We start from the raw sequence: 144179 nt of genomic DNA on the forward strand, positions 1-144179 counted from the left end.
TTCTGTTCGTCAATTTAAAACTATAAAACTTTACTGTTAAATGATATATGTAAGTTTTATCAAATGATAAAAAAGAAATAGCAAAAATTTAATATAGAAATGTCAAGAAAACAAGCAAACAAAAATATTCGTAAGAAAGAAAAATCTTCTTATATCAAAAATTTACATGTAGTGTACTGAAAACGAATAATGCCTATCTGAAGATAGCTAACTTTGATGTAAATAAAAACTGTACAGTATACAAGTAGATTCTAATAATTTTTTAACTACCGAAGTGACCAAAATAATTATATAGAAAGAGTACTTACATTACATTACATCCTTAATCCATAAAATATACACACTTTTCACTATAAAAACAATACATGTACAAATACACAAAATAAAGTCACACACACACACACACTAAAGTTCCCTGCACGTGCATAGGTCGAATATGTTCGTCCTCCGCGATGAAAATAGTTCCACGGTGATCCTTTCTTGATTACATATGGGCTAGAAAACGTAATTTTCTACAGTTTATAGACTTTTGGGCTTTATAAAATGGAATGTAATCATTATAATGGGGTAAAGAGCTCTTTAAAATGGGACAGGGGGAATATACCATTATGATGCGTAGAGTTGTACCGGTACGTTGCCAACGTCACAAACATCGCGTCTATCTCCAACTTGAAAAGCTGTTAAGTTTTCTCGGCTGGGGCGTTACCTGGAGGCGGTTTGTGAAAGACTGTCCATCGACCCTAGCTCGTATGTTAGTTCATCGTCGGGGAGCGCCATTTGTAAACGGGGGATAAATGATTGAAGACTTGCTTCTATTTCATCAATTTTTATTGTTGGAACATAACAAAAAACGAGCCAGGATCAGCATACAAGAACTTTCCATAAATGATGTTCAAGTTTACTATAATAAGTAACTACTACTATCAACAACTATACTGTAAAGTAAGTTTATCAGTTACTTCGTATAATGTCTGGAATGGCGAAGGGAAATATTTTACTTAAGCAAGAAAATGTTTCGCGGGGATTTTAGGGTCATGCACGTGAAATATTAGTGAACACATTCATACAACCTTTCAACTTACAGTGACCTCTCATATGAAACAGACTATACAAAACATTACCACAGTTAGGCAAACAAACGACGACGATTACAACAGTTAGGCGAAATACCAACCAAATACAACATAACACGAGGATACAATATACCAGTGATAAACAGAAAAACGATACACAGGTTTACATAAGAAATTGTTTTGGCATCATAGCGGGTATTAAATGTATTTAACATTTACGCTATTATATCTAATTGAACTTTTAAAAGAGGTTTTGATTCCTCTTGTTAAATTGTTTAGCTTAAATGTTTTTTGTTGTTTTCTTTTTGTTTGTTTGTTTGTTTTGTTTTGTTTTGTTTGTTTTTTTGATAATGTAAATAGTTGGATCACATTAATGTTGCATGGAAATTAAAAACTTAAACTATTAATCAGAAAATCGAAACATAATATGATTAAGTTATAGTTGTCCTGATAGCAATATTCCTTTTTGGTCGGATAGGTTGTGACAAGGAAATAAAAGAAACCCCATTGTTATAAGTATAGCAGCGTTATCTTATCCTTGTCCAAAAAAAACAGGAGTGAAGGGGTCTTATTTCTAATCTGAACGGACAAACTCGTACTTAACCATTTTTACGAATAACTGTTTACAATTGCTTATTGGCTTAGTGTTTAAACAATAATGAAAAAATGTTCATCTTATCTTTCTCTCGTTGAAATGAACTACACAAAGATTGTGGAGATTTTTTGTCTAATACATGAATGAGCAAAAATATACGATTTGAGATACTATTTCATTAAATTATTTTAAATTCAATACGCCTCATTGACGGGTAATAAATTTGCAATGAAAAATTATTTGACTACTTTTCATTTTTTCATCACTTTCAGAAGTTTTTGCCATTCTGTGTGTTCAGAAATCACAATACCACTCATTTTCGCGGTTAAAAGTAATATTTGTTCTTCATTCTTTAATTTGTAAACCTCGAGAAGTACGAATAAGGCCAAATATCAAACATATTATTCAGTTGAAACAACAACAACAATTTTTAAGAAGAAAATGGTTTGACAAAAGGTCGTACCTACACTGTTAGCGAAAACAAGACTGCAATACATCAATGTTGTAATAATAATAATAATGCGGTTTTATACGAAGTTTTGTTCAGCGATTGTAACTTTCGGTGGAAATTGATATTAGTTAAGGGAAGGTAATCACATAATCTATACCGTTTATATTTGAGAAAAGAATATTGCTATATTGATGGGGTTTTGTTGAATTTGTTTGAATTTATATGTGGTGATCTTAATTTACCAGAATTCAGTTTGTCTGATGTATGTTAGTTCATTGATTGAGTTGTATTTGGTCTTTGAGTTATATTATTAGTGAGGTATTTTGGTTGATAATGCTTGAATCGTATTTGGCGGATTTTGTTGTCATGATTTTCATCGTGATTATAATACTTAGTCTTGATGATTTGTTTGATTTAGTTGTTTAAAATATCTGTAAATATTGGTTGTTTTGGATTAAAGTTGTTTGAATAATTGATTGGATATTGTAAAATTAATATTTTGAATGTTGATGATTTTATTCTGCATCATTAAGACTGAATATAATTCATTTCGTGTGCTTTCATTTGTGTCGATTAGTTTTGTACTGTTTGATCAAACATTGTTAAAAAACAAAAGGTCTTAGATATTATAAGTCATTGTTGTGAATCAAAATGCGTTTATGAGCAACGTTTGTTGCCTTTATCATCAAAGTCAGTCATTCTCCTCACATACAATACCACTTTTTACTGGTAAAGTACTTACACAAAGTAATGTATTACAAAAAGTTTTGAGTAAATAATTAATCCGCCTTTTTGGTGGGTGGAAAATTATTTTTTACCATCAGAGTTGATAATCATGTGAAAAAATCGCAAATTGTAACTTTCCTGTAAGTTTGTCATAAACCAATCCATAACGCTAAGGGAAAATTTTCTCTAAGTGCAAACATTCGTTTTAACAGCTGGAACTGTCTTTTCAGCCACTCGAAATAAAAGGAAAATTCTCATTTCGAAGTTCGTAGCCCCTTTACACTGTCACGCAGTGTACCGAAATTTTCAAGATAAAACAAGAATGACATAATATTAGTGACTTTCATGTCCCTTGTTATCGCGGTGAGTTGATACCCCCTGGTCTAAAAGTATCATCCTCTATTTTCCTGTGATAAAGAATGTTATCTCATTTTTCATTTGTTAATGTATTATAACGGTCATAAGGTCCTTCTGTTCACAATTTATCATTTACTATGTCAAATCATTAGGTATGCATTTGTTGAAAGAATTTCCAGAACCCTAACTGTCGTGAATAGTCTCGAAGCTCAAGTGACACCAAGGCTTTTATGTGCTGTGGTAAGGCGGGTTTTAGTGGGGTCGTGTGAGGGTTACGTTCATTGAACGCCGCCTTTCCTTGTTGATCTTGTTTATCATATTTCATTCGGTGCAAATCCATTAAATGAACCCCATTTCATCACTAACAACTATTCAGAAAAGTGTAAACGTTGCGCTCAGCAACGGCTTGAGCAAACCGCAATATTTAAATATGAAAATGCTGTAAACATTCAAGGTAGAATCATCCAAAGATAATATTAAAGTGTATTATCCATGACGAGTACATATATACATATACATGACTTTTCATAGAGACATATATATTTGAAAAATCAGGGAAAAGGATAAAAAGCCAGTCTGTCTGTACGAAGATATCTGCGGCGAGTTTCATTCTAAAATTTATGTAACGACAACAAAAATGTTAGATTTCTTGTCACAACGTGATATTTAATTGCTAAGCACATCCGGTAAATCAATGTTGTAATGCATTTTGCGTTAGAAACAGAATCAATATTGTGATATATAATATTCATATAGCATTTAAAAATGAAATGTTTATAGTTTTATGAGCAACCTTTTGTCAACATAAGAACATATTCATTTTAAACCCCTAGCTAATTAGCTCTTTTAATCCTTAAAAGACATAGCGTATTAAAATGGCGAAACGCAAAAATACAAAAAAGTACAAATACAAGTTTAAAACACTTGATTATGCTTAACGAAGATTTTCGACAGATTTCATTGAAAACCTACCCCAGAATACGAAGCTTTTCCGATGAGTTTGACTGAAAAGAAAAGAAAACAGAAGGAAGATATGTTGATTTATGTTGTATTTGGAGGAATACTTGGTAAATAGGTTTGAAGACTTTACAATAAATCTGATATGAACATTTCAGTCATTGGTCTGATATGTATTGAAAACCTAAATATTGAATAGTTATTTCATTTATTACAGATCATATCACTTTATATCAATTAGTTAAAAGAAAAAAGGAATATATACCCAGTTGAACAATAAAGCATGGGTATACGAGTACATGAGCTCATTGATAAGAAACGACGTCATGTGATAAAGTGACAGTTCAAAAAAATGCCACCTACATTATATTGATGTAAGATTATCTTAACAAAATTGAAATAAATGATAACAAGACTATCCTATGTACATATTGCTGACTTCATATCAGTCAAATTGAATATACATTTATCTAAGTAGGAGTTGAAAAGTCGATTATCTTCTACCCTTAATCATTTTAACCCTTTACGTGTGATTAACCTTTGCTACCAGAGCTGACAAGGCTCCGTTTTGCTTGCAGTTCATTTTTTTTAGTATTTTCATTACTGAAGTATTTTAAGTTTATAATAGACCATCTAAAATTCAAAGCAAATCAGCAGGATAATCATTACTATTGTGTATAGTTTCTTTTACATTTACAGTCAGTAATAGAAACCAAGTTAATCCTCAAAGTTATTTTTACTACAAAGTATAAGCACGTATTATCAATTATTATTCAAGCGACAGTGTAACAGCATACTGAAATATCATTTTGAAAGTAAGAAATATAAGTACAACATGACTATATTTCATTCGCCCTGATGCCCTTCCTCAGTCCAAGGGTTGTAAAGCACAGCTCGTGAGAAACCTTGGAACCTCTAGAACCTTAAATCTCCTTTCAAAACTGTATCGGTTGATTTGTCACTGATAAATTTGTTTACACTTGAGAAAATTTCTCTGTTTGTGATGTTTTCAATTGATGGCTTGTTTCCTTTTGCACAATGTCAAAAGTAAGTTTGTTTCTATGTAGGAATCCTTTCATTGTAGAATACGCTTCCGCTACTCCAAGGACAGGCACTAAACCTTGTGATAGAAAAGATACTAGAATTCTCGTCAATAAAGAATATTTCCTAGCACATAGAGACTTAAAATTGCCGAATAAAAGTAACAAAAACAAATGAAATGTTAAAAGTAGAAACAAAAACAGTTGCCATTTCTTTAATGGTACGGGACACAGGAATGATAATATAGAATTCAGAACACTGGTCCAAAGCACCATGTTGCTGATGTTCATTAACATGACAAAGCTTTTACAATACAATGGTAACGTGTTTCCCCATACTATTTGAAAATGGCCAATAAACCAACGTTTCCGCTGTTTTACATAATCAGACAATGAAAATGTACTTTTTTCTTTCATTGCGCCTTCCACAAAATCAAACTTATATCCACTATCCCAAGCAGCTAATGCAAATCTCAGATCCTCGGCAATACTTTCTTTTGGTCCAAAATCAAAACCTATTCCGTCCTCTATTTTCATTTTAACTACAATAAAAGAACCTTTAAATCCAAATAAGGGTCTGTGGAAAAACTGCAAACCCAACCGAAATAATCCATAATCTATCGCTACTCGCATTCCGTCGAGCAAGGTAGTTAGCCAATTTTCTATACCACTTTCACCATATGTTATAACTCCTTGCCCTATGTCCGATTTTTGTTCAGAAACGAAATTTATTATTCCGTATAAGACACTTTCAGACAGAAGTGTTTCCTCGTCCAGGTGCACGATCCAGTCATCGGGTGATAGTATATTAACGTTTCTGTCCAAACTATAATGTAGAGCACGTGCTTTAAACAATGTTCCATTCGGAGTATGATAGTCTTGTGGCACGACAAGTTCCCTGACATTATGTGATTGCTGAATTCCTAGTGTAGTATCGGTGACTATTTCAAACTTGAAATTTGTTATCCCAACGTTTCTGCAAGTTGCAAGGTTTTTCTCCGTGACTTCCGCAACAAGCTTTGGAAAAAGTCCACGCGTAACCACTCGAAAGCAAATAAACGGCGTATCCGTGTTAATTTGAACGTTCCTCTTTACCGTTTTGAAGGGGTTATACAGTATCAATCCAATAAGGTTACAAGCAAGTGCTGGTACGTTAAGATACACCGGAAGAGTAAGACCGTATAAGATAATTGTAAGAAACTTCCCATATTTATCAATGGCGTCCCAAAAATTTGGTCCCGATTCATCATAGAGTTTTTCAGTCAGCAGAAAAGCAGCACGGATGTATAATCCTATCAAAGCAATAAACAAAGCGCGAAAGATGATGTGTCGCACATTTTTGATTGCAGACCTTAGTTTCCTCGTCCACGATAGCATTATTTTCTATGTGTTTAAACAATTGTTCTTGAATCTTTTATCATACACGTTAAATTCAAAACTATTATTGCGTTAAACTATAATCTCCGTTCCAATGACTTTAAGTATTTTATCATATTGCCAAATTTTGATAGTTTATTTATAATAATTCAAACTTACTATCAACGTTGAAAAACAGGCTTTCGAAATTCTTTAGTTTCCTTATTATTTCCTTTAATCTTTCTTAATTTCTTACACTGAAAAATGAGTTGTACACATTTCTCTATCATACAAGGTACTGCTATTTGAAAATAAATTTTGATAACAGAAAGGTAGTAAAATGTACACGATTAACTGATAACCTACTCAGTAATTCGTTATGATTCATTTATATATGCTTAATCTAGTCACTAAAGACTGGATTGGGTCTTCATTTATCTCGAAAGACACGTGAATATTAGATACTTGAATGAATACTTAAATATTTGAGCCTTAGTGTTGTGTATAAACCTACTCCTAATATGCTTTTGGTCGTGTTTATGAGACAAAAGAATGCATGCTGACTTCCATGAAAATGACCAAAAAAAAAATATTTTTTTTAAATGCTAAAGCTGCTGCAAAGTGAATAAAAAGTGATTATAGATACTCAAAAGTAATAACCATCACAATTAAAATACTTTTACCATGTTAAAATAGCGAACATACTTCTTAATAGTTTATACTCCGTTATAGTCTCGGGATAGAAATATGCTGATAAATGATAAACATACAGATCAAAAGAGAATTTAAAGTTAAAAACTTAAGCATACAGCTAATCGTCATAACAATACAATTATACACACAAATCATATAATATACAGTCATAACTTTCTTCAAGCATGTATATAGGGATATTATACATTTCTTTAGCACTTCAGTGTTGATTTTTTGAAACATTATGTAATGACTTAAACGACATGCATCAACAGTTCAACACATTGTTTTTGTTGATGTTGTACTACTAGAAAGTCACGAACGTCATTTTGAGAAAGAAGAGACCAACAGTCAGATACGTCCTACGAAAGGTAAATTTCTTTTGACAGGAACTGTATTATATGTTGGACTAGGTCTTTGAATTGCTGTGACAAGCATAAACTCTTGCCCGTCTCCCAGCAGCTGTGAACCCTCAAAACTAAATGTTCACTGGAATAAATGATTCCAAATGACTTCTTAGGGGATAATTCTCCATATAATTTATGCTTAAGAATAAAATCCCTCATATTCCTTACATCTCCATGTAAAGGACATGAATGTTGACATGACAGGTCCGTTTTCTCTGTGCCTGAAAGGACGGATGGACCATCGATAAGCCTAGAATACATACATCTTTCTGTAATATTATAACAATTATAACAACCATTTGGATATTGATGCTATAATAATGGGGGTTTTATATACATATATATAACAAATTTGACAATTCACCTAAATCAGCTGTTTATGTTATTATTTGTTAGTTTTTATTAGTATCATAATTGCATTTCCCATATTTTGTCTTTTACAGATTATTGACACTTTTGGTAAGGGGGGTAAATATTCTAAAATCGGGAACTAACTTTTTGCACTAAAGAACTTGCTATTATAAATTTAACAACACAATCGAAGCCATAATACTCATTTAAGAATGATAATACATGTAGTTGTAAAACGATAAGCGTTGCAAAATTGACGACCTTTACATTCAAGATTGTTATTTGTCATAACAAGTAAAACTCTCATTGATTATAAATTATGAGCTTAGGGGTGTTAAAGGTCGCAGACAAATTGTTTATGTCTAACAAGCGATGAAGTAAATCAATGACACTTTGTAATTTTGAAATTTAAGACATCGGCGACATTAAAGTCCACTTCTATATATGGCGTCCAAAGTCATCGGCTATTTATCTTTAATGTTTAATTAGCGAGATATGATTATCGGAAACAAAGTTTCACGGGTGCATCATTATCTATTAACACTTCAATATTTGAAGGTAATAAAATTGATTTAGTCGGAAGATTTTGACAATATATTATACACCTGCTGTATAAAAGTAATCCATATATTTATAACAATCACATCTCAGCTTTACATTTAATCATTTAATCGAAGGAATTCCACTACTTAGGCCCATAAGCACACAAAATTTCAAAGATCAAACGGAAAATAGAAATATATTCAGAATTAAATTGGAAAAAAAATCTTTTTCTTTCTTTCTTTCTTTCTTTCTTTCTTTCTTTCTTTCTTTCTTTCTATCTTTCTTTCTTTCTTTCTTTCTTTCTGTTTTTCTTTCTTTCTTTCTTTCTTTATTTATTTATTTATTTATTTATTTATCTATTTCTTTCTTTTTTGTGCGAGCCCAGCCCGCTTTTAGTTGGATTGTCTTGTACAATATAAATGATTATTCTGAAAAATAAAACAACAAATTATCCGGCCTGAATTAAATGGTAAATGTCGAAAAACAACCTCCAATCCGGTCATGTTGAAAAAAAATGTTAGTCCCTTTAAATTCATGCCCTCCAGTGAAGTCCCTATAAATCTATTTAAGTTTATATTTAATGGGTTAAACAATATTCTACCTATCAAACATATATGCATTGAATATTAAAGCCGTCCAGTTAGCTCCAGAAGTAAAGCGTTGGACTGTAAATCGGGCGACCCGGGTTCGATTCCTGGACGGTACAGGTCATTGTAATTGATCATAAAAACTTTTCTACAGTCATTCGCACTGTACCTATGCTCTGACATGTACAGAACATATCAGATCCTTTCGAAACTGAAAGCAACTAGTACTGGTCAACAGCTTGACAGCTTACACAGGAACGATGCGGTGGCTAAACAGTGCTCTGCTAAATTCAACGTGGTTTACTGCCGTGATCAAAAGTGAAAATTACCAACACCATTGTACATGTACTATGAAAGACTTGTATCATAATTTAAAGACCTTTCTATTGAAAATGTGTCAGGGTTCAATCAGGGCGATTACTGGAGTGCAGGTATTAGTTGCAGCACGGAAGTTACCGCACTGTTTGACGGGGGTGGGGAACATGTTTTTCTTTCTGCTTTTTTTTGTTGTTGTTGTTTTTGTTTGTTTGTTTTTTGTTATTGTTTTTTTTGTTATTTGTTTGTTTTTTTTCTGACGATAATGATAGAAATACGCCCAGATGCTCGTACATTGGTTAATCTATTTGGGATCTTTAAGTGTGACGAAAGGAAAAATGTTTTGCTTTTTGCCTATGATGCCAAAGACATAATCTATGCCCTCACCCCCTCGCACTTATCAGATGACCATTAAAGGATCATCTAACTGAAAGCTTTTATTGCCTCTTACAATATTCAACGGGAAAAAATCAAAAGGGAAATTAAAATGAAACATAAAAAAAAAATTAAAGTTGTTTTACATTATTTTGACAACGTTATCTACTCCAGCTTTAAATGCTCTCACAATGAAAAAGCGGGGGATTATTCTCTCATCCGAAAACGATAAGTCACACAAAGTGGAAAACACTGTTTGATTGCTTATCTAATATCGTCATGACGAGTGACGCATACCACGACTTTATACCGATGACGTAACAATTAATGTTTACTGATAACATTCCAAAATATAAACATTACGTAATTTGTTTCAAGTTTTTTTACGCCCATTTTCTGTAGGTTTGACTCAGTTCTGTATGTTATCGATATATCATTAATTATTATTTGTTTTCATCTTTATATATTTTTGATAATGTACAATATCATTTGTACGGAGCCCCTAAGGTGACATTCTCGACACTTTTCCCCCGGCATTTAATTCGTTTTTACGAAATATTAATTCGTTTTTACGAAATATTAATTCGTAATTACGAAATATCAATTCGTAATTACGAAATATTATTTCGTTATTACGAAATATTAATTCGTAAAAACGAATTGTCATTTCGTAATAACGAAATAATAATTCGTTTTAACGAAATATTATTTCGTTTCTACGAAATATGATTTCGTTTTTACGAAATATAAATTCGTATTTACGAAATATTATTTCGTTATTACGAAATATTAATTCGTAAAAAACGAAATATTATTTCGTAATTACGAAATATTAATTCGTTTTTATGAAATCTTATTTAAGGTCATTTTGAGCTTGCTAAAGAACCTACTAATCTCACAAATCGGTCATTTACAAGCCTTGATCAACCTTTCGATTATATGCCGAATGGTTCTCAAGTTATTATATTTAAGTGAACAGGGTTTTTGAGTGAGAAGTCATTCTCTATCCAAACCCTATTGTCAAATACATGTTCCTATCAGCAATGTTTTAATGTTTGAGGCAATCTTTTATGACATGTTTCTTTAAAACAGAAACATGCTATATTATTCCGTTCTTTTATCATATACATTAGTAAAACTAATGGGACGAGGGGGTGGGGGGTCCAGACTTTCACTAATCTAATCAGTTTAAACAAATTAGAAATGTCCGTGTTTGGATTTGAAGCACAGGACCCCCATTTTAACTAAATTTTCCTAGCGCGATACTATCACGGCTGTGGCTCAGCGCTATTATTTTAATTTATGTACAATAGTGTAAAGTTAAAAAACTGGGAGAACAAAAATCACTATTTATATTGCATGTACATGCCTTATATTCAGTGGGGAACTTAGTTTTGAGGCCTTATTTATAACTATTACCAAAACGATTTGAAACCCTACAAAAAATTTAATTCAGTTTTACGAAATATTATTTCGTATTTACGAATTATTATTTCGTAATTACGAAATAACATTTCGTTTTTACGAATTAATATTTCGTAAAAACGAATTAATATTTCGTAAAAACGAATTATAATTTCGTAATTACGAATTATTATTACGTAAAAACGAATTAAGTTCCGGGGAAAAAAGTGTGGAAAATGTCACCTTAGGGGCTCCGTACATTTGTTTTGGCGTTTTAGGTTTTTTTTGTGTCCAATATTTAATTTGTCGACTACCTAGCTCCTCGTTATGATCTCCCACACCCTAACCCCCGCCACCCCCACCACCCTCCGTTTTACTGAAGTAACCAATCGGCTTATTGAATGTGTTGTTGCATGTATTGGATTTCCATAATTTATTTATGAATAATACATAATGTATTTGGGGATTTTTTTTTATTTCCGTTCTTGTCTTTTTTATGTTTCGGTTTAAATTATCAGACAGTCTAAAGATTAACAAGAACAAAAGCAGCGTCAGATAGATTGTACCAAAGAAGGTCACCTTTGTATTATTAACTTTTTATTGACATTGTAATGACGACTATATACCCCCGTAGGTTAAAGGGACATTATGTCTCGGCTGCAAATCTATATTTTTGTTAATTCTTTAGAAATATCAAACATGTGTGATTAAGAGAAAATAAGATTTTTAACAGCAAAAGAAGTAGCACTGGACTATAATGTGTTGTAAACACAAAATACTCATTCACTGTCATTATACAATTTGTCAAGAAAGCAATATTAGCAAAAGATATGTATATGTATATGGCAATTATGTATATGGCAATGATTTTTTTTCTTTTTGTTTTTTTTTTCTTCTTCTTCTTTGGAAAAAAGTCACAAGATACCAAAAATAAAAACGTTTTAAGAGATAAAAAATTATGGAATTTCCGAGGCAAAATATGCCTTTAAGAAGTATTGCCGTAACCTCCCTTTGTTATAAAAAACAAGTATTGCAACGTTATCTCCCTTTTTAATAAAATCCCCGTTTGTAAAGAAGTATCGCAACTTTACCTCACAGGTGCTTGAAACAAACTTTTTTATGTTCTGTATGGGCTTTATACTATAATATCTTAATATACATATATATGCCGATTATGTAAAATATTTGATTCATATGTGACTAGCGCCCAGTTGCAGTGAACTATTTATATTTAGTATCTATGGTGGCTGATTTGGAACGCTTTTGTGTGTCGTGTTGGCGCTAGCGACAAAAAACAAAGCGCCAAACGGCGCGTTGTCGGACTTTCGTCTTGTCGTCCTGTCGCTAACAATGTACGCAAAACGGCGCGTTGTCGTGCGGCGTCTTGTCGCGATATGTATCACATTGATTGGCTCACATCGCGTTGACGCGCCGCATGACAACGCTCCGTTTGGCGTGCTTCGCTAGAGACAAGACGATAGCACGACAACGCGCAATGTACCAAATCAGCCACCATAAGTATCGGAAATAACCAAGTCGCATAGATACGGCATTGCTATTTATAATAGGCAATAAGGTATTTAAAAGAAACGCGTGTACACAAATTTGCAAATTTATATCTTTATCTCTACCTGGAGTAGCCGGACATTAATTCAAATCTGAAAGATGACTTAATGATTTACTATTTACTGATAATAAAAAAAAATGTTTTGCGTTTCTACAAATAGTTTTTATCCCAAAGAGACACTTAAGAATAAAGCAAGTAAATTTACACTCATTGCTTTGTACTGGTTGGCTCCAGGAATGGTTTAGAGAGTGTTTCAATAAGCGTATAGCTTTCAACGTAATCGAACTAAAATAAAGTGGTATGAATTAAAAATTAATGGCACATTCTGTATTAAAAAACAAATAGTTACTCCTTTAGAAAGCGGAAAATTTAATTCTATAATGTTAAATAATATTTTCTTTAGAGAAATGTAGATGCTTTTTACCTAAAAAAAAGTCGCGGTAAATGTGAAATAATTTGTCTTAAAAGTAGCAAAAACAAAGTAGTGTTTTGTCGTCCATATAAATAATTTTACTTATTGCCAAAAAAACAACTTACAGTTGCGGTAACTGGCCAATGAGTAACATTTTTGATATTATAATGGTACGCAAAATAAAGTTCTTGAAGAATCAAATTAAAACCATTTTTGAGGCTTACTTGGCCTCTAAAGTGGCATGACATACTCAAATTTTTATTGAAGGGAGATAATCATGTTATATTATAATGTTTATTAGTTGTCCTAGTTTTCTCCCTTAAACGGGCACTTGTAATAACTGTTTTCATATCGCAATGTTTCTTTTCAACGCTTAAAACATTGTAAGTTTATGAAAATATGGTCCATGAATATACAGTTCATGTTGACATGCTACTTAAATAGGTAACCTCAGCAGATCTCCTTTAGGAAGAGATGCATGGCTTGAAATGTTTCCAAAGATTCATTATTGCTCTAAATATCGATCTCTAATTTCTATGTTTAAGGCCTCCTAATTAGCTAACATGTCCGTCAATGTTATTACAGCTAAGTTATAATCCTGAATTTATGTCTGTTATGTTTGTCCAAATGTTTTTCATTTTATCAGTTCGTGTATTTGGAAATATAGCGTTATGCAACTTTTATACCACCTTAGACTATTCGTTCTGGATAAAATTATACTTATATGTTTTGTACCTTTATCAATTCGTCTTTTATTTTTTGGATACTATAATTTCAATATGTATATCAAATGAAACAATTGTTGAATTATTGCATTGATTACTGATAACTTATTTTGTTTTTCGCTGATCATTGCCTTATTTGTGGGTGTATTACAATAGGTAATCACAGTTAGAATGAAGTCATTATTCAATAAATCATTTATTAAAAGTTATAATACAAAGGAAGTGGTTATGCAGATTTCTTAATTATTAATTAATCGTTGGAATTGATGTGTATGATTCGTTTCCATCTGGAAGATATTTCTAAAACTGTCAGCTGAAATGCACTTTTGTATGTACAAATCCGATATTTGAGAGCAACAATTTTCTTGGTCAACAAAAGTTTTAATTCACCTTTTAAAAATGATACAATTTACAAATATTCTTGATTAAGATTAGAAAAGATTAATTACTTTCGACATAACTTGCATCAAAAGATGCCACGGACACACAGTATTGGACTGTGCTGCTTCGCAAAATGGACGTTACGTCATTTCAATAATATGACGCACCGCACTCAACGTTAATATTCTTTAACGCAGGAATATGAAAAACGTAGAAATTGTGGAATATGAAGCCGTTAGGAGCAACGCGGTAGGCAAACGGACAAATACATTATTCTAGAAAATACAAGGAAAATTGAGTACTAATAAGCGCATACTGATTCTATTTAAAACATTCCATCGTGTGATAATCACTGTTGATTAACACGAAATTAAGTGTTAATGATTCGGTCATGGATAATGGCTCGGCCGTGGGTATCCCACAATTAAACATGCGTTATTCATACATACTGTGATTACAGTGATGAAACATTTTCTGCATAATGGTACAGCAAGGGCTTAACGAAGTATTGTTGCTATCGTTACATATATGAGGAACTTCTTGTATTCTTCGCAACGCCAAAATTGCACTTTTGACCACAGACATCAGAAAACGAAGATGATGTGATTTGACAAGATGTTAGAATGGTCTATTTACGAGGTACGGTAGATTAATGTTATCTCATAGCCTAATTTACTATTACATTTTTATCCGAGTACTCCATAAGAAAACATGGAGCTAACAGCAAATTCGATAACGCACACTTTGAGCATTATTTACCTTTTTTTCGTTTTCCGAAATATTTAAATCAAATCATGTTTAATTTTTATCGAAATGTTATCTTTGTCGCAACCATGGCCAAATAAAGAATACTGAAGTAGACCAGTTTTTTATTCTTAATCTGACATTAATTGTTCTTTGCCATTAAACGTCCCTGGAAAACTGTGATACGATTCAAACGTTTTCAAGATAACTTAATAATTTGGTGATAGTCATAGATGTCTTTATGCTTATTTGAACCGTCCAATAGCATTTCTTATTACAAAAATTAACTGGTATAATTCGGACGTGCAGACTGACAAATCTCTTCAGAAATTGGAAAAGAATGTTAATAAAAAACAGTAGGGTTTAAAGAGTTGTGTGGAAAAGTCAACTCCTTTTGAAAATTAATAAAATCGGTAGGGTTTCAGGAGTTGTGTGGAATGCTCAACTCCTGTGAATGTTAATACAAGTAGAAAAATCAACTTCTTTTGAATATTATTATAAGTGGAAAACTCAACTTCTTTTGAATGTTAATAAAAGCAGTAGGGTGTAAGGAGATATGTGCACTACCCAACTCCTGTTTGTGGCAACTGATCATACCCATGCAACCAGTGCAGACAGACCAAGATCAGCCAGCACAACCGTGCCATCCGACGATGGTCTTTCCTGATCGCTGTTTCAGTCCATTCTAATTTTGAATCTTTTTCTAAACGAGGAAAAGTTTAGTTTAGACAGAGAGGTGAATAAGTTCATTAAACATATTTAGCGCGGCAAGAGTTAAATTTGTTTCCGATAAATTTCTTTATTACCTACATGTTTATAACAATTTGTGACTGTTGTTTCAGACAATTGGTTCATAAGGGATAAAACTACAAAATTATAGAGCTGATATGAAAAAATGAAACTGAATACAAGTGATATTCTTCCTAAATTTGCTTATTTATTTTCTTTTCCTTATTGTTTTCATACATTTTGTGTGTTGTTTTTTTATCGAAATGTTTTTGTAATATTGCATAGTAAATCTGGTAAAAAGGAACTTTGCTTTTAAATCTGGTAAAAAGGAACTTTGCTTTTCATCATATTTTTTCTCTGTTCTTATCTAAGCATATATTGGTAAGACATAATACATATTTTTAATTAAATATAACTAGTTTTTAGTGTCTGATATCATCGTTGAATACGTGCGGGAATTTAAATAGGATTAAACGAGGACCATAAACGGCCATCTTGTCGAGTACATTAATGATAAGATAACATCGATAAATATTTCGAATTCTTAAATAATTTAATTCTTAAATAATCATGAATAATTATTAGTTATTTAACCGACTATTTATTTTATCTCTTCTCCTTTAGATCATATGACCACGCAGGGATAAATAGTTACTGCAATTCTAATGCCGAAACCCTTAAAGTCAGCTAGGGCATACACTGGGCGCAATTTTATGAAACATTTGGCATTTGTTTCAAGCGTAACACTAAGTTACTCATATGTAACGCTTGTAAATTCAGTAACATTTGTAACATCTTTCCTTGTATATTGATCAAATTGTGTGCACATTATTCGTGTATATTTTTTTTATTTAATCTCAACTTTCGTAACATTTGTAACAAAGCTGTAACAACTATGTAACAAACTTGTGACAACTATGTTACCCTATTTATTCCGATTCCTTAAAGGCAACCCCTCAGCCAAGGAATATTAACTTCCAGTCTGGCAAGATATATACAATTTCAGGAAAGAGATTGGCTCTTCAATTTAACTAATGAGTGTACCATTGCAATTTCAGAGTATGAAATGTGCATAAAAAGTGGATATTTTTCGAGAGTGTTTCAATAAGCTTATAGCCTCCAACATTATCGAACTAAAATATATTTGTTTAAAACGAAAAAAATGATTAAACAACATAAAAGTGTGTATTGAGACATACGATGATTATTTTCAAGTACAGAACATAAAATAATTATCAGAACTGAACTCGTTTCAATATCAACAGCAAGCTACTTTATTTCTGAGCATGCTGCGTAAAATGTTCCGATGTTTTCTTTTTTCATAACTTTGTCCGAGAGATATTGATACAATACTAAAACAAAGAAATATGTTATTTCAAAAGATGCACGCACTGCGTGCTTCATGTAAAAGTGGCGTTAAGCCACTCGAAATGTCGGGAGATGATAAACCTGTGCAATATAGAATCTTTATTTGTTGATACTAGAGTGTTTATGTCAACCAACCGTTGTCGCGTATACAGCTGGCCCTCTATCATAAATATAGAAATCATGGTACTGGTGATTTTAAACTTTAACCAGATGTGTAAAGTTGGCGACTTGGCAGCTTGCGGCGTAAGTAGAAATTAGCAAATACCTTAATCGGTAACCCAAAAAAGTCATGCGATCATCAACCCATGGAATTGCCAAGCTTAGAATTTGGAACATCTGATTCTGAGTTTATTAAAGTGTATACAAATATTGGGCTATCAATAAAATAGAGCCTGGTCAGACTGCACAAGTGTCCATGCCAGCCTGACTCTGTACTGGTGGAAAGGCACTTACGGTTCCAGCAAATTAAGGGTTAATGAATGAAAGAAAATCGCAAATTGCAATTTTATTTGGACGCAATGCATGTTTGGATAAATACACACAAACAATATTAATACAGATATATAAATAATTGTAAAATTTCTAAAGATGATATGATTACATTCATATAAATTAAACAATTATATAAATAAAAATAAGTTAAATACGGCGTTAAAAACAGACAAAAACCAACCAACCAACAAACAAACATGATTTTTTATTTTTATTATTTTCGATTTACAAAATATATTTGTTGGGTTAACGCTAATATGGCGCCTTTCGCTTTTATTGGAAATAACCAAGCTTGTTTTGTAATTGACAGATATTCGTTCGTCGTTTTATACCCTTTAAACTATTGATAACAGAATTTATACATCTTATACAAGGAAAGTAATACAAAACAGGACATGAAATTATTTCATTTTATTGACCTGATATTGTTCGATAAATTTGACGCAAAGAGAATTTTTTTTGTTTTAAGAGAATGATACTTATGATAACCTTTATATAACCTAAAATAAATAAGGAAAATTTCTTTAATGTGTTGTTTGAATAACGATTAAAAATACCTTTTACTTTAAATTATCTTTATAGATAGATTCACCAAGTAGTACCCCGATTTTTGCAATATTCAACCGTGGTGGTAGGGGTCTCTTCTCAATACTCTGTACACTCGTATAATTAAAAAAAATCAAATAAATAAAAAAATATAAAAGAAATAAAAAATATAAAAAAAACATTGAAAACAAAATGAAGAAACATATAAATTTAACATTTATATTAAAAACAAAAAGTTTTATAATCTTACATGATGGTGATAGAATTGTGATTTTTTTTATATTACCTTATATATTATATATGTATATTCGGAATGACCTTTACAATGGCAATCAGGCGAAATAATACGTATTTTGTAAAAAAAAATAGCATTGTAAATTTTGTATAATTCCTTGTTAAGGACTTCGTGAAGTTGTTTTATCTAAAATATTTTTTTCTTTGTAAACAATCAATGTTCATTTTGAATCCGACAAAAGTAAATGAAATAAGTGCAATTGAATAAATGTTTGTTAGTGCTATATGTCTTTTTTACATCACAGAATGATTATTTAATTGTTGTTGTTTCGTTTCCTTTTGAACAATATCAAATGTCACCTTGTTTCTTTGGATGAATCCTTTCACAGTGGCGTAGGCCTCCGCTACAGCAAGAACAGGCAATAGACCTTGTGATAGAAAACCTAAAATGACTCTATTCAAAACCGAATATTTCCTAGCGCAAAGCGACATGAAATTACCGAAAGCAAGTAATACAAACACGTTAAATGTTAAAAGAGCAAAGAGGAATACCTGCCACCTTTGCAGTGGGATAGGAAACCAAATTGAAACAACTGTATTAATTTGTAACATTTGTCCATAATAGTGTGCTGCTTATATGCATTAAAAGTACAAAACACTTGCAATATAGGGGTATTGAATTTCCCCAGACTATATGAAAATGACCTATAAACCATCGTTTTCTTTGTTTAACATAATCAGCCAACGAAAATGTACTTTTTTCTTTCATGACACCTTCGACAAAGTCAAATCTATAACCACTGTCCCAAGCAGCCAGTGCAAATCTAAGATCTTCGGCAATACTTTCCTTCGGTCCGAAGTCGAAGCCGATCTTGTCCTCGATTTTCATTTTTACAACAATGAAAGAACCTTTAAATCCAAACAATGGTCTATGGAAAAACTGTAAGGCCAGTCGAAACAATCCGTAGTCTATAGCAACTCGCATTCCATCAAGCAAGGTCGTTAGCCAATTTTCTATCCCGCTTTCACCATAAGTAATAACCCCTTGTCCTATGTCCGAGTTTGGATCAGAAACGAAATTAATTATTCCGTATAAGACACTTTCAGAAAGAAGTGTCTCTTCATCCAGGTGCACGATCCAATCATCTGGTGATAAAATGTTTATGTTTCGACCAAGACAATAGTGCAAAGCACGTGCTTTGAAGAGCGTGCCATTTGTAGTGTGGTAATCACGTGGTACTACCACTTCTCTGACGTAATTTGACGGCTGAATCCCCAACGCTGCATCGGTTACTATTTCAAACTTAAAATTAGTAATTCCAAAATGTTTACATGTCTTAATATTCCGCCGTGTAACCTCTGCTACAAGATTTGGAAAAAGTCCACGTGTAACTACCCGAAAACAAATAAATGGCTGTAGATTTCTACTCCTAAGTTTTCTTGTCACTTGTTTGAAAGGGTTGTACAGAACTATTCCAAACATGTTAAAGAAGGCTATTGGTACATTTAGATAGATCGAGATGGTCATACAGTACAATAATATTGTCCATATGTACCCATATTTTTGCACGGCATCCAATATTGTTGGCCCAGATTCGTCGTAAAACTTTTCACATACTGCAGATGAAACATAACAATAGATCCCTATGAATATCAAGAAAAATATTCGGTAAATTGTGTGCCGAGTTCGCTTTATTGTTGTTTTAACTTTCCTTCTTAATGATCGCATTTTTCTTTTCCCGCCAAAATACTACAACTGTAATTCTGATAAATGTTTATTCGGATGAATGTTAATTTTATTAATGTTAATTCAGATTAATGTTAATGCGGTCACTTAATTAATAATTTATTCCGTCGTTAATCATATATATCCCATTTTTGATAATTATTTATATGGATGTCTTAAACTTCTGGATTTTAACTGTTATAGGATAAGTATAAGATTCCAATATCTAACCTTTGTCAAATGTTTTACTTCTTTGTCTTTAAAACAAATTTTAACTTTCACAATTACTCGGTTAAATGAACTATGTTGAGTTTTAAGCTAAACATGACAAGTGTTATCATTGTATTGACCAATCAGAAGAGTAAGATAAAAAGGCACTTTTACCACGAATCGCTTATCGTTCGTAACCTAAAATGCTCATTGCCTAATCTAGCAACGGTTTTTGATAAAAAGGGCCTTTAGAATAAGTACCGTATTATTTATACAAGAAAAATAAATGACCAAAAGATAAATTAATCAAAATTAACGTACGTACTTCGTTAGTAACAGGGTAAAATATGTGAAACAGAGCATGTATTGCGTTGATATCGAGTTGAAAATATGGTATTAAACTAATATGTGAAGCATAGCACTTACTGCGTCAATAACGGGGTAGAAATATGGTGATAAACTTATATGCGAAACATTGCACTTACTGCGTTAATCACGTGATAGAAATATGGTGTTGTACATTGTCTTTTTTCTTCTTCTTTTTTTAAAATAAAGTTTCATTTTTTCATGCTTTATTGCATGTTATCCTTTTTTATTGCTTTGAACAAACAAAATGAGAACACTTAAGTGGTTATTCTTGTAAAGTTATATATCTTAAATTGTTGAATTAGCTCCACAGAGGCCAAAAAAGCTTTAAATTATTACAAATGTAAACTAGGGCACTTAAAACGGAAAACCTTACAAATAAATATTCAAAAATATACAGAGTTAACATTGAATATGATTCTTAGCCCTATTAGAAATCAAGGCGTTTAAACGCCTTTAAGTCATTTTGCATAGTTTTTTGTTTTTGTTTTTTCTTTTTGTTTGTTTTCTTTTTTTTAAAAAACAACCCCCCCCCCCCGTACGGAGTGAGCAAATGGTCTGAAATTTTGCTTACATGTTATTGATCGAGAGATAGACAAATCTAGAGATAAAAAATGCTTGTCCCGTCTTGTAAAAACACTTAAATGGAGTCCTTCTGATCGCTTCCCTGACAGGGTGTTAGAAAACCCTGTGTATTTCAATCTACATATTTATTTACTGTCAATCACGAGTTAAATAGTTATACTCATTCAATGAAATCAAAAAGAAAGAATCTGACCAACAACAACAACAACAACAGCAGCAGCAGCAGCAATAAAAACATCATCAACAACGATGAATGATTTGAAGTTACCGGCCTGGGAAACTTTTACTCTTTGTTCTTTTTACTCTTTTCTTATTTTGTATTTTAGTAATGTGCTTCGCTTTTTATATTCATTTAAAGTTCAAATCGGAAAATGTAGTTCGTGCTAATCAGACCTTCTTTCCGAATATATTGCATATACATACATGTACATCACTTATAGATTATGGCAGGTACAAATTACAATTTTACAGTTTATGGGATGGGACCACTATTTGATTGTTGAAGTTTTTGAGGATGATAACAATGGTACGCCTTCCTAGAAAAAGCGGCTGTGTATATAGTGAGACTAGGATTGGAGCACCACACTAAATACCGTATTCCGGTATATACCGGACAAGGCGCTTGAATGATAAAATGCTAAAATCTTGTCTTTTTACCCAACGGAATGAAATTTAACAGGTCTAATTAATCTTTTCACACCGAATTAAGTACGATAATGAAGGAAAAATGTAAAAATCGGCGAAATAAAAACGATATTTGTCTATTTTGTGATCATGATTTCTGCAAGCGTCTAGAGGTACTGCTCCAATCCTGTATTGAGTTAAATGCATAATTATGTGCTGAAATCGGATGAGTTTCGGGCAAGGACAAAGTGTGTTTGCACCACTTGCTTTAGTGTATAAACCACGTGATGCTCTCTTTGTTGGTTATCTCCTATCTCTTTTTTATTTATTTATTTTTTTGTTTGTTTGATGAACACAATATTAATCATTAAAAGTAGGACACATGTAGTTTAGTCCTTTTTCTACATTTATTTAAAGAAGTAGAAGTAGACAATGTGCATTTTGTAATTATTGAGAAGAGGAATAGGAACATTTAGATCTGACAACGTCACAACTAATTACAGTTTATTTTCCTATGATTATCTAAATAGGTTAAGTAATCAAATATAAGAATTCTTGGAATTAAACTACTTGTACATAAATTAGCGTTCTTAGTGTGTATAAATCAGACTGCCAAGTGTTTGAATGTTATTTCTCTTTTGTACGAGTATAATAGGCAAAAATGATAAAGTTTTCCAGTCACAATATGAAATCCCAGAATAAATGAACCAATGTTTGTGCATCTGAAATTGACTACACCCCTTCGTACAAACGAGATAGTCTCGTGTTTCGATTCTCTTTCTATCACTTATATCATTATTTTATTTCCATCAACATCACACATTTGAACTCGGATGATTTTATTTATATATTGAATAAGATGGTCAGTGGGAATGTTAGATATGGTATATTATGCCAGTACAGTAAAACCTCCACAGAGCGACACCCTTTTTGGTGAAAGGTGGTGCTTTAGACAGGTGAAATATATAATGAAATCATACCTTACCTGCATGAGAATTGATACTGTTGTTGCAAAGAGTTTACCGCTTAACAGAGGGTCAGTCTGCGAAGGTTGCACTTTGTTTGTGACCAAAAGACTCGATCAATCGAGTCTGCAAAATTCGCATATTGACTTTCGCATAATTTCCCGTTCGGACTCTCCTTTGAAAATGATGTCCGTGAAGTACACGGGCTAACGGGCTAGCGGTCTAGCGGACTAACAGTGTGAACTGAGCGGTCTAGCAGTCTAGCGGACTTACAGTGTAAACTGGGCGGGCTAGTAGTCTAGCGGGCTAACAGTGTGAACTGGGCGGGCTAGCAGTCTAGCAGACTAACAGTGTGAACTGGGCGGGCTAGCAGTCTAGCGGGATAACAGTGTGAACTGGGCGGGCTAGCAGTCTAGCGGAATAAGCTCTAAATCTTAATTAACAGATTAAAATGAAAACGTTATGATACATATCCTAGCAGTGTGACGTTGGCGGGCTAACAGTGTAGCGGGCTAGCAGTGTGAACTGGACAGGCTGGCGGGCCAGCGGGCTAAACTTTAATACTTAATTTGAATGAACATTAAAACCTCATGATACATTTCCTAGCAGTGTGAAGTGGGCGGATTAACAATGTAGCGGGCTAGCAGTGTGAACTGGGCGGGCTGGCGGGCCAGCGTGCTTAACTCTTAAACTTGACTGATTCGACATTTAAGCCCCATGATACATTTCCTAGCAGTGTGAAGTGGGCGGGCTAACGGTGTAGCGGGCTAGCAGTGTGAACTAGACGGGCTGGCGGGCCAGCGGGATAATTTTTAATACTTTATTGAATCCATATTATATCCTCATGATAAATTACCAAGCAGTGTGAAGTGGGCGGCCTAACAGTGTAGCGGGCTAGCAGTGTGAACTGGGTGGGCTGGCGGGCCAGCGGGTTAAACACTATAACTTAACCAATTGAACATGAAAACGTTATGATACATTACCTGGCAGTGTGAAGTGGGTGGGCTAACAATCTAGCGGGATAGCAGTGTGAACTGGGCGGGATAACGGGCCAGCGGGATAAATTTTAATACTTAATTGAATCCATATTATATCCTCATGATAAATTACCAAGCAGTGTGAAGTGGGCGGGCTAACAGTGTAGCGGGCTAGCAGTGTGAACTGGGCGGGCTGGCGGGCCAGCGGGCTAAACTTTAATACTTAACTGATTCAACATGAAAACGTTATGATACATTACGTGGCAGTATGAAATGAGCGGGCTAACAGTATAGTGGGCTAGCAGTGTGAACTGGGCGGGCTTGCGAGCCAGCGGGCTAAACTTTAATACTTAGTTGAATCAACATGAAAACCTTATGACACATTTCCTAGCAGTGTGAAGTGGGCGGGCTAACAGTGTAGCGGGATAGCAGTGTGAACTAAGCGGGCTGGCGGGCTAGCGGGATAAACTCTAAAACTTAACTGATTCAACATGAAAACGTTATGATACATTACCTTTCAGTGTGAAAAGAGCGGCCTAACAGTGTAGCGGGCTATCAGTGTGAACTAAGCGGGCTGGCGGGCCAGCGGGATAAACTCTAAAACTTAACTGATTCAACATGAAAACGTTATGATACATTACCTGGCAGTGTGAAATGAGCGGCTAACAGTATAGCGGGCTAGCAGTGTGAACTGGCGGGCTGGCGGGCCAGCGGGCTAAACTTTAATACTTTATTGAATCAACATTAAAACCTCAAGATACAGTTCCTAGCAGTGTGAATGTGAAGTGGGCGGGCTAACAGTGTAGCGGGCTAGCAGTGTGAACTGGAAGGGCTGGCGGGCCAGCGGGCTAAACGTTAATACTTAATTTAATAAACATTAAAACCTTATGATACATTTTCTAGCAGTGTACGCTCGGCGAGCTAACAGTGTAGCGGGCTAGCGTTACAAATTCAGCGTGCTAGCAGTTTAGTGGTCTAAATTCCATACTTAATTATTTTAACACTAAAACGTTATGATGCATTTGCTGGCAGTGTGAAATGAACGGGCTAACAATGCTTGTTTCATATGGTATACACGATCCTTGAGAATTGTCACAAATATGTACACTAAAGTTTTTAAATCTGTATTGACATTCAAATGATGTATTATATACAGAAAAAACAACAATCTTAACTGAAACAGAAACAAACTCTGCAACATAAGGTTTTAGTAGGGCAATCAAATGTAGAACCTCATGTAGTGAAGCAGAAGCTGCACCAGAGATACATACATAGGTGTATATTTCGTACAATGACAGAAGCTTGTACATAAATATAAGGAATCTAGCAATTTATTTAGGAGCGGATCTGTGGTATGGTGGTTAATACATATATATATAATCCAGGGGTCTTGAGTTCGATCCTCCGCTCATCCGTAGCATTACCAACAGTCTTTCGTATGGGACTTTAAAGCGAGGTCCCGTGTATCGGTGCTTTACACCGGGCACATAAAAGTTCCAAGTATGCTTCTGAAATGGGCCATCTTCTGTACTGCCTGCACTATCTTCACAAATCTAATTACGAATGTCTAATTGTGAAAAACCACAAAGCGTCGGCATACAGATACCGACAGATGTACCATCAGAGTTTCCTCACTATCTGGGGATTTTACGTGGAATTGATTGTGCTTGAAGTATAACAGTTTTGGTTTCAGTACTTCATAGAGCAATTATGAATATTAGAACAAATCAGCAAACGTCTGCTATTGCTAAATGCAGTTTTGAAAATAAGATATTTAAATGTGCCACTCACATTTTTGTATGCCGTACTGAGTGTCATTTTAAGCTGTACACTTTAATCAGGTACCTGGACTTCATTGCGCAAAAGACTGGGTCAAATGTATTCCAGATTTTGAGAAAGTTTTCAATGCAAATAAACTTAGTTGTTTCAAATAAAAGATTATTTGTTTTCGTTCCAATTCTCACGTGTCAGAGTCTCTTACACCCCGTTACTTAACGATACGAACTGGTGTAGCATAGTGAAATCCCCTCTGGCACGCAAAAATGCTACATTCATTAGGCTGGCCAATTCCACATAAAATCCCCATATAGTGAGGAAACTCTGATGGTACATCTGTCGGTATCGGTATGCCGTCGCTTTGTGGTTTTTCACAATTTGACATTCGTAATTAGATTTGTGATGATAGTGCAGGGAGTACAGAAGATAGCCCATTTCAGAAGCATACTTGGATCTTTTATGTGCCCGGTGTAAAGCACCGATACACGGGTCCTCGCTTTAAAGTGCCATACGAAAGACTGTTGGTAATGTTAGGGAGGAGCGGAGGATCGAACTCAAGACCCCTGGATTATATATATATATATATATATATATATATATATATATATATATATATATATATATATATATATATATATATATATATATATATATATATATATAATATATATATATATATATTAAACACTATTCCACAGATCCGCTCCTAAATAAATCGCTAGATTCCTAGATGTCCTTGTATTTATGGACAGGCTTCTGTCATTGTACGGAATATACACCTATGTATGTATCTCTAGTACATCTTCTTCTTCACTACATGAGGTGCCCTACTACTAAAATCTTATGTTGCAGTGTTGTTTTTCTGTTTCAGTTAAGATTGTCGTTTTTTCTGTATATAATACATTACTTGAATATCAATACGGATTTTAAAACATTTAGTGCACATATTTGTGATAATTCTCAAGGAACGTGTATACCATATGAAACAAGCATTGTTAACCCGTTCATTTCACACTGCCAGCAGATGCATCATGACGTTTCAGTGTCAAAATAATTAAGTATGGAATTAAGACCACTAGACTGCTAGCACGCTAAATTTGTACCGCTATCCCGCTACTCTGAGCTTATACTGCAAGGAAATGTACCATAAGGTTTTAATGTTCATTCAAATAAATATTAAATTTTATCCCGCTCGCCCGACAGCCCGTCCAGTTCACACTGTCAGCCCGCCCACTTCACACTGTCAGGTATTGTATCTTAACGTTTTCATGTTCAATCAGTAAGTTTAAGAGTTAAGCCCGCTGGCCCGCCATCCCGCCCAGTTCACACTGCTATCCCGCTACACTGTTAGCCCGCCCACTTCACACTGCCAGGTAATGTATCATAACGTTTTCATGTTCAATTGGTTAAGTTTTAAAGTCTAGCCCGCTGGCCCGCCAACCCGCCCAGTTCACACTGTTAGCCCGCTACACTGTTAGCCCGCCCACTTTACACTGCTAGGAAATGTATCATGAGGTTTTCATGTTGATTCAACTAAGTTTTAAAGTTTAGCCCGCTGGCCCGCAAGCCCGCCCAGTTCACACTGCTAGCCCGCTATACTGTTAGCCCGCTCATTTCACACTGCCACGTAATGTATCATAACGTTTTCATGTTGAATCAGTTTAGTATTAAACTTTAACCCGCTGGCCCGCCAGCCCGCCCAGTTCACACTGCTAGCCCGCTACACTGTTAGCCCGCCCACTTCACACTGCCAGGTAATTTATCATGAGGTTTTCAATGTTGATTCAACTAAGTATTAAAGTTTAGCCCGCTGGCCCGCTGGCCCGCTGGCCCGCCCAAGTCACACTGCTAGCCTGCTATACTGTTATCCCACTCATTTCACACTGCCACGTAATGTATCATAACGTTTTCATGTTGAATCAGTTAAGTATTAAAGTTTATTCCGCTGGCCCGCCAGCCCGCCCAGTTCACACTGCTAGCCCGCTACACTGTTAGCCCGCCCACTTCACACTGCCAGGTAATTTATCATGAGGATATAATATGGATTCAATTAAGTATTAAAGTTTAGCCCGCTGGCCCACCAGCCCGCCCAGTTCACACTGCCAGCCCACTACACCGTTAACCCGCTGACTTCACACTGTCAGGTAATGTATCATAACGTTTTCATGTCGAATCAGTTAAGTTTAAGAGTTTATCCCGCTGGACCGCCAGCCCGCCCACTTCACACTGCTAGCCCGCTACATTGTAAGCCCGCCCACTTCACACTGCTAGGAAATGTATCATGAGGTTTTAATGTTCATTTAATTTAGTATTTAAGTTTAGCCCGCTGGCCCGCCAGCCTGCACACTTCACACTGCTAGCCAGGTACACCGTTAGCCCGCCCACTTCACTCTGCTAGGAAATGTATCATAACGTTTTCATGTTCATTCAATTAAGTTTTAAAATTTAGCCTGCTGGCCCGCCAGCTCGCCCAGTTCACACTGCTAGCCCGCTACACTGTTAGCCCGCCAACTTCACACTGCTAGGATATGTATCTTGACGTTTTCATGTTTAATCTGTTAAGATTGAGAGTTTAGCCCGCTAGACTGCTAGCCCGCCCAGTTCACACTGTTAGCCCGCTAGACTGCTAGCCCGTAAGCCCGCGTACTTCACGGAAATTTGAAAATGTTATATTTAAATATTGATTTTTAGATTTTGAAGACATTTACTAAATCAGGCAAGAACGCGGTGACAATACAATCCTTAAATGACGCCTTTTACACTGTTATACTATAAAATGAAATTAATTTTCCTTTCAAATTTGGATAATTTATAGCACTTATATCTTGAAGGTACACATAATGATACTTGACTGATCTAAATAGTTGTGCAGGATACAGACACAACAATGCGCTAGTAATTTGCCTGTATTGCTGCGTGACTTTTTTAAGGATTTTATTTTGAATTAAAGTCTTTCTCATAAAAAAAGACATAAGCTATTTTATAGTGTTTTTTTTTCGTTTTGTAAAACGAGATCGCCCCGCCCCCTTGGAGATTGGAAAAGAAATTATATCATCGTGACATTTCAATACTACGTATTACTCATTTTGGAATGTTGGGTTTTCCCCCAAAATAAAAATTAGACCAGCGGCAACCAAAATAAATAAATAAATAGAATTTCTATTTATTTATTTACTTTGGTTGCCACTGGTCTAACTTTTACTTGCGGGAAATACCCAACATTCCAAAATAAGAATTACGTAATATTGAAATGTTACGATCCCAATTTTAAATATCTCTACTTGTAAATATATTCATGGTGTCATTGCTATAAAAACATGTGCAAATATCAAAAAATAAAGAAAAAGACTTATCATTTATAGAAACAAAATGTTATGAGGTCATTTTTCATGCCTACAATTCTGAATTCCCTGGGTCGACTTCACTGCTGTCATACCTATATTTAATAGCTTTTGCAGTTTCGTACTCGTCAAATATAATCAGTATTGTATTCAACAATGTATAATGACCTCTTTATTTCACAGCATCATTGCTATAACTTACTTCACTTTAAGAGCAATATGGGGTTAATCATGCAATATGGAAGTTTTGACTCCGTATATAAAATCACGGTTTTAGGGAATACAATAAAAATTCGATATGGAGCTTTTGGACTCTGAAAAAGAAATCGAGGCTAAAAGTTGTAAAACATGGAAATATTTTTTACTTTTCTTCCTATATTATTTACATTTTTTTCTTAAACTTTTCTATTTATTTCGGTATATATAACAAATGAGTTTGACATGCAATGGTACTTGAGTAATAAAAGGAAACTTTAATCCGCACTCTGACTTCGCATTTCAATACAAATAAACACGGAGTAAATACACGGAGTATTTGTATTAGTTAATGCTTAGAGATTAAACTATTTTGTCCCTAATTCATCTTTAAGTTCATTTTTGAATTTAAAAAGGATAGTTTTCTGACGATAACTAGATTATTTTCATTTAAACAAGTAAGGAAACGGGAAACTTTTTCACAGTTGAGTTAAGAACATGAATTTCCTAAGGTTGACTTCTTTATCATGATTTGATAATAATCAATGAAAAAAATATTTATTGTAGTAACTCAATATTTGTAAAGAAATAAATCAACGGAAAACTAACCTTCTTTAGATATAAATATTGATCAATAACTGTAAACAGAACTTACAAAGGCCCGGTCACACAGCCCTCCACGGGCGTATCGCGGCCGAATAACGGCCAAAAATTTCTGCCCGTGAAGCAGACGCTGTTGGACGCTTTGAGGTCGCGATAAAGACGCGATACAGCCGTTCTTTACCCGTCGTTACACGCGGTAAGAAATTCACACGCGGTTGGCCGCGCGAAAAACTTTTTTGGCTGCCCAAAAATTTAGACCGCGGGTAATCGCGGGCGGTACACGTGGTCCACACGCGGTAAAGACGCGGTACTGACGCTGAACGACCGTGCTAGGAATTGCTACGGCCGCGGTTAAGACGTGGTTACACGCGGTAGGACGCGAAATTTGAGCGAGTAATCGCGGGTGGAGCACGGTCATAGCACGTTTGTTCCGCGTCTGTACCGCGTTGTTTTCACGTGCATTAGCGTCTGTACCGCGTGCAAGCACGGACAAATGCCTTTCTCCGCGTAAAAAGCGCGCCCCAATACCGGCCTTATCACGTTCAATTGCGTCTTGTACACGTCCCAAATACGATTGTCCACGGCCTAATCGCGTCCGTACAACGTCTGATTTAAGGTATATATAAAGCGCGATTTGCCAAGCATTCGTCAGTTGTGCCCCAGACGTCAAGGGGTGAACATGGATCCCCGTCACCGTAATGACCTAGTCTTGCTGCTCCAGTAGCATCAGAACCAAGTGGTACAGGTCCATCAGCTCCTCATTGACAGAAGTAGACGTAGGAGGATGAGGAGGGTGGTCCGGAACATCTGGATGCGCGACTGGATTGGCAGGAGACCTGTGCTGGGGCTGTACGATCGTCTCATGGTTGAGCTCCGTAATGAAGATCCAAGGGCCTTCCAGAACTTCATGAGAATGCCACCTGCCATGTTCGATGAAATTGTGCAGAGACTGACACCAGCCCTTACCAAGGAGACCACCAACTAGCGAGCACCCCTTGATCCAGGCCTGAAGGTTGCCCTCACCCTGAGGCACCTTGCTTCTGGCGCCAAGTACCGTGAGATGCAGTTGGAGGGTCCCTCACAACACCATCAGTCTGGTGTTGCGCGAAGTGTGTGCGGCCATCGTCGAGGAGTTCGGTGATGAGCTGCTCGCGCCACCACAGACTGTTGCAGAGTTGCGTCAGATTAGTGACAATTGGATGAACAGTTGGAACTTTCCGCATGTCATTGGTGCAATAGACGGCAAGTACATTGCCTGTAAATCTCCTGCCAACACTTCTTGCTCGCACGCTGCTGCTTCTTTTTCTTGGCCGGGGAACTTGACGTGGGCTTCTTCTTCGGTGCCATAGCTTGATCTTCACGGGACTGTGTCTTGAGCAGTTATGATTTCTACAGCCCGGTTCTGCTGCTTTATAATACACGTGGTAGGCCGCGGTACCGCCGCGCTTCACCCGCGATAAGGACGCGGAACAGTCGCCGCCGGCTTCTGTTCCGCGGGCATTCCACGGGTAAATCGCGGGTAAGCCAATTTTGCACATTTTCCACCACGGGCAACCGCGGGCAAAAAAAATCGCGAAATTTTACCCGCGATACAGACGCGAAAGGCTGTGTGACCGGGCCTGTACTGCATTAATTAAATTTTGTTTTTTTTGTTACACTTTTAAGAATTGAAGTATCAAAGTCAACACAAAATGCTCAAATCAGGCTATTCTAAGATTCAAGTTGGTCTGGCTCTGTAAGTATCTTATAGACATATTTTAACTGATTTACTAGAGGGGCCGGTAGTACACAAGTGATACATTGAGGTTTTTATATATTGCTGTGTACAATACTAAATACTATTACTGTCAAACCTATATTGGACGAGGCGCAAGTCGAAGCTAATACATGCTATGCACGTGTATACAAATCCAATATAATCAAAATGTATCCACCAATGTATTTTTACACCATTTTATTTAAATTAGACAGGACGGGGCTATTTTTATCTAAGAATGAAAATGAGGCTAGACGGAGTACAATAGTGTTTTGATATGGATATTTTGAACTCGGAAAAAAGCTGTATAGAGTACAAAACGGATCTGATATGGATTTTTTTAATTGGAAAAAAAGAAGAAAAAAAAACAACAACAAAAAACGAGGCTAAATTGATAAAAGATGGATCCAATAATTGATATTTAATTTATATAATACAATATGATTTCTCCCTATCACTTTCATATTTTTTATATATTTTCCCCTGAATTGCTTCTATAAAGGTAATATAGAAAAACGTGTTCTTGCAAGATTTTGTTTTAACGGTAGAAAATATCCCCCGTTGTTTAAGCAGCAATTATATAGTAATTATCTTTCTCTGATTCAAGCTTTAAAAACAAAACCAATAAGCACTATAAAAAGTCATTTTAAAGGAATAGGCGTAAGATGGAAAAAATACCTTATAACATACTACAAAAGTTATCAATGAGGCGGTTAAATGATTCGATTTAGCAACAAATTGTTTACTTGTGTTTTAGATGATGTCAAGGCAGCACTGATATGTGTTGATAGGTGTTTCTGTAACCCTGTTTGAACTTTTTCGGGGTTAAGTCCTATGCGCAAGTTTAATACGGTTTTAATACGGGCTGACTCAGAGTTTAAACATGCCAGGATTACGTAAGTCCAATTAATATCAATTTATTTATTAATAAATTGAACCCCACGCTGCTTTTATCGCAAATGTCATTTACTTGCAGTGTAATACATGCAAACATAAGTAAAAAATGAAATTTAGTACAGTACTACTATATTTCTTTATGGTCATGTTTAAACATAACACGATGATGATTGCCTTTCGGTTATTTTAATACTTAGCGTAATATTCTGTTTGTTTCTGTCTGCCGGGGTTATATTCATGTAAAGCTTATTCATATTACATTAAATCATATTCATATATAGTTTATTTATGTATTGCTTTTTATTCATATTATTAGCATAGAACTTATTCACCTTCATACATAACTTATTCATGTAAATATATATCTCACTCATATATAGATTTTTCAGATTATTATTCAGCGTATTCATATTCATAATTATGTAGACACTGTTTATTCATATTCATGTCCTCTTGTTCATATTTATAGTTAGCTTATTCATATTCATATATACCTCATCCATATTCATATTATACCTTATTCATATTCATGTAATATTTCTATATTTCAATAAACAATTCTTTCAGACAATTTATTTAGTTGAACGCCTTTTTCTATATTTATTTAAAGTTTTAATTTCCTTACATACACAAACGCATGATCACAGTTACTCAATCTTATTATATACATGCAAATGACGTAGAAACGTAAGGTAGTGACACTATCTTATAATTTATTTATTTACTTATTTTTTTTTGGTGTTGAAATTTTGGAATATTCCCTGTTATGAGTCGGTGAGCACGTGATCTGCTCTCCGATTAGCTATAATTTATAACAAACAAATGTCAATATATTTACAAAGTCTTTCTACGGGACAAAAGTTTGACACGAAGGAAATTTCCCTCACTATAAATCAATTGCTCGTTAACCTGAAATGTACGTGACTGAAGCATTTTTGTTATTGCTGAGATGCATTCCTCGAGGATGGTTGAATCTACTCTGGAGTCTTTCTTTGAGAAGAAGTCGTACCTGTGATGAAATGAAGATATTCTGCCAGTTTGTATTTTATTTGTCTCTCGCTTAGATTGAGAAAAAGACGCCCTATCCTCTTGATTTTGGGAAGAATGGTCGCTTAAGTTGCTTAATTTGGAAGCTGGTGTAGGAAAATGGCATGACTGTAAAGAAAATTTCTATTGAGAATAGCCTTTTTAAAGGCCTCTATCATGCAAGGTGAAAAATCACTGTGTATATACAAAGTGTAGTCTTGCAGAGGTTAACGTGTATTTGAAATAAACTTATAAATTGGTGTTCATTTAGAATATTGATATCTGAATTGATAGATAAATGCAAATCTATTGATCTAGATAAATAAAAGACATTGACGAAATGGCAAATAATATGCTTGTTTAAGGATATAAAGCTGTAATTGGCTGTTTGTAATTTGATAAAATATGTGTTTTTTTGTCTTTATTTCAATAAATGAGCTCCGTCACGACAAAACCAACATAGTGGGTTTGCGACCAGCATGAATCCAGACCAGCCTGCGCATCCGCGCAGTCTGATCAGGATCCATGCTGTTCGCTTACAGACCCTACAACAAGTAAAGAGACTGATAGCGAACAGCATGGATCCTGATCAGACTGCGCAGTCTGATCAGGATCCATGCTGTTCGCTTACAGACCCTACAACAAGTAATGAAACTGATAGCGAACAGCATGGATCCTGATCAGACTGCGCAGATGCGCAGGCTGGTCTGGATCCATGCTGGTCGCAAACCCATTATGTTGGTTTTGTCATGACACGGCTCAATTATGTATTTTTTTAAATCTTTATTTCAATAAAGACTCGTATCATACCATCATACTAAAGAACCAAATTTAAAGGATTTGTGGGTATGACTTTTAATACAAGGGATGGAGCTAGATAAGGTTTTTTTTCTTATGTACTTCGGCTGTGTGAAATAACAGACACACTTTTTGTTGACAGCGTTGTACTGTAGACAGCAGATGGCTGTCCTAAAGTGTCGTAGACAGCAGAGAGTTGTCCCAAAATATCGTTGACAGCAATGGGCTTTTCCAGAATATCGCAGACAGCAGTTTGCTGTCCCAAAATATCGTAGACAGCAGAGGATTGTCCCAAAATATCGTATACAGTAGAGAGTCGTCCCGAACTGTCGAAGACAGCAAGTGGATTGTCCCGAAATGTCGAAGACAGCCAGAGGGTTGTCCCGAAATGTCAAAGACCGCAAGAGAATTTTCCCAAAATGTCGAACGCAACATTAATTTCTCTTGACGCGGAGGTAGTTTGTAGGCGGCCACATAGCTTAGTCAGTAGAGCCACAGTACGGTATTCCGAGGGTCCCAGGTTTGAGTCTCGGTCAGGCTTCACATTAAAAAAAAAATATATATATATATTTTTAATGGAGGTGTTTCAATCATTACTCATGGCGAAAAAATGTATTAAGTGAGTAAAGTATGTAAAGGATCAATATAAAGGGATCCTTTTCAGGGGAAACCTCAGAAAATTCTTACAGTATAGAATTACCGTCTGAATGCAAGTGTTGTATAGCTTTGAAAATTGTACATCTTATCTCTAATTAGTCGCCGGTAGAAACCGGCGACTATATTTGTAATAGTTTAATATTATACCTATGGTAGGAGAAGCCCCTTAAAATCGGAAAATAAAAAGCATATCAAACATTGAACAGTTAAAAGACAACAATTATTTTTTCAGTAATCACAAAAAATCAAAACACATATGATAACTTTGCTCAGTGGAATGAAATATGCACATATTGACGTCTTAAAAAGCACATTACAATTTTCATAAAATGAATCAATAACGTATCCCCAAGGATCAGTCATTGAATATTAGAGATACTTTTACTTTTTTTCTGTGTGTCAAGCATTGCTATTTTATAATATATAAATCATGAATGAAATTTGTAAAGACACTTTAGAATTATTTGGTTGTTTATTTTTTATGAGACCTTTTATATTACATTATTTTATCTAATTATAAACAAATGCTCCCTGGTATTTCGTAAGAATCACGTGACTACAATGTACATGTTTATATATGTTGTATATCGTTATAAAAGCTATTAATAGTTACAGATTGCTGATAAGACAGGTAACTTGTTAATGGTGGTAACTGATAAAATGTAAATCATTGTAATTTTGTACAGATAATTACATAAGTTATTTTTCATTAATCAGGTTCATACTTCATATCATTAGAGAAACCTGTTTACATTAAAAATACATTTTCAAAACCTTTTCCTTTCTTCTTGGTAAAGGGTTTAACTTGGCCCTTTCTGTCAAACATTCGACAAGAAAGTTCAATTGTTTAGTTTAGGTTGAACATCCCAAAATAATGTTATGCTTAAGAGGCACATTATTGAAATATATAATGGTAATCGTTGATTTCGGTATATTCCGTCGGTTTCCGTCACGCAGGTTTCCAAAACGGTATGACGTCAGGGGTCCGGAATCGTATTAGATACATAGAAAAAAATAATAAACTATCTTTGTGTTGATAGTTTATCGCACTGAAAGGCAATTAAACGTTAATTTTATATATCGTATGTAACGATTGGAATACGTGTATTGATTTCAACTAAATTATATATTTTTTCTATAGCACATAATAATGATGTACAACACTTTTACAATAAAATTGTATTGTTTCATGTAATAATTAAACATATATATTTTCATCGTCACTTTGCAAATATTCGATGATCGGTAATTATTTGTCGGTAATTATCTGAATCTGAACTAGTAACCTATACGGATTTCAATGTATGGTACAACAGTATATGTATAAAGTAAAATTACAAGAAGAATTACCAGCATAGCACTTGCCTTACAAGCCTCAGTGGCAAACATTACTCAACTCATTGTTCCTCTTATTTTTATACTTGAACCATTAAACTTATATTTTCTTATATTTATGATAATACAATAATTTTTCTATCCGGCGACTTGATGCTTTAGCATCAAAATCTCTACTTGTTAGTGCTGTACAACTAAATCCTACCGTCTGTTGAGGCCTTAACACATTACCATACTTGAGTTCAATGATGACAAGCAACGCCTGATTCACATAAATACATACATGTAATTGCATCGTAGTCAAAACCTGCATTGTCGGCATTGTCAAGGTCATATATAGTGCAAAGGATTGAAAAAGGGAGACAACTGAGGTCTAGTTCTTTTGACTCACGTGCAGCTTTGGAGCTTTGTGCCTACTTATGATAATGTATGATGCAATGAGACAAAGGGTCAGTTGAACACTACTAAATAAATAGAAAATAGGGCTAAAACCTCTAAAAGATCTCATTCAAAGTCATCCTTTTTTATTAGTTTTAGAGATAATTGTTTTAATCAATATAGTATGTTTTATATAAATGTATCTTGTGATTGGTTTTGTGATATATATAAATAGATATCTTTCATTGGTGTGATAACTAGTCATATTCATAGTATTATTCCTGCAAATATGTGATATATGTAATTAACATAATGTGCAATAGAAATTAATATTATTTGATCTTAGAAATTTAACATCAGTCCAGTATATCATCTCTAAGTATGGACCTGAATGCCAGTTCTCAAGAAAATATATTCTTTACCATCAAAGGACCCCATTGGAAATAAGTTCTCTATTTTATATTGAACTTTCATGGGTTATCCTGTGTTGTATATATTGTCTTGAAGTCAACAAGATCTTTGATTTAATTATGAATGTAAAGTTATTATTTTTCAATTAATTACTGTGTTAAAAACATTGTGATAGATATATCTGTGATAAATTGTCTTAATTTGTTTTTTAATATGACATATATATATACACACAAATAAATCAATCAATCAAAAACCAGTGATTTCACTCCGAAAAGTCACCGAGACTGCTTAAGTTTTGCATTGATCATAAATGCAAAATAACTGTTTCTAATTCACATTAAGTATATTTTAAATTTCCGGCAGCAGCTCCCAATCTCTTTATATTAAATTTCAGATTTTTTGCCTTTTCGATTTTAAATTAGTCATTTTTATCAGTAAGAACAAACTGATTCAAGTGGTTGTAAAAGTTGACATGTGAATATTTTTGTATGTCATGTATTTCGGATTGACTTGCAATTTATTGTTAAAACACCTTGATCAAGCTGTCATTTTTACAACTTCCGACCTACTTCAAACCAATTGTATATTTGTTTTTAAAAGGTAATAGCGATCATAAATTACATCTTGTACGAGAGGATATGTATCATTGATTCAGGATAAAAGTCGCATTATTTATTACCTCTTTCAATTCGTACATGTAGTTTTATTCCAGACGTTTTATCTTCACGCACGCACAAATGCACGCACACGCAACACGCACGCACACATAGATTCAAAACATACAATGAGTTAAGGAAATGAAATATAGGAGTTCACAATACTTGAAGGTATTTACCTTCTAGTGCAGATTAAGACGGAATTTTAATTATCCTGCGTGTTTCAATTCAAAATTCTACCCTGTGTTTCATTTCATAACTTTAAGTCCTTTCACTCGAAAGGTTTGCCTCCTTTTTTATTACAAGTTTTACCTCATTTTAAAGTTTCCATTGTGTTTCTGTTCCGAATATTGCGATGTGACATTTTTTAAATCTTGTATTTCGTTTTAAATTTTACATAGTGTTTCGTTTCAAAATAAGACCGCGAGTTCTATCTTGTCATTTTTTTCTTCCAAATTCTACCACTATTCTCTTACGAAATTCTAACCTTATGCCTTGTTTTTCATTTATGTTTCTATTTAATACAATTTGACATTCTGTAAATAAATAAGTATGAATATATAAGAATTCCGTTCAGTCCAATCTCGTGACGTTTCAGTTACAGGAGAATCCCTATATAAACCACTTCAATATTAAAACGAACTCTCAATTAACACCATTTCTACAAAAAATGAAATTAAAATAATTGTTAATTCAATTGTCAGATGATCCAAGTTTAAGACCAAATTTTAGTCTCAATTGATAATTATTAGAATCCGTAGTTTAACGAAAAATGGCGAATAAGTAATTCTTTTTCGTGTTTTTCCAAGACAATAATAGTGTTTCCCTCAAACCGTTGTAAGGTGACACTCTCAAAATGTCTTATGATGTTAATGAGAATGGACAACATTTTTATTCAATAAATAAAGGAGATTTTTATTGCAGTAGAAATTTCAGAAATATTTGTCTATCACAGTTCACAATAAATAACAGTTATTTTATGTATTATATATAAATATTAAATATACATGCAAGTATTCTCAGGTAACGTTACAAAAGAAAAGCAAAAATGATGCATATATATTACATTAAAATAAAATAGTACATACGTTCATGTAGTGTTTGAATAAAACATCAACAACTTACAAATGGAACTATTTTTGTCTTAAATAAGATACAATAGTAATTTAAACATATTCTAAGTATATAATGTACATATCAGAAATATTATTGCTGATACATACAAAAAGGAAAAAGAAATGATTTGAATGTGAAGAAAAACAAAGATCCAAAATATACAGTCAACCTTGTGTATAACGACCACCTCTATCCCGCTGAATTTGAATAATGGCTTTGTCCTGTTTTTAATTTGGATCAGTCCAGAAGTTTTAGAAATTGAAATTTTAATATTAAAATACAAAAAAAATTATATTGAGTAACCAACAGTATCGAACCTGGTCAAACTTAACGGATGTGCAGGCTGGCCTGGTTCTATACTGGTGGCGAAAGGCCTTACCCTTTCAGTTTCATTATAAGGGTTAGAAAGGTCAAATTTTGACTGTATCAAATGATTAAAATGTATTTTAAACTTCTATATACTTATATATATAATATTAATATACTTACATAATGCCACTTTAAAACAATTAACATTTGAGTACATGAAATAATCTTAATCAAAGTGATTTTGCATGACAGTTCAAATTATATGACCTTTTATTTCTATATCAATTGCTTGGCAAAACACATACATTTGTGAATATGTATTTATTGTAACTAACAATAACATAATTTGGAAATAAAAAGTCATACATATATACAGATCAAAATTGCTTTCTTCTCTTAACCATTCGTGCAAAATTAAATTTAAAAAATTGATTAAAAAAGAAAATCTAGATTATTAACAAAAATATCTACGCAGAAAAACTTTAATAGCATTCTAGAAAAGTTGAAAATACATGTATGTTTATTCTCAAGTTTAACATATAAAACGATTTAATGTTTACAAAAATATTTTACAATAAAATAAACGTGTACAAATTGTATGAATAAATAGGACCTTAAATTAAAATGTTCATTGTGAACAAAAAATGTAACATACTTACTAATGTGGAAGGAACAAATTTTTAATTATCTACACTTACATAATTATGATAAAATAATTTTGATTATGGAGACTAGCTTTCAAAATTAAAATGTAGCTACAATTTTATGTGGAAGTCGTAATAAATCGGGAAATTAAATAACAAAAATCAATGATGCAATAGATGGGACACTTTAAAGTGAATTGGTCTATATTTGAAGGAATGTAATACAATAAAAAATTACGTTTATAGTATTAAGTATCAGGCATAACTTACAACAAATCACAACATATTTATGTATGGATGTTGATGGCAAGAGTGAGATACTAATCCGATATAACATATATTTATATAAAAGATAATAAATTGTTCTTGAACAAAACATTGCAATTATTCATATAAATGTTTACACTAAATCACTTTGAAACGAACTTTATCGGCATCTTTTTTCAAATAATATTTCATAAGAATATCTAAATGATACAATCATATTGTTTCTATCAACATTTGAAATAATTATGGACAATGTGACAGTTGTAGACCAATCCACTTTAATGCGAGACTATAGAAGCTAGCTTACTGTAAGAAAACATAATCAATTTACAAATATTCCTTATGATACCTAAACACATAAAAAAAACATTTGAGCATTTATTTTACATCAACTATGTCATCAATAATTTCAACAAGATTAGTGTTCCAAAGATATAAACAAAAACAAAACATTAAAAACCCACTCATTCTATTAAACTACAGAACATGTTCGAGCCTTTTCACTGTACATGCACAAAAGATTATCTAGAAGATATTTATATATCAAAACAAGAATAAAGCGTGTTGACCAAATTAATCTGGACACAAATATTAATAGTATGGTAAAAAGTAGCTAAATTCAATAGACTTAATTGATCATTTTAAAGAAATTGAAAACTTTTTGTAAAGAAACGAAATTCATACGTACAGTAAATGGACAGAGTAACCCGATATCGGAGCTATCGACATTTCAGATAAGGGGAAGTTTTGATGACCCGATGGGAAATCACCAATTGATAACTCAATACATGTGAAAAATATTTGAGCCGCGTCATGACAAAACCAACATAGTGGGTTTACGACCAGCATGGATCAAGACCAGCCTGCGCCTCCGCGCAGTCTGATCAGGATCCATGCTGTTCCCTATCAGTTTTTCTACTTGTAATAGGGTTTGTAAGCGAACAACATGGATCCTGATCAGACTGCGCGGATGCGCAGGCTGGTCTGGAACCATGCTGGTCGCAAACCCATTGTGTTGGTTTTGTCACGACGCGGCTCATTTGAAATCCCGTTTTTTTTACTTCTCTGGGGCTATAATTCATTGTCTTCAGAAATAGTAATTGCGACCGTTGTATGGTAATATCTTTTTTTAACTCTTACGCTGTTGAAATCGAAAAAAAGTGATTAGTTTTTGCCCCCGGTATAGAACCCGGCCAGCCAAGACATCTGTGCAGACTGACCCGGTTCGATACCGTGAGTCGCCTAACTTAAGATTTTCATCTTGATATCCTGAATATTGCTATAAAAGACAGTGTCACACCAGGACGCGGGACATGTCCATTTAAGAAATACTGTAACAGCAAATTAAAGGGTAAACAACTACAATTGTAAATGTCGTAAAGTTGTAGCGTTCCTCGGCTACTCGGTAATAACTAATTTAAGTCAATGATTAACACTCTCTGACTTAAGTTACACTACAAGTATATAGCTAACTATTCAAGGTAAGGACAAATAAGATGTTTCTCGTTTATTATTGATAAGTAAAGGCATTCATATAAACCAAAACATTTCGTACTATTTCAAAACTTTATAACACAGTCATTTGTCATTGTGCCTGTTCAGAAGTTATATAGATCACTAGAAGATTAAAGGGACTCCACTTAGTGCTTTTTGACATGACGGGACTGAAAATAATTTTTCGAAATTAATGCTCCAATCTGATGTGAGGTCTAGACCATTAACATGTTTGCAAAATTTAAGATCGTTCGCTCACTCCGTTGCAACTTATTCGGTAATTATGTCGGCTGTTATTGAATTAAATGTATAAACAATGTCCATTGTTCATATACATCTATATACCCCTGTTTATAAACATTTTATATTTACTAAAAAAAAAACTCAAGAAGAATAGATAGTTCGCTTAGTCCTTTTTAATATACATATAGTCTTACATTTTTGGGCATGACGTATCTACTTAAACCGCAGAAATACTTCACAAATCGGTTCTTCTGTTTACAATATACATCGTCAGTAGATTAATAAATCAAAGGACCCTTTCATCTATTAACAATCAAATGATTTTCGTATAACAACGACAAACTTCCCTTTTAATAAGACGTTTTGGAATTTGTCGAGCGTTTGATAAGCCTGTGCGATAAATCATCTTTTGTGATAAATTAGCTAGCCCTTTGAGCCGATCAGGTGCTTGGTTGTCAATTTTAAACAATTTTGAAAAGTTTTTATCTGTCTTAGTGTTTAAAGTCTCGCATAGAGACTACTTGATGTGTATTTTCGAATGTCTTCTTTTTATCCAAATCAAATTTTTTAACTATATCAGAAGGATTAATCAATTCGACAAAAAAGTGCTACATACCCATAGACGAACTTTTCAAATCAAAGCACCTTCATTTACAGATGTCCGTTTATAAATATGTAAACGTATAATTCTTATAAATCTTGGTGTCATTCTATTTTTGATGATTTTTCTTTTCAGATATAAAGACAACGACGGCATGAGATTTTAAAGGGTATCCAAGGTTCTTAATCCGATTTGAGCTAGAAGCGGTTAAAAGGCTTTTTATTTGAGGTCTTTTTGCACAAGAAAAGTAATTTTTCAGCAAAAACGAACTGTAAGAATGATCGTATATTTTACACATATAATTGGCAAAGTCCTATAAAAAAAATCGAAAAAACATATTTTCAGTTTCATCATATCAACATCCCTGCAAAAAAAAGAGAAAAAAAATGTTTACAATTTCAATTTTCAATTAAAATTATTTTCTTTATCAATTAATCATTTTCTTACTAAAATAACACTCACACATTTCCTTTCATAAATATGTCTGTTATTTAACACTAAAAAAATGCTAAATAATAGTTGCTTGTAATGTGAAACTCGAAAAGAAATATATAGCAAAAGTTATAAAAAGTTAATGTTCTTTTTACTTCCTTGAGTCAACTTTTCCAGTGCTCCCCAAAATTATGTAAACGTTACATACAGACAGATTATATTTTAGAAGAAATTTTCACATACAATAAATATCCATGTATATACAAAAGATATATGAAACATACAGAGTGTGTTGAAGAAAAACAAAATGAATTAAATTCTATTGAATCTTAACAAAAAGATGGTAAATATTAACATAAATAATGAAAGCCCTCGACTAGGTCTATTATGCAAAAGGTTTAATATAAAAATAAGACACGTAGACGCGGAAATAGTTTTTGTAGAGTATTTGTGTAATTCGAATAACAGATCCCTACGGGTTCGAATTGTAAGGAAAAAAAAATAAAAGTTGACCATCATTTTATTATCATTCGTATTCCGTATCTCTGCCTACTTCCGCTTTACACATTCAAGTCTTTAATCGTCAGTGATTTCCCATTGGACCAGTCCTGCGTCTGCTCCGCCGCACGAGACCAGGCTGTTGTCGTCTGCGGTAAAAGCCAATGCCATGACGTCACTTCCGTATATTCGAACGCCTTTAAATTCCGCCTGACATAAAAAGAAAATATCACGAGTTGCAATACATATCAAAAGCACGTTTTAACATGAGATATATAAATAGTATCCTGAGAGTATATGTCTGTAAAAATTGACACTGAATGCATTATCAACAATAGGCCTGAAAGCTTTTCTCAATGCCTATCATGTCCAAAGTAATGCTGAACAGAACATTTGCATCATAAGTTTGTAAAAGTCCGACATATTTCGACCATTTCCGTATTTTACATAGATCTTTAGCCAGTATGTATACTCATTAATATAACGATATTTACGAAAAATGACGTTCTTTACCGTAAATCAACAAATGTATTACTTCATCTACAGTCTTAATATTTCGATGAATTACGGAAACTGTCGACAACATTCGTCAGATTTCAAAATATGCAAAATATGTCAAATAATTGGATTGTTGTTATTCAAGAATGATTACTTGTAAGAAACCGATTTATTTTCTACAAAGAAAAGTTCTTACGTTTTCTTTTGTACATGGGTATTTATAAAGTCGTATTCTACCACACGAGTCACCCATAATGCAATATTTTCTGTTAGGTGAGCGGTTGGCTACTTTTATCACTTCTCGTTTTCCCATGTTAGACCAAGGTCCTGTTAAATTATAACAAAATCTAATATCATGAGATCATATTGAAAATTAGAAAGGAAAACATGATTAAACAACGAAATCTGCCCTCATAACATGTACTTCTTGAAATTATTCATGTATTCTTAAAATTTAGAGACTGAATAAAGGGAAGAAGGATTTTAATGGTGGTTGTGGTTATGTTAGTTTACCCTCTGGATCACAGCAGTAAGCCACTTTGAATTAACCAGAGCACAGTTCAGTCACCGCACCGCATCGTACCTCGGCAGGCTGCCAAGCAGTTTACCAGTACTAGTTGTCTTCACTTTCGCAAGGAGCTGATAAATTATGTAAATGCTAGAGCATATGTACAGTGCGAATAACAAAGGAAAGGATTTCATGGTCAATTAGAAAGAAAATGACCTGAATCGTTCGGGAATCGAACCACTGCCGCCCAATTCACAGTCCAAAGCTCTACCTATTGAGGGAACCGGACGCTTCCGGGTTATGTAAACTGGGACTTTAATGTTGGATTTAGATTTTCATAAATATTCTAGATGTTGCATGGTGCATGCTATATATAAATGTCGACCGAGTAATGAAAATAATCAAACATACTTATGCTTGATTATAAAATGATACAAAAAATGCAGACATGTTGAATAAAGGGAGACAAAAGTAAGTGAAATAGTAAACTTGATAAATCACGGTTATTCAACGAAGACAATAAGCTATTTAAAACCAACTTCAAATTATGTTATTATTATTAAATCAAAAATATTATCTTAAGACAATATTTGCTCTATTTATCATTAAATAAATAAATGAATATACTATGATTATTTATTTGTATTACGGGATACATTTGGATTAGGATATAAAAAACATTTAGTCATTGGCCAAAATGAGAGAAAATGCCAATTATTTGGTTCTTAACTACTTTACACAACTTAAATGTCAAACTTTTGACAAAAAGTACAGCGAGATAATCGCCTCGTAATACCCCGTTCCTCCCCATACGAGAACATCAAAACAATCATATAAAAATTCTTCAAAAATACGCAAACGTATTTATAATCAATGGTCCCATATTATTAACGAGCATTTATATTTTTGTAAGGAAAGTTGAATAAACAATCTATTTTTCTCACCAACATAACCGTATGACAATGGACAATTCATTGTAGACCAGTCTATATTTCTGACAGATGATGGCGATTCTACAGGATCCATCGTATCTGTATTCCCTAAAACAGCAAAAAGGAAAATAGTTTATTAAGTAATTACAAACTCAAATATTATATTTATCAATAGTTGTCGGTAGGACTATTCTCGGTGCTTGATAGTTAGAAAAAAGCTTGGATAATGTAGAATTCCCTTAGTTCAAAAATAGCCATAATTCTGTCAAAATAATCCATGTTTGGACAGTGCCCTTCTATTATGCTCTCAATTAATAATGTGGAGTTTCAAACTATTCCCTTTAGTAGATTGTGACTGACCAACAGCACGCAAAAACAACCGCTGAGGCCAACGCCTGTACGAGTGCAATAGCTCGAGTTTAGAATTTACAAAGAACTACTGCTGGTTGACTTACTTTAAATTTGCATCTTGATACCCACAAAGTTGATAATAAACAGTTACTTAAATGAAATTACTAATATTTTACCAGGGTACACTCCCTTCGCAGCTCATTGAATATTGAATACACTCACGCTAGTGAGCGATAGTGGAACATTCGACCTGAAACATTCGACCGATGCGCAAGAGAGTATCTACCGGGGATGATAAAATGTCGACAAAATTTATAACTGTAAACTTTTTAACGTTCATATTACAATTCGTTCTGTCTTTTTCAAAGGTGAACAATTGCCATCGTTTAGAGACCTTCTTTCTACTCTGACAGACCATTGTTTATAGACCGTACTGACATCCTCTTACAAGAACTCCTTGACACAAAATCATGTCGAATTGCTAGGTCAAGAAATTTCACCTTTAGAGCAACAATTGCTTCTCCGGGAGATTAAGATTAAAACATTAGCACAGTACTTACAGAACATCAGCTCGTTCGACTCCGATGAACTTTGTATACATCGTCCGTCCGTCGACCAATCTAGGCTTGCTACTGCATCGCTGTGACACTGAAACACGTGGTCATCAAATAGCAAATACAAATTAGATTGCACATCACATGAAGGTCAGAAATCTTAATTTCAAATATATTACAAGCATTGGCACGCAAGTTTAGAAGTTTGAATTATTTAAAGGCATTTTGGAACAAACAATTGATCAGCCGATTATTGCGTATTGTCAGGGTGACAATGGAATAAGAATTGGAAAGTCTCTTTACCAAGAGGCACATGTCAATCAAAATCCTCTTTGAACAGCTGATTCAAGTTAGTCACCGGCACAAGACCATGCCTTCAGGGTTGTACAACCATTCTTTCTCAAATATCAGGCTTTTCATTGTATTTTCTGTCACAATTTCTGACCAAACAAATACATGAGAGATCTGCGCTTGAGCTGGGGAACTGTTTTTATAACATCGAGGAGGTAAAGAAATTTCCTCAGGTCAAACTCAGATTTCAGTATTTGATTGATAAGAAGTGAAAGGGCGCGCTCTACATTTATATGATATCATCTGAAATTAGTCGCATATTTACGGATACAGCAATGATCAAAATCCTCAAAAAACAGTTTTTACTCACCATAGATGAGACCTTGGCCTTGATAAACGTCTTCCTGTCGGGTATTTCATACACGCTTATAGAACCATCGTTACATCCGACAGCAATACGACTTTCATCTGAAATTATGTTGAAACACTAATATTAATGTCAAAACAACAACAACAACAACAACAACAACAAATAAAAAAAGAGCACATAGACAAAAGATAGACAAAAAATGTTTAACACATCACCTGCTGGACCATGTGATTACCCTTTGCCACACCAGTACGGGCAAGGTCTGTCTGAACGACAGAATACCTTATATTTGTATCTTGTAATTTAAATCCCTAAAATTTGAAGGGACTGTTCCAAATTCAAAACAGGGCAAATCCATTACACATATTTTAGCAGGTTTAGGGATATAATCTTTAAATTATTGGCTCTTTGTGTCTGTTTGGCATTTTTTTTACAGTATTTTCAATTCATTCAAGCTTATGCCTATGTAACTCTTTTCAACACACCAAACAAATGAGAAAAGATGCACCCGTTTGATATTCGTCTAGCGGAAAATAATTGTAGATCAAATAACCCGGTTTTATATTTTCGAAAAAATTGTAGGTGAAATGAAGTTTAGATCTATAAAGCATACCTAAAAAAGGTATAATATAAGCGATTGAAGCCTTAATTCAATTCTCTTGTTGTTAAAAGAATATAAACACGGACCATTTCTCCATTCACGCCTCGTGAACCGTTTGTCGGTTGTCGATGTCATCAACTGTTGTCTCGTTATCCCAATACACGATGATATTATTATTTCAAGAGTACATAAGTACAAATAAAATACATACTTACCATCAGAAAAAGAAAGACATCCAATTGGGTCCATCCCAACGGTTACAGTTGTAAGGTTCATACCGTTATAGGCATGGAGAATATAAATGGCCCCGATAACCGTGCCAACGGCCACAATGTCAAACGTTTTCATGTTTTTCGACAATGTTGCCAACGCTGTACACGGATGCTGTTAAAAGAAGAGATATAAATAGAAAATCAATGTTTTTCCAAGACAAACCTATTCCATAATCATTTAATTGTCATTTTGAAGGTCGTTTTATCCAGTGTATTTGACTAAAGCTCAGATCTATTAAAGTTATTTCTTGCATGTAGGTCTGATTGCCACCGTATTTGTTTCACGTGCATTGCGATCCGGATTTCAAGAGAAAGTCATTTTTAGTTATGCAATCACACGGCCCTTCACAGACAGGCATTATACGAAGTATCAAAATATCGTTGTCCGTGGAAGTAAAACAATTTATTTTCTCTGTAATTCTTGCATTATTTTAATGCACGGTAAAGTGGTAACTTACCCAGAAGTTCATTATCAGTAAAGCCAAACAAAGGTATCGGAAAGGTGAGAAGGTGCAATGCCTCCACACATATACTAAAATTAATCTATGCTCCATGACAGCGGGACATTTTATGTATTCTTCCGCCGGTTCAGCCAGGATTTCAGAAAGTCACAAAAAAGTTTAACTAAATTTAATTTTAACTAAAAACATAATTAATTATTATAATTAAAATACAAACCTCAATATGAGTCCCCCATATCACTTTATGGTTTATCATTCCCCACTTGTAAACCACTTGATCGAAACCAGCAGAAAAGAACGTAGGCTCGATCTTATGCGGTGCCACACAGCAGTACCCGTCATAGTGACTCTACAAGTTTACAAAAATAGATATTATGGTATATTCATTTTTTGGAATATAACGGAATATCTGTAAAGTCTTATGAGATCAGGTACAACTAATATAAGTCAAAATGAAAATCCTAAAAATAGGCCCTACACGATAAACATAAAACACATTTGCAGGCTCGATTTGTTTGGACCCGTTCATGGACGGCAATGGTAAATTTACACCCAGCCCACATCACCCTTATTTGAAACCAAAAGTAAGTTAAATTTTAAATTTAGAAATATATGTATCTGCAGATGTGTATTAATTGATAACATAATAAAGAGCACTTTTCTTGTCAATCTTAAGCTTTATCGGGGAACATGCTGCGAACGGAAATGCATGAAAATAGAGAGAAATGTAGAATCCCTAAAGAACGCACAAAGCGACACAATTGTAAATGTTGCAGGCTCGGTTCAATTGAGCATTGGAAAATGCAAGTAACCGTCCACGTCCTATAGCACCGGCTTAAGCAGAATTCAACATTTATTGATGGTAATGGTGAAATTTCGAATTAAGAAACATCCCCAGATGTGTTCATAAAGTTAATTCTAAATTCTACTGATTGAAATAAAAAAAATAAAAGTCAGTTTTTATATGCCAATGATTCTATTTTTGGTGTTTTTTGTCTTATTAATATCGTATATAAAATAAAATTAAGTCTTTCCGTGTACCTGAACTATGCATCTGAATTTTTGCTTCATGGAACCTTCAAAAATGGCATCGTTTGTAGTTCCAACATACACTCTACCTCCGGCCCCCCTGGGCGCCTGCGGGACAAGCGTCATTATGTCACCCGCTCCTTGAGGTATCTGTATAAGTAATCACAAATAAGATTAAAATATAAATCAAATATATAAGAATAAAATTTTTGCATGTTGATATATATTTTTTGCAATCCTGAAAACTTCTCAGGCACTGACTGTGAGAGATTGCAATGAAGGCTCAGCATCTCATACGCCCCTCTAGCACCGGTTTCAGTGAGGTATGCAATTCTCCCCGATACTTAAGGTTCATTAGTATATGAATCTGTGACCCGATAAACAAGAATAGTGGTGAGGGTAAAGTGGTTTAAAGTCAACGACCTTAACTACTCGGCCACGGACGCCACCACCCACATTTGTCGAATAACATCTTTTGTGAAAAAAAAACACAATACAAGTCACGTGTGTTGCAATACAAAGTATATACATGGATATAATAATGATTATAGCTTTGAATGCGCTGTTATTGCAAACTCACTTTTATCTTGTATATTGCCCATGCCCCGCAAAATGAAGGCAAGAGTTTGTTGAATCAGCTTAAATAAATCAATCACATTTTAAGGGTCGTTATATGGAGGATTCATGAAGGATTATATTTCAGGAAAGATCCATATATCAACAAACGTATGTTACCTCTTTTTTGTCCTTTTTCTTATCAATCAAAGTATAACCGTTCTTTACATCCAGTGCCTTAATCTCGTTTCCAGATGCTACCAACAGCTTGTCGTCTTCTTCCATATAAACAATTGCTGTGATTGGTTCCTGAAATATTAGAAGTGAAATTAAATATTTCACTGAAGCCAAGTACGTATTTCACATAAGTCAATAAAATATTTCACTTAAGCCAGTTATCTATTTCATTTAAGCCAATAAACTATTTTACTCTTTGGTCTTGTTTAATTTTCGATCTGTCATCTGAATAACTGTCAATGGCCCAATCTAGTCACCATAGATATTTTGCTATGGTATTCAGTATACTAGTAATGTAAATATATTGGTCAGAATAAATGGAAACAAATATATTCATAAGTTTGGCCTTATGTTGCGTGAATAGTTTTGAAAAGTGTATAAATATGTATGACCTTGTGGACAATGGTTAAACACCAGTTAATTAAGTGATCCAATATTCATTATTTAAGGGTTATTTAGAATTCTGGCCCAGTATATCAACTACATGACATAGTATGTAATAAATCAATTATTTAGAAACAACTAGTACAATCTTACATCTATATCAGTTTTGTAACTATGTCATGTCCAACAGATGAATTTGATTTGACAGCTGTCACGATACAAAGAACTTCACGTGATTTATGGCTTAACTCACGTGATCTCTGTTATAAAGTATCATTGGACAATGTCATTAATCGTGCGCACAAAACAGTACGCAAGTAATTCACAAATATTTAGGATTTTAGAGGCAATCTTAAGTAAACATTTTTTCTTGTACAACAGTTTTGATATATATATATATATATATATATATAATATATAAATAGCATCGAACAGTGTCACACACAAAATACTTAGAATGTATAATGCACCATGGATGTGTTTATTATCTATCATGTACGGACATAACTGAACTGTTTCTGAAAAAATATCCCTAAAATACTGAATACATACAATGTATTATATCTTCATTTTGGTTGTTATCTGACGCGCCAAGTATCTTAAATGTAATCTTTGTAATAGAAAGAGCATCCAAACACGAAGCTATCTGATTTGTACGAGGGGGCGTAGCCCCCGAGTATTAATTAGATTGCCGAGTGTTTTGATGATCTTTCTCTTTTGTATCATAGTCAAACATAAAAACACGTTCTCTGTGACAATATGAAACCCCGGCAAAAAGGAACCAATGAACGAACATCTGAATATGATATTTCTGTCGCTTTCCCTTTCTCTTCCGTCACAATATGTAAACCTTAGCAAAAATGAGCCAATCAATGGACATGCTCTGGAGTGCGGGTAACTAATACCTGCACTCCAGTTAACGCACTGTGCATGTATATGTATACGATTTAACTCTGACACATTTTCAATAGAAAGGTCCCCAAACTATGATACAAAGTCAAGTTTAGACAATGAGTCTAATGTTATTATATCATTTGACTGATTTAACTCTTTTTCCCATTGATTTACATTTAGAATTAAATGCATATAACAACATGTCTTTGTTAATCCTGATCATGTTAATGGTTCTTCGATTCAAAAGCGACGAACTTAGCCGGAGTTTCACGAATTCGTCGTGATTGGCATTTTCTGTGAAGAATTACGATAAAATCTTACGTCACAAGCACTGATCTCTTTCCGGCATCTGAACACGTCCTTGGCCTCGCGGCACCAGATCATGAGAATACCTGAGGTATCGCCGGTCACGACATCACCAGATTTAAGAAAAGCTATACAATTAATCGAATTCGGAATGTCTTTCTGAAAAAATATATGAAGTCAAGAATTATATTCAAACAATTTCGTCATACTATGAACACATGTATATAAACAAAGATAAATAAAATCATTTTAAGATTACGAACGTAATGAGTAGGTATATATCGACATATTTCGGATAAAATCGTATTCAGTCGAAAACAGCCTGACTGTTTTCATAGTACCTATATTTAGTATATGTGTGCCAAGTGTACGGGAGTTTTCCACTATGACGTCATAATTCAAGTAATTTTCAATATGGCGGCAAAGCACATGCTCATAAGAGTTCGTTATTTTTATAAAATGACAAAATATTGCCAGAACTTCATGATTCTGAATTACATTACTGCTTTATAAATCTCTTTGAACTCGTGTAACAAATGTTCTCACACTCTTACTGTATTTATATTTACTTTGCTTAAATTAAATTTGTAGTACAAACTAAAATAAAATATCTTTGTATTCATAGTAACGATATAAATTTGAGAAGCGTTCAGATCGGCCTCCTCTTTCAAATTAAAAGAGTACCTTGAGATTAAATTAAGTTCTTGGTACAACAAATATTACATGTTACATAACTTAAATACATTATCCTACGTTTAGAATGACATTTGTGCACAATTACTAGTATCCCATTAGCTTCCATCTTTCTAATCAGGGTTTAAAAATTTGTGAACAATTTAAACTAAAACATGTGGTGGCGGCGTGGCCGGGTGGTTAACATGATGGACTAGTAATCTAAGGATTGCAGACCACGTGGATTCAAACAAGCCGTTGCTTACTTGAGCAAAGAAAAAAACTTTATACACATTACTTGATACTGCCATGGTTGGTTCTAGGAACGGATTAGAGAGTTGTTTATTTTGAACTAAAATAACTTAATTATAAGGTTGAATGAATTTGACCTTTTTAAAAACTCTTTTTCATTGGTGGATTTTAATTTATGCATTACGTAGGCAGTAAACAACTTTCTATTGGTCGTCTATATTTTTGGCGGTAAACTTTTTTGTCTCTTGCGCTTCTGCCTTTTTGGTTCATTCTGTATTCGTTTGACAAGAAGATCACATGTTGAAAATTCTATTTTACACAAATTTATTGAAAGTTATTCTACAGAATTGTTCCACATATGTTGGTATTTTATTTGATTTATGGACTGGTGTTTTATTCATCAGGATTTTATAGTGCATACCAAGAGGAGTTTTCGTATTCAGTAAATAATATTTCGTTGAATACGAATAAACTTTATTTCGGTACTTCGTGCCGCGTAAGCTGTTTGTATTTTGGGACTAACATGGCGTCCAAGGAACTGGAGAAGAAAAAAATATTACCTTCTAGAGGTAAAAGAGTGGACTATAAATTGTTAAATGACGGATTCGGAGATGAAGACCAGGAATCCTTCTGGACAGAGGAACACATGGAAGATATTAAATTGTTTTCCGAGGAAACTACACAAGCGACCTTGTTGCCAACTTCCGCTTCCGCTAAAAATGTCAGTTTTCACGAGGATGATGAATTTTCTGGGGATACAGACTTGAATAGTAAAAGTCGTCAGACTGATTCTGGTATCATTCAGATGAAGAAGGAGCTGAGCGCCTTACAACAAGAAGAACGGGTTCTTAAGGAACAGTTATCCGAAGCAGACGTATTGAGAAAACAAATTGAACAGAAGAAACAGGACGTTAAAAAATTAAGAGGTGAGATCGTACGAGGTATCAATTTGTATTCTAGTAAAAAACCAGTTATTGATGATTCAAGTAAAAATGTAGATATTGAGCATGTTACGCTTAATGACTTGAGAAAAAACACAGATCTACGAAGGAAAGCGAAGTCGAAAATTAGTAAAATTGGTTTGGATATTTTTTCTCATTCAGATTCAGACACTTGCAGTGATGAAAGTTTGAATAAGATATCAAAGAATATGAAGAAAAAGGTGTCTAATTGTTTAAGTTCATCAGAAGATTCTGATGTTGATACTTTTCATTATTCGAAGAATAAAATTAGGTCTGGTATTTTGGCTAAGGCTGGGGATAAAGTAGTCAGTAGACAACAATATCCTCAATCCAGTCTTAGATTTGAATATGTCACTAGCTCAATTACATTTGACAAATTAGAATGGAATTTGTTTGTTGCAGGGGAATTAGAAATTATTTCATCCCCGTCTATGCAAGCTTCTGAACGTAAGGCTAGACTTGAGTTATTAAAGAAACTTATGTATCTTTGTTCTTCCTATGACTTTGTAGTTGTTAAGAATTTGTATGCAGCTGTTTTAAGAGAGATTGAGCTAGGTCATCTTAAATGGGGAGATTCGTATCAATATGTTGAATCGGCAATTTTATCTAGTCATGTGAGTAATGTTAACAAAAAATCAATGAATGTTCGTCATAAGACTGAAAAAAGTAGATCAGATACTAGTGTTACTACAGAAAGAGTTTGGTTCTGTAGTCAATTTCAAAGAAATAAATGTCAGCAAAAAGCGCCTCATATTACTGTTGTTAAGGGCATTGCAAGATTATCTCAACATATCTGTGCATCTTGTTGGATAAAAGATAAGGTCAAGTTGGAACATCCAGAATGTTCAAGTTCATGCCCGTATTCCACAAATTGACTTGTGGATAGATATGATCATCTTAAAAAAAATGTGACAATTAATGAAAATGTTGTAGATCTATTTTTTCCAAAATTTTGTAAAACACAGGGTAATAATATTGTTGATTCAGCAGTTATTGAAAATACTATTTGTAAACATTCAGTGAAATGTAACATTTGTAATGTCACTAAAAAAGATTTGATGTTTATTTATGATAAAGTTTTTATTCATGAGAAGGTACGCCAATCTGGTCTTTATAATTATGAAGGTTGCAAAATTCAGGTTAATGATAAATCAATACTGAATTTATGAGACGTATGTTAGGTACGGATTATAGGGATTTGTTAGTTTGTGATCTTTTGAAATATGGTTTTCCGATTGGTTTTATTGATAAAGGTTTCCATTTTGATCATTTGGATTCTTGGAAGTACAAGAATCATTCTGGCGCTAATGATTATCCAAATGATATTAATAATTATTTAGGTAAAGAAAGTGCTGATTCATGTATTATAGGCCCTTTTAAGAAAAATCCCTTTACTTCTGAGTTAAAAATTTCTCCATTGAATTCAGTTCCAAAAAAGGATACTGAAGAAAGAAGGATTATTTTAGATTTAAGTATGCCCAAAGGTCAGGCTGTGAATGATTTTATTAATAAAGATTGTTATTTGGGTGAACGTGTTGATTTAGTTTTTCCTCGAATTGATGATTTTGTTCATTTAATAAAATCAAAAGGTCAAGGTTGTCTTTTGTTTAAAAAGGATTTGAGAAAAGCTTACAGACAAATCAGTATTTGTCCTAGCAACTATAATCTGGTGGCTTTTTGTTGGAAAAAACATATTTTTTGTGACACTGTTCTAAGCATGGGGCTTAGGTCAGCTGCTCAGATATGTCAAAGGGTTACGAATGCAATAGCCTTTATTATGTATAAGATAGGTTTTTGTATTCTCAATTATCTTGATGATTTAGCAGGGGCTGAAACGAAAAATAATGCTCCTTTTGCATATGATTGTTTAGGACAAATTCTTAGTAAATGTGGTTTTATTGAATCTGTGAATAAAGCTTGTACACCTTCAGAAGTAATGACCTTCTTGGGTGTTCTATTTAATACAAATTCTATGACAATGGAAGTAACACCGGAGCGTTTAATTGAAATCAAAAATTTAATTAAAGTATGGTTAATTAAAACAGAGGCAACGCTAAGAGAAATACAGTCTCTTATTGGCAAATTAAATTTTGTGGCTTCTTGTGTGCGGTCAAGCAGAATTTTTATAAGTAGACTCATAAATTGGCTTAAAGAATTGTATAATTATCTTCCTCATGTTTATGTTATAATTCCATCAGAAGTTAAAAAAGATATTTTATGGTGGCATAAATTTTTACAAGAATATAATGGAGTGTCTATTTTGATATATGAAAATTGGTCAAGACCTGATGCAATTTTTTCGACGGATTCCTGTCTTACAGGCTGTGGTGGTTTTTTCAAAGGGAAGTATTTTCACTCAAATTTCCCTGATAACATACTAGGTCAAAATTACTCAATAGCTGTTCTCGAGTTACTTGGTATTATTCTGGCCCTAAGACTGTGGTCTCCTGAATTCAAGGGTAAGAAAATAATTGTTAATTGTGATAATGAGGTTGTTTGTTCAGTTTTAAATTCTGGCAAAGCTAGATGCCCTATTTTGCAAGATGGTTTAAGAGAATTTTGTTTTTTGACGGCCAAAGCTGAGTGTGAGATAAGAGCTGTACATTTATCTAGTACGGACAATCGTATATCTGATTGCTTATCTCGTTGGTATCAACACAAAAAATTTCAAAAGATGAATTTTTTTCGGTTAACATCTGGTTTTCATTTAGATCATTATGAGGTGTTACAGCAAGATTTTGCTTTTGTTAATGACTGGTAATTCTTTTTGTCTTCTGGTTTATTTTGCAGATCTGCAATTGAAGACTCTCAAGACAGATTTAAAACTGTCTAATATTTCAGCATATGCAGAAAATAGTAGAAAAAATTTAAAAATTCAATGGGAATCATTTATATTATTTTGTTTGTATTTCAATTTCTGTTATTTACCTGCTTCAACTGAAACAATTCAGTTATATTCCCAATTTCTTAGTAGATCTTTTAAATCTGTGGCTAGTATTCGAAATTATTTAAGTGGTGTAAGAACTGTTCATCAGTTATTGGGTTATAATTTGAATGAAATGAATACTTTTTTGATAAATTTCACTCTTCGTGGAATTTCCCGATTGAAATGTCATTGTGTAAAACAAGCTCAACCTATAACTCCTTTTATTCTTTCTAAGATTTACTTGACGTTGAATTTTAAAGATCCAGAAAACTTAGTTCTTTGGTGTTTATTTTTATTTGCATTTTTTCTGTTGGCACGAAAGTCAAATTTAGTTCCAACTACACTTAAAGATTTAATTAATCATAAATGTTTGATTAGGTCTGATGTTACTCGTGTTCATGGTGACTTAATAGTTACTATGAATTGGACCAAAACAATTCAGTTTGGAGAACGTCTTTTACAGACTCCTCTATTAAAGTTACCAGGCTCTTGTTTGTGTCCGGTTACTGCATATGATAACATGTTAAAATTCATTCCTGGGAAACCTGCAGATGCTTTATTTCTTTTACCTAATGGTAAACCGGTAACTTATTATTTATTTCAAAATAAATTGCGTCAGGTTTTAAATGATCTTGGGTTTGACTCATCATTATATTCCTCTCATTCATTTAGGCGTGGTTTTGCTACCCTTGCCTTTAAGAATAATATTAGTTCAGATGAAATTCAAATTCTTGGAGATTGGCATTCTGACGTTTATAAACGTTATATTTCACTATCCATTGAAGATAAGTGTAAAATTATGAAGGATATTTCTCATGTTTTTTATGTTTGATTTAAATATAGTCATTAATAAACTGTTCTTTGTATGTTTTCAGAACATGTAGCTCATCCACCACTTCGAAAGTGTACAATTGTCTCAGACTCCATTGCCAAAAATGTGTCAGGTATTTGGGATACTCAAATAACAGCCTTTCCTGGAATTAATATTTCAAGGTTAAGTTTTCGTATTTCACAAGGTCAAGTTGATCTTAGATCTGCTTATGTCATATTACATGTTGGTACCAATGATGTAACTGGCCCTCGTTCAGAAGATGAGATTATCTCATCTTTTAACGATTTGATTTCCAATGTTCGTCAACAATCTTCTGGAAGCATTATTGTATCTGCAATTATTCCACGCCCTATAGATTTTGATACTACTGGTAATAGGGTTAAAAATTTAAACAATAAATTGGTTCTACTATGCAAATCAAGAAATGTTATTTTCATTAGAACTTTCAAACCCTTTCTTAAATGTGGCTTGCCCCGTCGTGAGTATTATGCTATAAAAGACGGTGGTTTACATCTTAATCTAGAAGGTACAAGGCGTTTGAAAGAATTTTTCATTAATACCATTGCTCACTTAAAGTAATTACATCTTAGTGTTGGATGAGCGCTACATGTTTACTGCAAGTTTCAATATTTGTATTTCTAGACAGCTTGTTAAGTAAAATATGTAATTCGTAATTATTATAATCTTTAGAATATACATTCGTAAAATAGTGTCATGTTCTAATGTCATTATATCTTTGCTTGAGGCACTTGGTTACTCAAGAAAGATTAAATCTTACAAACTGGCAATGGCTAGTATTGAAGATTACTTTCTACTAAGGAGGTTAAAAGAATGCCTCTTAGTGGTTTTGTTATTGTGTATACACTTGTTGTAGAGTGTTTCAGGATATTGAATTTAATGTTTATATTCAAATATATGCATTAGTTGTTATATGTACGTTATGCCTTTGCTTGAGACACACTGTTTCTCAAGAAAGGCTCAGTCTCGTAAGCTGGTAATGACCAGTCTTGGAGATTATGCTACTAAGGAGGTGGTATGAAATCCTCTTAGTAGATTTGTATGTATCTGAACTTTATTTGCTGATGTAAACAACTTTCTATTGGTCGTCTATATTTTTGGCGGTAAACTTTTTTGTCTCTTGCGCTTCTGCCTTTTTGGTTCATTCTGTATTCGTTTGACAAGAAGATCACATGTTGAAAATTCTATTTTACCCTCCACGCCCGCCCTTATTGTGTGTTATTTGTATATTTTATTGTACAATATTGTATTTTGTAGAAGTTATATTTGAAGAGTTGCTGGATTGTGAATATTACTTCTGTAATGATTAATGGATTGTCATGTGAATAGACAAAGACATTTTGATTGAGTTTCATGATGAAACAATTTCTATTTGTATTGAATAATATATTCATTTAATATGAATGTGAAACATGTGATCTCGAATTACCTAATAATATGATATCAAGATCAAAATTTCTCTTGTGTTTTCTTTTAAATGATAACTTATAATTTGCTTCAATAAGCTTATTTATTCTAATACAATCGCTCTTAAAAAACTCGTATAAACTAGACTTATACATTGTATGCCTTTGCAAAATTGCGGGAAAAAAAGAAACAGCAATGTCATTATGGAAAAGACATACAAATAAGTCCATATGGAGATGAAAACGATAGAAAGCCTTTAAAGACAGGCAAATCAATTCCATCACACAAAAAGTGCAGTTTGAATATCATGCTTAATACGGAGGAGACACAAGGGTGACATGCAGGAATGCACTATCTCTTTCTTATAACATAACATAATATTAACTAGGCATCATTTAATGATGTAAATGTATGACTTTTTTTTCAAACATATAAAAGGTAAGAGCATGGTAATAAAGAAATCATATTTATTTAATTTAGTACTTTGTAAAAAAAGATAAATTAAAATATCTCAAGATTACGTTTCAAAATGTTTTGACAAAATGATAATAATAATAATACTAATAATAATAATGATAATAATAATAATAATAGTAACAACAACAACAACAATAATAATAATAATAATAATAACAATAACAATAACAATAGTAATAATAATAATAATAATAATAATAACAATAACAATAGTAATAATAATAATAATAATTATAATAATAATAATAAGAAGAAAAATAATAATAATAATAATAATAATATTGATGATTAATTAATAATAATGATGATATTCAAAGTCACGAGATTCAATTTTATTTCCGTATGTCACCTATGTGCTTCCGTACTTCTCTGTGTAATAAAACATAAAAATATGTAAGAAAACAACGTTATGATAAATGGTTAAATAATTAGTTGTAAAACGGTGTACACGTAAAAAAGCTGGTAAAAAAGCCGTGGATGTGAGTTGCAATCTCCTTCTATTTTGTCATTTATACGTTAGATGAAAATGATAGTTTTAAGTGTTTTATTTTAAACCATCTTGTAAAACCCAATCATTCTACTGATATATGTTTTATATCAAACACTCAAACAAAATAGTGTCTATATAGACTAAAACTGGAAAACATAATAGGAATCCCATTTTGAAATTGTGTTAAAAGAAAAATACTTGAATGTATACAAACCTCATAATATTATTTTATGTTTAATTATTTACTTTTATAGTTTTTCCTTAGAATAATTACATTTTCTCATGTTAATTAATTAACTGCTATTTGAGCCTCGATGTACATTAATTTTTATTTGTCACTTCATTGTGTCATGTTAGTAGATGGTATGAGTGAAAGAAATGTTTCTTGACTTCACTTGACTTATTGAGAACACTTGACCTTCTCATTTATACATTCCTTAATGCCATTAAAACCAGATGACCATGAATTAAAATAGCAGTCTTTTACCCTCGGCAGGATCTTTCAAATATAAAGACTATTCTGTTTGAAAGACCTTGCCCACGAAAATTGTTATGCCTAAAAATATTTTCATTTAGTGCTAACTCAACTATATAAAGCAATAAATTATTCATATACAAGCAACGCATAAATAAAACAACAAGCATCAAAATGTGGTAAAATATTAACAACAATAAACGTGTTTATTCATACCTCTGAAAGCTATTGATAAATAAGATGTTAGAAATCGATAAATCAATTTGATAAATAAGAAATCGACAAATCAATTTAATAAATAAGAAATCCGTGAATCAATTTGATGATATCATTTGAACTTGAAGATATGATTTCATAAATAGAAACTGACGAAAGAAATGACTCGTAGAATTCGATAAAACAATTCGATGGGAAAAATCGATTATTAGAACTTATTTATAAGATATCGATGAAAAAATTCGATTACAGTAAATTGATGGCAGAATTTGATTAATTGAAATCGATGGATAAAAAGAAGATTTTTTTTTTAGAATTCGATGAAACAATTTGTTTATTAGAATTCGATGAATATATTGATTATTAGAACTTGCTTATAAGAATTCGATGAAACAATTTGTTTAGAATAAAAATGAGTATTATCATAAATGATGAAAAATATTATTTTAAAAGACAAACCAATTTAATTATAATTATTAGAATTTGATGAATAAAAAAGATTGTTAAAGCGATCTATTTGAAAATATTAGTTAAGTTTTTGTTATAATAAAATTATATATGAAATTATGTATGGATAAGCTTTTAACATCTATACTACATTTGGTTTCTAGACAAGACTCACAATGAGATCGGCGTCAACATAACGATCCTGCATGAAAACCGTGTAGATATTATAACAAAAAATGTATATCAGATAGAATATAAGACCACATTGTGTAAATTTTCTCGTTTTCTTGCTTTGTTAACTTTAGTTATAAATTACTAACTTATTGCCACATTTGATATTTGTGTTCATTTATGAAAAATGAACATTTTATTTGATCGTGGGTCACAATCGTAAAGTGAATGCCTATATAAATCAGAAGGCGCCGTTAAGGTCATTATGATATCGATCCCGTTTTAAATAACATGCTTTACCTGCCCTAGTCGCCATTTTGAGGCCCAGGATCGGGCAAATATCTCTCACAATATTACTATCTTTAAGTAAAATCGTTTTATCACTGGCGCTATGATAACAGTTTTTTTAAATGTGTTAAAAAAAGTTGTCAATCCACAAAAAACATGGCCTATAATTCACATATTAACCAACACAAAAAAATAAAAGAAGTCAAATTATCTGCAGATATCAATGAACTATTATCTATAGCACTTGAACTAATACGAGTGGTTTGAATATGGAATATACGGAATTCGTTAAATACAAGCCCGCACTTTGCAAAATAGACGGTTTCATACGAAAGACCGGTAGGGCCATTTCAACTTCATAAATTCCCGATTTCATCTTCATGAATTCACAATTTAAACTTCGTGAATTCCCGTTTGCAACATACGGAAATCATGAATTCACGATTTCAGCTTCGAGAATTCACGACTCCAACTTCACGAATTAACGATTTCATCTTCATGAATTCACGATTTCAACTTCGCGAATTCGCGATTTCAACTTAATGAATTCACGATTTCAACTTCACGAATTCAACTTCGTGAATTCACGATTTAACCTTCGTGAATTCACGATTTCAACTTCACGAATTCACGATTTCAACTTCATGAATTCACGATTTCAACTTCACGAAGTTGAAATCGTGAATTTGTGAAGTTGAAATCGTGAATTTGTGAAGTTGAAATCGTGAATTCGTGAAGTTGAAATCGTGAATTCGTGAAGTTGAAATCGTGAATTCACAATGTTGAAATCGTGAATTCACGAACTTGAATTCGTGAAGTTGAAATCGTGAATTCGTGGAGTTGAAATCATGAATTCATGAAGTTGAAATCGTGAATTCGTGAAGTTAAAATCGAGACTCCATAATGTAATCGGGAATTCATGAAGTTGAAATGTCCCCACCGGTCTTTTGTAGCTTCAAGATGAATCGAGTGCTGCTGTATATTCAAGTGATGACACGCTAGTTTACGTTACGGTATAACTTGGAACCCGAGTCATTTATATAGTTTAATTACTAGTACAACATTATCACAGACACACGAATATAAGTCTTTTCTCACGAAAATATTTATCTATTAACACAAAGCTAATTAATAGTAATTTATGTATATACATTGTATTTACCTCAAATATTCCACTCTGTCTGTCTCTGAATATTTTAGCATCGCTTTTGCGTGCGGCGTCAAAGAATATTTTCCAGAAATAGATATGACGTACGCCGTACGTAATCAAGATGCTGTTGTTTGCACCGTCCGGATAGAAGGACGCGCAGTGCACGGATTCTAGCGTCGTCTAAAATGAACAGTATAAATTGTCATAATAGTGAATCATTACGAGTGTACAATTTATGTATTGATCTCCCTAAGGAAATCATATAATTCGATCCTATCCTAAATCATTGAAATCATTTTTTAAGATTGCAAAGAATTTGCAGAATGTTTATAATATACAATTTTTATTTATCTGGAAGAATTATGTTTTGTTAGATATTTAAAATAAATTGCTATTTGGCTTTTAAATACATGATATCATGGCTGATTTTACAGACATTATTTTTATATGATGGCCTCTTCATGATAAATTTGATAAATCTTTGAATGACGTCACATATTCGGGCACCTGTTCATTTCCTGTGTGTATAATAATTAACTAATTAATTAAAGAAGTTAAAAACGATGTGATACATTCAATAAGTGTAAGAGAAAAAAATCACAATTTTTCTTGTTCTATAATGCATTTTTTCTGTAAAAAAATCTAGACTCTCAGTGAAATCCATATGTGGCAATTCGTGACACATTCATGCACAAAGTCACATAAAATCATTTAAATCATAATTAATGGTCGTGACACGAATGTACATGTCAGAGGAAAATATTTTCTGCACTGAAATAAGTATAACCATACGAACGAATATCAACACTAAAAAACCTAAATAACATAAATTTCTATAAAATTTCTATTAAAGATAGAGTGACAGTGAAAGTTGTTCTTTAAAAAGAAAATGTATGAATTAATATTATTAACTTCATGCTTTAACTCATGCGATATTCCCTACCATATCCCTCGCGCTAATATACTCTAATGCCTACAAAAACAACACTTTTGTCTTAGGAAAATATAATGAAGAACAAGCAATTATCATAGTATTGCAAGCAATCCATAAGTCCCCTACCGGTAAGAGCCCAAGCAACATTCTGAAGGGCATTGGCCATTCACTTATGTTCCTATTTTAAGTAAATTTGTTAAAAAAGTTATTTAAAAGTAATCACAGGAAACAGTTTTTATGTACAGACAGACAGACTGAAGGACACTCTAAAGTTATTTTTTAAACATCCCTGTTATCAAAATATAACATTTTTGAAATCCTATCATGATTGAAGAAGTTGGAGTAAAAATTACCAATTTCTCAAAAAAAAAGTCTAAGTTCAAAAGGGGCATAATTCTGGAAATTGTCTTGCTAGAGTATTGAACACTCACAAATGTTGAGTGATAATAAGAAACATTTATATTAAGTTTGAAGTAGATACATTAAAAAAAAGAAGTTATTAAAAAAAACAATGTTTTTTTCATGAAAATTTTAAGTTCAAGGGAGGTAATTCTGATAAATTTTGTGCTAGAGTTGTAAACCTTGTCACATATGATGTGGTTGATGACAAGCAACTTATATTTAAAGTTTGAAGAAAATACCTTAAGAAATAAAGAACTTATAGTGAAAAAACTTAAAAACTAGAATCAGAAATCTTAAAATTCAGTCTATTTGTTGCCATAGCAACCAAAATTTTCAACATAGGAAGATAAGAAAAGGATGTGCATAATTTCCATACTGCCATCTACCCATATGTCAAGTTTCATAAACATATTTTTTGCATTATCGCGGGATCCAGGTTATGTGTAAAATTTGCCATATTTTCAGTCTATTTGTTGCCATAGCAACCAGAATTTTCAAGATAGGAAGAAAAGAAAAAGACGTGCATAATCTCCATACTGCCATCTATCCATATATCAAGTTTCATTAAAATATTTTCAGTACTTTTTGCGTTATCGCGGGATCCAGTTTTGTGGACGGACGGACTGACGGACGGACAGACGGACGGACGGACAGACGGACGGAGGGTAAACCTAAAGTCCCCTCTGGTAAACCGGTAGGGGACTAAAAACGGTATTATCTAAACCTGTAACTACAGGAGAATAAAAAAGAAAACAGAACTAGTTTAGGTTAAGTATCAGTCTTATGTCATTTCTGGCTTATCAAAATAACAAGAACAACACTTTATGTTAGGCATGCCCTTATGCGGATCGGAAATGCCCATCGGATACTTTCGGCAATTTCCGCGATGTTCGAGCTCATTTAATACCTACAACTCTTGTAACTTTATTTCAGCTACCGTTATACTTTTGTTGTTACAGTACGTACTTCTGAACCCATTTTATTTAGGGCAACGTGCCGTCGTTGTATACAAACAAAGTCCATTTTATGCAACATTTAAACTTCCATAATAATTATATGATTAAAGAAAAAGAAAACAATAAAATTACACAATTCTAATACAACATGAAATACAGGTGTACACATTACCTTCTGTTTTCAGAGAGCAAAGATAATAAAAAAGCCATGTGAATACTTACATTAAATAAGCACAAGATTATACAAATTAACTCATTTTCCCGCAAATTTTTTAAGTGGATTGGTCTACAATGGGCACATTTCCCATTTGTATTTTAAATAGTGATAAAAACACCAATAGAAACGTATCATTTGGATTTTCTTATAAAATGCTGCTTGAAAAAAATGTTGACAAAGTTTTAAGTGATTTAGAATGACAAAATTTATCTGATGAATGTTTCTTTTTATTCTAGAACACGTGTTTTATCTGCTATTTAAATCCTGTATCTCACACTTGCCAATAACTTCCATATATATTTTTTCGTTGTTCGTTGTTTTGTCCAATACTAAATACTATCAACGTAACTTTTCATTGTATAATAAACCTCTCATTATATAGAGTCAGACTAATTCACTTTAAATGGGCATGCCCATTCTTAAATCTTGAGAAAACTTTTCTCCATCTTTTAGGGAGTATTTCAAAATATATACAGACTGAATAGCGACCAGTGCAAACCATGAACAGGTCTACTAATCTTGTCATGCACTGGTCGCAAGAATAGTTTCTCTTACCAAGCAATTTTAATGTCAATACAAAGGCTTCAAAGTATATCTTGAATGCAATATTTATCATCAGTGCCATTTTAATAGACTAACGAGTGGCGTAAAATTTAATATAAAATTTTATGTTATTAGTAAGTTATTTAATCAAAGAATCCATTCAGGGTATGTATCGGAATATCCTACTTATAATTTGGCATCAACTTTTCAAATTTAAGAAAATGAAAACAATAATAACAAGCCAGTTGGATTATTCGTTATTTGAGTACACTACACATTGCACCACTGTTCTGTGTGTACTGAATAAGTTTTACTCGACCACAATCATTTCTTTATACATGATTAATTTTAAAGCAGCACGCCTCCAGATTCATGTTAATTTTCATATTTTGTTTGGAAATTATTTAAAAGTAAAATAGTGTGAGTTGAACAAATAAAGTAATTTACATATTGCAATCCACGAAGGTAACAAAAAAATGGTCAACTTATGCAAAAACAGCCCTTACTATGTGAGTAACGCAGTAGGAATATGGTGATAAAATACTGCAAAATCAGTGTTAAAACGCAAATAACATGTCAAATATAACTTGGATCTTGAATGCTATAACTTTTCTTAAAAATTTAGTGCATTTTTCTCAATATTGATTTTCTTGAAATATTTTGGCTCATCTGGAGGCGTGAAGCATTAAATTGTTTATAAGTAAGCAAACTAGTGGAGTCCAAAGAATAATTAGCGTATGACAAAAATTTGAGACTGCCATATCATATTGAGTTTCTAAAAAAAGAAAGAAAAACAAATAAGTAAAAAACATGTCAAGAGAAAGAAATAGTTTTCATATAGATAAAGGAAGGAAAAATGGAAATTTGGAATACGACCGAAATATAGAAAAGGCGAGATAAGCGAGTTCGAGGTAACAGGAGTTAATTATTGTTTAACAGTTTAAACACTTCAGCGGTTAGAAGACAGCATGTTTTATATACACATTGCAAAAATGTATACATATAGTTTGCATGATATTCTCAATCTTATTGTTAGGTCACCAGAATATCAAGGAAATCATTAGAGTCCATCGATGAACTTACAACCAAAGTCAAAAAACCACAAAGGCTCAAATTCGATGAATATCAAAGCATTTCTACACTGAAACAAACGTTTGTGTTAACGATAACAGATTTAGATTGCAGTAATTGATTAAAATTATTTTAAATTATGAAAAAGAAAGAATATTTTAGTATTTCTAGTCCAAACGGCAGTTAACAATTAAATTTTCATTAAAACTAGCATGCATTGATTGTATTTCATATAAATATAGTCTAAACAAAATATTTTCAAAGAGAATGAAGGGAGCTAATTCCAGCAAAGATAGGCCATTCTAGCTGAACCTACAAAACTATTTCCTATTTCTGGGATTTTCCTTACAAACTACCATACCTCCAAAATGTTTAAATCTTCTGAAGGCTGTTAATGTAACTTATTTTTATATCATAATTTAAAAACATATAACCGTTATTGATTTGCAATTTTTCAAGTTAATCAAATGATATAAAGTGTAAGCTCACTTTGATGATAGAATAAATGTAGAAATTTTAATGTTGGACAAAGGTATTCCCTCCCATCAAATTGACAGGTCTTCCCTTGTATATTAAGTTTGTTCTAAGAACAAATTGGTCAAACGAAAATATTAGTGCTGAAAAAAAAACATATCAAAAAATGCTTTTTCAAATTTCAAATAGTCCTACATTCATATGCAAATTCAAATGTAGATAGACTTTTCAATAGTTGCTTTTGCCCCCCCCCCCACGCATTACTATGTTGTGCGATATGCGCCATGACGCGCCTCGTGGATCCTTGCCACCGAATTAAATACACTTGCACTAAATAACAGTTCCAGTTCAAAATATGTTCTCTACTTTATTAAAAACGTTTGATATAGATTGGTAATAAAATACCATCATGACAATGTGACCATGTGATAAAAAAAAGAACTTTACATTTGACGTCATTTCATTTTTGGCTTGCAATAAAATGTAAAACTCGCAACAAAGTCGCATAATGACACTTTCTTGAACCGTTTATTATTATAATGTTGTTATCCGAGCGCTACCCGAGTCCAATATAAATTTTGCAGCTATTTAAGTACTAGTCCAATAGAAAAGTGTGATTCTGAATAAAGTATAATTCACGTCACCAATTCGTAAGAAAAGAAAACGCATTAAATTGTAGTAAACACCCATAATCAAAGGATTACGTTGTTTCGAGTACAATATGACTTAATATGCAATTTTTGGACTCTGGAAATGAAAATAAGACAAGATAGAGTATAATGTAGATTTTATATTGATTTTTGGACTCGTAAAATTAAACCGTGACTATATGGAGTACAATGCAGATTTTTGTCACGAACAATAAAAAAAGAATCTTATTTATAAGATAAGATCCTTTTATGATTTATATTGGAACATCACGTGGTACAAATAATGAAAATTCATTGGTTACATTTTATGAAATTATAACTCATTGAAGATCTTATGTCAAGTGACTCTTTCAACATATTATTGATCTAGTAACTTACCGTGGTTCGAGCAACGACCCGGTCATTCTTCCAGTCCCAGACACTCAGCAAATGTTTTGAACTTGAATCGAGTGCGCATATATATTTACTGGACGCCTGAAGTACAAATTGGATAAACATGGTAGAAAAATGAAGGTAAAAATGAAAGCAATATGCATGGTTAAAATGTTATGGACTTAATAGATGGGAAAATAAATGTTAAAAATTTTATTAAACAACTCCCCATTGCACTAAAGAAATAACTTAAGTCGAACTTCGTTCGCTCAAACTCGGAGGGCCTGTGCAATTTTGTTCGAGAGATCGGTAGTTCGAGCCAACCGAGGTTGAACTATTATTACGTTGATCATATGCCTAAAGGTTTTCCTAGCTGACATCGGTCGAATGATAAATGCGTCAATATAATTGTTTGTTAGTACATCTGTTTGTCGAATATTTTATATTCAGAAGTATTAACGGTACGCTGTGTTAATCTATATTCATGCATACTGTAATTGGTTGAGTTCGATTGGGCATTAGCACCAAACTTGTTGAACGATGTTTAAAATATATTTTCAAAAATGTACTTTAGTTTGCACACATAGAATCTTTATGAAATTACATCAAATTAAAATTTGCTATACTGTAAATAATTATGTTTTATAAAGTTTATCAAGATCTATTCATGTTTTTTTTTCTAGTGTGCTACTCGTTTATGATAATTTTTCTTATGAAAAGGATGTATAATTGATTCAAACGTCATATATTATAATCTAAACGTCAAAAATTTGAAATTGAACATCAGATATTTGAATTTGGACAGCTTATATTTAGGAAACAGATACCAGTTGTAGAATATTGTATGGTTGGAGTTCAAATGTGCAGGAATATAATTACGAATGTCAATAGGCCTGAGTGATTAATAACGATGAAAAAAGAGGAATTGATAAAAAAAAATTTAACTATAACGAATGTAAAGTAATATTCCTGACGTCATTATGCTTACAGTATAGACATCTGTCGTCATATGACGTAAACATTCATTTTCGAACCGTTCATAAGCACACCGTATTACCGGCGGCAGTGATGGCAGATCACTGCAGTGATGGCAGATATCTGAAAATTACCGATCGATACAGGTAGGTTATAAATTTGGTTGGTTTAATTATATTACACAAATACGGCCCATTTCATTGCTATAAAACTATTGCCCATTGAATGGAGATACTGTAAGGTAATTTTGGACTCGTTTTTTTTTCCTGTTTTCAGACTATTTTGAGCAGGTTAAAAGTGAAAGCCTTAGAAAAAATCCGTGAAAATGTCTGTTTTCTGTTCAAAATATCTCAAGTTTTAAGTAAATGGCAGGATTTCCTGTTATCAATATAGACGTTCATCATTGGGGTCACGCAAGCCAAATATCTACCCCGTGAGTCTTTTCTTGAAAGTTTTACAGACGCTCAATCTTGTCCGGTCGAAGAAAAAATGCTGCCGTTGTAGGCAGATACATATTATAAATGCTGGCCGTCGATGGCAGAAATACCACGAAAGTGGCTAACATTCTGACAGAAAATCAAGTTCAATCTTTTATCAATTCCTCTTTTCTTTGCGTCCTTTTAGTCAGAATTGAGACGTTAAACTATCATTTCTAATATTTTCTCAAGATAGAAAAGTTATTAACCCATTACCCCATGAGCATCTTGTGAAAAATGGCTGTTTTCATTTAAGGTCTCCCGTTACAAGTTCAAGTTGCTATAAAACTATAAAAACTGCTTCAATACTAATCAAACTTGGCACAAATGTTGACTGGACCATTGCCTGTGTAACAACATGTTCAGTCTGAAATTTCCTGTTACCATAGCAACTAGGGGACATCTCAAAATTGCCAAAAATCACTATTTTGCGTTGATTTTTTCCATCAAAATTGATTTCAAAGTGCTGCCACTTCTCAATGGATTGAGATAGAGTCAAAGGCTTTTCAGCATTGGTTACACGTTTACCTTATGATCGACCTGGGGCCATTTTTTAGCCTCCCACAAGTCCAAAGTTTTCTTGGCGATGAGGGGGACTCCGCCCCCCCTTCAAACCCCCCAAACAGAAGGGGGCACATCCCCCTTCTGGCAACCCCCTGATGTATCTTTTGGATGGGGGTGGGGGGGGCGCGCCGAAAAAGTGGTCCAATTTTTTAAACAACATTTATCATACAAAAACAAGTGTTTTGGGGGCCTAAATAAGGCATTTTTTTCACCATTTGAGAAAGCAAAAAAAGGAGGGGGGGGTGAAAAGGCGTAAAAGGCGTATATATCTGGTAATGGGTTAACAGAAAATGATAAAAAAAAAAACGAAATTACCCAAAAACGCAGTTTTTCCATGTTAAAACATGGCCTCACATATAATTTTGAAGAAAAATTGCTGTTTTGCTAGATTTTTTGATTTTTTTTCATTAATGCGGTATGTGCATCGAAAAAAAGCTTATTAGCAACATGCAGTTACAATACAAAAATTATGATTTAGTACCACAAAATTTTCACTATAAATAGAGAAATGAACATGAAAAACTTCATTTTTTCTATATTCATCGCATGTGTGCTTGATCTGTTGTGTCTGTCAGTTACATGCATACAATACTATATGTATCTTAAGTTTAGCAGCGACTCCCTTTTTTAAGAACATAACGCCAATGCATATTACAGCAAGTAACTTCTGTAAGTGGATATTCATTTGCTAGCATATGACATTATTTTCTCGAGGTAATAATGTTCATCGCTTTATGACAAATAAAGGCTGAAATTTACTTAATCGGCGCAGATTATAAATTATTAAATTGATGTAATAAAGGGGAGACTATTAACCTCGCATCAGTGTATCATAAAACAATGTATGTTAATTTAAAATGGAAAGATAATATTATTGACAGTTGAAATATTTTCCTATATTATCAAGTTCTTGAAAAACACGACAACGTGGATTCATTTCTTTAAATTTTCATGTTTGTAATATCGTTGTAGTTTGCCTTTGAATTACATTTACTATGCTAAACTATTAACAACAGTTCTAACATCACGTGCTCCCATTTAACTATATATTTTTTCATTCATTTTAGTTGTAACCATGACAACTTATAAAGATGAACCTTTCGATGATTCATATCACAAGATGAAAATAAATCCTGTATTTATAGGAAAAAAACTAAGAATTTTTTTATTTGTTATATTCTTTTGCTCTTTTTGACCTTTCAATTCATATGAACAGATCAAGCCACACATGCATGAATATAGAAAAAATGAAGTTTTTTCATGTTCATTTCTCTATTTATAGTGAAATTTTGTCGTACTAAATCATCACTTTTTGTATTGTAACTGCATGTTGCTAAAAAAGCTTTTTTCGATGCACACACCGCATTAATAACTTTTCTATCTTGTGGAAAATATTAGAAATGATAGTTTAACGTCTCAATTCCGACTAAAAGGACGCAAAAGAAAAGAGGAATTGATAAAAGATTGAACTTGATTTCTGGTCAGAATGTTAGCCCACTTTCGTGTTTTTCTGCCATCGACGGCAGCATTTTATAATATGTATCTGCCTACAACGGCAGCATTTTTTCTTCCACCGGACAAGATTGAGCGTCTGTAAAACTTTCAAGAAAAGACTCACGGGGGTAGATATTTTTGCTTGCGTGACCCCAAATGGATGAAACGTCTAATATTGATAACAGGAAATCCTGCCAATTTACTTAAAACTTGAGATACTTTTTGAACAGAAAAAACAGACATTTTCACGGATTTTTTTCCAAGGCTTTCACTTTTAACCTGCTCAAAATAGTCCTAAAACAGAAAAAAAAACGAGTCCAAAAATTACCTTACAGTATCTCCATTCAATGGACAATAGTTTTATAGCAATGATATGGGCCGTATTTGTGTAATATAATTAAACCAAACCAAATTTATAACCTACCTGTACCGATCGGCTAAATTTTCAAGATCTGCATCACTGCAGTGATCTGCCATCACTGCCGCCGGTAATACGGTGTGATAAGTATATCGTGCAATAATGTACTCAGTGGTCCTATCTTGTTGATAGAGGAATAATGTAAAGCATGTAAAAAGTTTAATTTTAACGTCATATATTCAGATTTGGATGTAATATTTCAGATTTTGAATTTTGAAAGATGAATTTATATGCCAGATATTTGAAATAAAACGTGAGAAAATCGAGTTTAAAATCGATTTTCTTTAATAAAAGATGAAATGAGCCGCGTCATGAAAAAACCAACATAATGGGTTTGCGACCAGCATGGATCCAGACCAGCCTGCGCATCCACGCAGTCTGATCAGGATCCATGCTGTTCGCTTAAAAACCCTATCACAAGTAGAGAAACTGATAGCGAACAGCATGGATCCTGATCAGACTGTGCGGATGCGCAGGCTGGTCTGGATCCATGCTGGTCGCAAACGCACTATGTTGGTTTTGTCGTGACGCGGCTCAAATATTCAGCACGGAAATGTTAGGCGACAAGACTCCTTGACAACAATAAACAATTCAAGCAAAAATGCCATCAGATAGGATGCCTTTGGGACATCCTTCGTGCCATTGATTGAAGAAAACATATTTGTTGCTCATGAACAACGAGAATGTATTAGTATCTTTGGTGAACTGAATCATGTTGATGAATAATTCATTGATTAATTTTGCAATGGTTCTCAGTACATATTCATTTGTTTGATGGTTTGGTATTTTGCTTGTTTTTATTTGTTTGTTTTGTTTTAACTCCGATTTAAACATGTTTTAACACCGATAAAACACGATTTTGGTCAAGTCTCGGCTGTTGGTCCACTTTAACTGGCTTTCCTGGTTATTTAACCAATTTTATCGCAAGTGACTTTTACGGTGGTACCTACTTAATGAGTGCCATTTACGGTGGTACCAACTTTAGAAGTGACCTCGATGGAACCTACTTTATAAGTGACATTCATTTACGGTGGTACTTTCTTTATTAGTGACCTTTACGATGGTACCAACTTTAGAAGTCACCTCGGTGGTACCTACTTTATAATTATATTACTATTCATATCGCAATCAAATGTGCCCTGTACAGAAATATATACTGGGGCATATAACTTCACAAACATCTATATAACTTATAATATCTCCATCGTTCTTTGTGCATTAAAAAATAAAAATCAGCATAAAAGAACTTACGTCTTTTGAAAAATCTATTGAGATGACGTTGCCAGTTAACACTCCTAATCCTATCACGTAGCGAGTGTTCAGAGTTTCACCGTCCCATATCTGAATGTGAGCCTAGTGAAAAAGAGAAAATTATATGATTATACAAGATAATCATCGTCTATGCTTGTACAGGTTCTGAATGGGTCATTTGCTATAATTATGCAGTTATCAATAAAGTGGCTAATTATAATGAGCTGTTAGCAACAACGTGGTTGATAAGTCTGTTCAAATGGGCAACATAGGCGCTATTTTGTTACAGCGAGTGGTCGCTAAACGGAATCAGCCTTTTTTGTAAATATCAGTATGTTTTGAAAGTCGGTATTGCGTAATATACATGTATAATAATTATATGACCTTTGTGAACACGATAGTTCAATCGCGATAAAGTAGTTATATATATATGCATACCCAGTTTTCCGGTTTCTTGCCGTGCATTTGTCCCGATGCTACTGTGCTACCATCTGGATGTATCGTTATGCTTTAAAGGAAAATGAGAAAAATAAAAGCAAATCTTTATATATGTATATATGTGTTGATGAATAAATACGCTACAAGAAAGGTTTGGTAATGTCACATCTTAAAATACCACTTCATTATTAAAACAGGGTTAAATAGATATGAGTATTGTTGCTGAACCTTATGGCCCAAAAGCCACAGAAATGCTTTAATAAATATTTCCTCAAATCCTGTTATTTCTGGTTTTCCAAAAAAAAAAAATACCCATTGGCCATTTACATGAACCATTTTGTCAAGTAGTACAGCTTTAGAAGTGATAATGATTTAGTAATTTGCATGGAAGTTAAAATGCTAGTTTGTTTACATTTCGATACTTTTATGACAAATAATTATGCATTCAACGATACTTTTCAGTATTTTAACATGCCCTAAATTATTTAAACGTTATAAACATGCCTTTGAACCCTGCTACATTTATGCACAAAGTTGACCAGCCTTGCTTGAATCAAAGGATTTCAGTGTCAAAATACAAAAAAACAAGAGCTATCAGTGATCAGTGTATAGCCTGATGATAGCCAAACGAACAGTTGTATTGTGGGATGATTGAACTGAACTGTTTGGTCCCTTTATGTCGCGGATACTTTGTAGCACGTTGTAGCTACTGTGTAGCAGGAGTCTCAGGCCAAAACGCTTTTTATGCAAGGGCCTTAACTCAGCTAAAAATCATTCAAATTGAAAACCCATCTACCCAGGTATCAATCAATCCTGTAAATTTTCATTCAAATTGCATAACTGGTATAAGTGAAATAGTCCGTACAAAATTAAATCCAATCCCACGGTACGTGACCACTAGTTAAAGTTGTATGCTAAATATCAAGAGACTGTGATAAGTAGTTGCTGAGAAAACTGTCACGAAAATTTCCAACCATTGACCATTGATATACATGTATGCACAACTAGGCTGTTTGTTCCTGAAAAGTTTGGATGACTTGCATCAGTAGTTCCGGACAAATTTTGTGACGAAAGGACAGAGAGACGACGGTGAAGTGATCCCTATATGTCGCCGCTAATCTGTATCCGGTGACACAAAAAAACAATTGAATTGGCGAATTGAATATAAAGTGGCCAGATTGTATGAACGTTGACCTGACTACACTGGCATAATTTTATCGCCGAAAAAAAAATTAAGAAATTCTGTATGGTATCATAGTTTTGAAACCTTCTATTAAAAATGTGTCAGACTTAAATCGTATACCCATACATGAACTGGAGATCAGGTAGTAGTTACCTACACTCCTGTTTGGGGATAAAATAGGGCATGCTATGCCCCTCGTACAAATCAGATTGCCTCGTGTTTCGATGCTCTTCCCTTTACTTACCACGAGACGTCTTCAGTATGTTTCAAGTAATGCCTCTGGGTATCTGTCTCCTTGTTATACAGGACAACAATGGCGCCCACAAAGTACACCAGCTCACCCGTGTCCGGTAACACCTGAAGATTGTGCCGGGTATCCCGCCCGCGGAACCCGTACCTAAACAACGCTAAGGAAATATCTGAATAGTTTTGCATACATACTTATTACTTAACCGGATTAATAACCGTGCTGTATTTTCTGACGGCATTTAGATAGGCTGGTTTCAAACGGAACTTCAATTGGTAAATACGTAACACATCTTTAGATTTACAAGACAGAAATCAAACGCCAACAATCAGACAAAATTTCGCTTGAATAAAGTTCAGACATAGTGGCTTTCTTCTCAAGCGTCAAATATGTGAAATAATTTGACCTCTGTTTAAAATTCATTCATTTCAAGGGAAATTAATTCATCGGTAGACATGCAGAACGCGAGCACTTTAAACAAATAATCATTTAAACAGTTCAAACGAAACTTAGCATTTTTCTTTATTAATATTACAATAGAATGATCGTTCTTTCCCATGTGTGCTTCAGCTGACAGGAAACAAGTCATGCATTACCAATTCATGAACTCTGACGCAGCAAAATATAAAATTCATTTATAATACCAACTTTGATCATAGTGTAATTAGTTTTATTGGCTTAACAAAATTGAGCACTGGGAGGACAATGGCAACATCTCTCATTGAAGCGGAACCAGTGTTTGGTTCCAATGTTTTATTTAATCACACGTGTGGGTATGACTTATTCGAAGGATCAAAGTGCTTAATGACTTTAAATAAGCATACGACAAACGAAATCAGAAGAGTACATACATGTACATGTATTTAAAACTTTGATATCGTATATTTTCTGCCGAAGGCCGGTCTGTTTTCAATTTGACTTCCTGTAAAATTTACAGAGAAGAACTAAATATTAGAAGAGTTTCCATTGGTCATTTTAAAATTACAAAATGAAATCTGGGTATCTCATTCGCCATTTTAAAAAAATGTATTTTTTTTTTTGTAAATTGTAAAGATCATAACAAAGATTAAATGTGCAAAATTAGATTATTGCAATTTAAAACCACTGAAATTTGCCTCCAGAGCCATTAGCCCTCTTAACCAGCCAATGAAAATCTTTTCAGCGGTTTTTCAAAGTTTTGACTTTTTTTCACGAAAAACAACCCAAATCAAATTAATACAAATGTTTTCACATCTATATACAGTATTTGAAAAAAGGATACACCCATTCGCATTTAAGCATTCCTGGTGGTTTTGCACCATCATCTTTGCTGTTTTTAGTGGTTGGAGGGTAAAATTCTGAAAAAAATAATAAGTCCTTAAAAAGTATCTAATGCAATATTAAATATTTATTGATATGTAAATAAATAGACACGCTATTATGTTAAGTAATAACTAAAATGATAACACATCAAAAAAGGCGAACCCTGCTTAAAGGAACTCCACTGAGGTCCAAAAATCTTACAATATCATAAATAAAATCATTTTCGTTCTCCTCATAGAAAAAATCATCAGTGAAATCCCTTCAATAAATTATATTAAAAGGTGGGTAAATGATGAAACATCCGATTTTTTGCCAATCATTTGATTAAGGCAAGAAAATATAACCTGACAAATTAATTTAATAATAATTATGTAGATAATGTCATATGTTTATATTCTAACGGTAATTCAGGCTACTCATTTGTAAGAATTTGAACCCAACACTGTTAAGGTTATGTGTCGACTTCTTGGCTATAGTGGTAAAGAAAGGCATTTTCCCGGTACGAGCGGGTCCCTGAGTTGAACCACCGACTTTCCATTAGCTAATTGGATAGCATTATCATATTAACAAGTTCAAATCTCTAATCCCTATTTGGATTTGAACCCACACCGATGATTGGTTCGTATTCAGCGCTTATCCGCTTGATCAAAGATGAATATTTTGGGTGAAGAGCACAAAGGTTAAATGCTGAAGAGGTTAATATCTATCATAAAAGGAAACGCCTGTTTTTCTTGTGACAGTTTAAGAGAAGCACATCGCGCACTTGATTTCCTTTTTAATATGTACTCTAAGTATTGACCTGCATGTATTTCAGAAAGTTTTATAGTTATTTTGTAGTGTTCAACCTTAAGACTAAAGCTTGTTTACCTCTTGGGATGCCGTCAACCTCTACCTGTACGTAGTTATCTGAGCCCGCGTCTCTTGGTCGGCTATCTTTCCGTCTCCCGCGCACCCTTGACTGACTGCGCTGTTGGCCGTTGTCAAAACGAGACATAGCCGTAGAGATAGACGAATCTCGACTTCCGTTTTCGTATATTTGACCTTCAGATAGAAAAAGAGTAAAGAGATGAAATATAACAAGTACTTTAACTTATAATGTAGCTATTCTACTGTATTTCAATATACGCTATTGAGAAACTATTAAAATTGACAAATGCCGCCAACACAATCTTAAAAGACAAGTTGTGTTGCAGCCAATATTTCATGTAGATCTACTTTTTATATTTATTTTAACACAACTTGTCTATTAATATTATGTTAAACAAAATATATAATAAGTAGATCTACATGAAATATTGGCTGCAACCTCTTTACATGCATGAAACAATGTACGAAAAATCCTCAAAGGAATTCCACTGAGGTCTAAAAGCCTACAAACATTAAATTAAAGTTTCTGGCATAGATCAACTAAGACACTTAAAACAACAACAACAAAAAAAAAAAAAAAACAAACAAAAACAAAAAAACATACACACGATAATGTAAAAATATTCTTATATTTAAATCTAAAAATATTATTTTTGTGCTTTTTTACAATTAAAATATTAATTATTCTGTTATTCTGGTAAAACGGTGCAGCGAATGATCTTTTTTTGCACAAAAATTTAGACCTTCATCAAATGGAACACGAATCTCGAAAAAAAAAATTTCCAGTCCCGGCTTGTCAAAAGAAATAATGGGAATCTTTTTTAACGCCAACGATTTGAATTTCCATTTTATTTAGCAGGTCAGTGTTTTTTTTACCTCCCTTTCCTATTGATAGTTCAATATTAAAGCATAACAGCATGTGAAGTTTTTGTTGACTTTTCTTATAACAATTTATTTGCTTTTTATATTATTAAGTTATCGAGATTAAAATATTAAAATATAATATTTAGCTACCAACAGTATGGAGTCTGGTCAGAATACACGGTTGTTCAGACTGGTACAGTTAATCACTTCCACGGCGGCATGACCGAGTGGATAACGCGTTGGACTAGTAATCTAAGAATTGCTGACAGCGTGGGTTCAAACCCTGTCAGGGACAAGCAGCTGTTTTATTAAGCAAGAAATTCATTCCTTAGTACTGGTTAGTTCGAGTGTGTTTCTTCCAACACAATCGAACTAAAATAAATTTGTCTAAACTAATCACTTCCCGTTTCAATATGTGAAGCTCATTTTAAGTAGTTTAACGGTGCTTTTAAGACAATGGTGCCATTGAATTTGAAATACGAATTTTACTTAATTTATTTCATATTTTATTCACAAATCTAAAAATACAATTTCGTTAACTTAAAGGCTTTTTTCCATCAGCAAAATATGATCAATGTTAATAAAAACAAGGTTTGAAAAACAAAAACAATCCAATATTTACTTTTCAATTAAAATCCTTTCGTTTTTTTTTACTAAAAATCCTTTCAAACAAATCTAAGATTAATTAACCCAACGCTGTAAAATGGAAATAACAGAAAACGTTTAAGTGAAATATGATGTTTTACGTTAATGTTCAGTGATTAATAATGCAATGTTTAAAGTAGATCTATGTTTAAAAGGCCATGCTTTATTTCACATGAGAGAACGATCGTTCAATTTAAAACATGCATGATAAATGAACTGTAGAATTGTAATTATTTCGAACATTTTCATTTATAAAACATATCCCACTGGAAGTGCGATACGACCTTGTCACAGTCTCAAAGACAACTAATGGTAGGAAAATATTTTAAGGCCAACAGTACAGGTAAAGACATCCGCCGGCTTAAGAATATTTCAAAACTACATTATGCCTATCTAAGGGTGTATAGTGAGTGAACATGTTAAATAAATATTTTTGCACGAACGATAAATAACTAACGTGTCTGTATATATCAATCGGAATTAACTTGTGAGGTTCAATTCATAAAAGTGTCTTTTTATATGTCATGCAAATTAAAAGTTTATCCATGATAACATTTTCTAATACCAACTGTTGGTCAATCACCATCATAACAGTCAATATTTTGAAATTTACAATCATTTCAGTTGAGTTTGAGCATAATGTCACTTTTAGTACTTGACCCAGTTTTACAATTAAGTGCAGTCTGAACAGGCTCTATACTGTTAGCCACTTATTTTTTTGTTTCCTTTAAACTTTAAATGGGCTGTTCCAAATTCAAATCTTAGTAAAACCATTACAAAAATTTGAGAGGTTAATTTAAGTTTAGTTAAATTATGTTGTTTAGTTTTTTTTCTCTAAAAAATGGGGGAGGGTTGAAAGCATGGCATAAAGAAACAACTTAGCATTCGTGTACATACCCATATCTTGTTGTTTCTGTAACTTTTGTTTTCTGTTTTTCGAGTCACCAATAGAGTCCGAGCTGGAATTGCTACTGGGTGCCTGTCTCTTTTTTAATTCCGACGGTTTCATCTCCTCGGCGCACGCTATAAAACCACTGTTTGTGTGATGCTCCCGGAAGATATGTGTGTAACTCTTCATCTTAAAAAATAGTTCATGTACATTTTTACAAGTTGTTTAAGTCTTACCGGTTACATATCTAGTTGATAACAATGAAACGATGCGAATATCGCAAGAGACGTTGTAAATATACAAAAACATATAAAGAAAACTGGTCAAAGTTAGCAATTATTTCAAATGTACAAGAATGTAGAATATGTTTACTATCTTTAACAACAAAAAAATAAAGCACGCATGCCACATGCACATGCGCGCACACGCACACACAAGCGTTGTATTATTTCAAAGCTGCATATTGTATTTAACACATGAGTGTTCGGTCCTCGTGCGAGTGTACAGTGTTGTAATCGTGTAAGCTAGTGGGTGAGTAGTATTTTACTCGAATAATCGCGAGTGATTTTTGATTTTCAATAGTAAATCAGCACATGTATTGAAAAAAAATTCTATAATTGGCAATGAAAATTTTACTTAAAAACATGAACAGTATTAAAAGGCACACTTTGCCTCGGACACGACCAAATTTTGAATATTTTTACATGCATTTTACAACATTAAAACAATGATTTTAGAGCATGTTAGAAGGTTGTATACTGAAAAAGGTAGCGGTTAATGTGAAATTACGAGTATTCGTCATAAATGTAGCAAAAAATAATGTAAACAAAACAAAATACTAAATCATTTTAACTCGACTAATTGCCAAAACTATAAAAGTACACCAGAAATAAAAAGCTTTTTAGTGTACATAATTGGCTTTAGCTAGAACAAGCGCGTGTATACATATCATTATTTACTCGAACAATCAGTAGATCATATAGTGCTAAAACAAGCGCGAGAATATCATATGTTACTCGAACAAGCCCGGGTAAATAATATTGTACTCGTGTATGATATCTTGTTAAAATAAATATCAATTGTTTTACCTGTGCATAAGGGGGTTTGTCCGAGTAAAGTGCTCGGACTGGCAAATTCGGCTTAGAAAGGTCCTCCAACCAGTCTTCAAATTCCTGCGCAGTTTGTGGATTTAGAATGAATTTTTCTGGTTTTCTCTCAGGCGCTGACTTGTAAGAGACACTGATTACCATCGGCATATTTCTTACAGGAGATTCTTTAAACTCTTGATCCTTCCTGTAAAGTTCATTTTCCTGTCTCCGCCGGCCGCCAGACATCTTTCTGTTGGACCAGTAATTTTCTTTGGATGCACCGTAAGTTACTGGAATCAATACATTCCCCTTTTTCTTCTTGGCAGCAGGTGACACCACGTAGACACAACGGTTGTGAAACTGTGATAAATCAGTAATCTCCTTGCCATGAGGCCAGTTGTACACATGATCGATACGTACCCCAAACTTTTTAGTAAGATCATCTAACAATGTCTGGAATGATTTCATTTTGTTATTTATAGATATAATATGACCTTTATGCTGGCTTTTGCCATTTAAAAAGAATTTTACTAGACATCCGTTTGAGCCTTTTTGATGTGCCGGATTGCGGTAGTTTGGCCGGACTTTGTCGTATTCGCCCTCAAATCTGCGGTAATTATGGAAATCTCTTGCTGTATCCGTGAGGGGGCGAGGTCCGTCATACATTTGCTCCTCAACATCGACGTCAGAGTCGTATTCAAGAACTGGAATCTCACTCTGAAATTCAGCAAACAGAAACGTTTATAGTTTTCTTACGTGACCTACCGTTTAATTATCATGCATAGACTATCTATTAGTTTTTACCTTGATATATTTTTATTCCGTGCAATTTATTGACATATTTTACTTGTTCTATTCACGCATAAGTCTCGCGCAAATTTCGCGCGTGTAATTATAGAAATATTACAAAACAGAAACACACAGGGGCCTCGTGAAAAATAACATTATTAAGACCTCAAACTGGTATATGCCCCATTACCATGTGCAAGAAGGAATAACACCGTGTGTACCCTCTAAGATTCCGTACATGTCTAATACGGTTTAATGTTTTCTAAATTTTTGGAAAGTATCATGTTGTCACTTTTTGTGAACTAATGAAAAATAAAAATATTTTGACTTTGACTTTGGTTTACTGACAATTTTAACACAATGTCATATACGTAGCTTTTAAAAAGGCCGCTATGTTTTAAAACCTATTTTCGTTTGCCTCTTTACCGCAGAGGAAAAGGTGAATTTATTTCCACCCAAGATATGGAAGTCTGATCTAGGTCTAACGCTATACTAAATAGGCAAATCAAATTGGCCATCTATACTGAATGTGAAATTACAATATGCCGAGCACACTTATGGTTTTTATTTTGTATATGTAAAGTCCAATTTATCTACAACAAAAAATAGTAATTCCAATTCTAACGGAACATTTGCAGATTGTTTCAGATCTACATGTAAAACTGACGAATATTGACGACTACCCCTTTTACAAAAATATGTTTCTGTTCGAAAATTACGATATTATGGTTAGTTTACAAAGCCAGATACCAGCAGAAAAAGTTTGTATTCGCATGATAGTAAAACATGGCTGACATGAATAATTGACGCACACATTATCGCTGGCAAATCTAATTTCTTAAGAAATCGACTTTGAAGTCCGAAGATCAATAAGGGATGTACTGGAAGCTACAAGGGTGCAGTTTTGATGGCTTGTCTTGTCCGTAATGAGGGAAAAATTAAAACAGAACAAAAAAATATAAATATTGCCGCTAACTTTTTTTTCATAGAAATCCTATTGACAGTCTAACTTGTAAACAAAAGCCACCCATGGTAAAGTCAAAATATGGCCTTTATTGACAGATGACTTTTATTCAGAGGTCATTTTAGTATAAATAATCAATGATTGTTTCTCCGCGATTGACCTTTGTGTGGAGTGGCTGCAAACACAGGTTTGACTTTAACTATTTACACATCACCTTCTTCACAGTTGAATTGGAAATTGGTAAAGAGTTATTTTTTCACGATTTCTTATTAGATATTGGACAAAGTGTTACTTTTTGTCCACAACTTCAAAAAGGACAACGTTTGATTGTAAGTGACATATAACATCTAAATGTTTAGATAATATAATATTTTGTAACGCAATGTTACAGAAATTACATGGCCCTTAATATGTTGGGAAAAGTCAATTACCATAACGAAGGAGGTGCGTTCAATTAAAAGTATATGTACTACGTCATTTAAAGCACAAGCAACCTTCATCTATTTTTAGAAACTAAATTACTCGTTTATCACGTATTATAAACGTGCACGTGAACAAGGTATTATAAACGCACGTGAATTATGCATTGTAAATGCACGTTAACCGCGGGTCAAATCTAAAGGGAAATGATCTATGGCAAAAGCTAATTTGTGCCCATAAAACCGTAATTGATTTTTGGCGGAATTTATGCGTAGCTAACCTTGTTTTGCTCATTTATTTACGTAGAGACGGTATTAATATTTAATATTTCATTTACTGCATCGTTGCAATCCAATTGTTGAAAGAAACAAAACAACAAGAAACACTCAATATCTATCTCAAAGGTATTTGAAAATTATGTTTGTTTCCAAAACTCTATGTTTCGAAAACCATTAATAATGCATATTTGTCATTTTAAAGACAACTTAATTACTAATTAGTATAAAGTGGGTGATTTTTCAAGTGTACGTTTTGAAAAATGACTTTGCGTAGGTCCCTGTTTCAATTAGTTTGACATAACTTTTTAATGGAAACACTTTTGATTATTAACCAAGTAATAATTATAACGAAAGAAAAATACAAAACATACAAAAATAATACAATAATGGGATAAATATCTATAGTTTAACAGCAAAATTGATATACTCTGAACAATGATGTGATGAATTAATATTTGTCATTTCCTTTATTTGATATTAAGTATTCTTTGAGCAAGAAGAAACAACCTCTATGACAAATATGTAAGGATTCATATAGTAAAAAGTAATGCGCACACTTAGCAACAACAAAAAAAAATAGATTTCTACGTTCCTGTTTAGATTAAAAATTCCAGACAAGTTTGTTGCAAAACTGGTTGTGAAAAAATTGCAACAAAATTACGTCATCGCAACAAGTTTTGCAATAATATCGTTTACACTTTCTGAAAAGTACTTGAAAGTTTCGAGACTGTTTTAAGATCAAATATGTATATCACAGAGTTTTGTCCAATGTATTTCCAAAACTACAATCGTTGTTAATAATGTAAATGTGCTGATATTTTATTAAAAAACCCATTCAATTATCATATATTTTGCAATTAATAATTGATGGAAATTAATGTTAAATCATATAAACAAGTTTAATAAATAAACTCACTGAATTTCAATCCTTATATCAACAAGCAATTATCATAGTATTGCAAGCAATCCATAAGTCCCCTACCGGTAAGAGCCCAAGCAACATTCTGAAGGGCCATTGGCCATTCACTTATGTTTCTATTTTAAGTAAATTTGTTGAAAAAGTTCTTTAAAAGTGATCACAGGAAACAGTTTTTATGTACAGACAGACAGACGGACTGAAAAAAACTCTAAAGTTATTTTTTAAACATCCCTGTTATCAAAATATAACATTTTTAAAAGCAAAAAAATTTAAAAAGAAGATAACGATGTCAAACATGATGTGAGTGTAACAAAGAACAATTAGTAATGAAGGTATGAATATTGAATGTTTATTTTGAATTTGAAGTAAATGAAAGTTAAAAGAACGAATAGGAAAAATTAAAAGTTTAAGGAGGAGATAATTCTGGAAATATGGATGCTAGATTTATAAACCTTGTCATATTATTATGATGTGGGAGTTTGAAGAAAATCCTATCATGATTGAAGAAGTTGGGTAAAAATTACCAATTTCTCAAAAAAAAAGTCTAAGTTCAAAAGGGGCATAATTCTGGACATAGTCTTGCTAGAGTATTGAACACTCACAAATGTTGAGTGATAATAAGAAACATTTATATGAAGTTTGAAGTAGATACATTCAGAAAAAAAGAAGTTATTAAAAAAAAAAACAATGTTTTTTTCATGAAAATTTTAAGTTCAAGGGAGGTAATTCTGATAAATTTTGTGCTAGAGTTGTAAACCTTGTCACATATGATGTGGTTGATGACTAGCAACTTATATTTAAAGTTTGAAGAAAATACCTTAAGAAATAAAGAACTTATAGTGAAAAAACTTAAAAACTAGAATCAGATATCTAGAAATTCAGTCTATTTGTTGCCATAGCAACCAGAATTTTCAACATAGGAAGATAAGAAAAGGATGTGCATAATTTCCATACTGCCATCTACCTATATGTCAAGTTTCATAAAAATATTTTCAGTACTTTTTGCGTTATCACTGGATCCAGGTTATGTGTAAAATTTGGCATATTTTCAGTCTATTTGTTGCCATAGCAACCAGAATTTTCAGCATAGGAAAAAAAGAAAAAGACGTGCATAATCTCCATACTGCCATCTATCCATATATCAAGTTTCATAAAAATATTTTCAGTACTTTTTGCGTTATCGCGGGATCCAGGTTATGTGTAAAATTTGCCATATATTCAGTCTATTTGTTGCCATAGCAACCAGAATTTTCAACATAGGAAGAAAAGAAAAAGACGTGCATAATCTCCATACTGCCATCTATCCATATATCAAGTTTCATTAAAATATTTTCAGTACTTTTTGCGTTATCACGGGATCCAGTTTTGTGGACGGACGGACTGACGGACGGACAGACGGACGGACGGACAGACGGACGGAGGGTAAACCTAAAGTCCCCTCCGGTAAACCGGTAGGGAACTAATAAGATACACATAACACTGTTGAGAGGATGATCTTGATATCAAATCTAATATAAGAATAATTCATTGCAAAGTCCGTTTTTATTGCAATACTGGTTGTGAAAAATTACAACAAAATTATGTCATCGCAACAAGAGTTTTGCAATAAATTATTGCGAAACTCGTTTTATTGCAAAACCGGTTGTAACACTGGTGCGGATCGAACCTACTGCAATGAAAGGAAAGTGGTTTGAAGTCAACGACCTTAACCACTCGGGCACGGAGTCGGTTGGCCCTTATGATAACTTATCTGATTATTTACTTGTAATATCTTCTTCTTTAAGAATAGCTTAAATATGATGCATTGTGTCGTCTTCGAAATGAAAATACCACAAATTAATGGAAATGACACAAGATATAAAAATCTAGAAAAAGTGCGATCTCTCAAAAGCGTTAATCACAATAAAATTGCATGCAGATTGCAGACTTGGTTAAACTGAGTCTGTACATGAGGAATAATGAAAAATGCAACATCCCTTACGCCCCTAGCACCGGCTTGAGTGGAAGAATTTTCAACAGTTAAAATTGTTAGAATCAATGGTCCTGAACGACCAGAAAAATATAAAAACACTAAAGTGAAGAACGGAGCAACGTTTTACAGCGCTTGACACTTGCTGTTGTGAAATATAAACATCTGAATAAAGTGTGACCCCTCGGAAGCATTAATCACAACGAAATCAAATAAAAATTGCAGACTCGGTTTTGATTGAGTATGTACATGAAAAATCGTCAGCAGAAACAATTTACAGAATTATAAGCAAATAAATTTGATTCACAATTTTTAGAATATTCTAATAAAATGTAATCGATTTTATCAACAATCAGATCAGATGATAAAATACATGACGGCATAATCATGTTTAAATGATGGCCCAGTGGTTAAACCATTAAATCTGCGAGACTGGTGCCAGTTACTTCAACATGAAAACAAGAAAACCTTTCGTATACTACTTGAGCCGAAGGACTAGCGTACTGGCACTAAAATGCTTTAAAATTGTATACATTTCAAGCTTTAAAAAATTGTATCGTTTAAAGCTAAAAAATGGTATATAATTCAAGCTTAAAATGGTATATTCAATATCACGGGGGAGGAAGTGTTACACGAAGGATGGAGTTCTTATGATAACTTGTTTGGAGTTCTTATGATAACTGTCACGGAGTTCCTGGAAAACGTTACGTATTTCTGTGGAAAACTTTTCTATATACTTGGAGAACTCGCGTAAAAAATGATTATTTTTAACTTTAAATGGCGAGTTTGAGGTGCTAAATTAAACTTTGATAATTAAGCTTGCCCTACATATTGTATTATGTTTCAGAAAAAATCTTTTAGTCCAAATTTCGTCGCCGTTTAAAAAAAAATCTGGTAGTTTTCAGAAAAATTTCCAAATTACTTGCTATTTTGTACATATTGACGTTTTCATTTGTGATCTTCTTCGTTGCTATACATAATCACCTAATTAAAGCGGAGAGTTGCAAACATAAAGCCCGGGCGAATAAATGTATACCCGATTTTTCAAATGTTACGGAGTTCTTGTGATAACTCAAAATATGTCCTGAAGTTCTTATGATAACTTTTGTTACTGCCAGTGTGTTTCTTGTGCTTAATTACGGCACGTTTAAGCGTATTTTATTAGTCAATAAGTGTGTAAATCATTATGAAGCATAGTACGCATATCATTTGCACAAAAAATGGTTATATAACGTTGGTTTTGATCGTGTTTTAGTTCCTAATTAAATTTGTGCGAAATCATATTGACATTATAAAACCCAACGAATGCACTAAATGTTTCTGTGTATACTGTTTGTCAACAAAAATTTTATGTCATAAGTTTCCGCAAATGCAACATTGAGGCCATGTGGCAAAATTAAAACACGATCATTCAATATATCTGGAGAAGACATGAAACTGCTTTGGTGTACAGTCTTCAAAGGATAAACAGGTGCTAAGCTATCTTCAGGAACGACCACCTCCGTGGTCGAGGAGTCGATGCCTTCTAATACAGTTACCTCTCTGGCGTGGGTTCGATCCCCGGGAGATGATTTGGTAGTTTAGTACGGAGGAAGGTAGTCTAGTACTGGTGTAACTCTCCAGGAACGATGGTTGGGAAACTATCCGCCCATATGACTGAAATACTGTTGGGAAAAGGCTTAAAATGAAACAAACAAGCAAACAAAAATTTTCAGGAAAACCTGAATCAGCGGTCACCTGTATTCAGCAGTAACATTGCTGAAACCGCCAAGGAAAAATTGTTTAAAACTTACACTTTTTTCTCAGTTACATGTTTTAAGCAACCGCCTTTCTAAAGCAGACAATAAGTAGTTGGGCTTCCCTCAAGAAGCGGCTAAGTAAATTGTATCATTATGTACCATGTATCGTATATAACCGGGATATCCTTCACACCCATGCACCCGAAATGTATGATCTTTTTATGCATAAAAAATCAACCGATTACTACCGATCTCTTCGACAGATTTGCACATGCCCTACGGGTTCGAGCGAAAGAAGTTCGACAATATATTTTTGTAATCAATTACAGCAAAAGTTGTTGCAAAATTGCCACTAGGACTCCAACTTTGATAAGAAAAATGTATGCAGTAATTTTTCAAAATATGGAAATTGCTGTACGTCACGTGATGCTACATTGGATTTTATAGAGAAAGGAACAAGGTCGATAAACGGCATGAAACTTACGGTGACTCACTTATCTTATTGAAGACTTACTTCTATCGTAATATCATTGTCATAGAACATTATACGTTTCTATGACAAAAACTGATACCTTTTAGAAATTGAAATTGAAATACCCGTTGAATACATAAAGACGACACCCACCTCATTACATTTAGAAAAGGTGGTGCATACTACCTCCTATTTTGCTGAAAACCATTTACATGCATATATACCGATAGCATAGCTACTTAATGTTCTCTAAAACTGCCAGGAATAATGTATTTATGACGAAATCATGCTTGAGTATTAAATTCAAAGCGTATTTTTATCCTGTAAGTAAATGCTCTACATCAAGTATGTTTACAGTCATTCCAAAAAAAATTAGAAAAAATAAAAACAAACACACAAAAAGACCAAAACAAACACAATAAATACAAGAAACAGAAGTAAGAAAAATATCTCTTGAACTGGAAAACACGATCAAAACCAACGTTATATAACCAAATTTTTGTGCAAATGATAAGCGTACTATGCTTCATAATGATTTACACTTATTGACTTATAAAATACGCTTAAACGTGCCGTGATTAAGCACAAAAACACACTGGCAGTAACAAAAGTTATCATAAGAACTCCAGGACATATTTTGAGTTATCGCAAGAACTCCGTAACATTTGAAAAATCTGGTATAAATTTATTAGCCCGGGCTTTATGTTTGCAACTCTCTATAATAATTAGGTAATTAAGTATAGCAACGAAGAAGATCACAAATGAAAAGGTCAATATGTACGAATTAGCAAGTAATTTGGTAATATTTCTCAAAACTACCAGATTTTTTTAAAAAGGCGACAAATTATGGATTAAAAGATTTTTTCTGAAACAAAATACAATATGTAGGGCAAGCTTAATTATCAAAGTTAAATTTAGCACCTCAAACTCCCCATTTAAAGTTAAAAATAACCATTTTTTACGCGAGTTTTCCAGGTATATAGAAAAGTTTTCCACAGAAATCCGTAACGTTTTCCAGGAACTCCGTGACAGTTATCATAAGAACTCCAAACAAGTTATCATAAGAACTCCATCTTTCGTGTAACACTTCCTCCCCCGTGAATATGTGGTCGAAATACCGAATGTCTGAACCTTATAGTTGTGTTTTGACTAGTTTTGTTTTCATCCAGTGAGATAATGAATATGTCTGACGGGAAGAAAATAAGAATGAAAGCTGTTTGAAGACATGTTGGCAATAAAGTGAGGGTAGTTTGATTATTGTCTTTTTGTTGATAGGAACGTTATTTTTATATGTACATGTATTTGAAAAGTATGTTTGAGTACAATTATTTTTGATATATTAATATGAACATGAAACTGAATTATTTGTTCAGATAGAAATGATGATAGATGCTTTATGTTAATCACGAATCTTGTATAATACATATAATTTCAACACAATAATACCAATAAAATGCGAATTCATTAATATTCTTCATAAGTATTGTTTTAAAATTTCTTTAACTGTTTATCTGAAGACGTACCCGTATGGCTGGCAAAAAATAAAGATATCTAGCTTAGGTTTAACTGTATAGTGTTTAGTTTGTATATAATGTTTTTTTGTTAAAATAATTCTTTCCTAATAGAATAACAGATGACACGACAACATGTGTTTGTCTACTTCGTGATTTCCATTCAAAATGGCCGATTCGAATACTTCAAAAAGGATAGCTTATAGAGTGCATCTACACAAAGCCAAATTTCTCCGTGAAATAGTTGTAGGACATACATTTTTAACTCTAACAATTGTTGGAAAATCATGTGGGTCACTTAGGGAGATATTGATAATAACTGGTTAGTAATCTTGAATTAAACGGACCTCCGAGATACGACAAAACTATGTGTTGAATCGGCGTTAAAAACAAACAATACAGCGTTATCTATGTATAATTTAAGTTACTGACCCATTGTTCCAATGTTAAAAAAATCTATGCTCATACTCAAATCTCAGGTATTTGATTGGTCAGAAACTTACACAGAATGTGCACTGTCAAATGAAAAACCTTAGATTTGAGATAAATCTAAAAAAGGGCCTTATTTTCAGCATACATGTATAGCACTTTTAATTACAGATAATTTGTGCATATGAAATGCGAAGAGCATTCTATTTTAACATGGTTTACAATAATATCACGTGACTTACGTCGTCTTCCGCATACCAGTCTCCATCCAACATGAAATATTTCCCTTCAGTTTCATTAAATTGATATCCGTTTGAATAAAAAAAGCCGTCATCAAGATTGTCGCCAATATATCTATCGTCTTGAAATGGAGCGTTTTGCTTCACGCCTTTTGCAGGTATATCTTCTGTGGTCCCCCTTGTGGCTTTACTTTTAGCATCAGATCTGTTGAAGTTCGCTTGACTGTTTCGAGATGTGAACGTTTTTTTACTTTTTCGTGACGTCGGCATACTGTTTCCATTGTTCTTCAAAGACTTGCTCCGTTCCGGCGATTGGCTCAGAGATTTAGATGCATAGCCCTTGTAGTTACTTTTCTTTCCTTTCTTCGTCATATTTTCAACGTCTTTATTAGTTTCCGTTTCCGATTTTTCTTCAGCGTCTGCTTTCATTTCGATCGTTTCGGTATTTCCTTTACCGTTTTCTGAAAATTCCGACTGTTCATTCCGCTGGTCTTTAACTTGTGTCTCGTCTTGCTCGCCAACTTTGTTGTCTTTCTCCAATGTAACTGTCTTGCCGCTATCACTTCTTTCTTTAGACTTTTGCCTTTTTTGACTCGAAAATTTCTTATTAGGCATTGTACACCCGTTGTCTTTGCCCCTCTTTTAACAATCTTGTTCACACTTCCACTTCTGTCCAAAGGTCTAATATATATATGAACTTAACGAGAAAAAATGTCTTTGTTTGTTTTCTTTGTGGAGTACTTAAATTACTAAATCAGTTATAACAATAACCGGAATATTGTGGAAAACAAATGATATATCCATATGTTACAGCACGTCTCAGTGACACTGATCGTTCAGCTGTCATCGGTGAATAAAAGAGCTTATTAAAATATTCATATCTTGTTTATTCAAACGTGGAAGCCGATGGGAGCATTAGTTATTCTAACATTTAACGTTGCTTACCAACAAAAAACAGCTCACGAGTAATCATTATTTGTCATTTTAACAATGTATAGCCGTCATTTATACATAGAAAAGTACATAGTCCTTTCGTTCAAACAATGGTTACACAATTCCAACCTCACACACACCCTGCCTTTGTATATATTAAAAAAACAAATCTAAATCCAATTGCTTTAGTTAATCAAATAAACAAACACTATGAAAGATCACTCGATATGCACGCGGAATTCCCTAAGTGAGTTTTCTATTTTATGGTTGTACTTGTCAGTTGTTAAATCTATTCTGACTTACCATTGTTGAAGACGCTAGCATCAGTTTCCGCATCAATAATGCATATATAACCCTATTAATTGATTAGGACGGCTTATATTGTTTTCGGTATCTATGAATGCGGTATGAAACAGCGACAATCGTGCTTTCATAAGAAAGATTTATGGATTCTAATCTTACAATATGTAATTATTGGTTATTATAGAAAATCTAAATCACGTGATTGTGACAACTGTGTCTCTGATAAACATTTACATATATATCTTACTAGAAAAAAAAACATTATTTTTTCATATTCCATGCTCTCTTAAAATCCGTCAATATTTTCACTATTTTATGAAAAATTTAAAATCTAATTTTATGAGAGCCAAAATTTTAACTACCTCCATTTTCACGCATGCGCATATCGACAGTTAGAAGTATGAATACTACTTCCGCCGTTGCTAGGAGGCATGACAAATGTTGGACTGTATGCAGTCTCAATCAAATCTAGTCTGCAATTTTCACATATTAATTTTGATATCATGTATGTGGGGGGTCTCCATAATTATGACATATTACCCGATTTTATGATAATTAACAACAAAACAACATGCGTATATTGACGAAGATTTCATCCATTTTTCATACTTATAAATAAAGGGGTCCAAAAGCCTAAAAATATAAGATTTGAAAAATCATATCGGCTTAGACCGACTTGATTTAAAAGCGTTTCAACGCTTTCAATGTAATGAAATTTTGCATAAAAATGATTATTTTGTAAAAAATCAAATCAAAAACAAAAACAAAACAAAAAAAAAATAAAACAAAAAACAACAACACTAGTTATTAGTAATTAGTTTTCAAGTCCCGTCGCGTAAAAAACTCTCGAGGCCCCTTTAAGCAAAATGCTTAGTGTTCGACCAGTGCATGTATTTTACGGAACAACTGTAACAATACAGTTATGAAAATAAGCAATTGCATTATTTGTTAAAGTTAGTATGACATGTCTTTATACATATGTAGCATTATAATAATAATAATAATAATAATAATAATGTTATCATTAATATTAAAGGGACTTCATGTTGGGTGTACGTAAATATGCGTCCGTCCATGTCTCTTTTATAAAACATAACATACATTTACATTTGAAATGGACATGATCTAAAATGATTTATGCTAGTTTTATTTTTCTTTTACTCGATGTTTACACATTTTTCAGCCTACACCAGGCTGTTGTTTTTATTTACATGTAGTTATAAATTCATTATAAACTATCGTCGTTTATTGACCTGTTTATATCTACCTGTCTATATTAAAGCAGCATACCTATAGATTCATTTTAATTTTCATGAAAAAAAATGAAACTTTATTTGAATAAAATATGTATTTAAGTAAAATATTGTGAAGTTAACAAAGAAGGTAATTTACACCTACAATCCACATAAATTATCAAAAAAGAGATCAAAATATGCTGAAAAATATGCCTTACTGCGATAGTGGCGCAGTATAAATATGGTAATAAATATAATTGCAAAATCAGTTATTCATCACACAAAACATGCAAGTTATAACTGGATCTTTTTGTTTTTAATTTTCTTAAAATCTTAGAATATTACCTCAACATTAATATTCTTGAAATATGTTGGCTTACATGTATCTGGAGGCAAGCAGCTTTAAGGTATTTAACTTGAACGAATATAATTGAACAACCGTAATAAATAGTCATAGTTTGACTACGCATACGTAAAGGCGAACGAACATTTTACTGGTAACATAGGCAGGTTATCACCGCCTGCATTTCGTAAACCTAAGAGTGTATATTATGTCATAATGAAGTTTTATAAATATAACTATCAATCTTGTTTACATATCATTGTACGTAACAACAGTAAACACTACATAAAAATGCATGAATAAGCACACCTCACAATTTATGAAATAGAAATGGTCTCGCATGCAGAAATGGTCCCGCGTGTGTTATTATGATCATTTGATGCAGCGATAACTCAAACTATCATCCCTTTTCAAATGAATACATTATAAGGTACTTTTGTATTGGAGAATAAAAGAATGTATGTTAAATAAATTGCTCCCATATTTCACGTTTGTTTTTTTCTCTCTCTCAAATACCGTAACAACAAACTATTGTTTGCAAACACGGGGTAGTCAATTCTAGTTATGCACTTTGGGTACAGTTACTGGAAAATATATTTTTAAATATTTATACAGTTGAGGCACTTTCTATAACTACAAACGCATTCAATAAATGAGCCGCGCCACGACAAAACCAACATAGTGCGTTTGCGACCAGCATAGATCCAGACCAGCATGCGCATCCGCGCAGTCTGATCAGGATCCATGCTGTTCGCTATCAGTTTCTCTACTTGTAAAGGATTGGTAAGCGAACAGCATGGATCCTGATCAGACTGCGCGGAAGCGCAGGCTGGTCTGGATCCATGCTGGTCGTAAACCCATTATGTTGGTTTTGTCATGACGCGGCTCAAATATTAAATAAATTCAGGAGTAAAGCGACCCCGCCCCCACCCAGCACCACATTTTATACGTACATACACGATTAATATTTCATAAACCGTTATTTTAAAAACCGGAAGATAAAACAAATTTGTTCACGCACTGTGCAGAAAGATAATACATTAGAATAAAGAAGGAAATGAGTAATAAATGTAGCAATAATACGAAAGACCGGTAGGACTATTTCAACTTCATGAATTCCCGATTTCATCTTCATGAATTCACAATTAAAACTTCGTGAATTCCCGTTTTAACATACCGAATTCACGAATTCACGATTTCAGCTTCGAAAATTCACCACTTAAACTTCACGAATTCACGATTTCTACTTCATGAATTCACGATTTCAAATTCATTAAGTTGAAATCGTGAATTCATGATGTTGAAAATCGTGAATTCGTAAAGTTGAAATATTGAATTCACAAAGTTGAAATCGTGAATTCACGAAGTTGAAATCGTGAAGTTGAAATCATGAATTCATGAAGTTAAAATCGCGAATTCGTGAAGTAAATTCAAGTTGAAATCACGAATTCATGAAGTTGAAATCGTGAATTCGTGAAGTTGAAATCGAGAATTCATGAAGCTGTAATAGAGAATTCATGAAGTTGAAATGTCCCCACCGGTCTTTCGTACAATAGTTACAGAACAGTTTATTATATGATCATACAATCAGTTGTAATGTTGTGGTTTTTTTCCAGAACTTATATAAAACGATATCGTGCACATAATACATCACAATTAACAACATTCAGTGTTTTTATTATCAATATATCTTACGGCATTTTCTTTTTTTTTAAACTGAAGGTCAGTGAGGGTAATCTAACGTTTATGATGTAAAATGTTCTTATAATGTTGCATTACTGTTATCAGTAGGACCTAACTTTTGATTATATACGTATACTACTAATATATAGTCTCTTATAATCTATTGTAGAATGGTCATATGAGCCGCGTCACGACAAAACCAACGTAATGCGTTTCCGACCAGCAAGGATCCAGACCAGCCTGCGCATCCGCGCAGTCTGATCAGGATCCATGTTGTTCGCTATCAGTTTCTCTACATGTAATAGAGTTGCTAAGCGAACAGCATGGATCCTGATCAGACTGCGCGGATGCGCAGGCTGGTCTGGATCCATGCTGGTCGCAAACACACTATGTTGGTTTTGTCGTGACGCGGCTCATATGTACTTTTTTATCAATTTCAATATGTTTTATGTATATATATGTGCATATGAAAAAAAAACTAAATAAACTAAGACAAATAGAGATTTTTTTATTATTATTTTGTTACATTTACGTGTCATGGAAACGAGGAATTCTAAGCTCTGAATTATAACTCTGACATTATATGTAGATCTATTATATTTTGCATACGCATTTTATGTATCATTATATACATTTTACAGTTCGGTTATATAAGGTTTTAGCGCTACACATCATTGGTAGACTATTTTCTCACGATCTCAAATTTTATTACATATTGTACCCTACCACTGACCCTTTGACATGTGGTTCAAAACAACTAAAATATTATTTTAACATGTAACAATTTGACATCAAGTATGTCCCTTACATGATTCAACTAAAACTAATACAGAAGAAAAGCTGGTCATGACCCGAGTTAAGTTCGAACCCAAGATTAAATGACTCAGAGATAAGCTTTACCAATAAGCCATCGACCCCACCCTTTCTTTAGATTACTCTCTGAATATGGTAACACAAAATTTGCGTAAAAAAGGTGAACAATCTATAAAATGGCAAGACCTTCTTAAGATTTTTTATCTATAAGCCTGAATAATGTCACACATGAAAATGTTGTAATAATGGCCTTCCATACACAGCAAACACAATTCTGTTGTTATTTATACACAATAGTTAAAATGTCTTAATCAAATATATGATATAGAATAAATGCACCACATCAAACGGAACTTTATTTGCTTTATCAATATTAATTACAAATCATTTAAATAAATCATTGAAAACCTTTCATTCCATTATGAATTCGTCAATAAAAATTAATGCCAGGTATTTTTTGTTGTGTGAAAGCATTTATCCATATGACAAGACAGACACTCAGATATCGATTTCCGATTCATAGATTGATTTTTGACCACGTGACTTAAGATGTATATCATTTACAATGTTACGCACAGAAGTGATAGAAACAGGTAAAAGATCCTCGCTGATTAATATTGTAAGGTCATTTACGTGTTAAAGAAACACGAAGGTTGCATACGGAGTTTCTCGCATTTTCTCATTATATACATGTTGATTAAACTGCATTTCTTTCAAGATCATTTGAATACGCACACTACAAATCATCTTTAACTAAGAGACCATTGAGAGCTAACAAGGTGTATGGCCGTTATACACAGGGTGTCACTGAACAAATGAAATTTTATCAGAATGAATTACTACAAGAATATTTCTTTCTTGTAATTCGTGAGATCTCAAGTAACTTTACGCACGGACAGGAAGTCGGACTACAATACGGGTACGGGTAAAATCACTACGGGTACGTGTTAAAATCACTTCGACTTCGGGTAAAAATCATCACGGGTACGGTACGCACAGAAAGGAAGACGGAATTCAATACGGGTACGGGTAAAAATTAGTACGAGTACGGGTAAAAATCAGTACGGGTACGGGTAAAAATCACTACGGGTACCGGTAAAAATCACTACGGGTACCGGTAAAAATCACTACGAGTACCGGTTAAAATCAGTACGATCACTACGGGTACGGCGGAATATGTTTAACAACAACAACAACCGATAAGTAGATAATTATTCTGTGCCCTAGGATTCTGTTTTATTTACAAACAAAAACACACGCTTAGATTTAAACTAAATGTCAAAAGGATGTCGGTAATAATGAGTCTTTTTTACCCGTCTACGACAACTACCTCTGTTATGCATATCAATTTATTTTCAGGATTATATACCGGCGATTAAAACTTCGCATGTATGTATATATATTTATCGGTTTGCAATACCCTATAATCCTATTGTTTTCAATTGTTTATAGGGCGTCTAATTTATATATTTCTCTTAATTGAATTGACTTCTATGGTATACGAAGCTGACTGCTTGTAACAAGTGTATCGATTTCCTATACATGACATCTTCTTACGATGACACCGGTTGGAGGTGAGAATCTGGGAAGTATGTATTATATTTTATCAATAATTTAGCTTGCCAAAATATGTAGGTATGAAATCGCTAAATTATTGACGTTTAAGCATTGACACTGCACTTTTTGTCATTTTTCTATAATGATATAAAATCAATAAATGTTTATCATGATGTAAAATGATGTAAAATGTTATAGAACATAGGTGTTTGTGAAGTAATACTACTGAGTCGAATATCACTGTAAACCGCTAGCTTTTTTATGTACAAAGTCGACACCGAATTGTCTGTTTAGTTTTTTTTTTGCAGTTGAGCTAATATCAAATTTCGCCCGAATTAGGGTTCTGATTTTATTCAAATATGAATACCTTATTTAGCTGCAAAGTTTTATCTCATCTAGTAAGCATATGAATTTGAAAGCTAGTTTTACAAAGTGCAACATTAACTCGTCCATTTTATATCGTTTATGATTGTCAGAAGGTCAATATTGACCATTGTTTGTCTTTGCAGTAACGATAACGTTTTTTACATTTTTAATAAAATAATAATATCTAAACAACAAAGCAAAACAAACAACACGACTTTATATAAATTTCAGTTTAAGTCTGAAATGGGATTTTTTTATAGATGTATATGTTTTCTCTACAAAAGACTTTTTTTTGTCTTCAACCGTAAACAAAACTGGAAATTGAGTAAAACAATGTCAGTATGTTTCGCACGCACGTAAGAATATCATTTTTTCTTGTTCTATTTTTATGAACAGAATAAGTTTTATCAATCTGAATGCAAAAATAAACTTTTACTATGTTGCTATATTGCAGAACTAGAAATTAATCGGTGTTACACCAAGGACATGCTTGTTACTGCAAGGACTAATGAATGTTACTTAAAGGACTATAACTGTAAATTTACGTTTATTTTTTATCATATAACTAACAATTAAATGCTAACAACATTCAGAAATGAAAATAAGCTTTGAATTATTCTTAAATAGATCTTGAATTTGAATAGCAAAAGTAAGGGAAGCTCTCTTTTAAAGTTACAGGACGGACATATTTGTTACTGAAATGACAAAAAAATAAAGAAATGATAAGGTATTATCATTTATTTACAGTGTTATCATTTATTTACAAACAATAATCATTTGAATTTAAACACCATTACTACTATTTGTATAAAATATAAATATTTCACAATTGTACAGACATGAATTTAAAATGGGGAAAAGTTACAAGTCTTTAAGGTAACCAAGCAATGTTGTGAGTTCGCATAATTCAGTCTAAAACCTGTCCCAGTCAATTTATAAACAAGTTCATAGAGAATACCATCAGAAATATTGAAGATTGATAGTACATGCTATATTTTTAATCAGGAGTTTTTTTAAGTTAAATAATTAAAATTAAATGCAAAAGTTCTTGACCTTTTAGAATGCATAATTTTAAATCCTCCTGAATGAATGTAAATACATTTACAGAGATTCTTTCTTGTGACAAAGCCATCATTCAGCTTACAAATTGTCAGTGGCCCTTCTGTTGTCTGAAATAACCTGGTGTCTTTTTCAACCATTCAAGCTTATAATTTGCGATTGACCTTAAGAGTTTTTGGTGCAGCATTTTAAGCAAACAAAACAAAATAGAAACTTACTGTGTTCACAAAGTACGATAATGCCAGGAATGTTACATGAGGCCAAGTAACAAACAGTCATGTTCTAAGTTTCAAGGGACTACTTTTTAATGACTAATTTTTTGTAGTTTTGAAGACAACAATTTTCTTTTGTAAAAATGCCTTAAAGGCATGCTTGTGAATGATATAAGTTAGGTTTGATTTCTATTTTTTGCAAAGTAAACTGTAATTCTATGCAAAAAATAAGTCTCTGTAGAGATAAGTACTAAGAACTTTCCTTCAATATACTGGTACTGCCTTATTACTTTTATTTCTAAAATCGCTACAGTAACTGTTATTTTGTGAAATGACATGCATTTCAATTACCACAAGATGTATATTGTCCTTACAGTAACTTAATGTTGAGGATTCTAAAGGGTGCAAGATTATTCAGATTTTCCTCAATTTTACAAAAGCAATGTACTGTAAAAGCAAAAAAATAACCCAAATGAATATATATACTGAAACAAAAAAGAAACTTTCTCCAAGTTTGAATGTAGATATGTTAGTACAGAACATTGAGTTTGAATTAAAAAGTCCTTTCAATAACACAGGTTGTCCTTCGAATAACAAAATAACATAAAGCAGAAGTTTTAAATGGCATTAAATGTGTAAATATAGAATAAATATATTAATAATAAATATATTATGCCAACAAGAAAATGTATATCGTATCTTTATCCATAATTATATGTTAAAGAAGAATTGTGTTGTATTTTGTACTTTCAGTAACAGATTTTTGTACTTGCAGTAACATTATTGTAAGGACAGTTACTGCAAGGACTTATTCAGGTTATTTTACAGCCTGTTTACACAGATAAGATAAGGGAGACAATTTTGATCATTTAATTCATGACTGAAACATATTTGCTAATAGCAGCAATACAAAAGGGAATCTTTCTCATAAGTTTAAACAATAAGAATCTCGTTACTTAAAGGACACTGTTCGAAATCATGGTTCCAACCTTTAATCAATGTCTTTCCAATTTTCTAAATCCTATTTAAAATGTCCATTATGTTTCGTTGCTGTAGCCATGTATTATACCTATCACCTTCTTTTGAAGAGCACACTGGAACAATTTACTTAAACTAAAAAAATCTACTTATATTACTGTTACTTGAAGGACATTTTTGTCAAAAAAGTTGGGGACAAAATTAGAAAACTTGCATTTTGCAAATTGAAATACTTAACTGAGGCTTTTTCGGTATAAAATACATTATATAAAGGTTATATTTTGCGTTAGTTAATAACAATATGTATTTTAAGTAATACAAATATACAGGATATACAGCTGAAATTGGGATTTTGACATAAGGACGAGGGAAAATCAGTTTTAATTTAGGTTTATGACACTACCAGAAAAAAATATGTTTAATATCTTATCCTGTAAATGTCTTAGTTAACAATATTTTATGTACTTACAAGCATGCAAATTTATTTTTTATAAAATGATCATGCATTTTGTGAAAAATTGAAAAGGACAATATTACAGGCGAAATCTGATATTGGCTCAGTTATTACATAAAATCGATTGACGAACAAAAATAACATTCTTTCATGTTAAATGATTATGAATATACATTATTATTGACGAATCAGATATGAACTTAAATTACTTTATGAAAAAAATAGGGACAAAAAGCGTTAATGATTAATAAACAAAACGAAAATCCAATCAATAAATTCCGTACTCTTAAAATTTCAACTTATTGTTGCACTTTTCATATTTTTATATCTGTCAAATCAAAAGGTAAATAATATTTTAATCAACATTGATCAATACAAACACACCTAAAAACACACTTAAAAGAACAGTACATCATTAAAGGCATATTATGCTTCAGAAACAAATATTTTCTCCCCTTTTGTTCCTTTTTAAGAAAGGGCAAACATGATTTTTTAACATTATTTGAATTCTGGGTTTTAGATCATGTTAGACGCTAATCACATGCAGAAATATGTGAATGTTAAATAATTTGTCATAAAAGTAGGAAAACGTAAACAAAGTAGTATATTGACTTCAATACAAAATACAAATTCACTATAACTGTATAGTTATTGCCAAAAGGAACAGAAGCAAAAGATGATTAAAGTGTATACTTATTGCCAAAAGGAACAGAAGCAAAAGTTGATTAAAGTGTATACTTATTGCCAAAAGGAACAGAAGCAAAAGATGATTAAAGTGTATACTTATTGCCAAAAGGAACAGAAGCAAAAGATGATTAAAGTGTATACTTATTGCCAAAAGGAACAGAAGCAAAAGATGATTAAAGTGTATACTTATTGCCAAAAGGAACAGAAGCAAAAGATGATTAAAGTGTATAGTTATTGCCAAAAGGAACAGAAGCAAAAGATGATTAAAGTGTATACTTATTGCCAAAAGGAACAGAAGCAAAAGATGATTAAAGTGTATACTTATTGCCAAAAGGAACAGAAGCAAAACATGATTAAAGTTATTGGCCAATGATGAACGTTTTGGATAATATAAAAGGACACAAAATTTAAAAATTATATCTCGAGAAACAAAAGTAAAAGCATCCGTGCGGAAGAATGGACTTTAAAAGTTTGTATGTCAATCTAAATGACTTTGACGCATCATCCTTTAAAATATTTATCTAAAGGTTACTTTTATAGTAATGTATTCCCTGCACACTGTTTTAATTAAATAACTGTAGCGTATCCTAACTACATTTCATTAGTGCAAAAACCATAATCAAACAACATATCAACCAATACAATATTTTAAGAACAAACGAACATACAAACGAACGAGTAAACGGACAAAGGAAAAAAATTAAAGAAGGAATGATTAACCTTAACCAAACTAAACTTAACTAAGCTAAATTTTACATCACTTTACTTTACTTTACTTTTTTTTTTTACTTTACCTTAATTTACGAACAAACAAAGAACGAATGAAGTTCAAGGAAGTTGAATCAACTAACATTTTTAGTTTTTTTATATCTTAGATATAAAAAGTCATGTATTGTATGACAATTTGAATGCTTTGCTAGTACAAAAATACCTTGATATGAATAGGTGTTGAATAAGAGCAAGATTTACGAACTTATCGATTTCCATTAACAATCACCGGAGAAGGAAACACTAAGTTGTCACCTTCACAATCGTTTCTGAATCACAGTAGTGTTTTAATTTGTAGAGGAAATATTGTCTGTTTGTTTGGTAATGCATGTGCTATATTGTATATTGTCATTACACAGCCGCCTTAAACGTATATATTTTTAGATTAAATACTTTGAATTAACCATTTTAAAAAAGACTGTGCTTTATTTGTTGTTTCTTTTAATAGATCGTGTATACAAAATCTCCCCTTGTGGCTGACGGGTTGCCTGTACGGATTGAGGTATCAGGTTTTCAGCCACCGTTTAACACGGCGTGATCGCAAGTGACGACACATTTGTTAAAATTATTGGAGTCTGTGCATTTCTTAGCTCCAGCAGGTGAAGTGGTTTGAAACGTGGTGTTCCTTTAAATTTGTAACACACGAGGTTAGCCAAAATAATATTTCCTATGTCGGTGCCATATCACCTAAACTGTGTTGGTGCCCCGAAAACAAACAAACAAAAAATCACAAAAGACTCTTAAATATCTTAAAATAAACGGAGAACGGAAAAGGGAAAAAGGGGAATGGAGCGGTGGGGTAAATGCACACAGTGCAAGTGTTGTTTGCTTAAATAATTCATTTGATAGAAAGATATATTGTTATGAGTATATAAGATGTATATAGCTTTTGTAGGACAGATCACGGGAGTTGAGGGAGCGGGATAGGGGAGGATGGCAGGGAAGGGGCGAAGGAGCGTGAAAGTGGGTAGGGCGGAATGAAACGGTTTGAGAGGGTAAATGCACATGTGCAAATGTTGTTTCTTTGTTTTAATAAACATAATCTGTAAAAAGATCTAATGATTATACTGACTAAAATTTGCGTGTTTAACATACCTCGTAACCTTTGACCTTGCCAACCTGCGTGTACAATCGAGGTTTAAGTCTAATCGGCTTCCGTTTTAACTTCTTTATTCCTAACGGCATGTACATTCCAAGGTTTATCAGATTAACTTCCTCTACCGGCTGAACCTCAGTAGATTTATTTTCCTTCAATTCTCTTTCTTGCCTTTGTTTTCTTTGTTTGTCTTGTCTATGCATAAATTTCCACTTCCTGTTTAACACTCTCCGCCTTATTTGGAATGAAGCCTTCCCAGTTTGCTGGCTTTTCCGCCTCGAGTTGGCTCTGTTAGCGCCACCTGCTGAATGCAAAAGCCATGCCGCCACGTTACTAGTGGCATTAGAATGTTTTGTGACGGTATTACCGTCTTGTTTATTACCAATCTCTCTTACTTTATTTGAATTAAACCTGTGGATTTTTGGCTGCACTTGCCATATATTGCGCTTATGTGTTAAATCCTTTCTCAAGTCTGTACTAGCACTTGTGTCTAAAAATCGAGAATTCCTGTTAGTTTGCACTTCGGCTAAACTGTTTTGATTTCCTAACACTTTATTACTGATATCAATATCTGCGGGTTTCGGATTAGGTGTCATGAACATTTTGTTGGTATATTTTGGAACCAAAGGTTTAGCAAGTAACGGTTTTTTAGGGAAAGGGGGCATTTCACTCTCTTTCACTACTGGAGTTTTATTTAAATGGTTCAACACATTCTTCTTTTGTATCGTTTCTCTAAGTTTTGAATCTATATGTAATGCCACAAAGTCATCGTCTTGCAATTTAGTTTTTACTATTCTTAAATCATCATTGATGTATTGAGCTTGTCGAAGTCTTGACCTCTTGTCTGCTTCCGAAAATATATCATTGTTTGATGATTCTAAAACACGATTTGACTTGAGCAATGGGTTTCCCTGAGATCGCAGTAGGCTAGTCTTTGGAGATTGTTTTAAAACTGGTTTATTCAATATGGCACTTTGAGTTACTAACCCTGCAGATTGATTTGTTTGAGCATTGATTTGGCGTTCAATCCTGACTGGAAGATTAGAATCTTGTACGGGTTGTCCTTTAGTTTTGCTAGTGTCTACGCTTCTACGGTGGCGTTTTGGTTTAAATGTTAACCTTGATTCATCTAAATCAATAAGTTCGTAACGCTCTTCAGCGTCTTTGTCTGCTACTTGATCAGACTTTACACCGTTATTTTGGTTACCGTGATGCATTTTTGCAATATCGTGAGTGGCAATAGGTTTTAATCGCACCGGAACTGAATCTTTCACAAAAGTGTTTTCTGTACCGTTTGATACCAGTCTTTGATTTGTGGAAGATAGTTTACCTGTGTTAGATGAATGTAGTATAGGCGAGAACTTAGGTGTCCTTCTTGGAGTAGATATCATTCGAATTCTGTTAAACAAATTGGCTTTGAAATTTTTGGGTGGGAGACTAGTGCTTGTGTCTTCTTTTGACATGGATGCAGTTTCTGCTTCAGTATCATTTACAGTTGTCAGCGTGGAAGCTTTTTCGTCATCTAGGACTTTCTTTTCTGACGATACAAAAGTGCCCGCTTTACTGACCTTTGCAATTTTTCTAAATGGACGGTCCTGAAAAAGTATATTCCTTTCATTTCTATCTTGCGGTGTTAGCAGTCTAATCGTTGTCCCAGAAACTGGGCTATAGATCTGTGATGGTACACTACTGTCTCTAGCGAATTTATCTCCAAAGGCTGCATTCGACTCTGAACTTTCATCGTCAAATATCGGTATAGATGTGTCATCCGTAAATACCGTTTGGGACTTCTCACTTTCATAGGTTTCAAAATTATCCGCAACGGTTACATTTGGAATAGGATCATCCTTTTTAGAACGATCTGAGATAATCGACACGGTGTCGTCAAATATATAATTTGCTGATTCATTGTGAGATAAGTCATCTACAACATCATGCGTGTCATTAAATTCCTTTGCCGATGTATCACTAACACTTTTCTTTTCAATTTCATACTCATCACCACCGTCGTTTTCTTGGTTATACGTTAACTTGTAACTTTTTCTTCGTTTAACAAACTCACCTTTGCTGTCCTTAATCGTCACGGTAAACCGTCTTACTCTCAGGTTCTTACTACTAATATCCAATGAATGAACAGAGTTTTCATCAGCCTCAGGGTGTCTATTTTTAGGTTTCGACAAATCGCTGGAAATCCTTCTTAAGTCTGATTGATCGGGAAAGCCTCTTGTCGGCTTACTCCTTTCATCTGAGTACGGTCTCCGTACTGGGATCTTTGATTTTAACTTAGCCATAATTAATTGTTGGTTTTTCAACTTCTCCGGCAGCGCCACGGTTTAAAATTAAATCACTAAAATTTATCCTTTTATAATTTGAATTTGTATGTTAGTACGGATTCGGGTAAAATATATTCAAAACATACCCTCGTCATTTTTTTATGATTCTCGCCGTTTATTTTCCAAATTCCCAATATTCATGAATGTCTTTAAGTTAGAAATATGAAATTTTATAATACATATATCATCTCTTAATTTCTTATGATTTTAAAACTCGAAACTATACTTCCTTTCTTTTCTTATGCAAGGTTTACTCCCAATTGCTAAAAAGTCGTTTATTCACAATGTTTTTTGTTTGTTTATATTCAAGTCTAACTTAGTTTTATTTTTTTCATTCTCCCATCTGATGAGTGCTAAATGCATTAAACGTTCGCATGTTCAATGACCTTAAGTAATACGTGCATTCCTGCAATGACCCTCGTTACTTAGATGTTCACGATTGGTCGACATTTTAGTTATCTCCTAATACTCATCAAATACATTTTAATCACTCACAGCGCGATAATGCATTTTAACATGTCATCAATTGCAAGATTTTGTTATATTACAAATCTTTGTTAATCTCTGATACGGTGTATAGATAAATCAACGTCAAAAAAATAGCAAAAACATTCTGTTACCGCATTTCAATTTCCAATCTAATTTAAGATCGATTTCATTGTAAAATGATATGGAATGATATAGAATCGTTTTTTTATTTATTTTTTTTTCGAACTGATATCAATCAATGGTGAAGTGAATTTATCATTATCATAACGCCCTAACCATTTTATTTGTTACGTTAAGATGTGCACTTATTTCATTGATTCGCGCATTTTCTGGTGCGTGTTTAGTGCTAAATTACATACTTATAATATTCAGTATCGTAGAGTTATAATAAACAGCGCGGTTTGCCCAATACATTTTTTTATAAAGTATATTTTTTTCCAAAACAAAAATGACAATTAATGTACATGTATCCAATAATTATATTTTGTTTACACAACTTTTTCTTTTCTATTTTCTTTTCTATTTTCTTTTAATACTTTAACATCTCAGCGTTTACGTATTTTTTTTCTGCGTAACATCCATTTATTCCAGTGTGGCAGTTGGCTTGAATTACCTTTTACAGACACTTATTATGGTAATAGTAAAGAATCCTTGGAAATATTAGCAACTCAGACATGTTATCTCTATGGCAACCATTTGTTGAAAATGGTTATCACCTTTTGTAAATCTGTCTCTGTTCAAACAAACGCGAAAAGTACTTGTTTTTGCTATCGACCGACACATAAAAAAGTTAATTAACGCGATTTCAGTAAAATCCTTGTGTATTTTTGTCCGGAAAAAAACTTTGATTAGCGATTTTATCTTTTGGATTATATCTTTCAAATGTATTTTTCATGAACAAATGATGACATTTTAGATTTGACCATTGCTACGACTGGTTATAAAATTCGTACTAAAATGACACTTTACAAATGTCGTAAATATTCCTAAGTTCAACAAACAATCCTTCAGATATAGATTATCTATCCTTTACATAATATTTTTTTTTTCATTTCTAAAAACGACGGTTTTTTCCCGTTTTTTAAAGAACTATAAAATGATAAATTCCAACTATTTTCACTATTTTAAATATTTCACGTTACTCTATCCACGATCCATAAAATATTTCTTTAATGGAAAGAAAAGGCATTGTACAGGAAAAAATCTCCTTTTTCTACTGTGATTAAAAAACTTGAACAGTTTATGAACATAAAACTTATATGGACCGAATTTTACGCGATTTTTATATGCGCTATTGGACATGTGGTTTTTGTGTTCATTTTGTAATCAAATAAACGCGCTTTTGTACCCAAGTTCCCCTTCCTATTGAAAAAGCTGTATAGGCATTAATTTACGTTCAAATCTGTGCGCTAAATTATATTTATTTAACTAACAAATAATCAATAACTTGTCATCGTAATCGAAAACATTCATTTATTAATATTGAATAAGGACCGTTTGTAAAGCGACGCCAAAACACAATACAGCGGTTTATATCAACTATCTTGTACAGTAAAAATTATCTTATTCAATTAATCTATAACTGCCATATCTTCAAATTAAATCAATTTGAATTTGAGATGGTGAACGCAAAAGCATTTCGCCTGGTATAACAAAATGGCAGTCTTTACAATTCTCAAGTAAAACTAATTTGCGCAAGCATTATTCCAGTATATCAAATATAAAAAGTGTGTTTGTATACAAATGTATTCATAAATTTATAATCAACAAACATTTAATGTAATATGAGTAATTGCTTTAAAAATTGAAAGCAAATATATGCAGTATTGCATTAACTTAGTAAAAATCAATTTAATGAGAAAAAATAATCGTATATTAGTTTGGTTAGATAAATGAGCCGCATCACGACAAAACCAACATGTTGTATTTGCGACCAGCATGGATCCAGACCAAGCCTGCGCATCCGCGCAGTCTGATCAGGATCCATGCTGTTCGCTATCAGTTTCTCTACTTGTTACATGTATAGGGTCTGTAAGCGAACAGCATGGATCCTGATCAGACTGGGCGGATGCGCAGGCTGGTCTGGATCCATGCTGGTCGCAAACCCATTATGTTGGTTTTGTCGTGACGCGGCTCAAATATATTTTGATGTTGCGTAAAAAGGGAAACCGGAAACGGAAGTTACGAGCGTCTCAAGAAGACAAAAAAATCTGGTTCTGTGATCATAAGGGCATACAGTATACTATCCCGTTTCCTGACGATGTGATAATTAAAACCAGTTATCCCGTGTTGAAACTTCTAAAACCAGTTCTTTTTCAATATGGCAATTGATATCAAACCCGTTCTCTTTCCGTTTCTTTTTTTTCATTAGGTAAAAGAAAAGTCCGTTTCATTTTTTTTCTTCCTACAGCGGTAGATTTTTTCATGTGTGGATATTATTGCGTCTAGTTTCTCTCCCCCCCCCCCCCCCACACACATCAATCGTTGCTTTTTTCCAGCGAAGAAAATATTGCAAGAAGTTCTTAACGTTTTAAACCAAATCTTTTTCCAATGTAGTTATGGGAGAATTAATGCAGTCTGGTCCTTTTTTCGGATATGGTAATCAAAAAAAAGCAGGTTCTGTTTTCCGTTGCGGTAGTTGTTGCAACTCTCTCTTATTTACGATGTTGTCGTTATTTCAAACATGTTTCCAATGTGCTTAGTATTTCAGCACTGTTTTCCAGTACAGGTTCCCGGCGCAATAACTATATCACTCCTATCAACTTGCCCTTTTATTGCAAAAGGAACGCACGAACGAATGAAGAAAGGAACGGAAGAACGAAAACGAAGAACCAACGAACGAATGAACCAACCAACCAACGAAAGAAAGAACGGACGAAAGAACGGACGAACGGACGGAGGAAGAAAAAATGGAACAGACGAAGGAAGGAAGGAAGGAAGGAACCATTATAACTAGTAAAGATTTATTAATCATATTTCAATTACTATTGTTTTCTTTTTGAAATATCAATTATTGTATTTATGTATTTCACGAGGCGCCCTATATAAAGTTACATTTACTAGAGTAATTTTCTATTCACTATTTGACTATAAACCATCTAACCCCTACATAACATTTCAAATTGTTAAAATCTATGCACATCTACAAAATTATTACACAATCTAAATTTATTGTTAAGACATTTCTAGAACTGCTAACTCATTTATATATATAAAAATATGTGGCAATGTTTTGATTGTCATAAAAACTGTTACACCATAAAAGTACTATTCAAAGCGTATAAGACCAGCATTTCATATTAACACTTTTGGTCATCCTTCTTACAAAATACTTTTAACGCGATAGTATGTAATTATAAACATTCTATTTAACATACGCATTATTTTAATTCAATGTGAAAACTTGTTTTCGTGTGAAATTTATAAACAATGTCTCATTTCCAAAAGTGTTTTACGGTTGCAAGTTAGGAAACAATTGAAACGTTTCAGATTACTTTACTCAAAAGCAATGGCCCTGACGGAACACCGTATTTATAACAATTAATTTTGTGTGTTTTCTGTTATCACTTATTTATGGTGGCATAATTATGTTTGCCACCAGATAACCATATAATTAACTGCTTGTTATCTGGTGGCAGAAATATGCCACCATACTTTTTATCACTTTTTATAACAATAATATTGTAGCTGCATAGTGGCGCAGTTACACTGCAAGGTTAAGATCGGTAACTTTTGCTACTGTTACCACATAAATGAATTATGATGTCATAAATGACGTAAATACGGCGACACAGAGGTGACATGTGTGTGATATGAGATACTATGTTGTACGCACGAGATACTATGTCGTGCGCACGAGTTACTTAGTCGTGAGCACGAGTTACTAAGTTGTGCGAACGAGATGATTAAGTGGTGCGCATGAGATAATACGTAGTGCGCACAAGTTACTAAGTCGCGCGCCATAATCGAGAGATAATTAAGTCGTGCACACGAGTTACTATAATATCTTGTGTGCACGACTAATTCTCTTGCGTGTACGAAGTAGAACGAAATAGTATCTCTTGCGCAAGATTTAAATAAAAGCACACACATGTCACCTCTGTGACACCGTACGTAAAGAAAAAAATGACAAAATATTTTATATCACACAAAATATATTAAGTGATTAAATTACTAAGTTTTATTTTTAATTAATACTATAATTTAGTGGTGCGCACAAGATACTATGTCGTGCGCACGACTCGCCTAGTCGTACATGCAAGAAAATTGGTCGTGCACACAAACTATTATAGTAGCTCGTGTGCACGACTTAATTATCTCATGAGCATTGCGCCCGACTTAGTAACTTGCGAACGAATTACTAAGTCTTGCGCACGAGATAAGTAAGTACACACAAAATGTAATAAAATGATTGAACTACTAACTATTCCGACATATCCACAATTTTAACATAACTACTAGTACTTCATAGCCGGGTTTTGGAACGTTTACTATGCTACCATTACATAAATGAGATGTCATAAGTGACGTAATAAATGTATACGGTAAATAACAAACCTCCTCATCATCTTCAAATCGTCTCTGATTTATCCGTCTTAAAACATTTGTCCTAAGCTCCTGAATGTCAATCCTTTCGTTAAATGACATTATTGTTGCCTAATGAACTTTCAAAATGAACTCAATTTATGGAATGAGATATATTTCAATTATGGTGTCTAGTTTTTTAATTGAAATCTAAGTACATTCCTATTTCCATTTTAATTCACTGTTTTGATAAATTAAAACTATAACTAACAGTAAACGCTATAAGCATTAATTCAAATTAGCGTTTAAAGTTAGTGCCACGAGAACACGACACGTTACACGAAAAATGATAGTGGCATTTATCAGCCACCATACTTTGTAGCCAAAAATAAATAATCAAGAAATAAATCAGATTTTTTCCTCAGATTTATATTGTATCTTGTATCAAATATAAAATTCCATTAGCAACCAACTAAGTTTACATAATTCTCTTCTTTATGAAATATATATTGTATTTTTTAAACTTAATTTAATCTTTATTTTTATCAAAATGGCGTACACAGTAATTTGTAAACTCATAAACTTTTCACTATTCGAATTTGTAAAAAAATGTAAATCATGTTTATGTAGTGTAATTATTTCAGTTTCATGATGAAAGTTACTGCTAGCGTACCTTATGATAACAAAGAACCAATAAATCATTTCATTATAAAACTTGCAATTATTTATATAAAATATAAATAATGCGGACCTGTTGCGAAACAGTAGCCGTGATTGTTGTTCCGAAATCATATTTTTATATTACCCGCCGTTTTACACCATCTAATTACTCCGCGTAACAATGACCCATTGTGGATTATCACGCAATACGCTCCGCTATCAAAATAAATGTAGTACCGCGCACCCGCGGGTTTTTTAACCCAGAGATATAATGAATATGCCTAACATATCTAACTGGTCTAACTGGGCAGATTGAATTGAACTATAGCAACATTATGTTATACTTCATACATGCGTTGATTTTTCATTATATTATATAATTATTATGTTATACAAAGATCAGGAAATAAAAAAAAAATAATTGTGTAATGGAACATTTTTATGAGATACATATTTGTAATTAATATGAACGACATGTGGACATAAAGTACATGATTTTAAATATGTATGTACAGGATTTTCCGGAACAAGTTCAGCGAAAATATAAAAGAGTGGTTTTTTTCGGAACGAGATTAAATATATCTTATATAAATAAACACCACTTGTTGGCTTATATAAAATATGAATACAGTACAGTATCTGCCGAATTAGCCTTTATATGCATACATGTATCGTCTTAATTCGCTTAAATGCACTGCTAAAGAGACATATTATAAGCGCAAAGAAGACACAGATTCAATTAAAAGTCCTTCAAGGCACTCAGTTTCTTAACTAGATATAAGACACATATCTAAATACGCCCTAGAGACACGCATCTTATAATTCATCTTCTAATACGACTATTAATTATTTTACCTATCACTCACATATCTTCTTTATATAAATTATGTCTACAGAACATAGATCTTGATAGCACACATTTAACACATACATACAGTACATTCTTGATACGTAATATGCGTCCACGACACAGAACTTCTTAATATGCATTCAAGGCACACATCTTCATAATACACACATTTTCTTTATACACATATGAGCCAAAAGCAAATCTTATGCAAACGCATATAAGACACATGCCTTCTTAATATACCTATACAGGACTTGGTTTCTACTTACATGTGGTACTAAGCTAACTAGCTTGCGGATTGTTTGTTGGTTGTTTTATTAAGATGTCACAGATATACGTATTGTAATGCATGGCAGTAAATTATAGGCAGGGGTGGGGGTGGAGGAAGGGGCTTTTTTGACCTGTTATAGCTGAAAACGTCCAAATCATTTAATATTGAAAATGTCAGCGTGACTTAACACTACCATCCTCGTCCTAAATTTCCTTTAAACAAAATTTCAATCGATAAAATTACCTGCACGACGGAAGGGACGCCAGATTTCCAGCTATGAACACGTGACTGTTGTTGTTGTCTAGGCGTATCTTTTATGGACGACGAATCACTGTCAAGGTCCTCGGGCACGAATGTATATTCTTCACCACTGGAGGCGGAGCTTAACCTTTCGGAAACGTATACCTTATGTTTAGCCTTTCTTGATCTATAGTTTTCATTATCACTTAGATAATCCCTTCGTTTCCTGGCATTTATAAGTTCTTCTGCTTTATCTAATATTGATTTTCTACGCGAACGTCCTGCCTTCCGAACGTTTTGCACGTGATAAGTTCTTTCACCGCCCCTGTACCTAAACTGTGAATAATCCGTTTTAAATATGTCTTTCTCTTGTTCATCAGTGTCATAAGACGATCTAATGGACTGCCTTACCGGTGGGTCTTTGTAAGGACCCACGTATAAGTCATATTTTGAAGTCTCCATGCGTTTTGCATGGTCGCTGTATCTCGATTTCTGCTTATCTCGAACTATCTCGTTTTGAATATTGTTAATAATTCTTTGATTATCTTCGAGTTCCATGATACGTTGTTGTAAAAGTGTTCGCCTCTCAGCTGAAGTTAATCTTCTGGGATCAAGAGGGGTTGTTGACCTGTCACTCGCTTGTTCCGACCTGTGCGATTGGTGTTTGTAGTTCTTCGAGGCCCGGACATTGTCAGTTTGAGCTTTTCTGTAAGCCCTTTTCTTGTTGTAAATGTGCTGATATTCTGTCATTTTCTGAAAAGAAATGAAGCAGGAATGAAATGAATGGATGCCATACAATGTTATTATTATAAATTGATGGTGACCACATGTAAAAATAAAACATCATACACTTAAAATTGCCAGAGAATATACAGAATGTCCGGGCGATAACACGTATCATTTCTGACTCGATAGAAATTACGAGTGTTCTAGCATACACTCGCAAATGAAACAGAATGTATGAATGTCCTAGCATACACTCGCAGAAGCATAGCATACATTCGAAGAAGCAAGAGCATATCCGGATGATTTCTAGCATATATTCGCAAAGGAATGTCCACGCATCCTAGCATACCTTCACAGAATCAACAGAATGTTCGAATATCCTGGCAAACCTTAACAGAAATAAGGAACTGCCCGAACATTCTAGCATATCTTCACAGAAGCAAGGGAATGTCCGAATATCCTAGCATACATGGAATATCCGAACAATCTGAACAGTCTAGCATACCATCGCAAAAGCAGAGGATATTACGAAGGCCTGTGTATAAATTCGCGGAAGTGACCAAATGTCAGAACTTCCATGCCCATTCGCAGCAGGAAAGGGATGTACTTGAAGTCAGAAAGGAATGTCCGAACCTTGACACATCCCCTCGCAACAGCAAAGCGATGTAAAAAAAGGAGAACATTTTTCTATTCACGTTTCAATACAGAAGTCATAGTGAGATGTTTATTTGAACGCTTTCACGTTCACATGAAGACAGCAACGCCCAAACTCTTACTAAACCGTAATTAACACAGAAGCAAGGTAAAGTGCGAACTTCCTAGCGTACCCTCGTAGGAATAAGGCACTGCAGAGACACTTACGGAAACACTCGCAAAAGCATGGTGGACACCATCCGAACAGTTACGCATACCTTCGCAGAAGTTAGGAAAAGTCTGAACACTTACGCATAATCAAGTCATGTACGAACATTTACACATATCATCGCAAAATCCTAGAAATATGCGAAACTTACGGATACCTTTGCAAAAATGGGAATGTCTGGACACTTGCGCATACACTAGCACAAACAAATGAATTAGTACACTTACACGTACCCTCACAGAAGCAGGATGATGTTTAAACACGTATACCCTCTCAGAAACATTGGAATGTCCGAACGCATACCCTCTTATATAAAGGTCAGAATACATGTTATGTCCTCATATATATTCCATTAATTATGCTATGCGAAACTATTCTCACTATGATTGGCCAAGTACACATCGCTATGAAATAGGCCTAGATAATTGACATATAACGTTAATACGTCCTCATTCAGTAATTTTTAGAATTCTGTTTTAATTATCAAAACAAATTGATTGAAAAACGACAATCAATTTATCATTTTTAAACGTATGGCTGTAGGCTATAAAGTACATGTGTAATCATTTGTTGTTACAACGTTATATTTACAGTAGTTAAACAGCTTCCTGCTTTATTGTGGATATATATTTACTTTAAATATTGAATTCCGGTGACTAATACACGAGGGTGATCTATTTCATTATATTTTATCATATATAGTTGTACATTATATTCTACTTCAAATGATGCACTTTTTTATGTGACGTAAAGTTATTTTTATTTTTAGCTTTTGCGGCCCCTAAAGGGGACCAATCAAATTAATTAAATGACTTCTAAGGAAGCGTCCTGGTGCCAATTTAACATGTTCTAAAAAAAGATAACTCCTACGTAGGACTTTGCAACTCCTACGTAGGACTTTATAACTCCTACGTAGGAGTAAAAAAATCCTTCGTAGGAGTTATAAAGTCCTACGTAGGAGTTACAAAGTCCTACGTAGGACTTACAAAGTCCTACGTAGGAGTAAAAAGTCCTACGTAGGAGTTATAAAGTCCTACGTAGGAGTTTAAAAAGTCATACATAGGAGTTTAAAAGTCCTACATAGGAGTTATAAACTCCTAATTAGGTTTTTTTTTATTTCCTATGTAGGAGTTTTCAATTTTCATAGAACATGTTTAATTGACACCAGGACGCTTCCGTAGACTTCATAAATGTTTAGCAACTTCAAATAATGAGTTTGGTTTCGTTAAATAAGTCCGAGGGTATTTACCTGCACGTTGATTTTGTAAACGTTTGGAGCTAATTTCAACGGTGTTTCATTTACATTTTAACGATTAAGTAAAATCTTTACACATTCTAGAGTATCAGCACAAATTTGCTTTTCTCCGATCCCCACAAAGATTTGTCAACTTCGCCACATAATAAATTTGGTGGAACGGGCAATAATCCTCTGAACGAGCGCACGTCGAAAATGGATAGCCCAACCGTATCGTCCTGACTAAAGTAAATGCCCTTCCAAAAATCTTGAACTGTCATGAATATAACACTCTCCATACTAATGAAATTGGGCGTGCAGTTTTCAAGATAATATGTATATATATGTATATATGTGTAATATATAGAACATTCTGCTATACACAAGTTCAACTATTCATATTTTATAACATAATGTGTTACTCATTTACTCAATTTTATTGTGTCTTGGTCCGGTATATATTGATAATTATTTTACTCTAGCCTGTTCTCGAACCATCGTAATTGAACGACATTTGTTTTATTTTGGAAGTTAAGTTTTTCTTATGAAGTTAGTCAGAATTACAGGTACCAATAAATTACCGAACGCGTTTCTTTTTCTTGACGCAATGTCAAATTTATTTGATTACCAATTTATTATTAAAGTCACATAAGTCATATGACTTCATTCAAACTTTACGGGTACAGACAATACTCTGGTGCCCCTAACCGCAACCCGCCCGCCCTCCCGGGGGTTTTCGGGCCGAAAACCGTGGATCTGTGAGGAAGTACATGTTTGTTTTACAATGCTTATAGATTGTCCTTTATGGCACGGTGATAACCTATCAAAAATGGTTAAGTGCGGCGGTGTAAGGGTTCAAAACATCTCGATCAAAAAACCCGCTTCAATGACTCAATGGTTGACAATGATTCTTTTGACGGACCATACACCCATTTTACACGTATATATCAGTACACTTATTTCACGATGTTAGCGTGACGTCAAACTGAGTTCAATATGGCCTGCTAGTCTATAAAAATTCAAATCTACGATTTTCATGAAAAATCACTATAACTATGATTTTCTTGATACATTTTTCATAAAATTATTATATAAACGAAGAAAATTCGAAGTGTTATTTTCATATGAAGAAAAAATAATTATACATATTAAAAATGTGAAAACACACGGTTAGTTTTCTTTTCTTTTTTTGTGAACGCTCGTTTTGATTTATTCGAGTTTTGACAATTCAAGCGTAAACAATCATCGTCCTTAATTGTTTAATTTAAGAAAATAAAAATGTTTAAGAACAATATAATGTTACAATGTTTCACATTCCACTTAATTTATACAAATGAGAATTCTGTTGTTTTTTTTTCTAACATTTTTTTTTTTTAAATTAAAACAGTATTTCTTTATATACAATAAATAGCTTTATCTTCAAACTATTAATTATCTAATATTAGATCTATAATTGTTTTCTTTATTTCATATATCAGAACATGAAAATTGATATATTAAAACATGTGTACTTACTAAACAAGCTATATCCCAAAAGTTTGAAGATGTTCGTATATTTATAGCCAATCATCATAATTGATAAACGTGTAAGATTAGATATCAAACTTTTTTTTTTCATTAATAATAATACCCCTGCATTCATCTATACTTCATAGATTTTGTTCAAATGAGCGGGTTCAAATTTGAAAAGACGTTTGAACAAAGTATATACTATTTTCTCTATACCGCTTTTCAGGCCCATCATAAAAAAGTATTCGCATATTTTCTATGCGGTAACATCTTTTCAATACGTCTTCATCGGGACACAGTGAAAACTTGTAAAGAATGCATACCGAATTTAAATAATTTACGGAGATACTGAATGGTGTCTTTATAGCCGGTGAATGGAAACTAAATAAAACGAATTTATCTGATTGAATATCGAACTCTTTTATTGACTCGATAAATGACAACATCTTTAACTTTGCTCTAAAAATAAACATAACATTTGAATATTTTACAGATCGTCTCAACAAATACGAATATGTTATTGGGAAACATTATATAGATTTGAAATAATGAAGACTGTATATGTAAAGTAGATTTTAAACAGATACCGGTAGTTAAAGATTTGATCAAATTTATAGTCTAAATAATAATAATAATAATAAAACTAATTAATAATAATAATGATAATAATAATAATTATAATAGTAGTAATAATAATAATAATAATAGTAGTAGTAGTAATAATAATAATAATAATAATAATAATATAAAGACTTTATGTAACGAAACAACATATCAATCTTCCATGAGGCCCTCGACAAGGAACAATATAAATTTAACATGATAATTCTTCAAACTAAACTATTAAAATACATAAAAGTAAATACATACAGGAGATTATCAGTTACATATCGATGTACATCAATGTGTGATAATATCTCAAGTATAAAGATTTAAAATGGTTCACATATGAAGCAGACTTGATATAAGTCAGGAAGGCCGTTCCAAATACATGATTCAGATTAAACAAAAGTCTTTCGAAATTGTTCAGTATTTGGTCTAGGGGTGTAAATTTGAAAATCAGATGATGAACGCAAAATGCGAGTATGAACATCTGACGATAAAATGAAATTATTTAATAAATAGGAAGGCGCCTGATTTTTCATTATTTTAAATATCATAATAGCTTTTTGAAAGAAAAGGTAATCCAGCGGAGTTAAGAAAATAGTTTAGCAGATGGAGTGTCATAATCTTTGTCTAGAATTAATCTTGCAGCTCTCTTTTTGGAACTTGATGGGTTTATCTTCTAGAAAAGACGTACAGTTACCGTAAATTATGCAACAAAAGTCAAGATGTGGTAAAACATATGCATTTTAAAACATTTTACCGTACAGGTATAGATATGAATAAGTTTATACGAGATAATAAATGTAACAATGAGTTGCATTTTTAAAGATAATTATCAATATGGCTTTGCTAAGACAAGGTGTTATTTATTGTAATACCCAATTTTTTTTTCTTCAGGGCTACAAACAATCTACGCTGTTTTATACTAAATACAAGGATTACTTTTATAAATATACTAACTTCCAGAACAAGCTATTGATATATAATATTAAAAGTAGTATCTTTCTTAATATCTGAGAGAACGAGACGCAGGATTGCTAACGTTTGTTTGATTGATTGAGGTTTACGCCACACTGGCACAGTATAGGTCATATGGCAACGTCCCAGCTTTGCTGGTGGAGGAAGACCTCAGGTGCCTTTACTAACTTATTTCAGGCACGAACGGACACCCGATTAGAACCACCCACGTTGTGTAATCTAGCTGGGTAGCTTCCTCATATGAAAGAATCCAAAGTCCCTGTCGGGATTCAAACCCATAGAAGTGACGGGTTGCTTACGTAATAAAAATGCTTTAATTGTTATATTTTTACCCGGTTTCCTAATTGTGCCTGAAGTTATGCACGACGGGCCATCCGAGGAACTCTTCAACCAGTAGAGCACGAGAGTCGCACGTGACCTTTACAGTGTCATTCCGACTTAAAAATAGAATTGAAAATTACACATTAGATATATTTCTGAAACATGTTATATATACGGGAGAATATCGCCTGTATGAGATAAATATGTCTCGATGCGCTAGTAATGGCATTTGAATCGTGAAATATTCCATATAGAACAAAACTTTAGGCACACACGTACGTAACCGTCTACAGTGTAGAAATACATTGTTATTAGTGCGCGCTTAGGTTTTTCAAGGTATATCCAGCATCATATAAAAAGTGTTTTAGCCAAAAGAAATTTAAAAAAAGTCCATAATTATAAAGCGTTTTGATGAACTTGTTCTTTGTGTTCCATTAAAGTGAAAGTATGCCCATCAAAGTGAATGAACAGGTGAAAGTCGAAATAAGTTTACATTTTGCCTTGATAATAATTTTCAATTTTATAATTTACTTCCCATGAACAATAAATAACTCGCGTGGTCAAAGAAAATTTCTGTAAATAGCCATCGAAATGTACCGGTTACGTAGAGTGGTTTACAGTTTTAACCTAAACATCTTTCAATATCAACTGTTGGTCAATCCTCATTATCACCGTAGGGAACGTGTTACAGTATCGCGTTTTTCGGTTACAGTATAGAATTTTCAAGATGGAGGATTATTTATGGGAAGAGAGGTAGGTGATTTTTATTCAGGTCCATACTACTAGTAGTCAAATCTGCACATTTATGAGACAATATAGAGATAAATCTGCGGTGCAGGGTCTGAAGAATTATATGACTAGATACCGGATTCGGTTCCTTACAAGCAAAGCACAAAACATCTTTTAGAAACTAAACTACTTGTAGTATGGACCGGAATAAAAATCAACTACCTGTCCTCCAAACAAATAATCCTCCATCTTTAAAATTCTATACTGTAACCGGAAAACGCGATACTGTAACACGTTCCCTACGGTGATTATAACAGTCAATCTTTTTAAAGATTTAGTAATTTCAGCTCAACTTGACAATAAAACAATAAGATAATTTTCACTTTCAGAAAATTATAATTTGTTTATATGTATGAAAAAAATGTTTGACTTTATTATTTCTAATTTCATTAAAATTGTTCAAGCAAATTTTGAGATCGTCAGCGGTGTTCGGTAACAGGATAATGTCGTCTGCATAGAAGTTTAAGCCGTAAAGTTAGATCGTCGTGATCGAATAATTCTACACCAAAAGTTCCACTATTCTGTAACGTTTAGAGGTCATTTAAGTGCATGTACATTGAAAATATGACCGGAGACAAATTTTTACCCTGTCTTTTGGAAATGAACGACGTCGATACAGCTCTAGCTATCATGTGAAATAAACTATAGTATTTTCAAATGGTATTTTCGTCACCTTTGGTAAATCTGAAAAAGATGTGAAACAAATACAATTACGTGTTATGATATTATATGTAATATAACTCATACTTGCAAACACATTACATTAACACTGGTTCAAAAGATGATGATGTAGGCTGTGTGGACATGGTTATTGATCACACCAACGGCTTCAATGAGTCTGTAGACATTCCACCTCCACCAACACCTCCTACAGTTGTGCCAGAAACTGTCTTTGATGATGCCATCGAGGGCAGTGTTTGTGTTACAATTGATCCTGAACCACAGACTGAGATTGTGGAAGACACCGCTGACTTTGGGCCACTCTCCACATCCATCATAGAAGATCAACATGTCAGGTTCACACTACAGCCAACCTGCACTAAGCCACTTGTTGTCTCATCAGACGGTCATGCGTACAGTCATCTGAAAACCCTGGAGAAAGGCGGAATCGTAAGGCAATGTAACATATGTCGTGAGGTGCTACCGTGCCTAGCCAAGTTGACAAGCTCTGGCGATGATTACAGAAGATGACTAACAACACACACACACACACACACACATGGGCCTGATCCCACACTTCTCTACTTGAAGGCGGAGTCAGGGGCTAGCCATCATACCTTCCATTGAGCACGTGACATAGTTAAGACAGCAATGAGTGACAAAGGTCAGCGTCCAAACATAACTTCAGCGAACAGTCTTCAAAGAACAGCCATCCGCCAACATGAAAGAATACGAAAAAAATACATTTACTCTTCGTACTCATGAGTCGACATAGCGAGGAAGATTACATCAATATCCTTCAAAAGATAGTGACATCTTGGGCGAGCTAATTTCCGTATAGGAATTTGTGCTAGATTTTGAAGTTTATTGGACACATAAAATATAAGAAATATATATGTTTATATAGAACTAATTTTCTATGTAAGAATGATCGAATTTGATCATTGTAGATATAAAAGAATCAGATATAAAAAATCTGGAAATGTGTGAATCCTCGGAAGCATGAATATTGTAGACTCTGTTTGATTGATTCTGTACATGACAATGAACAGTCTGACACTATAAATCTTTAGAAAAACATTTTATATATGATGTTACAACATAAATTATTTCTTAACCTGACTTATTATTTTAAGTGCTGACATAGGCTTACTTAAATTCTATTGTAAAAACAAAAAAATATTATTTACTTCCACATTTTCAGCCGTCTTGGTGCAATTCGACAGGTTTTCCCAAATGCTGACGTCAAAGGGGGTATTGTTTACACTGGTGTCAGGACGTGTAGAGGCACGTTCAGTCAACAGAATTGGGTCCCGTCTGCATGGAAAGGATGTCCATTTAGGAGTACATAAAGAAGCTACTCGTTCTTTCATTCCTGTCAGCAAACCATATTCGTCCAGTGTTGGCCAACACAGACGAACTTCGTCAACTGGTGAACTACATCAGATTAACTTGGATCGAGTCTAACACATTCCCTATCCAGAGCTGGTCAATCTACCAACACTCGATCCGAACCAAAGACGACGCTGAAGAGTTTTACCGTATACTCAATGGGGATGTAGGTTTCCAGTCGTTGCATTCTCAACACTGGTTCCAGCTCTAAGAAAACAGGTCAATGAGGTTGAACTTGATATTGCCAAACTTTTAAATTAGAGAATAGCTCCGTTGCAGCAAAAGAAATACCAGGTTCCTGAGGAATGTATTCCGAAAGGACTGGGAACCGTATGCCAATTGACAGTGCTACGCAACCCTTGTGTGTTATTCATCATTCGTTTGGAATTGCTTAGTATTCCGTTAACAGCGATTATCCACAGTGCACGGCATTTCGTCGAAAGACATCTCGTAGAACACTATATATACACGTATAATCCTACAACACTTGAAATTCCCCACCACACAAAGTATCAGGTGGTCTTGATTAGATGGCTACAATGGTAAAATGAATAATGATCAGCTCGGTCAAAAATACCTTTAGTTACGGTCGAAGCGTCATATGAAAAATAAAAAGTTTAAGTGAACTGTTTTACAAGGAATTTCTTACTCCATAATCTATACAACATATAGTTTGAAGTAAGCTTTAATGGATAGCAAACCAGATTTTTTCTTGAGTTGGTGGTAGAAAATTAAGTTTCGAATGTTACAGTTTCTGTAAAGACATAAAGAGATAAAAAATCAGAAAAAAATATATTGGACATGTGACAATAGAAATTGTAAAGGGCGTACCATAACTGGGATAAATGATTTTTTAAAGCAGACTGCGCATAATCTGCACACACCAGACATTTCACGAGTGAAGGTGCTACAGTCGGTGGCTAGAATAAAATACAAAGCAAGCAAAAGTCAAGAAGCTCCAGCACAAATTTTGTACAAGGAACTTTAATCTGATCTTCCACCAGAATTTCGAGCTTACTGGCCAAAAGAGTCGACGTGGTAAGATAATTCCAGAAATACCAAAGTCCCTATCTGAGCTTTTTATCCCCGAAGAATGGCAAAAGTCAAATTATGGTTATCATTTTCTTTTAAGCTGTTTTTAGTTAAGCTGTTTTGAGAACTACTTTGTGTTGCATGTTTCACTTGGAAGCGCTGTTGCCAGCATTGTTGTTCCTGGTATAAGCTATACTATTCTCTGGGCGTTATATTAAACGCCTACACGAAGGTCATTCGTAAAATTCACGGACAGTGTCATTCACTTGAATAATCATAACTGTTTTTCCCCAAAGATTTACAAATCACATAACATATCAACAAAAGCATATCTCAAAACATCAAATTACTGACTGACACCAGTTCCATTCATTATTCAATATTTTTCATAACGCTTATAGGGTACACATATATACATGCACACTTAACTTTTAAATGATTAGTTAAAGTAAAGTTTGCGTACTATTGGTGATGTGCATAGCATATCATACCTGAATAATGAATTTATGAGACAAATGTGCATCCAATCATGCAATTTACAGTTTGAAAATGTAATTCGATATATTGAAATGGAATTCACTTGAAACGGAATTATTATTTAATGTGTTCGTGCTTAGCGCCGTGACATAAATATTGCAACATTTCTGTTACTGCCTAGCGGGAAACTAACAAATGTGTCTGGGCAAAATATGAAAACCCATCTATTCTCCACGAGTTTTGTGTTTAACTTTTGCACTTCACTTTATCTTACAGGATTCTCATGCCTTTTGCTAACCAAACCAGGTTTAAAAGGATAGTAAAACCGGGCGAAATCCTAAAATCCTAAACATGCCCCAAAAAATAACACCCATACCATGGAAAAATTTTTTTTATTAAGAAAAAAAATTAAAATCATCTTTTCATCCAACTACGGCAAACCGGAAGGCTGTGGTTTTCGGGGAAACTGGCCGGAAGTAGAACAGACAAGCCCTCCATCCCTTTTTTTGAACCGTAATAGTACTAGGGGTTTTTCATCGGGGAAATTTTTCACCCAGAGGTTTTGTCATGGTGAAGTAATCAGGGTTAAAGGGTACTCCGGTTTCTATGGCGACCTTTTATCAATGAGGGCTTTTTCGCCTCTCCCCCCGGGCATCGGTTAAATTTCTGTGGGGGTCACTTTTTAAAATAGTGGGGTCTGAAAAAAACGTAAACAAAACACTCTTAAATAAAATTGCATGTAAAAATCTACACTAATTTACCAATTTATTTTTAAGTTAATTCAGTACAAATGCACTTGAATCATTGACATCAGATATTGTATTTCTTATCTTTTATATTAAGACTTGTGCATTGTGCACAGGTTTAACTATAATAAACGTTTTCTCTTGGCGTATGTGTTGCACAGAAAAAAGTAGATTATAATAATGATCTTCATTATAAAACACTTATTTTGGATTTCATAGTTCGACTAAATAAAAAATGGCCCATATAAATCAAATACCAGATCATTTCATATTTATAATACTTAGATATTGAAAACCTTTTAGTATGCTATTTTCATAATTAAAATTGCCAAACCTCGTCCCTTGTTTCAGCAAAATCAAATCGTTTTAAAACTGTTATAACATTTCGAATTTGAATTATTAAACAATTAAATTGCTAATCAGTTCTGTTAACGCAAATGTAACCGATTTATTAAATTCATAATATTAATATTTAATCATTAGGAAATCACCGAACACCAAATAAAGTACATTTGTTTTTACATTTTACATAATTTGGTTATTTTCAGAACGTGACTTAAACTTAAAGATAATGTGATCTTAATTGATAAATTTTGAAATATCTGTCTTATCAAAAGATCAAGGACGTCATTACGTTACCTTTACTGTTCTATTAATGAAATTAAAATCGCATGTTGTCCACGTGACATTGTTAAACGGCCACCAGAACGAAGAAGACATACACGCCGCAAAGCCAACCCTTTTAGGCCGCGTCCATGCCGCGTGACAGGCAGCCAAACCTCCGTGAGAGTATCCCATGAACCCAATGTTATCACGTTGTGTCGATAGTCTACTAATCGACAAGTTTTGCACTCGTGGATACACTGTGTCTAACAGGAAATCTATCGTGTCGTCTAATTTCCCGCCAGTGTAGTACCGGTACCCACATTTATCTTTGAGGACTTGGAACCAGGCGGGGGTGTACTCGATTGTTGTGTTAGGATAACAGTTATTGCATCGATTAGAATACGTTCCACTTGCACAATACATTTCCGAACCAACGGGAGTTGTAAGCAGTGTGGTGCGGCGAGAGTTGTAATCTGAGAATCCAATTACTACAAATTCTTCAGTGACACTGTGTTCAAGCATCAGTCCTTCAAATACATAGGGTTTAATTTCGGAATAACCGGAAATCAGGTCAGGTACGAACAATACAGCATATGTTTTGTATGTGTTTTCCTTAAAACTTGGCGGGAATATTATAGAAACGCTTCTATTGCCGCCAATTTGCGGTGATTCTACAATAATATGGTCAGAACTACTAGATGTTGAATAGAACCAAGGGTACACAACGATTTCCGGTTTGGAATTAAAGTAACTGGATGATTTTGCCAATGGCAAAGATACTGCAAAGTTTGCCCCCAACATGTCATCAAAGTCGTCTACTAGAACACGATACTGTAATTTTCCGTTATCAAGGAACGCCTTATCTTGGCATTCCATGCATTGAAAACCGTCTATAGAGGAACGATAATCGATCTGTATTTGCCACGTGTCCTGCGAAGTCTTCTGTAGTTGCTTCCCCTTAATCCAATTCAAACCGAGGCCATTACCTCTAATAAATAGACTACCGTCGCCAGGTTTCTGCAAACGACAAAATAAAACGTACATATTATTCAGGGTTTTCACACATGACTATGGGTACACAATAAACAAGCAAGGTATTTATTTTTACAAAGATAATCAAGTTCCTTCTGCACCTCACCTCACCTTTCTTATGTAAACATGCATGCATTTCCACTAAAATTTCAAAACGTTAGTATATTGTTCCTGAACTATAAAATACTAACGTTGGTGTAGTGAAAATACTAAGCGCGAACGTATTTTCAAAATACATACTTGTAGACTTGCTTCCGGATACTTTACTGTGATTGTAAACGTCAGATTGTCCCTGACGTCAATATTTAACATAACCAGGCAGCGTCCACTCAAACACGTACCAGCGTTCCCGTCTGACGTCGTGCATGACTGACCTTCACTGCATGACCCGGATGTGAACTCAATACACGAGGTAAGCGTAACCGCCAAGATGATTGTGTACGGTGATATCCGCATTATTCTTCGGACCTTCAAAAATAAGCACTTTTAAATGATCGGTATCGAGTTGTGAGACAAGTACAGTCGTTGAATTTTATATCCCCCCACAATCTGATTAAAATCATCTCTAAATAACGCTCCGCTTTCGGATCTGACCATGACCAAATACTCGGTGGCCTTTCAAACAGTCAATCATCGGCTTTGATCTAATTTTAACCCTTTGAAAACAAATACTGAGTATGTAATTTTCACGATTTTAGAACAAACAAGGCCTTGTCCATATAGCCAGCAGGTAAACTGGCAGAACAACCTTGCCGATCAAAAATTGACTGTATTATTTCAAGTTGATTTGTTAAAAAAATACATCAAATATTTTTTTTCTAAAAAAATCATCAATTCGTTGAACTTTCAGGAGTAACAGTATTTTGATACTTCTTCTAATATGTTCGAGTGCATGGCTAAAATAGCTTTCACGGGAAATCTGAACGTCATAAAAGAAATAAGTACATCTGAACTTTAGTCAGATTGATATCCCCCATTGAATACTGGTTATTAGTAACCACAAAAAGCGGACGACAGATTATGCAAGTTCATATTTTAATTACTCATTTTATGGCATAATGATGATGATGATGATGTTAACGATGAACAACAACAACCATAAAAGTGATGATGAAGATGATGATAAGCAACAACAACAGCAGCAGCAAACATCAATTATAAAAATTATAATCAATATCCCAGTAGACTTCAAAAAAGGGTTTGGACAGTGAGAAGCAATACACATTTACTACACTGTTCTCAATTTTCTTTTTTATATTTCTGATCGTACGCCCCCATAAAATAGTGTTTTTTTATTAATGTTGTATTCCAATTTAAAAAGGGGGGGCGTGGGGGATTTTGTTTTTAATTATATCTTCATTAAGACTCAAAAAAACCGGTCTGCAATATTCTAATTTTTAGTTAGGTTCGGGGTGATCACATTTTATCCTGATTGTCATTTAAGTTGTAAACGTCAGGTAAAGATTGTCATGAAAGAATTTCTTATTAATAAAATAAATAAAAACTATATGAAATTACTTACCTTATGTATTTCCTAATTGCTGTTTTCAAGTCATCTAATTATGTTAACCATACAATGATTTATATAATACAAATGTACTTTAATTGTGGGACATACAGATAGCGGAATTTTTAATCTTTTTTTTATTACTGAATCCTTCACCTTGCAGTTCGTTATGAAATGAAGAAATTATTACACAATGACACACTTTTTTGGTTGGGTGACACCAAACTTTGTAATGCTAGCTGTACTGGTCACACCGGCCAGGTCAACATGGCCCATAGTGTTTTATTTGGTAGGGTTTTAAGATTTAACTTTGGCGTTAAAACTTTCCAGTTATACTGATATGTGGGGTGGGGGCAAGGTGTACGTCAGTGCGTGCATTATTTCAAACACAAATCACATAATTATATAAGCTCGCATGAAATTAAGCAAAGTCACCGATGAAAACAACCTAGACAACTTAAGATGTTTTACTATTATTATCAGATGGTTGTTTAAATGATGTCTTTGGCTTCAATGTAGAAATGATCTCAGTAATGCAAAACATGGATTAGGATATAAAGATAACAATAAGTTTAGTTTTACGACCAAACAACACAAATTTGGTAAAAAATTAACATTAATTCTATTAGTTACGGTAGCGTCCTGGAGCCAAGTTGTTTTGTTGAATAAAAAAGTAAAACCCAGACGAAGGAGTTTAAAAAGCCTAACTGCTTATTTGACTAAAATAAATATAAACTGACACGACTTCCATGGGTTTAGTTTTACGGTCAGACGACACAAATACGATTTCATATCAAATGACTTTTTTTACGATACTTTTGGTCGGGTTTTACGTCGCAATAACACAGTAAATGTAATACTCCGACTTTCTTTCAGCTTTACTGGTGATAGAAGATCCATGATTCCAGGGCTAACGAGTATAACCACTTTCTGGAGATAGCTTGCTTCAATGAAAAAATCATAGAATCCAAGTCTCTGGCGGGACTTGAACCAACAGCGGTGAGAACCTAGAGGTTTTGTGATGAATTATTATAAAAAAGTTAGTCAACGCATGACATTGAAACATCTGTTACAAATTTAGTATCATTTTAACCTTGAAAAGTTGTACACACTTAGTTTATAGCTGGCAATGGGTTTTTTTATATTTAATGACGTAATGGAAAATTTTAATAAGTACGGAATGCATGCTTATGCAACGAGCTTTTAGCAGTATATTAATGCCATTTGTAAATGTCCTAGCATGAATTTCTGTATAAATGCTATACATTTTGGGTTTGAAGCGTAAATATATCTAACTATGTTAAAAAAATTTAGACGCCGACAGAATCACCGAGTAGTTTTAAAACTAGTAATGTGACTTGAACAAACCCTTGAAGTTACAATAACAGATATTATGGATAAAGTTTGACTGTAACAAACCTAAATTATTAATTCGACATTTTCTTTAATGTTTACAGAAATCACTGTGACACGTGGGTCAGGTTAGGAAACCACCATTTTATTCTTTATAAGAAGAAAAGTTTTGTTCCTGTGACTGCCTAGGGTATTCATTTTGAGGTCATTTACAGATAAATTAATGAAAAATTCAAAACGAAGAAATGAAAATTTTGCCTGTGTATCTCTTTAATATGCGTGTGTGCACGTTCTTGCGTGATTGTACTGCGGGGTCCTAAAATATTATCGAAATCTTCACAAACGTTAAAATTACACATCAGTTATAAATATATAATTTTTTACAATACGTCAATTAGGAAAAAAATGATATGAAGAAAGGATTTTTAGAGAAAAAAAAAAACGTTTTAATTATGTTTATTATATACGAATACATACACACATTTTTAATTTTACTTTGTACATGTATATAAGTTCGAAATTAAAATATCATATCCACATACTAATGGAATAAGTACCACGCTTGTTGAGAGTAGTTTCGACATTTTGTACCGGTGTATATACGTTGTTGAAAGAATTTAAAGGGAAGTAAGTAAGGAAACATTTTTTCTTACCGCCTGGTGGTAGTTTCCCTTATTATTTGTTATGTCGTGGTAGAAGTATGCCACTATAGATATCTAACACTAAAATAGCTTTAGTACGTTAAAGAATTGAGTACCGCTCAAGCCGATGTTGCACTTATTCATTATCACTCACGTACAGACTCAATCAAAGCTACTCTGCAATTTTCATGTAATTTAGCGGTGATTTGTGCAACCCATGATAAGAAGTAATGGTAAGTACCTTTAATCACGTCTAACGTGATAAAATGAAAAGAAAAGGCCCATAAAAATTAAAAGAAAATGCCTGTAAAACAAAACATTGCATATAAAACACAACAATATTTATGAAATATCACAGACAAAACATATATAACAAAAAGTTATATATCTCAACAAGCGTGGTACTTATTCCATAAAGTTAAACCTATATGTTTGTAAAGAATGATGCAATATCTATTCAAAGGAATGTCAGACAAAAACGAAAAATCAGACATAAATGGATCAGCACACAAAAATGGAACAGCACACATAAACGGAACAGCACATATAAACTAAACAGCACATATAAACTAAACAGCGCATATAAAAAGAACATCACATATAAACGGAATAGCGCACAAAAAAGAACAGCTCATATAAAAAATAACAACATGTATAAAAAAGAACGGCACATATAAACGGAACAGCACATATAAAAAGAACACGCCATATAAAAGAAAAGCACGTACAAAACGAACAGCACATATAAAAAGAACTGCACATGTAAACGGAACAACACATATAAACAAATCATCACACATAAAAAGAACAGCACACGTAAACGGAACATCACAGAGAAACGGAATATAACACATAAAAAAGAACAAGACATATATAAATGGAACATCACACATAAACAGAACATAACACATTAAAAGAACAGGACATATTAACGGAACATCACACATAAACGGAACACCACACATAAAAGAACAGCACACATAAACGGAACAGCAAATTTAAAAAGAACATCACATATAAACGGACCATCACACATAAACGGAACAGCACTCATAAAAGACCCATCCATACATGAAGGGAACATCACATATAAACGGAACATCACACATGAACGACACATCACACATAAATGGAACAGCACACATAAACGGAACATCGCATATAAATGGAGCAGCACACATAAAAAGAACAACATACATTTAAAAGAACGACAGAGAAAAAAATGAAAATTACACATAAACGGAACATCACACATAAAATGAACAGCAAATTAAAAAGAAGAGCACACTTAAACGAACATCGCAAATAAACGGAACAGCACACATAAAAAGAACAACGCATATAAAAGGAACATTACATATAAATGAAACATCACACATAGACGGAATATCACATATAAACGGAACATCACACATAAAAAGAACAAACACATAAATGGAACAGCCATAGCACTCGAACTCAGTTACAAAAGAAAGTGTGCACTTAGTACCTTGGAAATTCTGTATACTTGCTTGAGTAAATTAAGTGGCAAATTTTGTATCAAAATTTGCCGAAACTTTGCATCAAAATATGCCGATATATATTTACCAAACAATGGTTTACTTTACTTTTAAATTTGATTGTTATCCGAGAGTTTGTTCCGTGTAAATCTAGGGTAGGTGAAAATTAAAAGTTGCTTAATTTAATTTAATTGTCAATATTTTGTTTAGTACCGTGACAATAAATCAATATCTGTTGCGTCCGTCTCGTCTAAGAATCAACGTAAGTGGATCGATACCACATGGAACCTGACATAACGCAATAAGGACCTGGGTTTGAATCATGTTACAACCAAAACATCAAGTATCCCAGGCAAAAACAACAACAACAAAAAAAACACCAAAAAAACAACAACAAAAACGAAAAAAAAAAAACGAAAACAATTTCGGAAAGCACAACTTTTCAACTTTTACTTTTCATCTTTCAGTTGTTTACAGACTACCAAAGTTGTGATAATAATCAAAAATCAATCAGATGTAAACAATCGGGTATTCAATACATTTCTGCAAATTTGTATAGTTAATATTGCTTATATATATTGCTGAAATAAGTATACAAAACTACCATATAACTTTTTTATGCAACTCAGTAGATGAAACGAAACATCGTTTGATCGTCGTTAAAAATGAAGCAGCACATACAAAACAAAACAAGTACGTAATGACACTTTATATAATAAAGGAAATAGCAGCTATAACGGGGTGATATTTGTTTCCTTCTAAATCAGTTCTGAAACCAAACGATACTTGACTGTTGATTTAAAAGACGCTTTAAAATAATATATTTGTTATTTCCGTAAGCATTCTTATTCTTCTGTTTGGCATTTCCATATATTAGCCAGATATTGCTATACATCATTGTTGTCTACACAATTCTCGATGATTTGTTGCTTGTCTTTAGGCAATATCAGCGTGGATAACTTGGTTAAACAATAATTCATGAATAAATATAGTACGGCGTCCTGTTTGGGCCATCGCGAAACAAACATAACTCAAAATAATAAAAAATACAAACAAAAATACGATGGTGAAATGTCGAAATAACAACCACTGGGGAAATGTGGAAGATACGATGATGAAAAGTCGAGAGTACGGTGGTGAAAAGTCGTATCTAAGAAGCCACGCTGGTGAAACTCGATATCATTTCGTGTTTTCAACCTCGTACGTTCGACATTTGATCATCGTGGTTTTGTTATTTCGACTTTTCACCATCGTACGTTCGGCTTTTTATCAACGTGGTTTCGACTTTTTACCATCTTACTATCGACCTTTTCCATCGTGGTTTCGGTATTTCAAGTTTGCACCATCGTTGTTTCGTTATTTCGAGTTTTCACCATCGTTGGTTGTTTCGTTATTTCGAGTTTTCACCATCGTTGTTTCGTTATTTCGAGTTTTCACCATCGTTGTTTCGTTATTTCGAGTTTTCACTATGGTTGGTTTCTGTCATTCTTCTTTTGAGAATGAATCAAACAAGAACAAAAAACTCGTTCTATGTATTTCTGTAAATGTTACATATAAAGAAATATGAAAATATCACTTGGACATTTGTAGGAAATTATTTTTCATTTAGATAAAAAATTTCAACTTTTACTTACTTGTCTTTATAGTTGACCCATCCGTGCATTATGTCTGGCATGAACTGGTAACCTAAATAGAACCGACGGCGTCCTGCAGAAAGAAGCCGAAACCCTGTCGGTATTCGAACCAACAGCGATGTGGAGTAAGTGGTTTAAAGTCAACGACCTTAACAACTCAGCCACGGACGCCTCAACAGTGATATAGGCAATATGCATTGAGCATGTTTTATAATATACTAATTTTTAGAACAATGCTGTCAGTAGATGACATACATGAATATGGGTATTTTTTCTCTTGGTGTATCTACTGTCAAATTCCGGTTGCCCGTATTTGCAACACCCCCAGTAGCATTATTTGATTATTTTAGGTAGTGCACGGATACACCAGTTCACCATTCCAGAAGTGACCCTTTTTCCCGAACATGACAGATGTAGAGCACCAATTAATGGGATCTCGGATTTTAAGATTTTGCTCGAACGACCAATTGTTGGGGAGGATAGAACCTGCGCCTCTGGATTTCTAGGCAATCGCGTTACCACCGGACAGATCTGTTTCTTTACGGGTTGAATTTCCGCATTTCAGAGACAACATAATCTCTTGATTTAACGTTAAATAAAAACGTTAATCCTTTTAAAGCTGCACGCCTCCTGATGAGCCAAAACATTTCGATAAAATCAAACCTGAGAATAATTTACTAAGATTTAAGGAAAAGTATAAAGATTCAAAATTCTGGTAATAATTTACATGTTATGTGCGATTAATGACCGATTTTTTCAGTATTTATAACTATATTTCTACTGCTTTACTCACGCAGTAAGGGCTATTTATGCATATTTTGACCTCTTTATGGTAACTTACTTGGGTTGTAAGTGACATTGATAATGTGTAAATTGCATTCTTTTGGTAACTGCACAATATTATACTGTTAAATACATTTTCAAATTTTAATGAAAATTAGCATGAATCTGGAGGCGTGCTGCTTTAATAATTTGATTTATGACAGAACGTATGTCCCGATAGATCAATGGCTGATTTTAAACGGAAACGCATCCTATCAATGTATCACAAAATGTATTAAAAGTAACTTGCATTTACCACTTCTATGCCCATGAACAAGTTCAGCAACACTTCCAATTATGTAGTCTTGGGGCGTTCTTTTAGTGACTTTGTGTTTTCTATCTTAGGTCAATTTTTGCTTATATTAAGGGTATGAAATTAATGATTGTATCTAAAGGAACAAGTCTGAAATAAATATATATGGTGCATGTTAACTCTGATAATATCATTTTGTATAATCAAAATCAGCAATAAGAACTATAAAAAGTTTAGTTCATTGTAGGCTGGTCTAAAATGTAGAGCTTTAAATAGTTTGATTTATGACAGAATGTCCATATAGGTTTTTGCTAGTTTCTTTGAAAAGGGCATCGTGTCAATGTATCTTCAACATGCATTAGGTCCATAAGTGCTCTGGAAAAAAAAGATTCTATATGAAAGATACACGTCTAAGATAAATATTTTTGAAGCATGTATACTTATCCTTAGATAAATACTTTTCTGTAACCAAAAACAGAAATAAAAGATCAGATTATAACAGTACAATGTAATTCTATAAATGCACTTCCTAAAAAGTTTTATTTTTTTAAGGTTTTAACTTGATTAAAGTCGTTGACCTCATAACAGTTGTCCTTACCGCCGTAAGTTCGAGTTGCGAACGTGTCTTTGGATTATTTCATGTGAGAAAGCTATCAAGCTAGATTTAATAACCTAATGTCACTTTAAAAAGTCTTGAACAATAACGTGAGCCACATGCACCTCTCTTAGACATAGACTGTTTAATAATGTCGTAAAATTCTACTTTATGTTCTCAAAACAGATGTAATTTATTTGTAGCTTGCATGATGTATCTCTAGACTTACGCCAAACCATTTATTTTTTCTTTGTAGAAACTGGTTTATATCGTTATTATGAGGATTAATTGACTCATTACAATATAGTCTAAGATAATGTGTTTCCATGTCCCATTCATGCTAATACTGATCAATCATTTCAGATGTTTCATGTTTTGTACTTGAATAGTTGAACGTGCTTAAATGTTCCTTAATTTTCCTCAATACTCGTTTTATAATAACCCAAACAGTGTATGATATACATTTTTCACTACTTCTTTGCTCTATTTCTCGATAATGAGTAGAAAATATTCATCAGTTTTTGTTAAAAAAACTATGCATCTACAACAGAACCGGTAAAGTAATGGGTATTTAAAGCTATACTTGGAGATAAAATGGCACTTTACGTAATGAACTCCTCACGAAACACGTCTCTTTTGGCGAAAAGCAAATGACGAAACATAACTTTAACGGACCAAAGGTAAACTTTTATGCAAACACAGCACAACTGTACATATTTACATGCATTAACATCTGCAGAACCCCTTAGACTTCAACAGTTTCTCACCCTGAGGGTATCGGGATAAAATGTATCCTCCTGCCTTTTGCAGATGTTAATACGCATACGCATGGTACTGTACCCCTATATGCATAGTCTAATTAACATGTATATATCTAAACACATGTAATGACATTTTGCGAGTTATTGTAAAGTTGACCAACGGATCACGGATCCTTGCAGTTACAACAGTTTCAAATCCACATAATCCGATATAATACGATTTCTGTGCATTCTCAAGAAAGGAATTCTTAGATAAAATGCAAAAATGCTATGAAAACGGCATTTCCTTCAACCCTTGTCTTGCGGTACCATGCAACCAGGTTTAAGGGCCACGATGAGCCGGCACCTATACGGTCAGCAGCTGTACTCTATTTAGTTAATACTTATTTTTCAAATATTTCTTACAATTTATAATGATGAACGGTTTGTCCAAATTGAAAATTGATTAGTCCATTCATTTATAAGATATTTATCGTGATAGGGATTATGTAACGTAAAAAGAACTACAATTGTACAATAGCTTTTTTAATTAAAAGCTTATTAATAAATTCCCTAATTCAATGTCAAAGCAGAATGCCTCCAGATTTATGCTTTTTATTCATAAAAAAGGGAAATGTATTTAAAAGTAAAATATTGTAAAGTAAACAAAGAAAGTAACTAACATATTGCAAACGGCACTTACAAAAATAGCGGAAAAAGGAATCCCTTAGGAACGCCCAAAACGACAAAATTGAAAATGTTTTCAGACTCTCGTCCGTCCGTCGTCCGTAAACTTTTACTTTAAATAACATCTCCTCATAAAACACTAAGCTAATTTCATCCAAACTTCACAGGAATGTTCCTTTGGTGGTCACCTTTAAAAATTGTTCCATGGAGAACTCTGGTTGCCATGGCAACCGAAAGAAAAAACTTTTAATATCTTCTTTTACAGAACCCACAGAGCTAGAGCTTAGATATTTGGCATGAAACATCTTTTAGTGAGTCTCTACCAAGTTTGTTGAAATAAAAGCCCTGGGGTCATTGGCCCCGCCCCAGGGGGTCATTGATTTTCCCAATATGCATATAGTAAAAACTTAAAAATCTTTTTTTAAAGACCCTAAAGAGCTTGAGCTAAGATATAAAGCATGTTACATCTTCTAATGTGTGTCTATCAAGTTTGTTCAAATAAAAGCACCGAGGTCAAAATTGGCCCCGCCCAAGGAGGTCATTGATTTTCCCTATATGCATATAGTAAACATTTAATAAACTTCTTTTTAAAGAACCCAAAGAGCTAGAGCTAAGATATTTATCATGAAACATGTTCAAATGGGTGTATACTTAGTTCGTTCAAATAAGAGCCCTTGGGTCAAAATTGGCCCCGCTCCAGGGGTCATTGATTTTCCTTATATGTGTATAGCAAAATTTTAAAAACATCTTCTTTGAAAAGACCCAAATAGCTAGAGTTTAGATACTAAGCATGAAACATCTTCTAGTGAGTGTCTACAAAGTTTGTTCAAAGAAAAGCCCTTGGGTAAAGCTGGCTCCCCTCCGGGGGACATTGATTTTCCTTATATGTGTATAGAAAAAACTTCTTTGAATAAATCCAAATAGCTAGAGTTTAGATACTAATCATCAAACACCATTGAGTAAGTGTCTACCAAGTTTTTTCAATAAAAACCTGGGGTAAAATTTGGACCCGCCGGGGGTGGGTCATTCTTTTTCATTATATGTGTGTGGTAAAAACTTAACATCTTCTTTTAAAAAACTCAAAGACCTAGAGCTTAGATATTTAGCATGAAACAAATGGGTGTGTACCAAGTTTTTCCAAATGAAAGCACTGGGATTTTAATTGGCCCCGCCCTTTGGGGGGGGGGGCCTATGTACAGGTGAGCGACTTCAGGGCCATTATGGCCCTCCTGTTAACTTTTCTTAAAGTCTAAGTACTTTTCTCAAGTTTAATTTTCTTGTAATATATTGTCTCATCTGGAGGCATGCAGCTTTAAACAGACAAATCAATTTATTTTATGGTCATACTTACGTTACCTAGACACAATATATAAAGATTTCAGACCGTCTATTAAATAAATATCAGTTAAAGAGAGTTTGTTAAACAGAATACCATGTTTATGAGACAATTCGGTGAAAATCTGCTCTTAGACAGATACAAGATGCCACTCATTTTTAAAAACCATCCGATGAAAAGCGGCAATTTTTACCTTGGGTTCAGTAAATTTCTTAAGTTACCAGAGTTCTTAAGATGCCAGATAACGCTCTAAACTATTGTAACGTTCACAATAAACGAATTAAAAAAATCCATCAATTAAAAACAAAAGAAAAATATGTTTTTTTTTCTACGGACGGGGGCATTGTTGATCCTGTAACAAGGGGCCATCTACTACTTACTGGAACACGCATAGATATCCAAATGCGCAAATTCACTTAATTTAACAACACATTTGGCATTATGAGTGCATATTTTAAATGAATAGGTCCGCAGTTGGTACCTATACCAAACAAGCATTCTCGTATTTAATGCGTGTTAACTCCTTATGAACTCTTAAGCGTTGGAGGTTTTGTAAATGGAGTCCTTATCTTGTAAACATGGTACCACTTAATAACTGTTTTCTTTCTCTTTAGATACAAACATGTCATGAATCGTTTAGGGACTGAAAAAAAAATAACAAAGTTTACAATAAAACAGTGCTATCAATTATTCCACCGATAGCTATCACAGTAATCCTAGAAATGCCTAATAAGTGGCATTTATATCAAGTTATATCAAATGCAGCCGCGCAAAATACTTATACTAACGTAAGTACACATTAAGTGCTACTACAATGTTTCATGTGGAAACATATACAATTAGATATAGTTATTATAGTGATAAACTTTATCGCCCATAAATAAGTGTGTTTTGAAACAATATTAACGCTAAACAGTTTAACTGAGAATCTGTAAAGCGCACTTTCAGTGTACAGTGAGGGTATTGGAAGGGTTCATCTTTTGCATCAGGCTCTGCAATAAAATATAAATGCAGCCAACCATCACATATGTCAACTGTATCCATAGATTGGCTTTGTCCGAATCCATGTCCTCCTCCTTGTCAAAATAATACCTTTGCAAAATTAAAAAGTCCTTCAGTTTCCTTTGTTTGTCGCTGCTAGTGCTTCTTGCTTCACATTTTCCCTTTTCTCCCTCCTTTGTGTCCACTTTGTACTTTTTTCTTCTTTTGATTTATTGGTTTTAATTCTTTTCATAAAACTCTACTTTTCATTCTTCTCCCTTTTAGCAAATGATTTATTCTGTCTCAGCAACTTTCATCTTCTGATGTGAGATTGTCAGGCAAGTCGTCAAGCAGTCTACGACGTCTCTTTTTATTACCACCCTTTTTCCGTGTAGACAAGGGCTTCATATACAACTAGCGAACGCCTGTTTCTTTGCTAGTACAAGGAATATCCCATGCTAGGAAGAGAATTTTGGCACTGATTCCAAGTTTGCCCTGTACTGTCCACTTTGAAGTGCCAAGACAGTTGAGACAAAACAAAGTGATCCCTCGGAAGCATTAATCACAACAAAATTACAAGAGAATTGCAGACTCGGTCTGATTGAGTCTGTACATGAGGGATACTGAATAAGTGCAACATCCGTCACGCCCCCTAGCACCGGCTTGAGCGGTACTCAAAAAATAGAGAAATACTGACTCCCTAAAGAAAGCCCAACTCGGCAACACTGAAAATGTACCAGACTCGGTTTGATTAAGCCTGTTCATGGACGGTACTGGAAAGTGGAAGTTGCCTTACACACCCTCTAGCACCGGCTTAAGCAGAATTTAACATTTAAACACGAATAATTGTGAAATTTTTAATTTAGAAACATCTGCAGATGTGTTCATACGGCGGTTATCATGGGACCTTCAATGTGACACAGTAGTGCCATTCCATGAAAAGCGGCGTATGGTCCCCAAGTAATAAAAAGCTTGTGCCCTAAACGAGAAGACAATGGGCGGAACTAAATAAAATGGAATTTTGAAAGGGGATCAGAGGTTATGAAGCCTCAATTCTCAACACTTAATAGTGCTGGCATCAAGGAACCCGAATGACCAGAAAAATATAACAACACTGAAGTGAAGTACGGGGCAACTTTTTACAGCTGCCACACAGCACTTGACACCTCCCTGATGTGTGACCACTTTGCTCAGAATCATCTGTTGATTTAAAATGAGTTTTATTGTGAAGCTTTTTGTACATTTAAAAGCAAAAAGAATCGTGTTCGGCACCATACCCTTCATTTATTCGATCTTTGTATTTAAAACTAAACATGTTAAATAGGCACTTCCGAATGTTTCAAGGGAACATTGAGCATCGGACTGCCGTGATGTATTTAGTTTCTTGGTGACCATATTTTCATCACATGTGGTCTGTTCTTTGCTTCCACTTGCAAACGTCAGTCTCGTTTTGCTGCCGATGCCGCTGCTGTCTTTAGGATTAATACCTAATGATCTAAATGTATGAATTTTATCACAGTAGGAGCAGGTCAATATCATTGAATGACGTTTTTGTTGATCTGGTTTGGCAAATCCTAGAAAAAATTGAACGCTGCCCTTCCTTAATGATCTTGTTTTCTCATATTTTACAAGTATTGAACATTGATCTATCATCATACGCATCAAGTTATCTTTAAAAGTAAGTAAGTTACATGTACAATAGTAAGCAGATTATATTATATAATATAATATTGAATTAATTATATTAAATCATTCACGAACTACAGATATTTTCCAAAATATGACCAGGAATTGTCGATGGAGATAACTGTATTCAGCAGCAATATATTGAATTTAGAAATATCCGAAGATGTGTTCATACATTTGAAATAATACATTTGTTATTTCTTTAAGCATTCTTATATTTCTGTTTCCATATATTATACAGATTATGCTATACATCACTGCAGTCTGCACAATTGTAGATGATTTATTGCCTGTCGTTAGACAATTTCAGCGTGGATAAATTGATAAAGGAATCAGAATAGAGACAGGTTCCATACATCAATGAATCTGTCCGTCTCCCGTGACAGTGAATCAGACAAGGAGAAAATATTCGTTCAATGTATTTTCTGTAAATTTATATAAAAAACATCACATAAAAGAGATATTCTATTTTGCGAAGAATAAGATTATATATAATTGTTTGTTTGTTTTCAATTTGTTATTTGTTAATTTCTATATAACATTTACCTTTTTTTCTCTTTTTTTTTTGCAGCTTAACTTGTTGTCGAATATGTACTGTAAGCAAAATACATTGAACATTTTATGTAAAATTATGAAACATTTTATTTTACAGAACCATGCGTTTTCCTTTATCCGATGATATATATACTTAATTCCTCTGCACTTATTGTTACATTTGGGTTGCCCATATTTGCGAGGCACCCGGTAGAGTAAGTTGATTTTTTTCAGATAAAAGTTGACCTACTTTAGAGGCGACACCAGTTTTCATCCATGCAAAGTGTAGAGCACCGATTTATTGGATCTCTGTTTTATAAGGTTTCGTCCGTTAAACTGTGTTGTTAGTAGTCGAGCGGGAGGTTTGAACCTGCGACCTTGCGTAGTCCGTTACAACAAACTACTGAACTACGGATCTGCTCCTTAACGGATTTATTTTCTTTAAAATTATCTCTTTATTTAGATATGATATATTACATTAAAACTAAAGCTTACTGTAGGCTGGTATTAAAATGAAATTCCTATTTGATTTGATTTTTATTTATGACAGAATTCAAGTCCTTAAAGTATTTGATTTATGACGGAATGTCGTTAACTTCTTTGATAAAAGAATCTTATCAATTTATATCTTAAAAGGACGAATGTGGTCCGTAAGTGCTCAAATGTAGGATATGGAAAAACAATTGTATTCGAAGGTTCAAGTCCAAGGTTAACATTTGTGACATACCTTCAGACACTTTTCTGTTAGTACTAACAAAAGTCAGACAATAGCAGTAATTCTATATGCAATTTTGAAAAAAATGGAAATTTTCACCACGATCATTATGATGTAAACAAACAATAATGACACATTTGTGTAAGTACGACATCTATTTTTTGAATGCTTAACAAACATTATTGTGATGGTTGATTTCGATCAAAATATCTTTTTAGATTTAGAACAATACAAAATCACTTTATATTCGCGTAATCTTTATTTTGCAGAATCCTCATTCCAAAATTATGTCGCGTATTCATGAGTCCGTGACGGCAGGGTCAGAAGTTTAAATTCACGATATTTTGTTTAGAAAAATCTTATTCCCGCAATATAAAGAGAACGATGTCTCAATTTCCATACTGTGCCATAGAGTTTATTATATATAGTGTTTCTTCTATTGCGCGATAGCTCGATAATAAGGTAGCAAATATTCTACATTTTTATTTTAGACATGCATTTGTCATAGAGTAGTTATTATGTAGTAAATAAATTTATCTTAGAAGGTAATGGGTATTCAAAAACCTAACTGGGAGTTGAAATCACGTCACTCGCTTATAAGGAAACGCGTCTCTAATGGTAAACGTAAATGACAATCGAAAAAAGTAACGACTCTGTCGTCAACTTTAATTTAAGGAGAGCGATGGCCTAGTGGTTAAGGTGTCTGCCTCTCAACCCAGAGATCATGTGTTCGAGCCCTACTCGGGTCATTACCATGTTTCTTCATATGACACCAGTACTGGTTGGTTGCAGGAAGCGGACTCGAAAGTGATTAATATAAGTTGCAAGAACTTGTTTCGCAATCGAGCTTAAATAAATATGTTTAAACCAACTTTAACTAGAACTATCGCTGAATGCGATTCATACCCCCACCAATGTCCTTGACAGAAGACGAATTGGAAAGGTGGTTAAGGGAATAACTTAAGTGGCACAAATACATAAAAAGAAATTATCTCTGGTGAAAAAAAGACTTATTGTACAGGTAATAGTATAAATATATATTATCAAATCATGTTCGAAACAGTTACAAATAGCCTTTCATTTTCCAAATGTACTAAACATTTCATTTATAAGTCAATTTTTGACCTTCAAGTGTGGCCTTGTCCTTAAGCTGGCACAAGGGTAAGATGAGTTTTGTACATCGCCCAGTTGGGGTGAACATTTGAGTAAAGTTTGAAGAAAATCCTTCCATAAGTATAGAATTTATAGAGCGGACACAAGATATTGTCTAGTATTGATTGTATGTAAATTTGAAGAATAACTTTGTCAAAACGCAATACAGAGTAATGAAACTTGACCTGCATATCTTATTTGCGACACCTCATATATCTTTTAAGTTTCAAGCAAATACCTGTGCTAGTTTCAGAAATATTCAAGTACATGTTAAAATTAAAGAACATTTTCTAAGTCAATTTTTGACCTTCAAGTGTGACCTTGACCTTTAGCCGGCACAAAGGTGACATGGATTCTGCACATAAACTTGTTGAGGTGAACATTTGAGTAAAGTTTGAAGAAAATTCTTCCATTAGTATAGGATTTATAGAGCGGACACGACATATTGTCTAATATTTGATTGTATGTAAATTTGAAGACTTAAAAAGGGGCATAACTTTGTTAAAATGCAATACAGAGTTATGAAACTTGACCAGCATATCTAAATTGTGACACTTCTATTATATTTTTTTATATTTTAAGTCAATTTTTGACCTTCAGGTGTGACCTTGACCTTAAGCCGGCAAAAGGGTGACATGGGTTCTGCACATCCCATTGTTGAGGTGAACATTTGAGCCAAGATTGAAGAAAATCTTTCAATTAGTGTAAGACCTACAGAGCGGACACGACATATTGTGTAATATTTGATTGTTTGATATTTGACCTTCAATTGTGACCTTGACCTTGGTTGAGCCGACACATGGGCAACATGGGTTCTGCACATCCCCTTGTTGTGGTAAACATTTGAGCCAAGATTGAAGAAAATATTCCAATTAGTGTAGGACTTACAGAGCGGACACGACATACTGTGTAATATTTGATTGTTTGATATTTGACCTTCAATTGTGACCTTGACCTTAAGCTGACACATGGGCAACATAGGTTCTGCACATTTCCTTGTTGAGGTGAACATTTGAGCCAAGTTTGAAGAAAATCTTTCAATTAGTGTACGACTTACAGAGCGGACACGACATACTGTCTAATGTTTGATTGTTTTTGATATTTGACCTTCAATTGTGACCTTGACCTCGAGCTGACACATGGGCAACATCGGTTCTGCACATCTCATTGTTGAGGTGAACATTTGAGCCAAATTTGAGGAAATTCCTTCAATTGGTATAGGAGTTATAGAGCGGACACGAAAATGGAGACGGACCGACGGACGGACCGACCGACCGACGCGACAAAGCGAATCCATTATAGGCCCCCACATTTTGTGGTGGGGGTATAATTATGTAAGAGTTTTGTTATTGAAACGTGTTTCAATCAATGTAAAATGTGAATGTAAAAGAAGTAAACTATTTGCAATTTATGGCCTAGACACAATATATCAAGATTTCAGACAGATTCTAACATAAATACCAGATTAAGGGAGTTGCTTAAACAATAACAAACTTGTTTATGAGACATTTCAGTGAACAATCGGCTCCGAAGAAAATGTTCAGGTCAAGTGTTTTATGCTACAACAAAGCCAGAAGCGCAATATTTTATTTTAAGGACTAGCCGAATATTGAATACCGGATGTCCAATAAGGCCTCATACCCTTAAAACAAAACAACAGCAAACAACGCATTTTATCAAGCTTATGTGAAAGAAAATATGACGTTATTGGGCTATATTATCTAGTATTTCAAAGTCAGCTTCCCAGAGACACGTCTGGTGTAAGCACTGATGTTTTCCTTTCTTAAAAGCAATTCATGACACTTCATTAAGTTGAACAAAAATGGCCGATTCTTTCGTAAAAAGACTTAAGACAGTTTCCGGATGGGCCTGTCTCGATTACACAGAACTATGCAAATCAATGACAATTAATACTAATTATGCCAATTAACAAGTAGTGAACAGCTCATTGCTGTTGTGCGTAACCTATTATATTTGCAACCATTGGTGGCATCAGATTTGTGACAAAATACTTAGTTACTAAATCAATTCTTTTAGGATGTTTAAGATTCTTTGAAATAAATAATGATAGCTTGACAATTGAAGCAAATGAGTTTTATAACCAAATTAAAACATAAAATATTTATGAGGTTTTAAAACAATGACCCATACATCTTGTTATTGACAATGTAATTCAATCTAAACGGTGGATACAATTTAAAACTGTAACTCAGAAAGCATCAGAATTAAGATTTAGTGATTACAATACTTTCCAAAATGAGCACGTTTACTACAAATATTCTTTAATAACGGACGCCCCAGACAAACTTTAAAGAAAAAGGGAGACAAACTCACCTGATCACGAACTTAGAACTAAAATGCAAAGAAAAACATACAACTGTGTTATTTCCTTTGTAATCCAACACTACGGATACAAATTATTAAAAAAAACATACAGTCACAATAAAATGACAGTTTAAGAAATACCGAGACGAACAGAACGACCGTTAATAAAGTATCAAAATAAACATAATGACATGTAAATAATATTGTAATACAACAAATGACAGTTTTACGGAAAAACGGAAAACAAAGGGAAATTCAGTCAAAGAATTCCTTTAAAATAAATTATAAAAATACTGACACAAAATTCTCAAACATAGAGATTGATTTTTTTCTATATATTATTTATAAAAGATGAGATAAAGTAAAACAAGTATAGACAAATTATGTGGGAGGGTTACGTATTATATTATTTATCTTCAATGAAAACTTTTCTGACTTGCAACACATTGACATCAGAGGTCTTTGAAAGAACTCGTTCTATATCTAAGGGTTGTGTGTGATGT

At 33.5% G+C, this 144179-nt stretch overlaps 6 protein-coding genes across 9 annotated transcripts; 2 read left to right on the plus strand and 4 right to left on the minus strand.

The window, feature by feature from the left end:
- Positions 1 to 5133: 5133 nt before the first annotated feature.
- Positions 5134 to 6576, minus strand: LOC132726160 (beta-1,4-mannosyltransferase egh-like). The gene has a single exon (XM_060711429.1). The coding sequence runs from the start codon at positions 6574 to 6576 to the stop codon at positions 5134 to 5136; it is 1443 nt and encodes a 480-aa protein (XP_060567412.1).
- Positions 6577 to 17648: 11072 nt separating this feature from the next.
- Positions 17649 to 20485, minus strand: LOC132726157 (beta-1,4-mannosyltransferase bre-3-like). The gene has a single exon (XM_060711425.1). The coding sequence runs from the start codon at positions 20155 to 20157 to the stop codon at positions 19027 to 19029; it is 1131 nt and encodes a 376-aa protein (XP_060567408.1). The 5' UTR covers positions 20158 to 20485; the 3' UTR covers positions 17649 to 19026.
- A 22317-nt stretch (positions 20486 to 42802) lies between these two features.
- LOC132726150 (echinoderm microtubule-associated protein-like 2) lies at positions 42803 to 116754 on the minus strand. Of its 4 annotated transcripts, XM_060711419.1 has the most exons (22): positions 116584 to 116754; positions 112250 to 112999; positions 80664 to 81380; positions 79584 to 79764; positions 77178 to 77351; positions 76270 to 76345; positions 75006 to 75158; positions 73579 to 73648; positions 73141 to 73242; positions 67969 to 68064; positions 62356 to 62523; positions 60910 to 60936; positions 51576 to 51719; positions 49920 to 50048; positions 49197 to 49334; positions 48373 to 48504; positions 47638 to 47806; positions 46822 to 46919; positions 46167 to 46254; positions 45268 to 45363; positions 44012 to 44142; positions 42806 to 43527 (listed from the first exon to the last, which is right to left on the minus strand). In XM_060711419.1, the coding sequence occupies exons 2-22, from the start codon at positions 112994 to 112996 to the stop codon at positions 43396 to 43398; spliced, it is 3768 nt and encodes a 1255-aa protein (XP_060567402.1). In that variant the 5' UTR covers positions 112997 to 112999; positions 116584 to 116754; the 3' UTR covers positions 42806 to 43395. The 4 variants fall into 4 exon arrangements, with proteins under 4 accessions (XP_060567400.1, XP_060567401.1, XP_060567402.1 ...); XM_060711417.1 differs by lacking the exons at positions 112250 to 112999; positions 116584 to 116754 and adding an exon at positions 102879 to 105356 and having other exon boundaries at positions 42803 to 43527; XM_060711420.1 differs by lacking the exons at positions 112250 to 112999; positions 116584 to 116754 and adding an exon at positions 90396 to 91428 and having other exon boundaries at positions 42807 to 43527.
- Positions 52576 to 58276, plus strand: LOC132726152 (uncharacterized). Its single transcript, XM_060711421.1, has 2 exons — positions 52576 to 53410; positions 57248 to 58276. The coding sequence occupies exons 1-2, from the start codon at positions 52843 to 52845 to the stop codon at positions 57781 to 57783; spliced, it is 1104 nt and encodes a 367-aa protein (XP_060567404.1). The 5' UTR covers positions 52576 to 52842; the 3' UTR covers positions 57784 to 58276.
- LOC132726153 (uncharacterized) lies at positions 56164 to 57250 on the plus strand. Its single transcript, XM_060711422.1, has one exon. It carries the CDS (start codon positions 56164 to 56166, stop codon positions 57202 to 57204), a length of 1041 nt encoding a protein of 346 aa, XP_060567405.1. The 3' UTR covers positions 57205 to 57250.
- A 7439-nt stretch (positions 116755 to 124193) lies between the features above and the next one.
- LOC132726154 (uncharacterized) lies at positions 124194 to 126823 on the minus strand. The gene is made up of 3 exons (XM_060711423.1): positions 126739 to 126823; positions 125457 to 125684; positions 124194 to 125201 (listed from the first exon to the last, which is right to left on the minus strand). The coding sequence occupies exons 2-3, from the start codon at positions 125670 to 125672 to the stop codon at positions 124209 to 124211; spliced, it is 1209 nt and encodes a 402-aa protein (XP_060567406.1). The 5' UTR covers positions 125673 to 125684; positions 126739 to 126823; the 3' UTR covers positions 124194 to 124208.
- Between the last annotated feature and the right edge of the window lie 17356 nt (positions 126824 to 144179).

This window comes from Ruditapes philippinarum, unplaced genomic scaffold, assembly GCF_026571515.1.
Source record: "Ruditapes philippinarum isolate M1 unplaced genomic scaffold, ASM2657151v2 ctg2116_1_1_1_1, whole genome shotgun sequence".
NCBI lineage: Eukaryota > Metazoa > Mollusca > Bivalvia > Venerida > Veneridae > Ruditapes > Ruditapes philippinarum.

Excerpts from the sequence above, each read along its gene's own strand:
- LOC132726160 (XM_060711429.1), bottom strand. The coding sequence starts at position 6,576 with ATGCTATCGTGGACGAGGAAACTAAGGTCTGCAATCAAAAATGTGCGA.
- LOC132726157 (XM_060711425.1), bottom strand. The coding sequence starts at position 20,157 with ATGCGATCATTAAGAAGGAAAGTTAAAACAACAATAAAGCGAACTCGG.
- LOC132726152 (XM_060711421.1), top strand. The coding sequence starts at position 52,843 with ATGTTGGTATTTTATTTGATTTATGGACTGGTGTTTTATTCATCAGGA. Across the intron at positions 53,411-57,247 it reads GGACGTTAAAAAATTAAGAG|AACATGTAGCTCATCCACCA; the intron begins GTGAGATCGTAC and ends GTATGTTTTCAG.
- LOC132726153 (XM_060711422.1), top strand. The coding sequence starts at position 56,164 with ATGAGGTGTTACAGCAAGATTTTGCTTTTGTTAATGACTGGTAATTCT.
- LOC132726150 (XM_060711417.1), bottom strand. The coding sequence starts at position 105,170 with ATGGCTAAGTTAAAATCAAAGATCCCAGTACGGAGACCGTACTCAGAT. Across the intron at positions 76,346-77,177 it reads GGTTGACGGCATCCCAAGAG|AATTTTACCCTCCAACCACT; the intron begins GTAAACAAGCTT and ends TATTTTTTTCAG. Across the intron at positions 46,920-47,637 it reads ATGTCTTTCTTTTTCTGATG|ATGAAAGTCGTATTGCTGTC; the intron begins GTAAGTATGTAT and ends ACATAATTTCAG.
- LOC132726154 (XM_060711423.1), bottom strand. The coding sequence starts at position 125,672 with ATGCGGATATCACCGTACACAATCATCTTGGCGGTTACGCTTACCTCG. Across the intron at positions 125,202-125,456 it reads ATCCGGAAGCAAGTCTACAA|AAACCTGGCGACGGTAGTCT; the intron begins GTATGTATTTTG and ends TGTCGTTTGCAG.